The sequence below is a fragment of the Condylostylus longicornis genome, unplaced genomic scaffold (assembly GCF_029603195.1).
Source record: "Condylostylus longicornis isolate FDR11 unplaced genomic scaffold, ASM2960319v2 ptg000044l, whole genome shotgun sequence".
Taxonomy (NCBI): domain Eukaryota; kingdom Metazoa; phylum Arthropoda; class Insecta; order Diptera; family Dolichopodidae; genus Condylostylus; species Condylostylus longicornis.
The window spans coordinates 6,890,886-7,031,196 of NW_026578013.1; the positions used below are offsets into that span (position 1 = coordinate 6,890,886).

Consider the following 140,311-nt stretch of genomic DNA (forward strand, 5'->3'; position numbering starts at 1 on the left):
ATACATACGAGTATATAGATATTCTATGAGTATATTTGAAATATTTAAGCAATAAAAATCGTATTCGTATATAGCAAGCAACATTCTATCTATAATATACGAAAAAAAAAAACAAAATATGAGAGCTTTTTCTATGTGGTTCTATTTTATTTTTTTCTATTATTTGTCATTTTGCATTTTATTTCACTTTTTTTTCTGTTTTTCTAGTTTATTTTTTGTTGATTGTTGCATTGCATTGGATTTTTTTTTTGTGTTTTTAGATCTGTGTGTTGTTGATTATTGTGTTTGTTTGTTATTATTATTATTTTAAATTTTTTGTTGCAAATATTATACATTCGCTGCTTCTATACACAACTACAAATCTCGTGTATTTTTAAATAAAATTTTTTTATTTCTTTTTCTTATTATTATTTTATTTCAGTTTTTCATTTGTTTTTTTTTAATGTTTTTCTTTCTTATGAACTAAATAAAGTGCAGCGCAGTAGCAAACATTAGTTAGAGCGCAGCAGCTTCGGTTATTAACCCTTTTGGCGGGATTCTAATATACATCAATATATACATAAATATATTTATAATAAGTTATTGGAATTGCATATACGCATACATACATTAAACTAATGTAGCATATTTTGTATATTTGAAGAATAAAATATTTAAGGCAAATGAAGAAAAGAATGAAATAAATAAAAGAAAAAAAACAAAAATTGCACTATGATGGCAGCTACAGAGCACGTTTTCGGGCATAAAAACGTGAAAATGTTTAAGATTTTTAATTCTATTTTATTTTATTTTTTATTTTATTTCGAATTTGGTACCTTTTTATTTTCGAATTCATTTGGTTTCGTTTTTTGTTTTCTTGATTATTTTTCAATTATTTGCATAATTTTTTTGTAATTTTTGGTAATTTAATAATAAAAGAATTCAATTTTCATATGTGTAGGAATTGATTACATAATTAATTTAGAATTTAATTAGAAATTTATCTGTCTATGTATTAAAATTAATTTGTAAATATTTGTATTTATATTGAAAGGTATGTAAATAATATGAAAATGCAAGTGCACTATAATTAAAAGGCCGTATTTTCGAAACATTTACATATATATTGAATTTTTTTAATTACTCTCTTAAATATTGTTATAATAATTCTATAATTTTATTTATGATGAACTATATTAAGTTTTATATCTAGTTATAATATTATACATACTATATATAATAACCGAACAGAATAGTACTGTGGAACAGGCAAGCAGCATAATTTTTTCTTAAAACCACCAAACATTTATTAGACTCAACAAATAGAAATATTTTTAATTCATAACGAAATTATCAGCTTTTTCAATGAAAATATACATTTACGTACATATAGATAATATGTGTGAGTATATTTCTGGTACTGTTCTAAAACAAATAATTTTTATTTCAAACTAATAAAATTTCAATTCAATAAAAATTCAGAGTTGAAAAATGTTTATTAATGCAAAAAATTAAAATCCAGTGAAACTGTTTTAGAGTATAACAGAAAATAAGACATTCATATAAAATTAAAATTTAAAAAAAAAAAATTCTTATCAGTTTTAAAAAAAAATTAAAATTTGCAATTTAAAATTAGTCTTAACATTTTGTATTCAATTTAACATTTTATTTTATGTATTTATGTATATTGAGTACAAGTAATCATACATAATTGATAACAGTTACATAACAATTTCATTTGAAAGAGAAATTATTCATTTTAGCAATAATAGAAATTTCGTATTCATTATAACCCACTATCATGTAAATTATTTTAAATTCAATGGAATCAACTTATTAGGTATTCTCTTTATTTTTTCCTCTATGCTTTTGCTATACTTTTTGTTTTTAAATCGTTAAAATTAATTTATTCGAATTGTAACAAAAAAATAAAAAAACAAAAATCTATAAAAATAATAAAGTTAAAAATTTTCTCAACCGCGAAATATAAAATCTAATTATTAACAAAAAAAAAATTTTTTTTTAATTAACTATTTGTCATAATTTATAGCAACAAAATGTGTAACATCTATGGGATATAACAGCATGGCGATAGGCCTATTGTTACATATCAACATGTAAGAGTAGAAAATGAAAAAAAGCAACATTTTAATTTCATTCATTTAAGAAACAATTTTTAAATTTCGTATCACATTTCCAAATTTTATTAATGGTTCTCTTAAATTATTCAAACAATATTGTCATTATGCATGTAGTTTTCTAAAGTTGCTATAAAGAGTAGTGCTCTGCATTTTATTAATCATATTAATTCAGTTCAGGTAAAAACAGAAAAAAAAGCATAAAAATTTTCTCTCAAATTATGTCTTCATCTCACATTGTTTTTTTTTTTTCATTTTTATATCTCTGTTTCAATTAACTCTCCCTCTCAGCAAAATATTATTGTCTATTTTCTATATTTGAAAAAAAAATTTTATCTCACCTTACGCAAAATTTCCAAAACTAAAAAATTCATTTAACACTCTACAAAAAAAAAATAAAAAAAGAAAAATAATTTTTTCCCTTCATACATTTTAATAGTGAGTTGTTATGCAAAAACAAAAAAAATAAAAATAACAATAAAAAAATTTACGTACTATGAAATTTTTTGCATCGTCACATGGGTATGAAATATTTCTTAGAAACTTACATATGACACTCACTCACTCGCTCACATATGAAAAAGCGCCAATTGAAAGCAAAAAAAAAAAAATTTGAAATTTTCATTCCTTTTTCTTCTGTTTGTTTCATTTTTGTTTTTGTCCCTGTGCACATACCCACACATACGAATGTTATCATAAATTTTTAAATCGACAATCGTTTTCGATATTTAAACAACTACATGCGTAAGCAATATTCTCTCTCTCTCTCTCTCTCTATTCAATTTTTCACTCTCAATATGTGAAAAATTTTTTGTTACGTCATATAACATAATTTTCGAAAAAATCTTGAAAATGACAAAAGCAAAATAATATAAAATTGCCAATACAAAAAGAATACAATAGAAAAAGAAAAAAAAAAAACCAAAAATGAAATTAAAGTTACTGACGTGTTCACTGTTCACCTTATTTTTGAAGAAAAAAATAAAAACAAGAAAAAATTTTTTTTTGAATGTAGTTGTGTGCAATTATGATGAAAAACAATTACGTTTAAAATTACGTTTACTCATTATAATGCATACACACATACACACAAACACATTCACTTAAACCATATTTTATTTTATATTTTTTCATACATCCTTTTTTTTCTCTCTCACTATACCTTTCCCTCCATATTTTTTTTTTCCATTTTTATTTTCATTCTATAAAAAAATGTTGTTTTATTTTGCATTTGTATAATATTTTTTATACAAAAATAATAATATGAAATTTGAAATCAAAAATCATATCGTTCGCATTTGAATGCATGTGTTCGGATGAATGTTCTTGTATTAAAGAAAATATTGAATTGTAAATGTATGTGTAAAATATAGAGATTGAAAGCTTATTTATACATATAAACAGGTTAACATAATATACATAATATAAATATAGAGTTAGATCGTACACAATATCATATCATATATATTGTTATTATTTAGCTTTTACACAGCCAGTTCAATGAACTTACCATTGTCGTGACCTAAATTTCGGTCGCCAACCTTACTTTTTTTTTCACTCATTTTATATTGAACGAATGAATTTTTGTTTTTCTGTTGTTCAATTTTGTTTTTTTTTTTCATTTTTGTACTGAATAAAATAAATATATATATATATATATACAAAATAATATATGTGTATGTAGTACGTATATGATAATATGAGAGTTTGTATATGGGTATGAAAATATTGCTAACAATATTTTTACGAATATGTTAAGAACATGTATGTAAGTATGTTTATGTATAAATCATTGAATAAATTTTTATTTTTATATAATTTTGTAATATATACTTTATGTATACATGTAGGTACAGAGATATTATTATAATGTTATATGCTTATATCAAGAGCATAATATTGAGGTCTTTTTGGTGGTTTATTTTTCTTATATTTTCTCTTATCATTATTTTTTCCCTTTTTTTCTGTTTTTTTTTTTTTTATAAAAATTTTATTGGTTTGTGTGCGAGGGTATGTTGTATATGATGAAGTGAATTTTTATTGCATAAACTTTTTTATTTATATTTCGATTTTATTTATTTATTTTTACTATATAGAGACCAAAAAAAAAAATATTAGTTGAAATTGAACATAATATTGTATATATATATATATATACAAAGGGTAGTGTCAAATTTTGGTTTGGCATACGGCTAAGTTTCGATAATTTAGTTTTACATACATAGATACACATGAGTACATTTATATATTATTTTGGTACTTAAAATATGTGTTATATTAATTTAAATAATAAATTTTATAAAATGAATAAGAGAATATATATATATGTATGTATATATGTATATAGGTATAATATTTGTATATACTTGCATACATAATTTTATGGTATACATAAATGGTACCTCACAAAATAGAATATTGGTGTTTTTTTTAGCAATATTTAGCAAAAATAAAATTGTATTTATTTTCTGGTATTTTGGTAAAATTTACGATATATAAAATACAATATAGTAATTATTATATAGTAATAACATTTATATAACATTATGAACATTTATTAAGTAATAATTTATTTCTGATAAGAACATAAAATAAATACCAATAATTTATGTAACAATATGTACATTCAATACTTATATTATTATATTATTAAAAAAATAGAAAAATATTCACATTTTTATAATGTGTAACAAGGAATTTAATGTTTCCATGTTGTGTGAAAAATAAACCAAAATTTATTAGCCCATATTATGGTGGTTTAAAATCTACAATAATTGAATAGAGACATGCATATTATTCTCTATTTCAAAATTCTATATGGGAGTTAATGAACACTAACCTATATACCAATAAAATATATTATATAAAAATATTTGTAAAAATTTAATATATATATTTATATTTTTTTGTTTTTGGGTTGGGTACAAAAAATAAAAATTGCATTTTATTGCGTTTGAAATGCAAATATAATAAAAAATTAAAATAGAACTATAAAACAAAACTGAAATACATATATAACAGAACACAAGAACAAAAAAAAAACTTATTTGATTGATTTATGCAGTTGAACTCTGAATGCAATCGCCTACTGTTTAAATTATTTCATATTATTTATAGATTTGTTAAAAAAAACGAAACGAAAAAAAAAAAAAAACAAACTACAAAAAAAAAAAGCACATTTCGGCGCAAGATAGATTTGAACTTTGTTGAACTCTTTAAGATTATTAGCTAAAATGAGTTTTAGATAATCAACAAGCGCATAAATAAAAAACAAAAAAAAAAAAATTTTCTATGGTCGCTAATAATAAAAATATCCAGCATGCGTTTTTCTTGTATTTTTTTTTGTTTTTCGAAAAAAATAAAGTAAATATACTCTTTTATATTGAGTTTATATGCGTATGTATGTACTTATATAATATGCAATATATTGGAACATAAAATTATTTGTTTTAGAACTTAAAATACCTATACACACACACAAACACACTTACATATTGTATCTATTTGTATAATATGCACATAGAGATATGAAAAAGCATCGAAAAATTTTCTTGTTTTATTTTTTCTTATTTTTCCTTTTTTTTTTGTTTTTATTTGAAATCAAGTTTTGCAGGAAAGTGAGAGGGAATTGCACACCATTGAATTTTGTAGTTGGGTAGGTAATAACACAACTATTTTAATGTGATGCTGGTTTTTATCTTTTTTAGTTTTTGTATAAAATAAATAATTTTTTTTTTTTCTCATTTATTTTGTTTGTTGTTGTTGTTATTATTACTGTTTTATTTATTACACGCATTTATTGAATCAAATTTTTTTTTCTGATTTAATTTTTTTTTCGCATTTTACTTTATGTTTTTTCATTTTTTTTTTTTTTTGTATATTTGGTTGTTGAAATTTAATTTATCATTTTTATTTTTCATTTTTAATTTTATTTAAATTAAATTCAGGGATAATTGATAAGTTGACATTAATAAACTATAAATAAATTTTAATGATTGCGTAAATAAATTTTTAATATAAGGAAACTGAATTAAATATATGTATATACTCGTATATATATATATATATAAATTAAAAGTAATTTGGGCATAGGAGAATACAAAAAAAAAATATAATTTAATCTACTTATTTTTGATATTGAATAATTTAATTTGATTTGAAAAGATTTTTTTATCTTAAATAAATTTTGCAATTTTCAATAGGAACATATGGGCCTAGTGAGTTTTTGTGTAAATTTCATAATATATTGATTTATATACAAAAATTTCAATTTTTAAATAATTTTTTTTTAAAATTAATTTCAAAATAAAATTTTTATCTATTAAATTAAATAAATTGCGTTTCATATTACAATTACAGTACGTTTCAAGCAAAGGACTCCAAGCAAAGTTAATTTTCTAGTGTGAATGATTTTTTAATTGGTTATAAATGCAAAAATAAATTTTCATTACAAGAAATTAAACTACTCGTACATTAAAATTTTTATTGTAGAATTCTTTAACTGAATTTTCAATTAAAAATGAAAATTTTAATGCATTTACATTTCTATATTGTCTTTAAAAAATAAAGGTAATTGCAAATTTAATATACGCATGTTAATTGAATTAATACACCATATATTAAATTTAATTGTATAGATGAAATCAATGAGTAATCATAGTGGGTTTTCATTTTATTAACTCTACGATATTATTTTATTTTAAATAAGAACAACTTTTCGATTCCCATATTATGGAGTTTGCTTTCTTTCTATATGTTGTAATCTTGGCAAAATTTCAAAATTTTTATAATACGAAATTGTAATTTTAAAATAACGATAGCGAATTGTATTAGAAATTTGTGTTGTATGTACAATTTTTATTATTATTAAATATTATTTTTAAATCAATAGTGAATGGTAAAGAATTGTGAATGGATATTAGTATATATAAATAATCTAAGCCCACTAAAATATTAAAGTGCATTATGTTAAATTTTGTAAGTGTAACTATGATTTTAATCTTGCATTCAATTTATTTTTAATATACAGTAAAAGCCAATTTTAATTATTAAAAAAAAGAAATTTTTTTTTTTAATTTCGTAATGATCTTGAAAGTAAATTTTTAATAAAAATTTAAAATAATTTCGTATGCAATGAGTTCTTATGAATTTATTAAAATATTATAATATTGATTATTTGTTGTATTTATGCAATTTTCAAGCAGTTGGTGAATGAGCATGAATATGATGAATTGATTATGAAGAATTACTCAACGATTTATTTTGTTCTAAAGTTCATCTTGGGATGAGATTTTCTTTTATAAATACACGAACAATTTCGATTTTTCAAATTGATTCTCTCTCGAAAAAAAAATTTTTCAATAATTAATGCATAATTCTCATTTCGCTCATTTTTATTCAATATATAAAAACTTTACTGTATTCAGAATATCGTAGCCAATTTACGATAATGCAATGAATTGAATAATTTTGTTTTTATTTCAATTTAGGAGATTTTTGAATCGCTCGCATTTTCTAAATTTATTTTTCTTATGCTTTAGTTTTGCAATATCATTTTGTTTTTTCAGTTTAAATTTTTGCGATTTTTTTTTTTTGTTTTTATTAAATAATGAGACGACAACGAATTTAAGTGTTGGCGGTATGTTTGTTTAAAAGATTTGATGGAAAAAAAAATATATTTTTTTTTTGGTTTTATTTTACAATATTATATATACAATTAAAAATAATAAAACTTATAAAACTGAAAAAAAAAAAATTAAAAATTAAAAATTAAGAAAAAAAAAACGAAAAAGACTTATGAGCTTTTATTAGCAAAGCAAACAGGCAGAATATGTATGTGACCCCATTTTACGGTGTAGTTTGAATTTGTTGTTGTTTTTATTCAGTTTTGTGTTTCGTACATTCTGTTGAGAACAAAATGAATTTTATTTGTTTTTTTTTTCATTTCTTGTTTTTATACTTTTTTACATTTTAACCTAGAAAAATGTTATTCAACTATTGGTAGTGTTCATTTTAGTACTTCGTAAATTATATGACGTTTTTAGATTTGTTGTTGTTTAATTTTTTTTTATTTTGTGAGCTTATTTATTATAATTTTTTATTTTCTTAATTTTTAATAAAAAAAAAAAATTGATTTTAATTTTTTTTAACTTATTATTTTTTTTTTTTTTGAAAGGCGGTCAGTCATATTATTTCGTTTTATTAGCACGTTTTTTTTCCTTCTTTTATTTATTTTTTCTATTAATCTTTATAAAATTATAATTTTTGTTGTTTTTTGTGAGGGAGTTTTCATTTTGTGATCATTTTAGAATGCATATAAAATAAAGTAATTAGAATGGATTGAAAATAAATATTTTACCTTTGCAAATTAATAAAAAAAAATGTAGTTGACCTTGTTAATTTTAAGCTAATTTTTTTTTGTGATATTTTGCATTTTCTTTTGTTAGCTTTTAATGCTAAAATTAATTTTAATAGTTTGAATTTTTTTAATGTTTGTTCAAGAACAATTTTAAACAATTAAGTATAATAAATTAATTTGTAAGTACATGCAATTAATAAAAATGTCTATATAATTTATAAAAGATTTCAATTAACTGAAATACTGATAAGAGTAACGAATAAAATATAATGAAATTGAATAAATTTTTGTACCAGAAATTTTAAAAGAGCCTAGACCTTCCAATGATTTTTAAATTCTTGTATACACAATTATTATAGACACAGTACAAAAAATATTTTAATCTGAAATTTAGTTCTAAGATAAGATATGAATTTTTTTTAAAATATGTACTGGCATGATGTCTGTTAACTAGCTAAAAACTCATAAATTTTATATATAAAATGAAATTGCATATATTATGGGGCTATACATTATTTGTAAATATTATACAAATTATTTGTGTAAAAATTCATTATTTGTTTTAAATTCAATTTAACAATTTTAAAACATAATTTGCTTTAGTGTGCTTGTGTTATTTAGAATAGTTAAGTAAATTTTTAATTTTATAAAAAAATTGCATATGTTAAGGGGCTCGGTTTTAAATATTCTGTGGGTTCAAATGTATAAAATAGGTTTCAAATGGGTAAAATAAACATGTTAAATCGAACTTTAAAGTAACGACTCCAAGTTTATCAAATAAGAAAATTTGGTCTTAATAGACCAAAGACTTAAGAATAATGAAGATGGGAACATGATTATGGACATTCAAATTAAAATGTGTGCAATGTGAACAATTAATAATAATATAGGCCCCATTATAATATTACGTTTAACATTTTAGTTAATTATAAATTTCAGATTTTGTATATGCATATACAGTGAATTATTTTAATAGCTTGCTTAAAGATAACATAATATAGAACCTAGTTTTGTCGATATTGAAACCAAAATACCATTCTATTGTAATAAAAAGTTACAATTAAAAAAAAATATCTCTAACATTAAAAATAAAATATTATAAATTTATGCAAATTTTCATTTATTCATTTATTTTTTTTTCTAAATTCAATTTTATCATTGGCATTTTCAAAATATTTGATCTCGAAAAATATTATAATTATTTCTATTGCATATGAATGTGTATGTGTATGCATAATTGTATTTCTGATGTAATAATTATAAACTCAATTTTTACAAGTGTAGTGTTGTATGTTGTCAGTAAAAAAAAATTCATCTATGCATGATCAATGTAATTAATTGCAAATATTTATTAACTTCATTAAATTAAAATTATTTATAATATTAGAATATGACATAACATATGTTTGTTTGTATATACATAATAAATGGGATATATATATATATATATATATATATATGAATAATATTTGTTTGTGAAGTGTATAAAAAATTATATTTGAAATTATGAGCTAAATTTTATTTTTTTTGCTAGCTATATCAAATGCTCTTTCAAATGTATAGTTTTAGTGCATGAATTTTTATATTTGTAGCTGGTATGATTTTTTTCTATATTTTTTTGTTGTTGTTGGTGTTCTTGTTTTATTGCAAGGCATTGAAAAGTGCATTAACACCATAACATTTTAAAAATTTTCATTTTTATTTTTTTCAATTTGACATTATTGAAATTATCAGTTAAGTTTGTTGAAATATATATGTGTATGTATATGTGCTCAAATGCAACAAAGACTACATTATTTCGTTTTTCGTTGTTTAATATGAAATATTTATTTTTTGTTTTATTAAATTTAAATATTATGTGGGACTTGCAAATTAATAAAATGTAATATGAAATCTTATATATATATAGATATTATATGACATAATAGTATACGTGCATAAAGTATTTAATTTGCTGCTTGTTATATGTCTATTTTCGCCCTGACACATTATTTTGAAAATATTTATGATTTTTGACAGCCATGAATTTTTAGGACATTCTTAATTTATAGACGGTTTTAATTCTTTTCGTACACACACACAATAAGTAGTTTTTATCTTCTAACACATATTATGTACTTCAAGTTTTTGTTCTGTTTTTAAGTTTTGAACAGATTAAAGAATGCTATGAAGCTTTAAATTAATTTTTTTTTTTGGTTTTGGTCTCAATTTTAAAAATTTTCAGCAAAAATACTGAAAATATTGCATTAAATTTACAATTGTTCACTATAATATTTGATCATTGTTGAGCTTCATGAAATAAATTTTTGATATTAGTTGTGATGTTGAAAATAAATATGAAATAAAGAAAAAAATATAGTCAACCAAATGCAAGAAAAGAAAAAAACCGAAGTAAATAAAATTTTTTTTTAAAGGTGTGTTCGATTTTTTCTCTTTTTGATCATTACTAAATTCATAACTCATAAGGTATGATTAATACGAAAAAATATTTTTTTTTTCCAAAAAAAAAAAAAAAACAAAAATGGAGGTAAATTGAGAATATGAAATTAAAAAAAAATTTTAAATCCTAAAGGTATACCGAAAACAATTATTTGCAAAATGATTACATAAAACTGCAAGACACAATAAGTTGATGCAATTTGTTCATGTTCATGTATTTTTACTTTCAGAAGACACAACCCCAAATACTCGATAATAGACAAAGTAAAAGTTGATGCAATTTCTATGTATAGTCAAAAGTAAAACTAAATGCACTTTATAACAGAATGAAATTAGTTTGACTTACGGATTACATTAATTTTTGTACAATCAATTTTAGGATAGGTTAATAAAGTAAATACTAATTCAATTTAACAAAAAAAAATTATAGTAATATTGATTAATATTGGAATTATTAGCAGTGAAGGATTATATAATTTTCATGTTGTTAATAATTTGTGATACGAAAATTTTTAATAATATCGTATTTAATTAGGCACTATGAGATATTTCAAAATTAATAAAACCTGTTGCAAAAAGAACTCATTGCTGTTGAGTTATATTAATTTGAGATTCTAGTAACTATTATGACAGTGAATTTATGCAGAGTACAGTAATTTGTTAAATCGTATAAGAATTGTTGATTTTTAATATAAATATTTGAAGGCTTCTTAATTAATCTGGATTTCCAATCAACAATTCCATAGAATTTATTATATTGGGCACTATCAACTTATTTTCAATTTAAATTGTGTTTTTTTTTTATTTTTGATTTAATAACATGCAAATAACATGCAATTTTGTTAAATAACGAAAAATATACCAAAAATTTAAAATTTTTAATTAGTATCACTATATTTTCCAAATTAATGAAATATTATTAGAGTTTTACGAAAATGTATTCCAACTCAAAAACATCAAAATATATAATTTTTGTTTTTTTTTTAATTTATATCCTATTTTAATTATTCATAAAATCACACAAAAATTTATATAATATCCTTTAATGGGTCCAATACTATATTATAATAATATAGAGATTACGATATATATAAAATATTTGTACACTATATGTATATATATATTTTATACCTAAATATTATATAATATACATGTTATAAAGGAAAATTGATAAGAAAAGAAAAAAAAAGCAAAAAACGAGGTCAAAGTTCAAAAATCCCGGATAAACTTTTACCATTTTTCCATTTCCAATTTTCTAGGTTCCCTTAAAATAAAAAAAAAAGTGCGAATTTTTTTTTTTGGATACATACTTGTAATAAGTATGTATGCTTGTACTTATATGCACATTGTATGTACCTACATATAAACTCCCAAATATGAAACAATTACAAAAACTATATATATATATATTCTAAAAATATTTTTATCAACATCATTCATTTTTTGTACATCATCATCGATCATCATCATCATTATCACTCTATATTATATATTATAATAGAAAAGATTACCATAAAGTAAATAGTAGCAACAGAAATTATATAGTTGCATAGCACCACCAACAGTAAAGCGCACAATGATAATAATAATAATAATATGCATGCACAAGTATATTGCATATTCGTATATACAATAGTAGTAAAATAGAAAGACATAAAAAGAAATACAAAAACAAAAAATAAGAATAATTTAAAAATAGTAAAAACTAGCTGAGTTCATTTGAGGTTTTTGACTCCAAAATAACAGGGCCACACAAAGTACCTTATGTACGAAATAAAAAAACATAAAAAAAAACTAATACATAATATAAAGGCATACTCACATATATATATATATATATATATATATATATATATATATATACTAAAATATGTATACACAAATATAGTTACAAATACATTCTATTATAAATTTTGTGCTCTCGAATGCACTGTTATTTTTTTGTTTTTTTTATAAAATTTTTTATTTTAGTTGCTGTTATATTATTGCTTCTCTACTGCTATTGCTGTTCCTTGTTGTTATTATTGTTTCTGTTGTTGTTGTTGTTGCTTTATAATATTATGTAGTACTTATAGTATAATAATTTTTCTTATATTTTTATTTTATTTTTTTAAATTTTCTGTTTCGTTTTTATTGTATAATTCAAAGCTTTATATCATTGACGTCATGTGCAAAAATACATTCATATACACTTTATATACATACATATATATAATATTTCATGCATGTATATACATATAAATACAATAATATCATAGATAAATAATGCAATGAATCTAGAATGCAAAGTGAAAGTTCAATAACCTCGCATAAGAATGCATTCTTATATCACAATTTATAAATGTATGTATATACATATACATATAACATATATATAGTATGTGTTCATGTAATGTATAATATGAATTTTATAAACGTGGTGCATAAGAACATACTCATAGAATATCATTATGTTACCTATAAACTATTTTATACTATATTTAATGTTATATTTTTAATAAAGGTATATAAAATTCGAATTCATGTATAATTTTAGGTGTATATATAAAATATAGGTGACTGATATGTTTAAGTATGTATATAAGTATACGAATAGAATATATATACTGAGTAGAACAGAAATTTATATTATGCTAGATATTAGATTTTTGCTATTTAGAATGGAAAATAAAATTCATTTTTTTTTATTTTATAATTTTTATTAGATAAATTTGTATTTGGAATAAAAATACTTTGATACGTAGTCATATAAGAATAACAATAAATATGTATATTAGTGCATCATTGTATTTATTTTTTGTATCATAATATGAATTGAGAATTGCAATAATTTTGTTATAGCAAGTGAATGAGTAAATTATGTTAGATTTTATATGTTTGTATGTAAATTGAATTTTTCGTTTTTCTAAATAGAAAAGAAATAGCTAGCTAGTATAACATTTTATTTTTGAAAAAAAAAAAATATGCATATGAGTAAATTTTTAAATGAATATATTTTTTCCATATAGAATTCTATTCTTGTATAGATAAAAATTTTTTGCAACAAAAAAAAAATTGTGCATATTCCCCTTTCGTGAATTTCGAAAAAAAAAAACAAAAAAAAAAAAAGAGAAAAAAATTTATAAAATTAGAACTTTTCTAATGAAAAATAAAAATAGCAAAAAAATAATTAGAATAAAATGTTGAATTTTTTTTTTTTAGAATTTTATTTTGTTCAATATGCAAAGTGCAATGAATCTTGTACAGTTATGAACAAAAAAAGAGTTATAATGTTAGGAAGAAATGATGAAAATGTAATTATCGTAAAAGAAATGAGAAATTTTGTAATATGAAAAACTGTTTTCTATTTTATTATAACTGGTTTTTTGAAATTGATTTCTGATAGTGTCCAATTCTAATATCCGTTAATTGGTAATTAGAGGAGATTTTTATTATTTCTATAAATATATGGAGTTTTATTCAATTATCGTTAAACAAGGAAATAATTAACTTAACTTAAAGGAAATAATTAGCTTTAAAAGAATGGATCTATCGTTTCTCTCTCTAACTGTAAGAGTCTTGAGAAAGGTATAAAAGAATAGTAACGAAATTTTCGACATTAAATTCATTGATTTGTCATATTACATATAAAATTAACGATATTGTGTAATGGCTAATAATTACGATATCGTATAACAGTTTATAATTACGATATCTTATAACAGTTAATAATTACGATATTGTATAACAGTTGGTATTTACGATATCGTATAACAGTTTTTTTTTTATATTATTAGTTATACTATTAACTATTAGTTATTAAACTTTTCTAATCTAATTTCGATACCCAATTTCTATTCATGTTTTTTTTGACAACGACTGTTTTTTTTTAAAAAATAGAATTTGTCGCATGGGATTTTTCTTGAAATTTCAAAGAAATGAGTATATGAATTTTAATTATTTGTCATTAAATTTCTGCAAAAGATTTTTGCACGTACATTTTTATATTATATATAAAACTATGTATGTTTATGTACAAAAAATAATATTATTTTGTACAAAAACATACATAATTATATATATATGGTATATAAGGGGCATAAATTAGTTTTAAAAAATAAATTATTATTAAAATATAATTTAAATGTAATTATTAAAAAAACAGGAAGGTAAACAAAAGTGAATTTTTGTTTTACAAAGTTATTTAACTGTGATCAAGGGATTCAATTATATGTATGTATGTAATTTATGAAAATTATTAAATTATTATCAATATTTATTTATACATACTAACTTATTAATATATTATATATATATATAATATATATATATATATATACTTACAAATGACGTCAGTCAGTAAAATTTTGTATTTATTTTATTTTATATATAACCAATAAATAGGTTAATGTTTTACTATATAATGTACCTAAGTAAATACATATACATATAACATAAAATCTATATAATAGGCGTGCATAAGATGAAAAAAAAGTAATAATAATTAATCATGTAAAGTTCTTGCACTGTTCGAAAACAATTTTTTTTTTATTTAATTTTATAACAGATGCTGTCAATATAATAATTGAACTTTCAATATTATAATATAAAAATATTTATAGAAATTATTATATATTTCGTTCATTATCATGAAAATTATGCGCAAGTTGATAAAATATATAAAAATGTATAAATATATAAGAGAAATAATATTTCTTTTATATAAGAATTTAATAAATATTTTTATAACAATAATATTATTACATTTATTAACCTACTTAAATATCCTTATCTATTAATTAATGAGTTAGTGAAAATTTATAGTGTTTAATTGTATATAGATATATGCGTGTTATCTATATATTTTTATTATGTATATATATATATATATACATATATATATGAGTATTATTGTATATATATGAAAATCAATATAAAAATACGCATCTTTTCATATTTATATTATATAATATAATTATTTGATCGGAAATTGCAAACACATTATCAATATTAATCGTATTCGTACACAATCATATATATGCGTAAATGATTATTTTATTATATAGATACCATATACTTGTTCACGAAAATAATTAATTCATTGCAAAATTTATTGCCCTTCTGATTAGTTTTTTTTTTAATAAATAAAACTTGTATAATAAATACGAGTATATATCCATTGAAACACATATTATTGTGTCAATTAATTAATAATAATTGTTGAATAAATATATAGCTTATATAATTATATTTTCTGCAATTTAAACTGTTATATATATATAATGTTAAATATTCTTATATAATATAAATGAAGTGTAATGACAATTAAAATTGAAAATAATAAACATTTTTGATAAGTATAACAGTTTATCTATTTATGTCTGTATAGATTAAGTAATTATTTTCAGTTTTATTACAATGAATTTATTTTTATGACCTTTTTATTGCAACTTGTATATAAACAAAACCTTATAGATAAATTATATTGTATATAATTTTTTTTGAAGTAAATAAATAACTATTTATATACATACTAAATTAAATTAGAATTAAAATATTTATGCACATTACACTTTAATATTTTGTGTACATGTATATATGAAATTAATTTGTATACTTGTATTACAGAAAAAAAAATTCTGTTTTAACCTGTGTTAAAATAAATTTTAATACTCGTGATCCATGATCAATGATAACATTTTGACTTTAATGAAATATTACAAAATTTTTTTTTTTGAAAACACACTTAATATACATGGATAATATACTATAATAATACATAATATAGTATTTTTATACTATGGGAATTAAATTTGTAAATGAAGTATATTAGCATTAATTTTATATACTATTAAAATCTGATGACTTTAAATCACTTTGTAATAGGATTTTTACGTACATATATTTAATAATAATACATGTGTTTAATACGAAGTCATAGAAGAGCAACAAAATCAGAAAAATTTTGATATATTACATAAACACCAAATTTTTGGCAGCTGTAGAATGCATTCATATAGCATAGTTGCATAATTTAACTTTGATAAGAGTTGAAGAATTATAAAATGATTTTTGTGTTTTAAATATCATGTATAAGGGTGTATCATCTTAAGAGTATATCATATACAAATGTATATAAAAAATGTGTTTTTAAATGTGATTGCAAATTTCTCTGAAGTTAAAAAATTCAGAACAATTTTGTTGAGTATACAAATGTTGAGACGAATTTGCTGCTGTCAAAATTTTGATGAATGATAATCCTCGGATTTCAAAATTTCTCTTCAATTTCTTAAAATTTTTACTTTTTCTTTGTTACAAAAATTTGGTTATATACGATTGTATGCAAATAAAATTGTGTGTACAAAATGCAAAAATGCAAAATATTTTTTATTTTCATTTTATATAATTAAAATTTCTTCTTCTTTTAGTTTCTTATATATTTTTAATATGAAAGAGTATTGAACATATATTGAATAAAATAAAATGTGGTTCTCTTTAACTTTAACCGATCGCCTTCCACTATTCTATTAATACTTTGTTTCATTATTGCAATTTTATGCATTTTTTCTTGTTTTCTTTATTTTTTTTTTAAATTTTGTTTTTGTATTCGCGTTACATTCTTTTTTTTTTTATGCAAAAGTGTTGAATTTGTTTTTTTTTTCTTTTTTATTTTTTCCTTTTTATATTTGTTTTAATTTTATATAGTATAGGGTTTTATGTATTTGGGTTTCAGAAAAATAGCAAAAAATAGAAAAAATAAGTGGAAAAAACGCTAAAAACGTGATTCAATGGAGTGGAGATGTGTATATAAAAAATTGTTGAAGTTAAGTAAGTGGAAAATAGCCAAGATTACAAATATAAAATATTTTGTTCTTATTTTTTTTTTTTTTGCCTTTTTAATTTTATAGAGTTTATGAACTTTTTCTAGGGCTCCTTATTTTATTTGTACTCGTATACATTATATTATTATTGTCAAAGGAAAGGAAAATATTATATTTTTGCATATACATATGTAAGTATAATGTATAAGTTGATTAATGCATTAGCTTATATAAAAATATGCAACTAAAAATGAAATATTAGACATGATAATATTAGGTACCATATACGAGTAAAATAAATAAGTTGTTATAAAAATTTTAAGAATTAAAATTGATTATAGTAGTAATATGGTAATATTTTAATAAAGAGAATTTAAGAAAAAGAAGAGTTAGCAGCTTTTTAATTCAAGATTTTCAAGCTTTGTGAAAGGGAAGATAGTTTGCGAATGGTTTTATAAACGATGCGTAATTTTGGAATAATGCAATTTTTGACCGAAAAATTGTAATGTAATTTTCCTACAGACTCTACATTTTTACATTTTAATTTTGCCTTGTCCAAACAGGCGTGTAATATTTTTGTAAACTAAGTAAGAAAAATGAATTAACTATGAGTTTTAAATAAGAAAAATCAAACATATATTTTTTATTAATAATTTATAATATTGTAAAAAAATTAAATTAATTTTTTTACAATATTATAATATATAATTTGTATTTAATTGTATAATACACCAAAAATATCTCTTTCCAAATTCAAATAATTTTATTATATGTAAATTAAAAAAAAACTAATTTTCTATAAAAAATTATGAATTGTATTTTAAAATTAAAATTACTCTATCAGACCATAATTAAAACCTTAATCACTAAATTTCATTCTAATTTTGCTTTGCAATACACACAAATAAAATATGCAAGTAGATACATATACACACAAAGGTATAGTCTCATATATGCGTTAAGAAGCGTATATAATCTTCATTCTCTTGATATTACACATATGAATATAATTTACACACATATTGTGCAGAAAGAGTAGTAAATGAATGCGTATATAATATTGTTATCCTTTCATTTACTCTTTTATTATTGTTATATACATATAATACAAATATAATTTTAAATATATTTTATATTTTATTTCTTCAGATTTAGATGATTAGTGGGTTGGAAATCATATTTAATATAATATCGATATAAACGTATGCATAAACGAATACGTGTAATTTGAAAAACTTTATAGATTAAGGATCAACTTCAAATATACTTTTTACTTATAAAAAGTATAATATGTACATAAAAATCTCTATACATATTATATATACATATTTTATATGAAAGGATAATTACATTTTACATTTTACATTTTTTAATATTTATATGTTAAAAAACTGTGTATGTTCTAAAAGAGAAAAGGCAAAATATAAAAATAGAAGAAAGAAAAAAAAGAGAAAAAAAAATTTGCAAATAAAAATAAAATGCAATACGTGACAATTAGCAGATATACAAACCCTTATTTTAAATAACAAAATTTACATAAACTGTAATACATACTTATATTTATATTTATATAAAAATTATATGTTAGTACATTGATTGTGTATGAATGTATATTTAAATTATATATTTATTTTTCTAATGAGAACACGTAAAATTTTTTTTTTGTATTGGAAAAATTCTGCTAAAAACAAAATTCCATTGTAATATACGACTTACATATAGTCGTACATATATATTTAAAAATAAATGTATGTACAAATTTATATACATATATATATACGTTACAGTATATATAGATGTTTCTAAAATATATAATAATAATAATAATAGGGAAAAAATAATATGAGCCCCATCTTTGTAAGTACTATGACTATCTGGATGATTTTTCATCATCCAGAGTGAATATTCTGTTATTGATTGTGATGATAATAATGATGATGATGTTGATAATCATAAGAAAATTCCTTTAGAACTTATTCCAATTTTTTGCTTGTCGTTTCGTTTTTTTCCTTTTTTTCTTGTTTCTATTTATAGAACTGAACTGAAAATTGGGTCATTGAACTGAAATAACCTTTCAACTGGCACCATTTTCCCTTTGGTAATTTCTAGTTATTTATGTTTTTTTTTTTCCTTCTTCTATTTTCTGTTCTATTCTCTTATGTTATTTTGGTTTTGTTATTCCTTGTTTTTTTTTTTGGTTTTACTATATGGGATATGGTAACGAGTTTTAATTTTCCCTCGTATTATAAAGAGAAAGAAAAGGGAAAATTTATTATGATTTTTATATTTTGTTGGAGTTCTAAATTTAAGTACTGAAGAAGATTTTTGTTGTTTTCCTTCATTTTTTTTATAATAATTGGTAACTTTCTTTCACCTTTTTTCTATTGTAAATAGTAATGAGGGGATTTTATATTCTTGAATGTAGGGTTTTTTTTTGTTTTCAATTGAATTTGTGGTCCCCATTTTCTATATGTTCGAATTGATTGTGTTTTTTTTTTTTGGTTTTGCATAGTTAATACAAGTGAATAAGCTGGGTCTTTTGTCCTTATTGATTTGCTATACATTTATAATGAAATATTTTGTTTTTTGAATGTATAACCCAATTCGAAAAAAAAACAAACAAAAATTTATGTACCAAATGGTATTTAGCTCATTTGAAAGTCTTTGTTTTGTCAAATGATAAATTTGGATTGTATCCTAAATTAATTGAGCAAAATTGAATTATAAATACAATTTCAAATTTTAAGGGACAGATAAATTAAAGTTGTTTATTGAATCAAATATATTGAGACAAAAGCCAATGTTTTATGAAAAACCCCATTTCTTCTAGATTTGCATTGAAATTTATAAACATGGAAATTAAAGCACCGAAGCACAAATTTAACATGAAATCATTATATTTTAAACAAAATTAACTTTTTCTGTGACAAACGACAAGTGAGAGCTCTTTCTGCTTTTACAAAAGCTAAAATTCAAAGTTCACTCCTAAAACTTTTTGAAATTTTTATACGAAAACCTGAGGCAAATCGAAATTTACAAAAAAATTAATATTAGGCACCCTGTTTCTCATACTTATATGATATTTGAAAAATATTTATGAAAAAAAAAACAGGTGATCCTTTGCAAATATTTTTCTAAGTAATTACTTAAGGTATAAGAGGATGTATAAAATTTTACTATTATATAAAAAGTATATTATATATAATCATATTATTTTTACATAAGTAGGTATTCGTATAGAGAAAATTATCATTCTGTTTAAGTAAAGTTTCCCTTTGTTGAAAAAAAATTTATAAAATGGAATACAAAATAATGGATTTTTTTCTTCCAACAATTTCATTCTAAATGTGAAAAAAAAAATATTAAAGTTTTAAAAAAATAACAAGGATAATGAAAAATTTAGCTAACAAAATTCATTGTACTTCCTTTTCTCCATTAATATTCTTAGAATATGTTACAGAAATTTTAATGTTGAGAAACTGATGTATACAGCAACATAAAATCTTTTGCAACATCTGTTTTATCTACAAAAATGTTAATGATTACAATGATGTTGGATATAATTTTCATAATATTAGGTATTTCATTTTGGTATTTATTATGTAAGAATAAGAAAAGGTGAATGTCCTTTATATAAGTCATCCCTGAAAATCTAGGACAATTCCAGGCAAGTGTCCTTATATTTATAATATATATTATATTATAATCTTGTATTTTGTAATATTGTATGTCGATATTATATGAATTTTTTAAGTATATAACAATAATGCATAGAGATAAACTGTATATATGTATAGATAAATGTATTTAAAGTATAATGTATGTATATTTATATAGACATTTTTGTGTAAAGAAGTACGCATTTATGAATAAATAGAATAGGTGTATAATATTATATAAAAGGATCTTGTTTAATATAAAATAATTTTTATTTTTAAATATATTATTATGTATGTATGTAAAGTATTTATGTATATGCACGTAAAAACATGTACGTAAGTATGAATGTATATATGCAAATTTTTTCTTTTAAATATATGTATTTATTATTTCTCCTTAAAAAATGTGGGTGTATTTAAATCGTAAAGAAATTGAGATTCAACATATTTTTACATAAACTATTGTATTTTTGTGGTATATATAAGTATATGCATTATATTATATATTTAAATATATACATAAATATCTTTACATTAAATATTTTGTACTATGTACAAAAGTAAGAGATAAAATATTATAAGTGAAAAATAAAGGAAAATTTTTTAAGGATACAAGAATTTTATAATATAAATTTTATAAGTGTTGTATGGGTGTTATATATGTGTGTATGTAATTATATATTTATATAATTAATTATATTTTTAGATATTTGGTTCTTTGATTTTTTGTTTTATAATTTTTTTTTGTTTTTGAAATATAGATGAAAAATAAAACCAAGGAAAATGAAAAGTATTCCCATTTGTAAGATTTGTAAAATGTAATTCAAACTTTTGCTATTTATATATATATATATATATAAACTGGGAAATTCGTTCAGGATAAGGATTAAAAGATTTTGCGGTACGTAAAATAAAACAAAACCAAACTTGATCAAAATGGATTTGTACAATATTTAAAATTTTGAGTTCCAAAACTCTTCTCTTGTGTTTTATTTAATCGAAATTTTTTAGTTTTAGAATTATTATATTTAAATTTAAAATAAATATTAATTTCTTTTTGGCAAAATTTCTTAAATAGAATCTCTTATTCCATTTCAGAGTTTAAATTTTATCGAGAAATTATTTATGAAATTCGAGTTTAGTTTATTTGTAATCACTTGTAATCAAGCTTCCATATATACTCAATCAGTCATTTATACTCATCCATTTACTAGTTTTTCCCAATTTGAAATGAATTTAGTCTTCAATATGAAGGCAGTTTTGATCATGATTTATTTCTTCAAATTTCTAGAATATAGCCTAAATTTACTTCTTCAGGAAAAAAAATGTTAAAATTAAAAAGAATGTGTAAAATTAGGCAAATTGTTGTTGGTAAATTTTTGTGAGTCCATTTATAATTATAAGGCACTAATATTAATTAATTTTTTTGTTACTATTTTACTTTCCTTGGGAAGGGAGCATAGATCTTCCACAAAGCTTCTCCAACGAACTTTATAAGGGGCCATTCGCTTTACTTCTGTCAATATCATATAGGCCGTAACAATTTCTTTCTTTATTGTTTTTTGCCATTCTTGTGTCGCCCATGTAGTCTTGGATCGAATTTATTAATTCATAACTTAAAAAACGATAACAAAATAAAAAATTTTTTTCCACAATTTTCTTACAACTCTTTTTTCTTTTCCATACAAAAAATTATTCTTGAATAGTTTTTCGGTGCACGTTTTCAATTCTTCATTCATTATTTTGTCTGTTTCTATTTATTCACGTGAACATTATCATTTCTGTTTATAAATTTATCGTATAGAAAAAAACAGAAGAAAAAAAAAAAATAATATACCTCCCCTTACTTACACTTACTACCCTTTATTTTTATATTTTTTTTTACTTTATAATTTTCTTTTATATATTTTTCATTTCAATGATTGATACTTTTAATTTTGTAGTATACATACATATAGATGAAGACGCTTTTTACAAATTTTACCATTACACGCTAATCACATTGTATGAATATAAAAATATTGAAAATTACAAACAAAATATTCAATTTACCTACACACACATACAAACATTGATATAGAATATACAATTTTGTATGTGTTTATGCTTATTATATTGAATTTCTTTCTATACTGCCTATAAAATGTATTTTACTACTATAAAAATATGAAGAGTTTAGTATAACAGAAGAACAGAAAAGAAAAAACAGAAAGCAAAAATGGTGAATAAAATGAAACAATAAAAAAAATAAGAGAAAAAGAAGAATATGAAAAAAAAAAAATAAGAATAAAAAATCTAGATCCGCTCTCATTTTCAATTTCAGCCAGGGGTTGTGACTTGCTTTGACCTAATATTCGGTTATTCAACCTTATGTTATTCAGTTTTGTTTCTATTTTTCTTCAACGCAATGTTACATTTTCATATACATTCATATATACATACATTTTACTCTATATATATACACATAAAATACATACACATTCAAGAATATAAGAAAATGTTAAAAATGGTTGCAATTTATAGAATTTTTTCTTTAGTATTTCCAATTTTGTTACTTAAACATTTTTCATATTGAAGCGTGTATGAGAATATAAGCTTTTTGAATTTTAACATTTTTATTGGTTTTGTGGTTATTACAAATTAAATATGCATAAAAGGCTACATACATATATTCTATGAATGTACTTATTTCAATTATTTTAAGGCTATATATGTATGTATGTATATTAGATTTAAATTGTTTGAAAATTAAATCAAATTGAATTGAATTAGAATTAGGACCAAATAAAAATTGTAAAAAATTATAGATTTTTTATTTTCTTCCAAAAAGATGTAGAAGAAGATGTAGAATATTAAAAATGGTAAGAAAATATTAGTTTTAAAATATTAGTTATACAAATGTATGTTATAATATGCCAATAAATTTATATGTGAGTATTTTAGAATTCTAGTAATTTATGAAAATTTTATATGGGTTTCTATGTCATTATTTTATAAATTTCTATTGTTTTAAATTGAGAATTTTATGAGATCGTTTTATGTATTTTAAATTTATATACATATGTATGTATTTACACACTAATTTTTTTGGTGAATTAATATTTAAATTTGACATATTTTAACCAACTGATTATATATGTATATTAAAATATATTTCCGGTGATATTTTTATTTGGGAATTAATATGCATACGTTTGACAATAAATTAAGGAAAATATTCATTCGATCGTAACTTAACATTACCCACTGACTTTTGTGATATAGTATTTGAATACTAATCATAACATGCGTTATTATTATACAAGCTATTTTATAAACCTATAAAGTTCACAAACATGCTGGTCAATACTAGTAATTAAGCAAATTATTCATAAAACTATTTAAAATTCTTAACTTTTGTATTTGTGTATAAAATCTCAAATCATCTATTGTGAAAAATTATTTTACTCATATCATTTTTAAAATATGAGCCCCATTGAAAAATAAAGAATATGTCGATTTACTTTGCTCAAACTTTTGAAATCCTTATAATAGAGGTAATTTATTCTATACTCTCCCTCTCTCTCTCTCTCTCTCTCTCTCTGTGTATTATAAATTAAAAATGAGAGTGAAAGGATTTGAGAAAAAATGGAAATGTAAAAGTTTCAAAAATTAGTATAAAATATTGCTTTAATGAATTTCCACCCCTAAAAATATGCAATATTTTTAAAATTTACTTAATCTTTATTTATTTATTTAGGATTAAAATTTTTTCAAATTTTTCTTCATTATTGTCTTAGAAATTAAATATAAGGAATATTGTTCAACTACGTTACGTTTTCAGATTAACGTAATTCTCAAAATAATTTAGCGTAATTCAAATTGTTTATTTTATTGAAAAATAAAAAATCGTTTTCGTTTTAAGTGTCTTTTACATTCCCATCTATTCATTTAAATATAGTTTGCTTAATATAATTAATCAGATTGAGTAAAAGAGTCGAATTCGGCAGAGGGTCGAATATGTAAAAAGTGAAAATAATTTTTTTGAGTTCACAAATTTTATTAAGGCCTTTAAAAATTAGACATATTTTGCTATATCTTTATATCACAAAAGATTTTTAACACCTAATGATTTAAATTAAAGCTTAAGCAGCTGGACAACATTCTGTAAAGAGAATTTAGGAGGTTTCGAAAAAATTCATGAGAAATTGTCGGGACAAAAAAAGTAAAAAAAATAAAAGATGAGGAAAATTGGAATTTTCCAAAGTTTGAATGCTTGTATTTTCAAAAAAAACATGTAAAGTCAAATAACACAATGTTTTTAATTTAAAACCCTCTTAAAAATTTAAAGCTCTTAAAAAACTATTCGTTTGAAACTTCTATTTTTTTTGGAACGGAAGTTATAGGCAAAAGCACTTAAGTATGTTAGAATTTCACCAAATTTTCTTAAAATCCCTGTAGCTTGGAAACAGTTCCGATTAAACACTATTTTCCGAACAAAAATTTTACTCATTTTCGACCCTAACCAGTTGCATTCAGCTCCTAACTTTTTGGTGAACAATCCTGTATATAGTTAATAAGATTCATCCTGACAGATGGCTTTAATGCTTTCATTGAGAAAATAAACAAAATTTCCTATACTTATAACATTTTTTATATCTCCTCTTAACCCTTATCATTAATAATAATAATAATAAATTTTACTATTCTTGCGATTTAAATATTGTATTTAAAAAATTTCCAACAAGTGAATCTGTATATAGTTATAATGAAATCAATTTGAAATACGACAGCACTTGCGACAAAAATGTGCAAAATTTCGGTAGTATATCTATATCCTTTTTGCATATTTCATTTAAATTACATTATTTTACATGAATCCAATATACATGAACTTACAAAACTATACTAAAAAATAAATATTATTATGTACATAATATACATATATATATATACATAGTCAACTGTCAATATGAATGAAATCAATATATAAGGGTATATGTGAAATCATTTCCTGATTTACTATAAAAAAAACTATGTATTATATTTGGAAATTGCAATAGAAACAAAAAATATGATTTACTTAAATAAAATATTACACCATACTAAAAGTATAACTGGATTTTGGATTTTATGTGCATTATTATTATGTAACACGTATATGATTTATTTTTGTCCACTTTTTAATAATATTATTGATGGCAACGAACTATTTCGTAAAAAATAGTAAGTATATATGTAGATATAGGTATACTGTATACATATCAATTAATAAGTGGTAAATTTTTTCTTGTTTTTCTTCTTTTTTTTATTATTACTTAAGTAATTCATTTAATTAATATTAAATCTATTAAATTGCTTTTTGATTACATCAAAACTATTAAACGTTTTTCAATTTTCCAAATAGTTGTTCAACTTTTCTAAAAAAAAAAAATTTTTGTTTTTCCTCTCGAAAGAACCAGTATTTTTATTACCAAATATATACTTCTTTTTTTTCTGATATTTTGCTTCTAATCTTATATAAGTATTACAAAATTTGTTATTTTCCTGTTTCTTGTTAAGTTTTTTCTTTTCTTGTTTTTTTTTTTGAAAAATTAACTAAAAAAGTTTATGGCTTTCGATATATTTTTGTTGCCTTGCATTTAATGTTCGTTTTTTTCTTCTTCTTCTTCTTCTTATGAAATTTCATTTCTTACTTTTTTCTTTTTTTTTTTAGTTACAACAAATCTAACACCAGGAAGCAAAATTAAATATTTATTTTTTTTTCTATTTTTTGTTTTTTTTTCTTTAATATTATTGCAAAAACAAAAATAAGAAGGCAATGAAAAAAAATATATGCAACAGAAAGCAAACGACGAAACAAGAAAATAATAAAAAGAAAAAAAAAATTGCGCCAATTAACCGTTACACATTTGCTTTTTTAATAGAAAATTTGCACATCAAGTTTTTTTTTTGTTTTCTGTGCAGTTTTTGACTTTTTGTTGCTTTTGATGCAACTTTTCGTTGCCATATTATACACATAACATGCAATGATTCATGTGTATACACACATATTGTACATAATACATAAAATTTATATGTATGTATGAATGAATGTAGATTCAAATACAATTATAAAATAAAATACATGATTGTGGTTATTTTCTCATTAAAGGTATATCGTCATCATCATATTATTATAATAATCTTATATACAAGTTAGTTAAAATATAACTAATATTTTTTATAATGATTGCGCGATGTTAAGGTGCATTCCTAGGTAGAAAAACAAAAACCACATAATGATACATACATGTACATACATAAAATATAAAATCAAAACAAATTGAAGAAAACTGCATAAGAAGAAGAAGTAGAAGAGAGAAGAAAAAACTCAACTATCTATCTGAAGGCAAAACAAAAATAATAAGAAAAATAACTCGCATTTAACTTCAGTTATTGCATAATAATTTCCAGTATTCTTCATAACGAACTTATTTTTTTTTCTTGTTTTTCTATTTCAAGTCAAAAATACTTCCGTATTTTTATATTTTCTTTTCTATTTTTCTTTTTTCCTTCTGTTATTTATTATTTTTTGAAAAAAATAAAAGAAAATCAAAATATTAAACTGTACCATAAAGTAACTTATAACTAACTTCTTATTATGTCTTAAGGCTACAGGCTACATTCTATTATACAATGTGTGAATATATGTACATCGTAATATGTACGTAATCGCATCTTATTTTATTCATATATTTTATTGTAAGAGGATTGCCATCCGTTTTGATCTCACGGGAATCGTCCTACATACATAGATGAATAAAGAAAATATTATAAGGATCTCATATCAATATACGAGATTGATTGTCGACTATATGATATTGGAGCAACAGGAAAATGCTATTTTTTTTTTTCAAAATAATAATTTAAAAGAATTATTTATGTACAAGATTTTATACAAAAAACTTGAGTATAAGAATATATTCCCTTAATAATAGAAGGAAAATTTATTGAAATAAAATTTTTATATATAAAATTTTTCGATTACATTTATTTTAATTTTATATAATTTTATTTCAATAAAAATTATTAATAATTTGTGATTGTAGAGGCATGTACATAAAATCTAGGAACGTGTATTTATTTTCATTTAATATAACATTATTATTCCTATTAATTCTCTTAGCTTATGATCGTTAGTTGACCATAAAAGCTTTAATAGCTTCAAAAGGAGTATTGCCTTACAGGCTGTTGCAAATTTTGCCCTGTGAAATTCGTTTTAGTTCTGCATTAATTTCTGTAAATTTGGTATTCTACCGCACGAATTGACTCACTCGGTAAAATTAGTATATATATATATATGCAATGCAATGAACTTGTCACCTACTATGGCTAATTATGTTATAGAAAATTTAATTTGTATTATATTCGAAATTATTAAAATTTTCTAATTTTTCTCTTATTATAATTGAAAATAATTTTAATATTATTTTTATTGTTAATAATACAAAATATTTTAAAGAAATTCCATATTCAAATAATTTTCGTCCACTAGCTCAAATTGGTGTAAATTTCACTTGAATTTGATTAATATCTGGTAATCTGGTAATCTTTTTCATATATAACCAGATATAACTTGATAGTTTACCTGTATTTATCATCATTAACTTTATTTTGTTTTTATCATAATTACAACTTTTCCTTTACTATAATACCTTATTTTTCTTTTTATAATTATATTATATCTACATTATATATCTATTATATTAACGATATACGAATGAATTTTACCAATTACAAAAAGTAAAATAAAAATATTCATAGAAAACATCAACAAGAAATAAATTCCTGTAGCTCTCATCTATGTCTAAAGTATATGTAATGCAATATAAATCTATAAGCATAGCTATTATATTTTCTATATATATTTGTATTACATATTGTAAAAGCTTCAAAAATGAAGTTTTATCTCTTATACACACATTATACTAGTATATTTTTCTTTCTATATATAAAATATAAACACATTTCATCATGATAATAATTCACAATTATTATTGTGGATGGTGATCATATGGTAGCGGTGATGATAATGATGATGATGAAGATGATGATATAAACCTCATCCTAGTATAGTGTTTATTTTCAAATAAAAAACAAAAAAATTATTATTACAATACTTTACATTTTGTATGCATTCATATTATGCCTACATATATAAAATATCTATAGTAGATTTACTTATTTACAATACAAAATTTATAAGCATATAACAAATTAAATGTAATCTTTGTATTACATACATCTATGCATACACATATAGATGATATTTGAATGAAGCTCTCTCTCTATATATACTTACTTGTATACATGTAGTTTACGTGAATGTGGAAAAACGTGAATTTTTTTTTTACCTACCATACTACATTTTTTTTTTCTATGATTTTTGTATTTATTTTGTTTTTTTTTTGAAATAGTAAAAAGACCTTTTAAAGTCATGAAATTTCTCTCTCTAAAGTCAATGGCCTCATCGGATATTACAAGAAAAAATAAAATTAAGAAAAAAAAATGGTATAATAAAAATGAAAAGAAATCTAAATACAAAATTTAAAATAAAAAATCATAAAAGCATAGAATTAATTATAAATATATATATATATATATATATATATATATAGAAAGCATAAGAAAAACAAAAATAATAATAAAAAATAAAGCAGAAAAAAATCACTGTAAAAACTTAGGTGGAAAATTTTTTTGAAAATTTTCCTCATTTTTTTGTTTTTTTTTTCTTTATACCAAAATATTTAATCTGCTCGTGATTAGCAATCATTTCCGTAACTTTTTAATATATAAATTTTTTCTCTTTTACACCCTTATGTGTGTGTTTATGTATGGAAAGAAAATTTACGTGAAAATCACATTTTATGCATAAGCATGACACAAACTACTGTTTGTGCATGTGTTTAGAGATTTTGAATGCACATTGTATGATTGGTCATTTTACATAATATAAAATCCTTGTAAGTATATTGGCTTTTTTTTTTCTTCATAATATTTTTCAAGATTTTATACTTAATTTTCTTTTTATAATAATTTTTTCATCAAATTATTTAGTGAATTAAAAGTTGTATGTAATATATGCATGCATATTTTATATTTTATTTCTATAAATAATAAAAGTTGATCATGTTCAGGAAATATTTTTTCTTACCTCAAATGTATAAGTATAATATATATGAGTAAATATACGCATATAGGACATCATATACACGGCGACTTGCCGTTATCTTCAGATATTATTATAGTTGTATGCACATAAAATATAATGTTTTCATACATGAGTGTAAATAAAACACACAAAAAAAAAAAAGTGAACAGTGTGAATAAAATTGCAAAATATATATGTAATAAAAAATATTCTAGAAATATTGTAAAATTGGTAAACAACAAAAAATTTTGTAATAATATTGGGATTTTAAAAGTATAATTGCATAAATTTCCATATATTATAAAAATTTTTTTTTTGATATTATAAAAGTAAATTAAATTAGTATTACAGAGTTTAAAATAATATAAAAATATAATAATTATTATGGTAACATTAAAATTTTTAAAATTATTTTCTTCTTTTGATCTCCAATTAAATATTATGTATTTTGTAAGTTTTGTTTTTATATACTAGGCATTCAATTTAATTAATTTTAAATTCATTATTAGGTTTACATACATATGAAATAAATTGCACATTTTTGTATATGTACTCTTTCTAGTTCTCAAACATTATGTGAGAAATTTTGTTTAGTAAATATTTTTTTTAATAAATAACATTTTATGTATTGATAGTATTGAATTTTAGTAATTGCATCTAGTTTTACAAATATGGAATTAATATGAAAGCAGATATAATGTATTTTAGTTTTTTTTTTTTTTTTTTTGTAAAATATTTTGCTATTAAATAATATTGTTAATAGTTATGAAATAAATGGGCTTTTATAATGAAATTAAAAATATTATAGGAAAATAAGAAATCAAATTGAATTTAATTAAGCCTTCAATATAATTAGAATTTACAAAATATTGAAGGCTGATGAAGGGAGTTCTCTATTAAATATTGTAAAAAATTTGGAAGTGTATTGAGAAAATTCTAGAACAGGAGGTTGTTTAATTGACAGTATGAATTTTTGAATAATGCGTTCTAATATCAATGTTACAGTAGGTCTTTAATTTAAAAAATACCTTTTCTTTTTTAAAACTACACTTGGAATATGAACAAAACTGTGAATTTAAGGAGGTTTCTTCTATAGTTAATTACAAAATGTTGATTTTTTTTTTGTTATGCCTACTTTGAATAAAGAATTTCTTTTAAAATATCTAAATATTTCGATCTCGACGATATTTCAAGATATCTCGACCAACTATTCTGGATTTTGAATGAAAAAAAAAATTGTTTAAATTGGTTAAATGAAATGTTTTTTATTATAATCCGAATCTCATTGGCAAATCGGTTTTATTTTCATCGAAATAAAGACCATAAAGACCATAAAGGGTATTATTCAAATTGTTCAAAATATTTACAAAACATTATTAGCATAATTTGAAGCATTTTCTCTTTTAAATTTGTGCAACACTAAATTGAAAGTAAAAACGTTTTAAGTTTTGAAAAACAAAGGACATGAATCTGCCAAACCCAAATAAAATATCCGTTCATTTCATAAATTTCTTCATTTTTCTTAAAATTTCTTAATAACTTTGAAAGCTATTATTCAGCATATTTAAATTACAACAAAAAAAAAGTAATACAAAACTTTCCTTTACCACAAGTACCAAAATATTATAAAAATGAATATAATTACTAATGAACATCAAAATTGCCATAATGACAGAGTATAAAAAATAAAATTATATACGATAAATATTGCAAATATTTTAATATTAAAAACTTCAATTATGATTAAGGAAAACAACGAAGAAAAATGTTGAGAAATCAAATTTATTTATTAGTCATTATTCGTTGTGGAATCGTGATCGATATATTCAACTGGTGTGCCACACTAAACTTTATTATGTATAATATATGTACATACATACATAAACCACACAATATACTTATAACATAGTTTACCACATTATTGTCACAATACAAAAATTTCCCTATTTCAAAATATAGGAAAACAAACATTTAAAATAACAAAAAAAAAAAAACAGAGAAAAATTGAAAAAATAGAGAAAGCAAAAATTTTTTTTGGCAAAAACAAAAAATAGAAAACACAAAATGTTTTTCTTTTTTATTTCTGTTTTATAAATTTATGCTTTCAACTTTTTAGTACAGCATAAAATATAGCATAACAAGTAGAAATGAATTTGATGTTCAGAGGGAAAACAGCAGCAACAACAACAACAACGTATATAAAACCTATAAAAGAAGAGAAAACTACTCTTTTTTTTCCTACTTTATGGCTTGCCAGCTTATCAGTGATGGTTTAGTTCGTTAACCTTTTTTATATTGCAAAAGCAGCAGAGAAAATTAGTCTTAGTTTTTTTTTGTTTTGTTTTGTTATTTTTTTTTCATTCTGCTTCTTTCATTTATGTTGTTGCTGTTGTTGTTGGTATTATTGTTGTCGGTTGCTGTGTTTTTCCGACTGTTTTTCTTCTTTTCTTTTATTATTGTTATTATTATTTCATTCTCTGTTTCATTATTTTGTTTTTTTTACTCTACAATACTTGTTTTATAATTTTCGATTTTGTTTTTTTCTATTTTTGTTTTTCTCTTCTTTTACTTTTAAAGTGCATTGCCCTCAAAATAATCATGATAATATTGATGATAATAATGATATTATATGTACATATATGTATAGTGATGATGATAATGATTTTAAATATTAATAATGAAGAATGATGACGATTTTGATGTGCTTGATTGTAATAACAGGGGTGTTGCGTGCATATGCAACGCAATCATTCATTATTATTATTTTTTTTTGTTTTTAACATATTCTTGTTTTTTAGGAGATTCTATGACGCCATCATTATTATCTAAATGATTGGTGGTTGCAAATGGTATAAGGTGATGGTGATATGGTATTGTGTTGTCTTGTTAATTCATAATATTATAATGGTTTAGGTCGATTTAATATAGCAGTATATTATAAAGAAGATAAGAATCAATCTTTTTTTTAATATACTTAGTGTGTATGTATATGTATGATAATATTTGTGTGCATAATAATTTGTAATAATATGGTGTTGAATAAAATTAACTGCTGTTGCTGTCAATAAATGTATAATATTATAAAGGTAAATTTATAACTGACTTATAATTGAATGCATGAATGAAGAAGAAAAATAAGAAAAATAGAAAAGAATATGCAATGAATAACAACCAAAAAGAAACAAGCAAAAATATTTGTTTTTTTGTTTAACAAAATGATGATAGTGTATTGCATGCATGAAATTCTTTTAATTTAATTCTACTATAGCATAGGTGTATAGAAATATAATATTTATGCATGCATGTAATTGGCATGTGTGTATATAATAAAATTATAAAAATGCATTTTGCATATTCTAAAAATTCATAGAATTTCCTTTTGTTTGAAAATTAAAAAAAAAAATATAAAAAACAGAAGGCATTGTTCTACCTACCATATAATAATGACGTGTGCTTGTTTTAGAAAGGTGCACATACAATATTATTTTATGGTATTTTATATTAGAATATTACAATTTTGATGAGAGTGCGTTTGTGTATTTTTCGCATAAAAATGAATTTTGGAATAATTTCAGGTTTTATGAGTAAGGCATGTATAACAGCTTTTAAAAATATTATATAATAAATTTTATAATAATAGTAAACCTTTACAGTTTCTTTTTTCTTTCTGGTCCAGTTAAATCTAATTTAAATTTGGTGATTTTGTGTAAAAAAGAACACACAATTTACATATTTTCAGAGATTTTCGTATACATAGTTTAACCTTAATTGTAGCAGCATTCAACAAAGTATAACACTTCTTTTTTTTTATAAAATTTGAAATTACAGGTTTTGTACGAAAATTTTTCAATATTTAATAGTAAATTTTGTTTGTTTATTCAATATTTTTTTTTTTAAATAACAATTTCTCGAATGAAATAATAGGTGTAATAAAAGATTTTTCAATATAATTTTTATTTTTCAAATTAAATTATTTGGTGTAGCTTCGGGATGTTTCTTTTTTGTATAATTTCGGCATATTTGTGTTATGGAATCAGTAATTTTGTATTATAAATATTTATTATTTGGTCCTGAAGAGGAAGAGTAAAAATTAAATTAGTAACTAAGTATATATATAGAAAAAAAGATATTATAAAATATTGAAGTTGCATAAAATTTAACAAGAAATCGCAAAACACAGAAAACATAAACATGAAATAGATAAAATGGAAGAGATGGAAGCCATGAAAAGAGATTGTACGGAATTATAAAAAATTAATTTATGCAATATTATGTAATATAAGAGAATAATATGCAATTTATTGCATTCGATAATAACGGAATCTATTTTTATTATTTATGTATGTCTACTTATTAGTAATTGGTACTTTAAAATTATGATTTATTATAGTCATTATTTTACACGACTGAAATTATTATGGAAATTAAATTTTTGTAATATTTTGTTTTTATACCCGTACGAACGTATGTTCGAAGGGTATACTAAATTTGCCTTACCGTTTGTAACGCTAAGAAATAACGGTGTTAGATATAGACTCAAGTGTATGTTTTTGATCAGCGTCAAATTCTGAGTTGATTTAGCTTTGTCTGTCCGTCCGTCCGTCCGTCCGTCCGTCCGTCCGTCCGTCCGTCCGTCCGTCCGTCCGTCCGTCCGTCCGTCCGTCCGTCCGTCCGTCCGAACGATAACTCAAAAACTAATTGAGCTAAGTTCACCAAATTTTCACAAATGATTTATTGTAGTAAGTGCCAGAACCCTATTTAAATTGGACGTGATCGGGGTACCGGTTCGGGTAGCTGCCATACAACTTCAAAATTTATTTGGCTATATCTCAGAAACTATAAAAGTTGTGGTATTGAAATTTCACACAAACAAATATATTAATAGGGCCAATGTGACTCATAAAAGTCGTTGAAATCACTTGGCTCCTTCTGGTACCTGCCATACAACTTCAAAAGTTATTTGACTATATTTCAGAAACTATTAAAGCTATGGTATTGAAATTTCACACGAACGAATATATTAGTAGGGCCAATGCGTCTCGTAAAAGTTGTTGAAATTACTTGGCTCCTTCTGGTACCTGCCATACAACTTCAAAAGTTATTTGACTATATCTCAGAAACTATAAAAGCTGTGATATTGAGATTTCACACAAGTGAATATATTAGTAGGGCCGATGTGCTTGATAAAATTCGCTAAAAATTTTTGGCTCTTTCTGGTAGCTGCCATACAACTTCAATAGTAGTTTGGCACAACCAGTATTTTGAAAAACACATAGTACTGAAATTTTGCATAAATTAATATGGTAATACGGCAATTTAAAGTCATAGTCTGCCCCATAGTTAGTTATGGCACATTAGTTATTCGCACATAGGACAACAAATTCGTACGGGTATCACAGAGTTGACAAAGTCAACTCTACTTTTTTTCTCGTTTGATTTAAATAGTTTTTTTTTCTAGCACAAGGAAAAATATAGTGGAAATTACACTATTTTGAATTAAGACTTAATGTAAATGATTCGAACCAAAAGTCTGTCTGATATGACCATTAATGAAAATTAATTTAGCAAAAATTTTCATTTATGAAATTTTGATTAATTAAGTATGGAATTACTAAAACTCTTATATTTTTCAATATCCTTCAATAGGTTTTTGAATTTAAAAGCATGGAACCAAAAGTATAGAGATTTCGAATTATTTTTCTAAACTAAAAATTGTTAAAAAAACATTACGATTTAATATATAAAGCTACCGAGTCTCGAAACACGTAAACTACTTAAATAATAATAACAAAAAATCAAGAAAAACCTCTTATGGCGTACGTGCCATCCATCTGTTTTCATTATTATTAAATTGTAAGTGTGTATATTTGGTGCTATCATTGAGTTACTTTTTTTCTCCAATATTTCAATAACAATTGTTATATTTTTTTTTTTACTTATATAGCTATATTAAATATTTTTCGCTAAAATGAAATTTTAGGAAGAAAAATAATAAAAAAATCAAAACACTCAAACGAAAAAAAAGTTTAACAATATCAACAAAATTTTTTTGTAAACAAAATCGTCATTAAATTCGTGCGAATTCTACGAAAAGTCAATGCACTGAGCGGTACTTTCGCGTTTCAATGTTACCTCATTCACTACCTTATTTTGTATACATATATTATGTTATGTACCTATATGTGTGTAAATATAATTGTATATAACTGTGTATTATTATTACTTATAGATATATGTATATGAATTAGATTTGAATTGTTATTCGATTTTATACAATAAGCAAAGAAAATATTTTGATACAAATAAGAAATTTTGACTTAAAAAGTATTTGTTAAGAGTTAAAGATTACCATTTTTTAATGGAAGCTAATTAATTAATATAAATAGTGTATAGTGTTTATATCAAGTGTTATGATAATAATACCTTGTGTTATGCATGTAAATAATTTTTCAAATGAATTAATCAAATTTAATATTAGAGGCGAATTATTAGAGTATTGTACATCACGCATAATTACTATTGCAATTACAAATGTCTAGTGCATTCCGTTTTTTACGTAAAGCAATTCCATCTTCTTTAAATATAATGTTATATGACTGTAATATAAGTTCCATTGGATCAAAGTTATGGTGAATTCGACAAGAAAATCGAATATGATAATAAATCAAATATTCATGAAATCTTATATCAAAGTAAACCGATTCGACTCAAAACTTCATCACAAACGAAATTTGCAATTTTTAAATTTAAAGGCCAAATGCTTGAAAATCACCCTATATGCACGTGTACAAATTTTATTATGTATGCATATTTAGTAACAGTAATTAATTTTGATTGAAAAATTCTATTTTCTTTTTATTATACTTAAGTATAGGCTGCCTTTTATGAAAATTATCATATTATATAAAAAAAACGTGCAATAAAGCATTCTAATTTACATTCTTTCCTTATCAGAATTAAATTATAAAAGTAACATTTATGTATATTATTTACTCACATGCAAATGAGTAATGGGTGTCACGTTGAAAGTACATATAAAGGTTGAATTTCATATTCACAATATTTTCTTAGTTTTTTTATAAAATCACAAAGTGTTTAAGTTTTAAGTTATTACATTTCATCATAATAAATTTGAATCCATCATAATATTTTTCAGTACTTTACAATTACTAGAGAAAAATTAGCTCTTTATTAACAGGTTTGACAATACAAGTCATATTTTGATTGTCAACGAGTATTTTAGAATAATGATAAATTTCTTTTAAGCAAACTTAATTGTACACTCTGTATTTAAGAATTCTTTGGTAGGAAGAAAAGAGGATCATTTGGAACGCACGCGAAAATTTCTTCATTTTCATTCTTGTGCTAATTATTTTTTATTTATTCTTTTCTTTTCTTATTCTTATTTTATGCTTTGGTTCAGATGTCTGGTAGATGGATGGAAGGCGGTCGATGCCTTCTTTGTTTTTGTTTACTTTGTTTTATTTTGTTCATTCGTTTTTTTCTTGTATCTCGTTTATTTTTTGCTTTGATTTTGTAAAGATTTTGTTTTTTTGCTTTTCACTTCAGTCAACTTTTGCCGAGATGAACTCTTTTTTTTTCTTTTTCTACTTCTTTTCTTTCTTCTTGTTCTTTTTTTTCTTGATATTTTGTTCTAATTTGTTTTACTGCTCGTTTCTTTTTACCTTCAAGGTATTTAAGAGCGGAAGTTGAAAAATAAAAGAAAAAAAATATTTTTTTAATTTTTTTTTTCTTTTTATGAAAAAAGAACGTTTGTTTGCATCTGAAATTTTTTTTTTTTTTATCAAAAATTCTGAATCATAACTTTTTGTATTTTATATTACAATTGTGTATTTGTGTGTGTATGTCTTTGCATGTTTATTATTATGGAATAACTTTGAACTCATTTGACTGATATTATACACTGAATAGTTTGTGAGTAAAACGAACAAATAAATATAAATATGAAAATTTCAAATTAATCAGAGAATGACTAATTTGTAAATTAAAACAAAAAAATGTTATCTTTTGTTCAATTGAGTGAATTCTGTAAAACATTATGTAGGTAGATACACGCAAATGTTCGAACAAAAGGGTTTGAAAAATTATATAAAAGTTTATTTGTGCTTAAATAAATAAAATAGAACTGTTAAAAATTATGTTATAATTTTAAAATTCAGATCAAATTTTACTTATGCTAATTGACTATAAATTTAAACAATATTGGGATTTGAAGTGAAAAGAATTTCAATATTATAATCGTTTGTCTTAAAAGAATTCGTCACCTTAGTACTTTAATGTCGTATACATTTTTTAGTAAGTTTTAATATAAGATCTTGGTATTGATTATAAAATTACTACTCAACAAAATTTAATTCCAATTTTCGCCGGAAACCTTCGAAAACGCATTGATTAAAAAAGTCCTCGTTAGAATTGAATTTAAATAGCACTATATATTTATTAGTATTAGAAATAAAATTTTCTGAAAATCTCAGTTCTGATACTAAAAGTAACAGAATGTTTGAATGATTAAGATTTGATGTGTATAATTTTCCATTAATATTAATATATATTGCAAATCATATTTGAAATTTGATCATTAAACTGTTTTGATGATTATTAATTGTGCCATGTTATTTATCCCTTTTCAAATATTGCATATCCCATGACATTTTCGCCAAATATTTTTTTGACACTCTAAATATTTCTACACATAATCTACATAATACAAGTTACAACAACTGCTGGAAGCCACATATTTTCTAAAAATCAATAAGTAAAAATTAAAAAAATTATAATCTAAATCGCCTCTTATATAGACAAGATATAAGTATAATTCACAAATCACATGTGTGTCTCCATTTTTATGCAATATACCACTACTATGCCAATATATTATTATATACGTAGGTATCCTTTTAAATCTTTTGGATTTATTTCTTATAATTACATTTTTTTTTTTTAATGAAATACCATAAACATGAATCATTTTTTTATTTCAGATATTTTGTTATAAGAGATTTTTATACGTATATGAAAATATTTCAATTTTCATTGTAACACACAATTAAGACACAGAACAACAACAAACAAAATTCAATGAAAAAAAAATCTTATTCCAGACATATGGATTTTTGCCCACATTCGCACAACATATGTACTTGTATAGTAACTTGAAAATTAAATTATAACCATATGGTCACTTCTACTACATTACTATAGATTGTAGAATTAAATGAAAAAATTTGAAAAATTGCCCATTAAAATGAATTAAATCAGTCGCAATGATAGTCATATATGAAACACGACATTTTGTTTTTCTTCAACTTAGCTTTCTATATAATGCAAGTTTTGTAAAACAAAAAATCAAGAAAGGAAAAAAAAGGAGTTGAAAAAAAAAAGGAAAAATGTTGCAAAAAAAAATTTTTTTTTATTTTCAAGTTATTGTTTATAGCCAACATTTGGCTAGACAAAACATATAATTTTTTTCTTAATTTTTGTTTTTGTTTTTCTCTCAGTTGTTTTGATTAAGTTTTGGTTTTGGTTTGTGGGTATATCAATAAAATATAATACCATTATTAAATTTGTTGGTGATATTTTTTTTTCTATAAACAAAAATTTTGTTAAAATATTATGAAAAATTTTAGAAAAACAAAAAAAATTAATGTTGTAAACACATTAAGAGTATTAAAGTGATTGCATCAAAAAAATTGCAATAATTGCAATTGAATTTTTATTGTTGTTTTTTTTTGGGTACAGCTGTTCATTTTGTTTATGATATACGCTTTTGAATTTTCAAAGTGATTTTCTTAATAATACCAAATGTTTTGTTTTGTTTTTTTTCCTTGTAAGCATGGAACATATGTTATGTAACTTGAGTAATGTATAATTATTGTTTATAAATGTTCGATAACATACTTTAAATATTTTTGGATATTTTATTGTTGTAATTGTATGTCTACATAGGTTGCATAATGCAATATGTGCAAAATGTATGACAAATCGTGAAAATTATGAAATATGTTTTAATTGAAAATATATAAAGAAATTTATCAAGAATCTTAAAAATCTTGTATAAAAAGCAATAATTTAAAGAATTTAAATTATTTTGCTTATTGAAATTGGAGTTAAAATTGGGAATTGTATGAAAACAGTTTATTAGAATTTATTTTAAATTTCATTACAACATGTTTGATTTGTACGTGAGCATCGAACCAATTTTAAAAAAAGATCTCTTCCATTGTCAATGTTTGAATACCTTGTTCTAACAAAACAATACCCAAATTACCTCTAAAATCTATTTATTATTTTTTTTAATTAATGAAAGAAAATTAATAATTTCAAAGATTTTATTAAATATTTAAAGTTGTTGAAATAACACAAACGTGCACATACATAATGTGAATATTTTCACCACCTAAATTTGGATACCATTGAAAGATTCAAAATTTTTGAGATTATATACTTAAAAAAAAAAATAAACAAAACAAAAGAACAGCTAAAATAACATCAATTATATTCTTAAAAATAATTGCAAACAAAACGGATTAAATAAAAAGAAAAACCAAAATATAACAACAAAAAAAAAGAGAGAAGTTCATTGACCGACTGGATCACAAATCATCCAGCAGGTGACATTAAACGTGATCAAGATCAGATAAAATTTGTTTTCTTTTTTTTTTTGGTTTTGTTTTCTTTTCTGTTTATTCAAGAACAAATAAAGACGGTTTTTTTTTAATTTGCAAAAGAAATGACGACGATGAACAAATAAATATGTATGTACAAAACAATTACATATATACGCACACACACATATATATATGTATAAATATGTAAATATATTTATGTATATTCAAGTATTTTGCAAAAAAACAAAAACAATTTCAATTTAGAATATAAAAATTTTGACATATTTCTTTAAAAATTAACAAAGACGCTCTAATTGAACTAAAAAAAAAAAAAACACTGAATAAAGGCTGCAAAATAAAGAAAAGAAAAACAAGAACGAAAACAAAAATAATAATTTCGAAAAATTGTGAACAAAGGAATTAATTGTGAACTTGTTTTTTGTTTTTTTTTTGAATCCATTATATTTTCGAATAAAAAAACATCGAACAAAATTCTTAGTTTTATAATAAGTTTTCAGGGTTGTGTGCAAAGCAAATCATTATAAGACTTTTTACAGATTTTCGACAATATTCCTTGATTTTATACCTGTGTATAAGAATTTCTAAAATGCTCAATTGAAAATGGTATTCAAGGAGTAAAAGAACAAGATTTGGCAACTTTAATTTAATTTCAGGTTTGGATCTTGGATAATTGCATGCTGGTAAGCAAATTTTCTCTTTTTCATTAAATTTAATTCAAAAACCCACCCGCAACATTAAACATTGCCTTGTATTTCTAATAATAATGTATTTAAATTTTCTAAAAATTAATTGTCAAAAATAGTACATCTCAAAAAATTCTTTAATATGAAATGACAGAAATTAACATTTTGTTTACTTACTTTATACATACTTTATAAGTTTTATACATACTTTATAGGTTATTGCTTCAAAATTATATTATTTTACATTTTGAATTGAGTATCATATACTTACATACATATAAATAATATATATATACATATTATTTGCATACCTTTGTCAATGAAATGTGAGTTCAAATATTCTAAAGATACCCATATCATTTTACAAAAATCATAAATTATCAATTTAAAAAGAAAAAACAAAAACATAATCAAATGTCAATTTTTCAAATAATCATATGCACATACATATGTACGCGTGTATTTGATAATAATATGTTAAATGTCAAATAAATGTTAAATAATACACATACATATTTTTCTCTATACTTTTTTTCATTTGTTTTTCGTGTAAAATTGAATTTAATAAATTTAATTTTCAATTTTAAATATAAAAAAAATTCAAAATACAAAACAATCATTAAAAAAACAATATTTTAAACACTCTATTAAATTAAAAATGTGTCAAAAATTCGATGTACTTTAAAAATTATTACAATAGATGGCGTGTATTGATATGTGCATGTATGTATGTAGGTATGTATATAAAATGTACCTACATAATGATTTATGTGAATTTATTTGTACATTATTACTTGTATTGTGACGAAATGTTCATGCAAACATTCCAAATATATATTTATATATATATTTATATGAATGTGTATGTATTTATGTGTGCCATGAGGTTTTGGATTTGTTTTTTCTTATTAATAATTTTTTTTTTCAATAATAACAACTAAAATAACAGAAAAAAATGAAAATTCCATAAAGACAAGGAGCCAAATATGGATACAAAAAAAAGAAGAACAAAAATAATAATACAAGTATAAAGACTTAAAAAAAAATTAACAATAAAAGACACTTTTAATAAGTCATAAAGAATTAGATTTTTCTGCATATTTACTTAATATTTTTTTTTTAATATTATACACATTGCAAGTGTTGTATACTGCTATTAATATACTATTCCTGTTATACTGCTGCTGGTATTGCCAAACCCGGACTTGTTAACCTCTCCCTCTCTCTCTCTCTCTCTCTCTCTCTCTCTCTTTATACTATATAGATTCATTCAACTTAATTTAATATTCAATAAAAGTATTTTACGAAAAACAAAAACCTAACCCATAAAATTTTTTATTATTTTTTATTTTAATTTTAACTATGCTACCATAAATTTATAGACAAAATGCAACTATTCTATTCAAAAACTATAATAGATTCAAATATAAATTAATATGAGTATGAATGTTGTAAATATATGTAGATGTAAATGCATTTTGACTGCACTGCAACTTCTGTTTAAAAAAAATTTTTTTTTTTATTATAAATTAATTTAAATTCTATACGAAAAATTTCGTGGAAAACATTTTGTCTATAAATTCCTATACAAGTTATATATGTAGCTATTGTAAGTGAACGCTATGTTATAGGTAAAATTTTTTGATTTTCTTATTTTGAAAACTTATAAACCCAAGCATAAATTTCATTATAATTGAAACAATAACAACAATATAAGAAAAAAAAAAAGAAAATCTTAAAAATTATAAAATCGATAAAGTGCAATCACATTAGTTGCATGCATACGATCTTGGATTATTTGTTTCACAGCCTGTAAAACATTTTCTTCTTGTATATATAGCTAATCAAGAACACACAATTAATAGATATATGAGAATATTAAATGTATATATTCTTACAAATATGGTATAGTTTGTGAAACATGTTGAACTCTGGTATGGTAACAAATAAACATTTAACTACCTACCCAAAAAAAAAAATCAATTCAATTCTTATTCTAGTAGTAAGGATATTTGTTTTTTCTTATACTCGTATATCTATTCTGGTGGACTACATTTATAATAACTAATAATAATATTGAAACATGATATCGCGCCTATACAAATAGCTATTAAAAAATAATCGATAAAATTTAGTTAAGCATTTTATTTCAGATACTGCAAATTGAATTTGTATATAATTATATAGATTTTATATTGAATTTGGGGAGCAATATTTGATATAAATATATAACATAATTATTATATTATCTAGCTATATAAAGTAGTTGTTATAATTTAATAATTGAATAAATTGATTTTATTGCAACATTTAATAATTACATACACTAAATTTTTAATAAATGAGAACTTTTATGAAAAATTGCATAGCTGCAGGCGAAATTTAAAAAAAAATAATGGAAATAAGATTAATAATTTCTTAATTTAAGTTAATTAAAATTCAAAAAATATTTTTTAATATTTTTTGAATATTTATTTAATTTTGTCGAATATTTGTTATAAAATTTTAAAATACAAGATTTTATTATTTTTGTTCAATAATTTCGAGAATAAATTTTGTTCTTTCTATAGTTCTAAAATATTTTGAACTTGAATTTTGTTCAACTTTAATAAAAATTTGGAGAGTTGAATTATAAGCTAATATTGATAATTTTAATATTTAAATTTTGATATTTAAATTTTCATTCTTCAAATTTTCATAGCTTTTACAATAGAATGTATTAAACTATAAAGGACGATACCGAATTAAATTGTACTACATAAATTTAAAACCTGTTAAATTCAAATTAATTCTATTAATTTGAATACTTAATTCTATTCAGGAGGACGAGGACTATAAATTGATTATTCAAGTACAAAATTGTTTTAACAATAGCCTCAATAGCACAGAAAGTACATTCAAATGTGTCCAGAAATATAATAAAATAAGGAATACATAATTAACCCCTGTAGGATTTTGGTATTTTATTCAAATCTGTTTTAGAGCAAGCCAGTATATATGTATGTAAATCTAAGTTTTATATGTATATGAAATCAATTCTTATAAAGATATAGTCTAAATTAGAGAAATATTTGTTGCCATAAATTTTTCTACTGAATTCGAACTAAAAGAAAAAGAAAAACACAAAATAAAAAAAAAATTAATAAAAAATTGAATCAAAACGGTTAATTTTTTCTATTATATACCTTTATGAACCTGCTTAAGTTAAAACAAACTTTGCATACGAAATTATGCAACAATCAATAATGTTTGATTATAAAATATCTAAGAACTTATTCCTATATATGTATATGTAAATATTTGATGTATAATTATGTATGTAAGCAATGTGTAAAATAACACTATATACCTATACACAATCATGTATATACACAATGATGAATAATGAATTTTCATGATGGCAATGATATCATATATAATGATAAAAAAAATGAACTGAAGCGTTTAAATGAATGTTTGAGTTCAAATAATCAAAATGCGTATGGAATTTTCTATAATAAATTCTATAAAATATATATATAGGTATATATATGTATATATATATACATATATAATTCACTCTGGATATATATATAAATATATATATATACATATATATGTGCATATATTTTATATTTTTTGTAAAAATAGAACAATAAACTTTATTTATTCTCAATTCACATATAACATATTATAATCGTTTTCTTCCTGGTTATATTTAAAAATGGTAGTTAAAAAAAAAAACTAAGTGAATAAAATTTTAATGAATTATTAAATTATTTGTACACATGCATATGATGATAGAGTAAAAAAAAAATTTGTATGTACATATACTATATACTCGTATTTGTATATACAAGTAGAAATAAGAATATAGTGTGGTATAAATAATGATTTTAAATATTTTATGGCACGTAACACTTAATTTTAGTATAATTAGTTTTATTAAATTAACATTAAAAATTATAATTTTGTATTTAAGGTGTAATAAAAATAATTTTGAGTGATAAAGAGTATATGAGCAGAAACATGCTGTTTAATTTTAAAATATTTATAAACAATTAATGAGTTTAAAAAAATCTTGATTAGCGATTCGCTATCCTCACTCTTTTTACCAAAATAATAAATTTATATGTTTATTTATTCCAATATTTTAATTAATATGCTAATCTAAAAATACTGAATCTTATTTTTGCGAATCCCCACGCTTAAATCTTGAAATTTCCGATTTCTCCTACAATTACTTCAAAAACTATCATAAAACTAACTGAAACTAGCGGTGTTAGTTATTAACGCTTAGTATACCACTGAAGATAAAGTCTTACAAAATTCTTGTATAATATATAACTGTGCTATTGTTTTAGGAAAACTACAAGCATAACTGAATGCCATACCTCACTGAATGACTCAGTAAAACCATTTTAAATTTTTTCATTCTAAATTTTGATAATAAACAAAGTATTATTTTATTTGATAACGATTCGATTACACCTATTGCATATATACCTGAAATGATAAAAAAATTGCTATTTTTTCGATATATAGAACAAAAGTCTTTAAACTCTACTGTAATAGATAAAATTCATTCTAAATTTACATACTTACATACATATGAGCACATATACCTACATTAGGATATAAAAAAATTCAATAATAGAAACTATTCGCATATATGTAGAAACGAAAAATTGTCACCTCCCTAACTATTGACATACTTAACCGTTACTTTTGCAAAAAAAAAAAAAAAATTATTTAAATTTTTTTTTTGTTATTCCTTCAAACGCATTTTGCACTATTTAATTGAACATTTTACACTACTACTTAACTATATGTAATATGATGAGCACTTTTAAGTTCGTTGTGTCACTAAAGAAATAAGGAAAAAGCGAAAGATAAGAAAAAAAAAGAAACTATTTTATGCACGCAAGTCAGTCAACTCAAACACAGTAACCTGCCGAGCATAAACAATGTAGGTAAGTACATACATACACTCATACATAAAATGCAATTTTTTATACATAATATGCAACACACATTCACTCTAATGTAGAAAATATAGATAGAAAATGCATTCATATGCACCTTTTATGCAATAAAATGCAATTTTTTTTAACATTTTTTTAAATTTTTTTTTGTCAAGAAAGTTCAATATTCTTAGACACTTCCGCCAAAATCATCACTATCATCATAATCATTTAACATGTATGTTAAAGTGCATCGTTTGAATATATGTATGTATGTAATTTTGGTATTCCTCTATATATAACATCGAAATATGGCACAGTCCACACTTAACAGTAGGTAAAATATTTTTGTAAAATGTGCGGTTTCTCAAATAAAGTTTAATGCAATTCTCTTTCTCTTCTCTCTTCATAATATATGGTAAGGAATAAAGAGAATTGAGAAAAACAAAACATATTTTTTTTTTTTAATATTTTGTGGATTTGGTGATCTTGTTGTTGTTATTTTTGTGTGTTGTTTGCTTTAATAGAAAAATATTTTCAACGCGATCATAATTGACAATATTTTTTGTTGTTGGCAAGCATTTCACAATAATAATGCATGTCAAACATTATAAACAGAAACGAAACGTCAACATTAATTTGCATATGAAATTTGTTGTTTGTTATAAATGCATTTAAGAGAGATGATGGATGCCTTTCTCTTTTTTTTCGATTTTTTTTTGTTTTACATACTTCTTATATCTTATGTATGCAATACTTAACTCATTCTTCTTTATTTTCAAGTGTTTAATACATTAAAGGGAAAAGAAGATAATGTGTATGTGCACAAGCATAATATACAAGAAAAAAAATAAAAATTAGTATAACGTTGAAAAAGGGATTTTCAAATGATGTTGATGATTTTAATATATAGTGATATAAAGAGCTCGTCACTCGTGTAGAAAGAAGGCAAAATCAAATATTCAACATACAATAAAGAAAATAAAAATAAAACACCAAACATATTTTCCTTTTCTTCTGCTTTTTTTTTCGTTTTTTTTGTCAATTGAGTAGTGCTACTTCTATCAAACTATTATATCACATTCGTTATATATATACATACGTTTATAAACATATTAAAATGATTCCCGGTGATTGACCGTTTCTACTATATATATATATACATGTTAGAATATACTTGACATATCTTTAAATAATTCATTTTCTACATGAATAAAGTGCATGCTAATACAAATATTTGAACAAAATGCAAATTAGAGAAAGAAAAACGATAATTATAATTTGAACACAACTATATAACAACTATAGGATTGTAATATATATGGGGATAAAAATTTAATGAAATTCATTTGAATTTAATATGCACTCTAATCGTGTTCATGTAAGTATTTTATCGCGTACATATCGATACGTACATATATATAATATTTAATCTGGGATAAAAGGAAGAAATGAAAAAAATTCTTAATTGAATTTAAGTAATAAATTTTTTGCATGTCACGTTAATTAAAACAATATTTTTTTTTTGGGTTTTTGCTTAAATTTCCCTTAATGAAAACCAATTCGATGCACTTGCTTTGTGCCGAATTTATTTTTAAGACGTTGTTGCGGAACTGCTATATATTTTCGTTTGTTTGCATCATTATACTTATATAACATACTGGTAGTACAAAGATAATTGACGTATTATTTTTCAATTGGGGGTTAATTCATAAATTTCGTAAATTTACATAGAGCCCAATTAATATTATAAGCTTTGAAATTTTCAGGTCACACATATTAATATTACATCCAAAAATATTATTTTTGAATTCAAATCACAATCTTAGTTAAATTTAATTGACTCCACTGAACAAAACATGAGAAATTCATTTGCCTTCAGTTATACAATATACCAAAATTATACAATACTTTCAGGAAAATTTGCTTAAAACCCTCAAAAATTATCTAAATTTCTATTAGAATATAAAAGTTCATAAAATATCCTATGCTAAATTTTACAAATTTTGTAATTAGAAAAAATTTAACAAGACAACATTTTCGTAATTTATTCTTTTGTACCGAAAATCGTTTTATATGATAAATTTTCCCAAAAAAACAAGAAGATCAAATAAATTTTCTATTTTGAAAAATAAATTTTACTTTTAAATTTTCTAATTTTTTTTTTTTTCAAATTAAAATTTTACTTTTGTTTTTTCTTTTCAGAATGTACAATTAGCATATTTGTTCTATTTTCCATTTTTAATGAACACTTAAACTATTTAAAATTTTCATTTTTCTGACATGCTAATATTAAAAATGTTTTAAATTGACCTATGGTAAGAGAAAAAAAAATTTCACTGTAATTATTCCTCGATTTTTATTTTCCAAGTCGTCAGCGTCGCACATTTAATACTAAATACTCTATAATAATTGTATGTGTGCATTAGACATTTGCATAAATTTTTAATACAATTGGCATGCATGTAAAAATAAAGAAATTAAAATGTCATTTTTAATTCGAGACGAAGCATTAAATCGACTCTCATGTGCAATGAGATATAAGATTTTTTTCTTGTACATTATTACACATTTGTTTCAGTTTAGAAAAAAAAAATAAAAAAAATTTTTTAAAAATAAAATGCATCACTGAAACTAAAAACAAAAGTGACGTGATTCAATGAATGAGCGCCAAAAAATGTCATGTCATTATACAAAAGAAATTATTTTATGTATGTATGTATAGGTATATTTAATGTGCACTAAAATATATGCATTTAATGTATAAAATAATATTAATTTTTTTTTTGTATTTTTCAATAATTTTTGCACTATTTAAATTAAGAATTATTGCGGAAATATTAATTATATTGAAATAAATTTCGTCCATCACGGTACTTTTTTGTTCCAAATATACATTAATTATTTTAAGTAACATAAATTTTCTTTAAAATATGGAAATTTTTGCATATTATGCGTTTGTACTAAAAAAAAAAATTATATGAAAATTGTGACATTTCAAAAGATTTTCGTCTTCTGTAACTTAATTACAATTTTTTGTCTTATTTAACATTCGTTTAACTTATTTATACTATATTATATAACAAATATGCAAAATTTAAATTGAAAAAATTTAAAGAATAAATTATGTCCACACACATGTATATCTATGTATATAAACACACACAATACTAACACATGTATGTATTATGTATTTTTTTTAATTGGCAATTGAAATGAATTAAAAATAATATAGAAAATAAAAATGTTTTTAAAATAGATTTTGCATAATATATTTTTTCTTATGAAATATAGGACGAGAAAATGCAGGTCTTCTAAAATTTCACAGTAAAATAATATAAAGAAAAAATTTTGTCTTTTTTTTTAAATATTTATGTAAATGAATGTCTACGAATCTATTGTGAATATTTGTGAAAAATAAATTAATTTAGATTCTAAACTATTTATTTTATAGTAAAATTTTGATCGCAAATTATTTTTGATTATTAGTCATATCGGGCATTATCATATTATTGGAAAAAATAAATAATGCTTTTTAAAATTTTGTATCTCTTTATTATTTTGCTAATGAATACTTCACTATTAAGGATATTATTTATGAAAATTTGTGCTAACTTTATTCTTAATTTATTGGGTTTACTTTAAACTCATTCCATTAATATTTTGTAATAATTTATTTGAATTATTTCATTTAATACTGTTGTACTGTAACTATGCTATAAAAATATTTAAGAGAGAATATTTGAGAGAATATAATAGAAAATTGAGTTACGAAATTAAGGCATCTGTTCCTTAAACAAGCTTTATTATTTTACAATTGAATTTTTCCGTTCTTGTTAGAATTTGGTCCAAAGGTTAAAAAATACTATAGTGTGAAACAAAAGATTTGCTTCTAACAACAAGTTAGACTTTCAATAAATTCTATAAGCATTAAAAATTAAGTTATACTTGCAAAGGCTTTCAATATTGTTATACACCTTTTTTAAAACAAAAATTTGGTTTGGAAAGCATGAAATATTGCTATAAAAATATTGTGTTTAAAATATTGTAAAATATTCTTAAAATTATAGCTATTAATATTTTACCAAAAATAGAAAACTACATTAATTTTTATTCGATAAATAAATTTAAAATGATTAATTTTTATTCAAACTCATAAATAATAGTAAATTTGACAAAAATTGCATTAAAATTTCTTAAAAATAAAATTTATTAGCGCCGACCTATATGCAATTTCTCTAATTTAAATTATTCATATACTCTTGTAATAATTTTTGAAGCACATAGTACGTATGCTTCCTTATATACTAAAAGTTTTGAACACATTCTATTATATACTTAGTTTAATTAACAAATTTCATTAAAAAATAAGACGATTTCATAATTTATTGTATGGTTTAAATAAAACTTTTTCAATTCATAAAAAATTTAAATAAAAAAAAAATTTTACATAATTCAAAAAATTCTAAATTCTATTTTTATTCATAAGTCATATAAATTAGATGTGTGTACAAATTTTACTACAAAAAAAAACAAAAAATATGTATTCAACACGTTACTCAAAATAAAATTACATAAAATAATAAAAACAAAAAAAAAATTGTCAACTATACATCAAATTAAATGAATGCATCAGAGTATATTTTTATTCGCATTTGTACACATGTGTACCATATTTCATGCACACATACATTAATATATACGAATATGCAGAAAATCTATATTTGTAGTACAGTAATAAAATTCCAAGTTGTTATTTTTATTAAACAAAATAGAAGAAAAACAAAAACATAATTTTATACGCCATTAAATTTAATTTATTTTGATATAAAAATAATTACATAAAGGCGAATTCATAGTCCCTTTTGTATTTCCATACAACACACACGCACACATATGTTTGTTTATGGTAAAAATATGCACGAATTTTTATAAGGAAAAATATAAATGCATATATGCACATACATACATATGTAAGTAATGCAGTAGTATATTAACACAATAAATGAAAAATAAAAAGAAAAACAAAAAAAAACAAAATATTATTCACGAATAAAATAATTGAAGTTAGACGCGACATCAACCTAATTAGATGGTCAACGGCTCTAATACCACGAATAATGTGTGGTTTTTCTTTTTGTTTCTACATACTTGTATAATTTTTAGCACTTTTCCAAAAAAATTTTGAAAAAAAGTGCTTATTAGTTTCACTCTGTCCGTCCGTCCGTCCGTCCGTCCGTCCGTCCGCCCGTCCGTCCGTCCGTCCGTCCGTCCGTCCGTCCGTCCGTGTGTCTGTTTACAAAACTTCTACATTCTTAAAGATAGAAAGCTGAAATTTAATACGTACATAGATCTTTACTAGAAACTTATTTTCGTAGAACAAAATTTTTACCTATCTCCCCCCCTCTAGAAGTTATACCCCCCCAAAGCACTAAAAATGGCCTATTTTAACTATTTGTTGCAATGAAACCATAAGCATTTTTGAAATTTTTCAAACGCAGAAAGGCAGTGGCTTGCTTCCCCTACCGCGGTATACTATAGTTAAATTTTAGAAAAACAAAATGGCCGTTCAAATTTACCGTTATCTAAAGTCCTTTTTTTCCAAATTTTTGATGTCGCTTTTCTTCTAGACCCCAGCATGTAGAAGCTTGAAATTTTAGGCGCTTTTAGACATTAACAAGTAGTTCATTTCGTTAGAATAAAATTTTTTTCCATCTCCACCCCCTCTCAAGTTATGGCCTCTTGAAATTTGTAAAATTTGAGTTTTTGACACCTTATATTTCCGAAACCGCAAGCATTTTCAAATTTCTATAAACACAAGAAGCTAAAGGTAAATTCCATGACATTAAAAAATATAATTATTTTTCTTAACTCACACAATTAACCCTTAAAATCGAGCATTATGTTAACCACACTTTATATTAATTTTTGCTTTATTTCAAAGACTGCTAGTATGCATCATCCTAAATATATGCAATCCTAGAAATAGTTTTGTATATGAATGAAAATAATTTTAATAGTGTGGTGGATATACATAGACTGTTTTTAAAAGCAGAATTTTCACTTGTTGAAGGGAAAAGTGCTGCAATACAAACCATTGGTTTGACCCAACTTTATTTTTTTTGTTGGTGTGTTTCTTTATTAAATTATTGTTGCCTTTTTGTTGCCTAACTCAATATTTTATTTTTCATTTTAAACAAACACATGTACATATGGAGAGACATACATCATTTCAAAATATATTTTTTTTATTTATTGATATTGTATTTTATTCATGTATATATAATATTAAATTAATAATGTGTAATAAATTATAATGTTAATATATCTTTATTATAAAACGCAGGGATGTTAAAAAGTTTTGCAAATATTTTTATATATTATAGCTATTTACTAACTTTACGCAGCTCCTAGCTATAGCTTACAGATCCTTAATTTAGAGCAAAAATTTAATAGTCCAAATTCGGTCTGTAAAAATGATCATAGTTCTACACTCAACGACTATTTGTGGCTAAAATAATGACTGAAAAATAACCGAATTAGAATTTTAGAAACTATAAGCATTTAGTATGTTTCTAATACGCGATTTTTTTCACCCTTTCGACCCAGGTTTCGAATAGTGTAATCAATACATGTTTCGCATGTAGGATCTATTACCTTTATATAAAACAAACTGTCAATGATGGACAAAGTCGCGCCGAAATGAGTGAAAACAGTGCATGCGAAATATTTTAAATAACTTAAAAATATATTCTGCATGAAAAGTTGTTTCACAACTACTTTCAAATTTGAAAATACTAAAATAAATGAAATCCTACCGAATAATGTCGGAGTTTGCTCGTAATTAAATTAAATATCGTAATAAAAATTCGAAATATTTTTTCGATATCCCAACTTAATTATGTTTTTATACTTTTAACCTATAATACAGTTAAGTTCTAAAAAAATTTGTATTTAAAGGAAAATTACGACATAATCAAAATTAACAAACAAACAAACATACTCATAAAAAATATTCATTAAACTATACATGAATTGGTATAAAGCGACTATTTTGGTCAAAAGTAAAACCTCCGCCTTAAAAAAATAATATTAATCCTATATATTCATTAATTTCATATACATACTTGTGTACAAATAAAATATACATAATTACATAATCATCATTATAATAATAATTTATATTTTAATGTGTGTTTCATTTTAAATTATTCATAAAAGAAAATCTTTAACTTGGTGAAGCATATGGTTTGATTTGACACATTAAAAAAAAATTTTTTTTTTATACCTTTTTCCTTATTTATTTCTATCTAAGGTGTTGTTACTATTCAAAATTAAGTGCAATTGCACACATAATTTTATTATATATGTATATGTGCATGTTTGTAAGAGCAAAATGCATATGAAGTTAACTGACATATTTATATAGTTAAAATTAAGTAGCTTGTGCTTGCATATAAGCTTATATAATATAGAAAATTTATTTTCTAACAAAATTATAAGAATAAAAAAAATTTAAATTAATTTATATGCAAGTAAGGGTTTCTAACACTATATCAATTTTTTTGAATTCAATCATACATACATACATACATATGTGTATGCAGAATATTCATGTTAGAAGAAAAATAAGAGACAAAAAAATATGAAAACGTGATAGTTGAATGTGCAATATGAGTTCAATAAACTTGATTAAATTGTGCAATACGATATTAATACTCTTATATAATATATAGGTTCACCTAATATTATATTATTCATATTATAAGAATTAAATTTGAAAATTAAAAGAACAAAATCGGTCTTCATTTCTATATTATTATTTACAAACCTTTTAAAGTTAATTTTATTCAATTCTTTTTACTTGTTTTCAGAAATTTTAAAAATATTTTACTATTCAAGTCATATAATTCCATTTTATATCGAATGATTTGTTGCCATTATTCTAACCATATTGTTATTATTAATTTACTATAATAGATTCTTTTATAAATTACTTTAAAAAGTTTATTGTCCTCTATTCGATATATTTTTATAATAAGACAAAATGAACGCAATTTTCACGTACACATTTTATTAAATTTAAAATTTAAATAATTAAATATAATTTAAATTATGTGAACATTTCAATTAATATAATATGGTTTTACATTTATAATTATTAAGTATGAAATTTTATTAGTCATAATAATTATATAAGTATACCCTTTTCATAATTTATAAGTTTAACATTTCTATATATAAGAAAAATAATTTTATATTTTATAAATGTGACAAGAAACTCCTTTAACCTCTTTTTATTTATTTAAATTATTATTACATACACAATTACATACGAATATATACTTATTATCCTTATAATATATAAAAGAATATATCCTTATAATGAATATTTTAAATAAATAAATTTTATTAGGAAAAATAATGAAGAAAAAAAGACTAAGAATAAGCTATAAAAAAAAAAAAAACAAAATTTGTAATCGCGTTTTCATATATATATACTTATAAGGGGCTAGTTAAAAACACTATCTTTTCGATGTAAATATTGCATGCAATATATTTACCGTTACATTTCATGTACACATACGTATAAGAAAAGAAAAAACATAAAGGGTAAAAAAATATTAAATTACATTAATATTACATTCTTATCAGTGAAATTTTTATTATAAAATTGATTTTAATATTTATAAGGAAAATGAAAATTGTGTTGGTACACTGTTAAAGCCTGATAACTTCTACTTCTAAAGAGTGAAAATAATTTTACATTTATTAGATCTTGTATAAGAATTTTAGAATTTTAGAGATGTTATTATAACAGATAAATAGATAATAAGTGTTAACAATTTTTATACAAAATTCAGAATAAAATTTAATAGGGAAAAATTTTAAATATGTAAAAGTATGGTCGCTTTTTACAATATTAAACAATAGAGTAAAAAATAAAGTAAGAGAAAATTTTTCACATATCAAGTATGGGACAACTTTTTACTCAGGAGTAATTTTTACGTATAAGTACAAAATAAAAAAAAAATTTTAAAAATATTTTAATTTTAATGAGAGAAATAGTTAATAATTTTCTACATAAACATTATTGGAGATTAAGTTTGTTCTCTTATACATTTTATATAATGTGTGATGTAAAAGAGTATTTATTCATCATAATTAATATTTGTAAACTGGGATAATCAATGAAACAAAAATTTTAAAATTTTGATAGTAGACGAAAATAAATTAATTTTATATTCAATTTTGGATTTAATTTTGATTTTTTTTTATTGGATTTTAATTAAACTATTGCCTTTTCAATTCATTCGCATTCGATCATAAGGATTATGTTAAAATTTTTAACTATAAAAAAAACATTTTCTAATAATTTTTGATTTTCAATAAAAAATATTCAAATGAACCCTTTGGAAATTAATTGAATGTATTCTAAATGGGTCTATTAATAAAACTTTGTTAATTTTTCATTCATATTTCAGCTTTAATCCTGTAATGATAGCATGAATCCATCGCATATACATAAAAATCATGAATGATAGTGAAAAATTTTTTGTCAAAAATGAAGTTTGTTTTTTTCCATATACGACAAATATTGTAATATTAAAAGAGGAAAATATAAAAACTTCAAACGATCATGCCATACCTTAAATTTTTACATATGAGTAAATTTAAACAGATATCCTAGAAGAAAATTCCTTTTTCCTTCAAAAAACAAAGAAAAAGAAAAATTGGAAAAAATTTTCATTTTATTCGTTCAATGCACTTTTTATGCTTTTCAATTACAATCAGTTATTCCTTCTTTTTCCTGTTATCTATATAAACATACATACGCATAGATATATTTGTATTCCCTTATATTCTTATTTTTCCACTCTTTTTTTTTCGCTCTAGTAACACTTATCGTATTTATATTTTATTAGAATAAATTTTTTTTTTTGTTTTTTGAAAATATTTTTCTATTTAATCTTTCTTGTACACATGTATGTACACATGAATATATTATTATGAAGAGCATATTGTGAATTGCATTCCATATTGTAGTGTGCATATTTTTATAATATTATAGAAATACGAATATATTCTCATTCATATTTATTCATTCATATACATTCAACTCATTTATTTTGTACTCTTCTTATATTTTAAATATATATATATACTACATATTCATGTATACATAATGTAAATACTATTATTTAATATAAATATTATAATGTTCTAAAAACGATTGAACCACATTTTCATATTTTGTTTCTGATAAGATTTTTATACATGTGCTCAAAAAATTATATTATACGTAATTATATACTAACATACATAAAATATTTTGTACTATGAGTACCTCATCTATGTACCTATTAAATTTTTACAACATATTTTTTTTTTTTTAAAGTACAAAAAATAAAATTCCTTTTTTTCCGTATTCTATCTATTCTATATAAAAATTTTAATATTAAAACTAGAGAAAGGATATATAAGAAAATATAGGTGGAAAAAAATTAAATAAAATTATTTTCACCCACCATACTCTAATGCATATATATACTTATATACATACGTCATACAATATATGTACTCTTAGTATGAATATATGGTATAGAAGAGATTTTATGCACTACCTCAGTAATCAGCAGTTTGCTAAATAAATTTTTTTTTAACATCAATTTTCTTCTTTTTGCTTTTTTGTAATTCTTGTATTCTTCCAGATTCAACTGAAAGGAATCATAAGCTTATATGCATGGATATATTCTTTATTCTGTTTAATATTATTTTATAAATAAAGTATAACTCATCCCGAAGTTTTCATGTTCCAGAAACAGTACAAGAGGTAGAAAATAAAAAAATAAAAGAAAAGTAGAAAAAATTTTAACAGGCGATAATGTACAATATGAAAAAGAAGTTGAAATAATTTTTTAACTCTACTTATCACTTTTCTTTTGTACCCATAATATTATATGAAAATTAAGGTTGCCAATTGATTTGAAATAAATGAAGAATAGAAGTTATAATATAAATTTATTATAATTCCTATATTTTTTTGGAAATATATTAATTTGAAATTAAGAAACTGGTTCTCGAAAGTTGTTGGAGAAGATTGAAAAAAATAGGAATTGAAGGAATTGTAATCATTAATAATTTGGCCTTTCCACACAAATCGTTTAAAGAATGAAAATTGTAACATTTTGAAAAAATTTTCGACTAAATTTGTTTTTTTAACAGCTTGATAGTGTATCTTGCTTTCTTATTCAGTTTTTATTCACTTTTCAGTTAGAAGTCTCCGTTATTTTAATTGATATTTAATTTTTCCAATAACACTACTCATTTGTTCATTTGGATTTTTGCATTTTTTCTCTAATTATCGACTGAACGTCTCATTTTCAAAAACAAAGTGAATAAATTTTGCATACATTTTAGAAAAAAAACGAGATAAGCAATACGGAATATTTCTTCTCACTCAAACATTGCATTATACAAATACATGATAGTTACTCACTTTCTTCTCACATGTCGAGTAAAATTTTGAGATAGACGATCAGGCTCTAAAACTATATTTTATAAAATATTTTATTAAAATTATTATTTTCGAAAAAAAAATGAATATTTTTAATGTATGGGTCCATGAAAATTTACTGATGATCAGATAATTTACACATCTCAATTAATTTACCGATTATAAAATAATTTAGTAGTGATCAATTAACTGTATTTAGATTTATCATTTCAAAACATCCAAAAAATTAGTTTCATATTAAGAGAGAAGCAAAAATAGATAATTTTCAAATTTTGAGCTTTTCAATTTAATTTTCTAATGGATGGCAACTCTTATAGGAAGACGCATTTTGCATATTATACTCTTACTTGTAACACACACATACACTTATGTATTTTTTTTTTAAACTCAACTACTTGTCATAGATTTTTGTCTTTATTTCTTGCAAAAAAAACACAAAAAACAAAACGAGGGAAAAATTTTCGAAATGGTAAAAAAAAAAATTTATTTTTTTATAGTTTCAAAGTGTTCCTGGGAAATGATGAATATAATAAAGAAAAAAAAACAAAAAATAAATTTTTTTCATGTACTCTAACTATGACATGAAAAAGGTCAACGTACGTTTAAGAACTGAAAATTGATCCAGAAAGAAACGCAAGTGGAAAAGAACTTTACAGAAGAAATAACATAAAAATATACATATACATATTCACAAACAAATACATATGTATGTATGTATATATTTAATAAATATTATAGTATACATGAGTATTGTATATATTTTTCTGGAATTCTCATAAAATTTCATGTATAGATTAGTGAAAGTTCAAATGTATGTATATTTGGTATACTAGAATGTAGGTACATAATATTTATGCGTTTTTAAATTCTAATTATGATTCAGAAATTTAGAATCCAAAAAGGAGAAAAAAAAGCAGGAAAAGAAGAAGAAATAGAAAAAGGAATTATTTATTTTGTAGGACATATTCTAATTGTGATGATAATTCATATATTAAGTTAAGAGATTAAAAGGATCTAGAAAATAAAATGAAAATCTAGAATTTTTCCTTTTTGTTTTTTATTTAGATAAATTTTATTATTTCTTTTGTTTTTTGTTTTGTTTTTTTTTTTTAATTTATAATTGAAAATGATGGAGTAAAGGAACTATTAATAAATATTTAAGAATATTTAATTAAAATTATATACGTACTTGTATGTGTATGTAGAAATGTAGGCATGGTATATAAGGGATCAAAAAACTAATAAGTGAGAAAGGATAATTAGAAAAACTTTTTGAAATCCGTTCTAAATTTCAAAATAGGTTTATATATTATTATAAAGGAAAAACAAAATATTTGCATACATGCATATAAATATATATATATAAATATATATATATACATAATGTACATTAGTTATAATATGAAATCTAGTTTACGTTCAATTTACCTCTGTTAATATAAATTTATTTGAGAGGTTTCTTTTTTATAAATTTAAAAAAAAAATTCTTCAAGTACTTTGCGCGTTTTCTTTTAATTTAAATTAAAAAAATTTTTTTCTTAAATTAAAAGTTTTGAAATTGAAAGTATAAAAAATTTATTTTTTTCTTTTCTAGTTTGTTTTTTTAAGTATTAATATAAAAATGATTAATGTTAATCATTTTTGCAAGAATATTTTGTTAAAAATAAGTACAAATAAAATTCGGATGCATATGAGTGAATTAAAACTAAAATTGTCATTGATTATAACCGGTGGCTAACCGGTGGCTCATTTTAGCGCGGAGAAGACGGAAGTTCCTTCGGTCGCATTCTTTCTTCGAGTTACGGACCTGGCGAATGTAAATGTCAGAGACCCAAACCGGTTTATAAAGGATTCGAGCTAGTTCACGTGAAGATGCGGGTATGGAGATCCTGCGGCATTACAACAGGCCCAAGTGGCTTAGCTGTATCTTTGGATGGCCGCGTCAACCTAACCTAACGCTAATAAGGAAAGAATTGCAAATTATTCACTTTTTGTCAAAAAAAGATATTTTTATTTTAGGATATTTATGCTCGTAAACCTATAATAGACTTGAAAAAATATGAATATGACACTCAATTCCCTATAGTTATAATTAAATATTTTTATAAATATTTTTTGAACAAGTCTTATTCATAATTTCATAAAAAATATACGCGTAATTTTTGATTTGAATTTGAATTTTAATTAAAAATTAAATGCTCTATTTATTTTTGTTTAAAAATCAAATTTTAAAGAAAACGCAATTAATTTTCCTTTATATTAAACAATTTCTCGATAACATGTAAAATAACTCTGTAACATGTGTTACGTTTTTCTATATAATTTTTAAATGCATTTTTCATACATTTTCAATTTTACATAACAACAATTTAAAAATATTCAATCAACAATAATGATTATTAAATAATAATCAAATTGTTATATCATAATCATTTATTATGTTATACATTTTCTTTATATGTATAAATAAAATTAAATTCCAAAAATTTTGATTGATAAGTGTCACAATAATCATTGTCATTGTACATTATTATTGTCGTCGTTGAAAGTGATTCTTCAGCATAATTCTCGAATTTCAATTAAGTAAACAAAGTTAAAAAAATTTTTAAAGAAATTTTTTTTGAGTCTTATTTCCTGTAATACAATTTCAGCTATATTTATGTACAAAATGTATATTTATGACATGCAATATTTATGTGCTATTTTTAGTTTTATTTGTATATACAAAAACGCTATTAAACTATTCTAGAAGAACACGTTTAAATAAAACACGTGACTAAGACTATGTCTGGAGTAATACAGCTACAGCTATGACGAATAAAAATAACATTCAACATCATAATAACTATGTAATTTTAAACAGTAAAAAAAATGTATGAGAAATATTATTATAGCAGTAAAAGAGCGAATAGAGCATGCTAAGATTGCATGCATTTTCATTTTTTTTTTTTGGATTGTTTGTAGAGAAAAGAATTTTTCTCTTGCTTAATCTTTTCACTACTTAATCACATGCAATTATTTTTCATTATTATGTGTAATTTTTATATTGTAGATTTTTTTGATTTTTTATTTTATTACAAAAAAAAATTTGATTTGTAATGTCAAATTACATAATAAAATGTATAATAATAACATTTTGCTTTCATTCGTCTCCATATACTTCATTTTCAATTCATATTGTCCAAAATTTTCAATTCATATTGAGAGATTCAAATAAGTTTAGGAATTTGAATGAGAAATTTTTGAAGAGTGAAATTGTAAGGCTAACAATATATTCCGATCTATTCAAATCTTTATTATTCTAGTCTAAAATTTTGAATTCGAAAATTAATTTCGAAAAAATTAATTTAAAATTTTAAAAATTTCAACACATTTTTTATGCATACACGTACCTTCATTTTTTTACCTTAACGTACATGTTTTTATTTTTTATTTCCCTATAGCATCAAATTTTTTTTTGAAGTTTATTAAAATTCAACTTGTTTTTAATCATAATAAATCTTAATAAATTTAATTATTGACTAATCATTGTGATTACTTAAAATCTTATTACAAGTATTAAATTAAGCACCTACGTTTACTTGTAAGCATCAGAAATGAAAATGTATACTTGGCAAAGAACAAGTTTACATTGCTAATTGAATACCTATTGAGTAATTATTCGGAAATTTTTTTTTTTTGAGAAGTGTCATTTAAATAAAATTTATTTACCTTTTTTATTCATGTATATTAAGTACGTATATAGAAGCGTTTAGATATTTCTAATTATGCTAGTTGTACACATATTCTAGTTTATACAAAAAAAAAACAACAAATTAATAAGTGAAAAAAAAAAAAAAAACAAAATAATTTTTATATTTTGTTTTTAATAAAATTAAATTACCAAGTATTGCCACGCAAGTATATACTTGCATATATGCAACAATGTTTATTATTGACGCAATTAAAATAGAAAATTGATTTGCTTATACTTGTCTGTACGATGTTAAATGAAATTGCCACATAGTTTTAATTTAAGAAGACAGCATATATAGATTGGATTTCGAAAAATTGAATTTTGATATTAATGTAAACACTTTGTTTACGTGTTTTTTTATGTTGTACATATAACGTGGAGTATACAATGTATATAATGTATATTTACAAATTTTGAATAAGATTTACATGCTACGCGTTACATATTAGGATTGTAAAAAATTGTCTCATAAGCTGACTACCGTTGGAACAAAACAACATTCCAGCAAAGAGGGAAGTAGAAGATTGCATTATACAAAATCCATTTAATGTAAATAATTTTACGAACTATGTAAACACTTTTCATATGTATATCATAATATACGCCATAAAATTTTCATACATAATAGAATTTTTATGTAATATTTTCGCATTTCTATTGAAAATAATATTTAGGGAAGTTCTAAAACTTCCGTTATAACATTTTCATTTCTTTCTTTTTTTTCTCTCTCTCTTTACGATTGTCTATTGTTATCGCATTAAAATAAATTTATGACACTATTACAATGCAATTATAAACACACATACGTATATGTGTTTATATATCAACGTATGTATATAATATTTGCATGTTTTTGTATAGTAAATTTGTAATTAAATGTTATAAAATATTTCCAACTTACTCACCATATAAATATTTTGAATAATGGTTAAATATTTCTCGTACAGAATTTTGTTAAAGGGAAATAAAATTTTCAGAATGAATTACTCATATCATAACATATTTTATGAGTCATAATTGGAAAATTTATGTTAAAAAATATTTAGATATGCTTAATATATGGCACATAGATGGTATTCGTATAATACTAAAATTACAATGCTTTGTAATATTAACAAGAAACTTTGAAAAAATTGTAATTAATAGAAAAATGTTAAATAAAATCATAAAATTTTAAATTCGATAATTTTTTTAAAGAAGTTTGTTTTACACGATTTTAATTGCGGGAAAGTTTCCACAATTCAATTCTAAGCTCCTTGATTGATGATCTATTTACAGGTCTAAGTTTTAGTTCATTTACAGACATTTTATATTTTTTGTCATAATCAGAATTTTCTAATAAATTAAAAGTAAAACTGTTAAATTTAGTTTTTTATTGTTCTTTTAAATTATTGATTAACTTTAATTATTGTTGTATATTCAAAAAATTATAAATAAATGTTGAAATTTATTTGAAATTGTTCTCGGAGGAAATTATTATTTTTCGGTTTTCTGATATGGCCATTTTTATGTGATTCAGCTATTTTTTCTTAACCAATATTGACTCAAATTATTTTTAATTTTAGAATTTCAAAAAATTACAGTAACAAACCGACAATAAAACATTAAAAATTTAAATACAATAACATTTTTTTTTTTCAACTTTAATTGATCTTATTGTTTATATAATATTTTTTGACTCATAAGCAATTCCAAAACCTTATTATTATGCTTATGATAACAAAATAATAAAATCATCATAATATTGCATGTAAATCACAATATTAAATTATGACATATAAATGATTAACTACGTATGATTGAGCCCATAATTGAGACTACCTGATTAATTCTAGGCTGACTGATTTTATAATTAGTCATCCAAATGTTATAAAATTTAAATTTTTATAAAGTTTCGTTAAATTTTTTTTCTTTTATATTGCGGTTATAAAAATTTTTGTGGCAAGCATTTAATTTCGTAAATTTTTTATTGTTATATTTATTTGGTTTTGCACACCACTATGTGGTGGCATGTTAGGCGCATAATATAATGTTACTTATATATGCATATGTGTTATACATAATTACGTTTGTGTACATCATTTTATGCATAAGTGTGTTATTAATGTGATGTTATACATTATTTTCTTTTTTTTTTGTCATAAAGTACACCGGCCTATAATTGGCACATGAGCTATTTTTAAATTTCTATATTTTCTTTTAAGTGTCATTTATAATATTTTTCATATACGTATATTAAAAATTATGATGACAAATTGAAATTCATCATCGTAGACTAGTAGACAAAAAATATAATAAGCTCATTGCAAAAGAAAATTTCTAACAAATCACTGACAAATAAAATGAAGGACTAGAAAATAAAAACAGAAGTAAAATTTATAATTATGATAAAAAAATTAATTTACGGGGAAGTTATCAGGTAAAAAAAAAATGTTGAGAAAGAGAATTGAAAATTTGTTTGCTAAAAACACCTGGGCTTTTTTATGTAAATATCTGAACTCTTTTTCGTTGTCCAGGATCAGACCAGAACTTCATTAATTCATTATCTTCTCAAAATTTTGTAATCTGTTAGAGTGGATAACTGAAATAGCTACTGGTTAACTTTAAAACCTCTTATATTGTGGTTTTTAATGTAACTCAAAATTCAAAATTAATTTCATGCCGTATTTACGGACAACAGTTTTGAAAACAGTTCCCCATTTATTCTGAATATTTATAATTAATATATTTCTAAACATTGTCATAATGTATTTCTGCCACATGCCTGTCTAAATGAGTTTTGTATGAAACCAATGTAAACTTTCTATTTTTTTTTCTCTCAAAATTAAAGTTTTAATAAATTCATACAAGACAATCTCATTATTAATAATACATAATAATAATATATGAAACGATGAGATAAAAACATTAAAAAAAATAATAATAAAAATATAAACAGAAAATTCATTGACTCATAAGTATATAGCTTTTATAATGCACAGAGGGGAGAAAGAAGAGAGAATGACAAGAATAAAAAAAAAGTATGGTTTGGAATTAAAATATTTTGTTGGCTGGCTGGTAGTTAATTATGTCTACTGTTGTAAAAATGTTAAAGAAACATGAAAAATAATAACAGAAACGACAGATGATTTTATACATGAGAAGAGAAATAAAATATAAAAGGTACTAAAGCATAAAGAGTTGATTGACTCTTTGATGTTGCATTGTTTTTGTAAAAAAATTGTTAAGTTATTTTCATTTTTCTCGTTCGTTTTTTTTCTTAATTTTTAAAATGTAGTAGTGTAGTAATTGGAGGTCAAATTTTTTTGTTTAACAAAATGCGTGCTTTTCTTTTCTCATTTTAAATTTTAATTAATTTTTCTTTTATTTTTTTTTTCTTTAGTTATTATAAGACTAACAAAATATCTTTTTATGATCATTAAAAAAAAAGAGAAAAATGCGTCATTTTTTACTTATTGTTTTCTAAATAATTTAAGTGGAGAATGTCATCAAACTCATTTGAACTGTGACCATGTAATAATTATCAACATAATTATATAGAAATATACAATCAAAAAAAAAACCTATAAAACCGAATTAAATACAAAATTTTTATTGCTAAAGGTAAATTATCAATAAAAGATAATTTGGCACTACTAAATGTTGTTGAAAAATTAAATTAAACACAATATATTTGTACGTAAGCAACAATTTTCATGAATTTATGAGTACATAAGACATTTTCATTAAATTTCAGAATAAACGCCTGAATATATGCAATTTTTTCATATTTGTATTTACTTTTGTCAATAATAAACCGGCGAATTTAGAACAGACTAGCCGTCAGCTGATCAATAAAAATCTAATTTTTCCTTATTTATAAACTATTTTAAATATATAATAAATAAATAACATTATGCCGCTCGATTTTATAATCGAGACTAAAATAAAAATTATTTTTTAATATGAGGGCAATAAGGAGTAGGAACAGGTTTCGAGCCTAAATTTAAATCACTTACTTTCCCCTTATTTTAAAATTCTAAACTAAACCAATTTTCTCTGCTTTTCGCTTAATACGTTTCAATCGAATTAAATTTAAAAATTAAAATTTACATCACTGGAGTTAAAAAACTTTAAATTAAATATGTACTTAGTTAGCCGTCTCTAATTTATATTGAAATTTGCAGATGAGTAACAATAGCACACCTCAACATTGAGAGTACTGCTGACATTCAGTATTATTTTCACTGTAATCATTATTGAATAAAGCAAGTACACAAAATAAACACAAGAGAAGAAATAAAAATAAAAGAAATTTACAAAAACACAAGAGTGAAAATAAAAAAAAAAATCATCATAAATTATGCGATGATCATGCGATAATTACCGTGTATACATTGGTACAATCGATTTTAAAATTATTATTATAAAAAAATAATCTGCAAATACAAAAAGAAAAACAAAAACAATATGATTACAACTTTCATTTTCAAAAAAAAAAATTCCCAAAACTTTCACTTTATAATCTTCTCATTTGTATGTACACTTGCACAAATACATGCAAAGGATCTTTTATATTGAAAAAAATATAGTACAATATCCTTAATATAGATTTATAAAATCAGTAAAATTAGAAAAAAATTTATTTTTGTTTTTTTTTTCAAAATTATCATTGCACTTTAAAAATTTACGTAAGTCTATTTATGTTTTTTATTTAATTTATGATTGAAAAAAAAAAATCTAATTTGTTTACACGTTGAATACTTAAGATGTTGAATCAAAATATTAAAAATTAATATTAATTGAATAAAATATTGAAAATTAACTAAAAAAATATGAAATCAATGAACGTAGAACATGTTATCCTTGAGTGATATTGCAATATTCTAATTGATATTTTGAATATCTAGTTTTTTTTCTCTCTCTCAATCAAATGTTAAGCAATAAAATATTTACAAAAATATTAAATTTACTTCTGATTTATTTATTTTTTACTAATTTTTAGTTGTTAATTTCTATTTCATAAATTTATTTGCATCGTCATTGAAATCACAGAGAGAAAGAGAAAACCAGTTAAAATTGAAAATGAAAATTTTCAAGAAAATTTTTCGTATTTTTCTTATTCTTTTTTTTATACTTTAATTAATTAATTCCAGTTAATAAATTAATTTCGTATATGCATTATTTTTATTAAATAATCAATAAATTATTTTGCATACTAAATATGTGTGTACAGTGAAAAGCATAGGCATTTTAACCTGTTATATCTGTTATTATAACACTTAAATTATAGAATAAACGATATAATATAATAATGTTTAGTGTATATAATAATAAATAATGTTTGTATAACAGACATGCAATTATGTCAAGCATAATACTTATTTCTTAAGGATAGATTTGTATTTATAGGTATATGCTTAGGTACCTAATATGTTAAATGATATTTTCTATATATAAAAAAGAATTCAAGAAGTAAATAATTGTAAGCATATATGTATGGTATATAAGAATAACCTCAAAGGAGTTAATGCAAAAAAACAATAAATTATGAAAATGTTCATTGTTCTCATTTTAAATTTGTGTCAGATTCTAATGAATTTTATTTATTTTAATGAGGGAATAATGAATAAATATTAAAGTGTAGCGTATGCATACAGTTTACATATAATATTATAATAATAATAATAATAAATTCGTAACAGAAATGATATAAAATAAAATATATATACATATATATATATATATATATATATATATATATATATATATACTCTATATATATATTGTATTTAATAAATTAGAGCTCTATAACGTAGCATTTGAGGTTATTTTAAACATGATTCGCCATTATTTTTTATTAAAACTGTGTAAATTCGAACTACAATAATTGAAAAATTTTATTTTCCCATAAAAGGGTAAATGAACTATAATAATGTATAAAATGTCATTGTTGCATCACTATTTTATTTAAAATTTAATTATAATAATTACGAATTGGAATAAAAATGAAAAATTCAAATAAAAAATCGCAAGATTAATTATTAAATTTTATAATATCTCTTAAATAATTTTATAATAATATTGAAGAGGCTGAATAATAAAGGAATAAGATTTCTTTCGCCACAAATCACATATTTTTCTCAATTGGCTTGTGAAAATATTATGGATCTTATGGAACTTTCATGTTTCTAAAAATCTTATAAAAGTATAGCCAAAACGGTGCATATTTATGACAAAAATGTTGAAATTTGGGCAGAAAGTTATGGTTAGGAAATTAATGGCTCGTATATTTTTAAAAATAATTTATAATGTCAGCTTTTACTTATAATTTTCCATAAAAGTTAATAAAAATAAGAAATTTACTCTTATAAAATTTGTTTTTTTTATTTGTAATAATAATATTTTAATAAATACAAAATCGAAAAATCTAGAAACATTTAAAAGAAATCAAAAAATCAAAAAAATTGTTTTGTTTTTTTTTTGAATTTGAATAAAAAATTGTCGCGATTTTAAAACAAAAAAAAAATCCAAACAACCAACGAAATATTTATTCAATCATTTGAAAATCCAAATACACAAACCTATCTTCATATATATGTGTTATATGTATACTAATTTTTATTAAATGCATATTTACAAACACACACCTTAAAATATATATTCACGATATTGTAATACATTTAAAATATATACGTGTAAAAATATATTTCTCTCCCTTTCAGTACAATTTATTTTCTCCCTCTCCCAATTTTCGCTATTAATTTTTCTCAATATATCTCATACTATCCTCTATTTTAATATAACTCTATCTTCATATACCTATAATACATTTTTACATTCAATATTGAACCCATAATTTTATTTAATTTTTTTTTTTGCGAAAAATTCTACTATGCAATGTAGTGTGTAATATGCAATGCATTGCAATGCAAAATGCATAGTTTTCCTAATACTGTCGTTTACGTAGAATATCAAAACACAAAACAAATATGCATATATACCTACACATGTATACATATATTAAAGTTTCATTCAACTGAACTCAAGCGCCCCCGTTAAAATAGAAGAAAAAAAATAATAAAAATTTCATAGAAAAAAAAAAGAACAATGCAACAGCAGAGGAAAATAAAAAAAGCAACAACAACAACAAAATAGAAGAAAAACCTTTTAAAGTTCGTTGGCCTGATTTGACCTCATAATTCCCCCCATTTTATTATACATACTTATATACTTAACATATACGTATGAATTTATGTGCAGTATACAAAATAACATACATACAAATTCAATATATCAATATGTATACACGTATAGATGTGTATATTGCACTGAATGTATCGCAAAATAAAAAAAATTTCAAACATAAAAGCAAAGTAAAATCTAGTTCTATTGTGCACCATAAAACACACCAATATCTATACCACAACAAGAAAAAAAATGGTGTGTTTTTTTTTGCTTTCATTTGCATACATGCATATTATGTACGTACATATATAACGTATGCAAATAGCAATATATGCACATGCATCATAAGATGCATTGCAATGCAATTCGCATATACATTTAGTGCACATACAGTGCGGTCATACTAAATATACGAGTATATAACTACTTTAAGTTCAATACTTTCAACTGAATATGGATAATTTTTACTTTACTATTATAAAATAAATTTGCATACGTTACATATATTGCAATATGCAATCGAATACAGGACAAACATCTTACGTTACACGAATTATAAAACTCAATAAAATGTTTCTAAACATATTACTGTTTTTTTTTTTTGCTATTTTTTGTTTCTTAAACTAAAAATGCATAAGATAAAAAATTTTCTACTATAAAATGCTCAGGGATATCTACTTATTATACATGTATGTACGTATACGTACTTAATAAAAATTTAGAGAGCAGAGGTACGTGTACTTTCGTTACAATATGTATAACGTGTAATTATAATTTAGAAGTATAGGTGGTGTACTTTAAAATGCAATTCTGCATACGTGTACATTTTATATCGCTACACACATATGTATGTACGTATGTGGATACTAGTAAGTAAATTTCATACCATTTCTCAATTGATATCATAAAAAATAGAAAGAGAGGAAAAAAAGAATATTGCATAAGGACAAGAAAAAAAAAATCAAAGTGAGTTTTTGACAACGTGACTTATATAATATTGACTCATTTAAATACTTGTAGAAGTAGTTAATGTTGATAATCATCATTAAAATTGATGATGATGATTATATCGAAATTATTTTATAACGTTAGTGGTTACAATTTTAATAAATAGAAAAAAGAGAAAAAAGAAAAACAAGACCATAGTAACGTAAATGAATTTTTTTTTCCTCCTACATAAATAAAAAATTTTCCCTTTATAGATTTTATAAAAAAAAAAAAAATTAATATATTTTTATGAAAGGACATTAAAAGGACATCAGAATGCGCACGTACACAATAGAATCGTCAATTTATAAATGAATATTTTTTATGAATCTTTGCTATTATAGTAAGCCAATGAACAAAACAAAGTAAAGAGAAAAAAAGAAAAAGGATTATAATCCTGTCGTTTTTCACCTACTCACAAAATCTAAGAAAAAAAAAATGAGTTATTAATCATACCATAAATTTCAAAACCATACCATCATTCTTAAAAAATATTGTTTATTTTTTCGTTTTAATTCAATAAAATTAATATTGTTGTAAGAGATTAATTGAATTGAAACTAAGTGGATTACAATTTATAGCTACAGTTTATTTTAATGGTAATGGCAATTCATTAAAACAAAAAAAAAAATATAAAATGCATAAACGTAAAGGACAATATTGCATTGCATGCAATAAGGCATGATTTTTAATATAAAACTAAGAATTTTAAGAATAGAATTTACTCTAATAGACGAAATTGATTAAGCAATACAATTGCATTGTGAGCAGAGCAATAAAACATCATCAAATCATTCAAAAACTAAATTTAAATTAAAACAAAATTTCTTTGATATAGAATCCTTAAAAATTAATGAAATTGATGAATTGAATGTGAAAATTAAGAATTTCTTCCTAAAAGTTTGGAATGAATTAGATTCCTCTAGGTGGACGAAATTTCCAAATAATAAAAAAATCATCATTGAAGTTTTCATAAAAATGAAAATTTTCCGCATTATAATTGTATTTTTCAATTTTTTAATTTCTTTCTTAATTTGAAATTTCCATACGTGCGTATGGTGTAAAAAAATTGATTTTCTAATTGAATAATTCCCATTTCATATATTTATCTGCCCCTAGAATCTTATAAACTCAGTCTTTTATCTGCGAATAAAATCTAACAACTAATGCGTAACTAATTATAGGAAGAAAACAATATGCGTTAAAGAAAATTGGTATAGAAGAGGAAAAGAGAAAAAATTTGTGCGTTAATAATTTTTCTCTACTTTTTTTTACACTTAGCAAAAACAATTAAAAAAAATTATAAGCAAAATTTTTTATTTTTTTAACTACATTGCGTAGTTTTAGCGTTGTAACGTTGTATGTTTTCGGAACTACTTACTTTTGTATGCAAACATTATTTTAATAAATAGGCAATATGCTGAGTCTTTAAATTTATTTGTAATGTACGATACTGAAAATACATATTTAGTGAGTTTTACTGAAAAAATATTAAGGTAGAATAAATGAAATAAAATTTGATTTACACTAATTGAAATCGAAAATCTAAACATTTTCAAATTAAATTTCAAAATTTCAAATTAGGCTTGGAAACCTACACAAAGCCTTATGTCAGTGTGCACTTCATAATTATTTTACTTTTAACTTTATTTTTCTTTTTGGATATTGAATTTGATAGTAAAAAATTGCTATGTATGTAACATGGGACACTCATATTAATTCATAGATACGCTTTGCACTGGTCTAAATAAATTTAGGACAAAAACATTTAAAAAAAAACTTTTTTGTTTTTTATTTTTCCTATTCCTTTATGTTTTCGCGATCGTTATAATTTTCTTATCTTACAATTTAAAATATAAGATAACAACATAAAATAATTTAAATATAATTTAAGTTTATACTTGTATATGTGAGCCCCCTGCGATAAAAACTTAAAAAAAACGATTTCAGGAAAAATGCAAAAAATTTATTCCAATTTATTCTAGACCACTGACAGGCGATAAATTTTTACATTTAAAAATTTCTAGGCGGTCCGACCTAACCCAGTTTTTCATTAGATTCATACTCTAACATGATTACTATGTTTTGTTTAATATTTAAAATGGCGGACATGATTTTTAAAACAATTGGAGTTGTGAATCATTATACAATTCCATTTTTCTGTTTTTTTTTTGAAAAAGTCGAAAATATTAAATAGGCCTAGTTTGAAACAGCACCATCGGTTTATCAAAAATTTTGCAAATACTTGGTATATACGCACAATAATCACATTAGAAGTAAAGTACAGCGAAATGGTTTTTAGCGAAAAAAAAGTCAGAACGAAAAATTTAAGAATGGTTGGGTATAAGAGAAGGGTTGGTAGTGTAGTGAAATGGTAAAATAACCAAAGAAATGATGAAAAATTCTAAGAACCTTAATTGTTTTTAACGCATTTTTTTTTTGGTCTTCAACCTCAAAAATTTACGATTTTTCTTTTCTCATAATCTATTTATTTTTTTCTTGCTTATTTATTTTATTATTTCGAGGAAAAATTTATTATTTTTTTTTTTTGTTTAAATTTTATTTTTTTATTTGCTGTGCGAATTTTATAATAATAAAATTATATGGTGTCTACGTGTGTGTTAAAATTTTTTTAGTTTTTGTATAGTCAACTGAAAATTTTTATAAAATTTGTTATAAATAAAAAAATATTTGTTTGTACATTTGTGTATCAATGCGTGCTATTTCGAATTTAAAGTTTTGGTGTTTTTTTTTTCGTTTTGTGTTTAAGTGGGTATTTTTTTGGTAAATGTGTGTACCGATATTTTGTAACTTATTTAAATTGAATTTGTTATAAATATTAGAGTGTTTCTGAGCAGTTATTGTGTGGCAGTTGTGGTAGTGGTAAGTGACTTATAAAATGACTCATTTGTTTTTTTCGATTACTGGTTTTTCGTTTTTTTTTGTTCAGACGTAAACAAAACTAAAAACTGATGTTTGATAATTTATTAGATATTAAAAATTATAACAAAAAACTAAGAAGAAAAAATTAACGAGAACAAGAAACAAATAAAAAAAAGAAAAATTAAAATGAGCAAACAAAAATTTTTTTTTTTTATAATTTAGTGGAAAATTTTTAGTTTTTTCCTAAATATGTCACATGTGTACATTATCTAAAGATAAGAGTGTTTAAGTTGCAAAATTGTTGATTTTGCCAAAATTTTTTTTTTTTCAACAACAAAATTGAGTTTTTTTGCTATTTTTCATAATTTTTGATCAATTTTGGAAATTAGAAGTTTTAATAGTAATATTGAAAATTTCAGAAATTTGACTTGAACTTTGAAATTTTTGTTAAAGATTTGCCTCATTTTTAAACTTGTTAGAACGAATTATAAGAAGATTTTGGCGCTTGCATTTGAATACAGCAATTCTTAAATAATTTCTTAAATAATATTTTGTTGTAAGCAAAGTTTTATAAGTTATGGGTAAATATGTGCTATGAGTATGAGCTACTCGAGTTTCTTACATTACCTATACTAACAAGAAGAAATGACATTTTCCACTGACTTTATTAATTGTTTTATTTTGACATATACTAAATGAGTACGTAATTTTGTGTACTTACATCTATATATATTATCAATGATTGAGATCTTAAAATTTTAAAAAAAAAAAATGTTTTTAAATTTTAATAGTCGCAAAAGAATATTTTTTTTATTTGCTAGCAGAATAATGGGCCGTAAGCTGCCCATAAACCGCACTTTGCTGACGGCTGATATATAATTATTCACTTTACTATAAACTAATAATAAGTCGTTTTTAAAAATAAAAACGTATGTGAATAGTGAAAATAGCTTACGGCCCATTATTCTGCTTGCAAGAAAATTGAACGCTGATAATGATTTGAAAATATTTTGCAAAAGAATCCCATTACCCTTCTCACCACTATACCCATAGGATCCTTTCTGATCTTCGGTCCTATCTACATTTAGACAAACAATTAAAAAAACCCTCTATTTAATTCATTTTTCTGATTATTTTCTTAAAATTATTTTAAATAATAAAACATTTTTAGTTTTCAAGTTATTTATACTAAGCAATAAAGAAAAAATATTTTTTTTTTGATTGAAATTTTTAAAAATGAAATTTCTCCATAAATCCTTAAAGGTTTGCTACAGTTACATTATATTAAAAACCAAATATCTACCAATATGTTATGTTCAAGTGATGAGCAAAATAATTAGCTAGCGTTTGAATTAAACCAATATTAAAAAAAATTTCTGAAATTCTGAATGAAACTAAAAAATCTATGAAAGCAGTTGTAATTATGACTCATTCAGGATTAAAAACATAAAATATTACATAACATTAATTGCAATAATAGCATTTTATGTATAGCTTGTAGTGCTATAAAGAAACAAATTTTAGTAATTACACAAAAAAATAATTTTTTTTTATAGGCGATAGTTAGTATTAGGTTTTATTAATTTAAAACAGGGCCAGTTAAAAAAAAGTAGTTCTATTGTGCAAATATACAAAAGTTGTCTTCTGTATGGTACCATAAACTAAATACACAACTATATACACAACTATTACGATAATAGCTCTTAATAGTTAGACAACTTAAACACTATTAATTTTATTTCTTAAAATTCAAATAATTTTGAAATCACATGTAAATTACAACTGATATTAGAATTAATTTTAGTTAAACAACTTTGTGTTCATAATATTCGCATATAAAAAGTAAATCGAAACTTTTTACGTAAATTCATAATATACTACAATTATACATACATAATATGTAATATTATTAAATCTATTTTTAATAATAAAATCTACATCATCCTACATACATACTACATATCACAATATGCATTAACTTAACTATAACAAGTTATAAAAGTAACAAAATATTTAATATTTAATATAAGAACATATACATACATACATACATTTCTATTTGCATACATACATGTATAATATATTTAACATAATATCGTCATTGATTAAGTTTATTGCCCTTTGTCCTCGTCCGCGATTTTAAAAAAGAAAACTAAAAACAAAATAAAATATAACAACATAAAATTATACAAATAATATGTTTGTATGTATGTTCATATGTGCTTTATTATATAGAAACATAAAACACACACACACATCCATAATTATGTTGTATAATAAATTCTAGAAAAATTGAAAGCTTTTTTTCTAAAAAAAAAAACAAAAAAAAAAAAAATTTATTGAAAATGTGTTTTTTTACGCAAAAATCTCTTTTTTAACACCATAGCAGCCATCATTTTTATACGTACTTGGTGTTATTTTAAAAAAAGCATGCGCTAAATATGACCTAAATTTTAAAATAAAACTTTTCGAAACGATAAAAATGTAGGTACATTTACAGAAACAAAAAAGTGTACTTTCAAAACTTTTAAACATTTTATGTGTGACACGTTTAATTACGATTTAGTTATCTGTTATACAAAATTCAAATTTGTTGAGTCATACAAAATATTATGTAGATTAAGGAGTTTTATACCGAATCTATCTCAAATATTTTGTTATTAATTTAAAACAAGTTGAATTATTGATCATCTCATATAAAAATATCAAAGCAATTATTCCCAAAAACGGAAATATAAGTATCAAATCCTTTGTAGAAAATGTTTTCGTAACTGGCTACATGTTTTGTAACTAATGTTTTACAACTACCACCTAGATCATATTTTTTAAATTCTATGATTTTATTTGAAATAACATTTATTTTACTACTAAAAAATTTGCTATTGCATATTATCTTATTATCATGAACACGAACCTAAAAACTCATAACCACGAACCTAAAATTTTAACTGATGGTATATTATAATTATTGTGCATGAAAATAATTGAAGCATAAAAATTATAGCAACTCGCAATTAATTTTTTATTAAAATTTTAAAATTCAATTTTTTTAATTCAAAAAGTCAATTTAACTAGACAACACAAAAGCTTCATTTATAAACTTTCATAATTTAATTTTTTTCAATACTTGAAAATTTTGAAATTTTATAATTTTTCAAAAAAAATAATTCACAATGATAAACCGTTATAATGATAGTGTTATACGAAATTTCATAAAACTATTTTTTAGCAAATATCAAAACCTCAAATTCATTTTATTTTATTCAAGTTTCAAACTAATTGATTTGAAAATTTCCTATATAGCTTTTATTATTGAACTTTTAGGATTTCTACAATTCTGAAAAGCTTTAAAATAAGTTAAAAAGTTTGGGAAATTTCATTTCAAATATTAATAAAAAAGTATTGCATATATTCAGGCTAAAGTAAATTTTTAATATTTCAATCTAAAAAAAAATTGCATATATTTTGGATGAATATTTTGTTTTTTGTTTCTACTTACCGTTTTTAAATATAATATTTTCAAGAGGCGTTCATGTATACCATTTTTAAAGCTCAAATATAGTGAATTTTAATTTATAAATTTCAACTCACCTGAAAAGAAAAAGAAAAAAATATTCAGTAAGAAAAAATTTAAAATGTTTAATTAATTTTTAAATTGATTAAGAAAGAAATTTTTATATTGCTATAAATGGCAATCAATAATAAATTGTAAAAATTTTTACAAACAAAATTTTTTTAATTTAAAATATTGTAATGAAATGAAGGCTTGTAAGTAGAACTCGTTCAAGTCAAAACTAACAATTATTTCTTAACGAAATAACAAAATTATGACTGCGCATTTATGAATTTTTTATTTAAAATTTAGGAAGGAACTGGGGTTTTCTCTCTCTCTATTACAGATTCTGTACAGAGAATTTTTTTGGGAAACTTTTTATTTTAATTAATCCAATGACAAATATTTTTCTTCAACACAATTATGTGTGCGAGTTATGTATTTGTTCAGGCTAAATCATAAAATGAAAATTAATATTAATTTTTACTATTTTAGAACAATTAATTTTATTGTAGATCCAACAATTTTCAAAAATACTTTTGTAAGAAAATTTCCTAACTAAAATAAGCAGAAGTTCTTGCACACATGCCTTATATGTATACTCAATTAGAGTAAAAATATATCATAAATTGTTTTATAACTCAAAAAAACTGCTAAAAACCATTTGGAACTAAGATATTCTAAAAGTAAATGGTAAAAAAATTGTAAAATATAATAATTATAAAGGATTTAGTAAAATGTACTTCAGTTACCAAAATATGTATGTGTGTGTACTAGAAAATGTATGTATAATAGTAATGGCATATAAGAAAACCCTTATATTCACTTTATTCGAATACGTTCAGCTCAACTAATTCTGAATTCGTTTTTCTATAATATTCTTTATGTATAATTTTCTTATACTTAATTCTTCTTACACACACCAGCCCAAAATAATTTCAAGAACATTTTTTACTCTTCTTTTAATCAGTTTTTTTTTTACTGTATTCAATCTTTTCATTTTTTATTTCCTTTTAAACAGCGCAATATATAAAAGTAACAGAAGAAAAGAGAAAAACTGGAACGCACAATACAAACACATGCCATATTTTCAATTGTTAATGAAAAAAAAAAAATAATAATGATTGATAAATAAGGATGATAATGATGATCGAACACATCGTATATGTTTGTACAAAAAATCCGCATATGCATATGATATACTAATATAAAAATGTATCTTAGTATGTATAACAAATATTCTTCGCAAAATTTTGCCACCATGACGGCACAATGCACGAACACAAGAAAAATAAAATTTTTCCAATACTAGCATAAATTTTATTTTTTTTTTTATGTATGGTAAAATGCAACCTTACAAAAATATAAAATGTATTTTAATAATAAAATAGTGCATTGAACATTAGCTATTATATATAGAGTTGAGGATATTTTTTATAATAACCTAAATAAACGAAGGTTGATGTCCTAAATTGCATGGTGCGATGACCCGTATTTAAATAATTCTCTTTTAATTTTACGTACGTTTACGAGTTGGACAATGCAAAACTCAATGTAATTGAAATGAAGTTAATAGTAAAGAAAAAATTTTTATTTATAATGTTTGTTTGTATATATCATATGTTTAGATATCATAGAATATAGAACTGGAACGGATTGCTCTTAGAATAGGAATATGCACATACATACAAAAATGTTATTAACCACGTCTAAAAGGCACGAATTCTGATATATGAGGCAAAAAAAAATTCAAATAAAGGAGAAACAATAAAATAATTGAAATATAAGAAAAATCAAGAAATTTTTCTAGAACATAGAACCGAATAAATTAAGAAAATTATTTTATTTTTGTTTTGTACCTTCTCTGGTGGAAAAATATTATTTTAGATTGAAAGATGGAGCAAGAACAAAAAATCTTTTTTCTTCGAAACTACTTGAGTACGCTGATAAAAATTAATATAAAACTTAATCTAGAAAATTAACTTGAAATATATGAGACGGAAATTTGAAGTTTTTAAAAGGATTATGAGAAAATTAAAATTAAAATTTGTTTCTTTCAATCGTAGATCTTAGAATACTGTTATACAAATGCAACACTACTTGGTTGAGTTGCTTCTCATAGATAGTTCTGTTTGATTTTATCATGAATCACATAGTTGTGTTCTAAACTTAAATATTCTTCTAGAAATCTCTCTCCACTTCTCTTGTTAAAGTTTTTGAATCGCGTAAAATTCTACTTCTAGAATACAATTAATCAAATATTCCATTGAATACAAATAAATATGTTCTATTTTTTAAGGATTATTTTGGGAATTTAACATGCAATAAATTATATTACAATTAAACTCACAAACTACTCATAATTATAATCATTATTATTTTAATATTTTTATTTCATTTCTAAAATTTTCACTACAGTTTTCTTCTTGCATGAACTTCTTTTATCTTTTTTTTTTGCATACACAAGAACAACCGTACCTATACTTTAAAAGTGGGCAATGACTTCTACACTTCTTCTTCTTCTTCTTTTATACTTCATTTCGGGCAATAAACTGGAATTCTCTATACACATATATGTATGTACATAGTACCTATATAACTCTGTATGCAACACATGCCTACCTACACACATACCCATGTATATGAGCAATATTTTTTTTATTATAATGGTATTTTATGTTATGTATATATTTTAAAAGTGCAGTGTGCCATTCATTATTTTAATAAAAAAAACATTTTACGGCACTATCATTTTCTCTGTCGTCATTATAATTTTCAATTTAAGGTATGATATATAGTATAGAGTATATATATATACTTATATCTGATCATATCTATATCTGATAGTTTAATATTTTATTAGATTACCGCTGTGTTATAAAGCGTATATCTATTTCAAAATGGATATTGCAATTTTTTTTTTCTTGTTTTGGTTTTCTAATGTGATTTTTAAAAATAGCATTGAATATGAATATTTTTACTTTTATATAAAATAAAAATTTATGAAAGTAATATAAGTAAGTAAGAGTATAAAGTAATATATGAGTGCATTCAACTTTTATTAATATAATAATATTAATTTGTATACTCATGTATGAAATATTGTGACTGGAAAATATTAAATATTAATGATCTTTTTAAATTTATATGGCAAAATGACATGAAATGTTACTTTGGGGGAAAAATTTGAATTAATTATCCCAGCTAAAAATTTCTTATACATATTACTATGATTATAAGGATTAAGAGTGATAAAATTTAGAGCATGCTTTTTTCAAATGATTATTAAAAATATATAAAATTTTTGCAACCAAAATTTTTCGACAAACTAAATAATATGTACTTAATGACAGTACTGCTAACAGTAACTCTTAATTATAATTTGAACGACGATCAATTCACTCTTGCTGCAAATAAAATTTGTAATAAAATTTAATTTAATCTTAATAACACCATTAATTTCTTTTACTACAATTATATAAAATAAAATTGAATTCAAACATAATTAGTGCACAGAAATTTTTGCACTTTTCTATAAAATATTAATTAAGAATCTCTTTGGTGCAAGACGCTTTAACATTTCAAATGTTCGCCAAAATTCCTCTCAAATTCACAACTACTCTTGTATTACAAAATAAAACAATAACCCTTTTTATAACAAAAAAATAAAAACCCTTAAAATCGTTATTTTTAATATAGTTCTTTAAAACAATAAAAAAATATTAACAAAAGGGCATTGAACATTTTTTATAAAACAAAAACAAATAAACTCAAATTAGAAGGAGTTGACCATAAATATCGATTAAAATCCTAAAGGCGAACATTAAAAATACACGATCAAAAAATATAAAAGGTGTATGAACGTTTTAATACAAAAAACCTTTAAGAATAAAAGACTCTTATATATACATATATATATGTATATACAAATTATATAGGTATATAGGAAAATATAAAATTTGTTCACCAATTTCACATTCTCAATATTCTCACAAGAATTTATTTATTCCTTACACGTTTTCTTTCTAGAATATTATAAAATTGCATTCCTTCTATCTCTCTAAATTGTTATTATTATATTATGCCACATATAAAATGCTATTAACCTTATATTTGAATCAGCAGCACCAACAACAAAATAACCGAAATAACTAGAAGAAGTGAAACAAAAACAAATTCTAAACGATGACGTTTTCCTTTTTTCTTTCGTTTGTTATTTTTTCTTTTTTTTTTTGGAATTATAACAATGCTCACTAACACTGAAAATAATATATTTAATAGTTATTCTAAGATCGCCCAGAAGAACGACAATAATTGAAAAGAATAACAAGAATGTTTTTTTTTTAAAACAGGCGCGCGTAAAATTTTTTCCTCTTTCCCCAATAATGCATACTCGAATTCGGTATATCTTCCTCTAAACGAATACATATACCAAATATTTATATACATAGTTGGTAATGGGAAAAGGTCATCAACATAATTTAAGTATGATTGTATGTGAATATTTTTATTTATTTTTAAATTTAAATCTTGTATGCTATAATCTTGATTGTGAATCAAAAGTAATAGAAATGTATATGTAACAATATACATTGCAAAAAATCTAATTTGTGCAGAACATACATTTTATATAATAAAAGTAAATAACATTTAAATACGTTTTATTGCAATAATCATGCTCTATCAATCTTAGAGCAATAAAAATATTTTGAGTGCAATCAACTTTTCTGGGATACATAGATATTATTTTTTTTTTTATTGTTAGATGTATACTATTAAAATTATAACTTATTTATTATATAAGACAAACTATTTCTGCAATGCGAATATGCATGAATATGGACAGTATTACAGAACAGACAATAACCTTTATAATTTATTTATTTGTAAAATTGTTAAAGAAATGTGCGCAAGGAATGCAATGCGATCAATACAAAGATAAAGAATTAATTTTTTTGTATATGTAAGTATAATGAAAAAAAAAATAGTATACAATAAAAACAAAAAAAAACATTTGCTATTGAAATTGAAACATAAGGCAAATAATTGATTCCAAGATCTTCTTTTATTCTTTAATATTTTTTAATTATACATACATATTTTCTTCTTTTACTCCATACAACATCCCTATACATACACGTTACTAGAAAGATATAGTATTCTGTTTGCACATATGTATGCAAAATACATACACATAAATAAATGGATAAGATATTCGCATTACAAAAATAATAAAGGAAAAAAAAAATGTATTAAAAAAAATATGCATTCTCTGTCAGTCGTTCAAGTGCATTTGAAGACATTCACCTCTTCAAGAGTTCAATGGTATTACATACAAAATATAAAATAGTATAATTTTTTTTTTTACTCTTCTTATAGTTTAAATACTGCTACTGCTATAATGCTGCTGTTGCTGCTATTATATACTTTGTTGCTGTTATTATTGTAAATTATACTGTTGCTTGTTATATTGTCTGTTGTTAATTTTTCGTATTATATTCTCGTTGTTAAATAATTGTTATATATATATTTATTGCTATTTATAATATAATAAATATGTAGCTATACTTAAATTGTGCTATAATTATTTATTTTTTTTATTTTGCATCATGCATCATATAAGAAAAACTTGTATTTTTCATAAAATCACTATTATATGAGTACAATGATTTCCGTTTAATAAATGCAACAAAAATTTTATTATAACAATTTTAGAGTGAAATTAAAATTGAAATCGATAGTAAAATATTAGAGAAAATGATGCTTTTTCATTTTAATTGATTTCTTTCGCAATTGATTTATCCTTTTTATTAAAAGAGAAGTGATTTTTTTATTGCTTAATTTTTTTTTTTATACACACTCTATAGTAAGTAGAGATTATATGACTAAGCAGTTATAACATGTTTGTATATGCAATTGAAATGAGAGAAATGTCCAAATAATAATAAAATAAATTTCAGCTATCATAATTAATAACAGGCAAGTAGAAAGAGAGACTACTAGCATGTTATATTGAAAATTTTCAAGTACAATTTATAGTGTTATGTTAATTAAATAAATTAGAATTTAACACTACTATGCGTTTATGATATTATACAAATTAAAATTGTGTTACACATCCACCTCTGGTTATATTAGGGTACCTGTATAAGAGTAGAAATAAAATACTATAAGTACATATGTATTAAATTCCCTACTTTTTTAAACGGATTTCTTTTAGATTGAGATGAACACAGTTTAAATGTTTTTCAACTCATAAAAATTGTCATAAGGAAATGAAATAACACAACATGATTATTTTTTTTTATATTAACAAAAAGAAGGGTAATAAACATTCTTGTAAGGGTTATTGAAAACGTACATATGTACATATCTATGTGTGTATATACAAGCGTATTTTGTATAAACAGATATTTTTTGTTTAATTGCAAATTGGTAATGAAATTTTAATTTAACAAAATAAAAATATTTCAAGTTTTTTTAATTTTTCTCTTATTCTTTTTTTTTTTTTGGTAATTGGACAATATTTTAAATCAAATTAAAGAAACCAGATATTTAGTAACATTAATAGTTAATAAGATTATTGTAAGTGTTTTTTTTATGTATATGTAAATTAAATTAAATCTTATACATTTATTACATAATTAAATATTGGACCTATCTTCATAAAATTTTTTCAAGATCTCATAGCCGAACGTAAAAGATAATATTTAGCTCAAATTCTATATTCATTTTCTATGCGACGATTACAAGAAAAACAAGCTTAAAATTTCATAGAAGCTTTAGATCAGCCGAATGCCAATTTGTAACGTACTTGTTTACGTTTAATAAACATTGTACAGTTTACTGTACATGCATTTCAAAATTACTACAAATTTAATTCGGTTATAAAAGTTGTTTATTTAATATGAAAGTCAAGGTTGTGTGCGATTGCAAGCAAGGTTAATGATAACAGCACCATAATCCTACAACTAATCGAGGAAATTTCAATTTAAAATCAATAAAGAGTGTTATGTATTTTAATACCATTATGAAACTAGTTTAATGTAAGATTCTTACCATCAAAATATTGTTGTATCTAAAACGATGATTTCAAATATGGTACTTGCACAGATATGTGGGTTGTATAATTAATATTTTAATATTTCCGGTATAAAATAATTTAAGTAAAATTTTGTTCTAAATGTGAACCAATACAAAATTAGTAAATTAAATATTAATATATGTGTATTAACAGTATATTAAGTAACAATATTTATTACAACTGCACTCTAACTACCTCTGTTTGTATATGTATGTATTAATGCACATCCTGAAGTAACTAATGTTGTTATGTGCTCCTTTTTAATATTAAACTCAAGCAATATTTTCAAATATTTGAAGGAACACACGTTATGCAACAAACAATAGTAATTTGTACAGTTATATACTTTTCATCTACTAAGTACTTATTATGTATATATGAAAATACACAAGAGTACAATATGTTATACAATATATTTTTTTTTTTTAAATATTACTCATTAACTCATTAATAACCTATTTTTAAATAACAAAAGAAAAAACAAAAATGCATTAAATATTTACTGTTATGTCATTTCTGTTATACATTATATTGTTATTATTATAATTCAGTTATCTAATAAAAAGTAAATCTAATTAAGAACAAACACACTTACAAAAATTTATCATCTTTTTTCAAGATAAAAAAAAAAAAAAACGAAAAAAAAATCAAAATTTTTTTTCATATTCATGCCACTGAAATGGCATGCCACCTTCAAAAACGCACTCAAAAAATTACAATGTCATTATAAAAAGAATAAGAAAACAAAATGAAAAAAAAAAAAATTAACAAAAATTTTTTGCAGTGCACTGAACTGAACCTACTATAAAAAATCTTACCGCGCGCTACTTCTATTCTGACATTTTTCAATTTTTCTTTTTTCGTTTCCGATTTTTTTCTCTCTCACTCTCCCATTAAACATTATTTCTTCTTCTTTTACATAATTCTATTTATAACACAGTGCCACTGCTATAACAGATACTATATTATAGCACAATATTATGTACAATATTAATAAAAATATTCAATTTTAATTCATCAGTTCCATTATTTTATTATTATTTTTGGATAATGAAATAATGAATGTAAAATAGAGATAGAAGAGTTATTTATTACAGGTACTTATGTACATTAAATAATATACAAAGAGTATATTATGTTAAAAGGAAAAGGAAAACAAAAAAAAAAATGAAAAAAAAATAACGATCAGAAAAATCAAGGTAAACAATTAAGTAATTTTTTTAATATTACTTCCCTATTTATTTTAAATATTATTAAAATAAAATATAAAGAAAATCAAAATTAATTCTTTTATGTACTTAATATAAACTTCAAAAAAGAAAAAAGACAACAGAACGAAATTAAGTAAACGTTCTTTTATAGATTAAAACGTAAATAGAGACCAAAAACCCACATAATAACAATAAGAATATAATTGTGAAGAATAATAAAAATAAAAAACACCAATATAGCAACAACAAAATGAAAAAAAAAAATAAGCGATTAAAAAGTCAGTCAAAATGACATTGAACGAGTTCATTACCTTTTTTCTTTAGTTCTCTTTTGTTTTTCCTGTTTTCTCTTCCATTCTCTATCTCTCTCTCCTCTTGTTTTTCCTTTTATTTTAAAATGTATATAAATGTGGTAAATATATTGGATTCTTAAAACTTAATATTATACATAGGGACATAGATATTTGTATGTGTTAATGTGCATACATAATAGCAAATTTATAGAGAGCTATAATTTTCTTGAAATATCAAAGAGTGCTATCGAATATAATAGTGTAGGAGCAATTTACTACTTAAATTTATTCTAGAACTTTTCTTTGAGACACAAGTGTGTGTTCTCAAAATTCTGTACAGATTGCTGCTTTGAAAAACCATGTGGATTATTTTAATTAATGATATTCTGGTTGAATTAAGCGAAAAATAGTCGATGAAATGAACAAAATAAAACGTGGTCGCGCATCAGATTTAACGTCAAACTTTATTCGAATAAATACTGGATACTTTAAATAAAATTAATAGAAATTTTACTCCATCTTACGGAACATTCAACACAAACACTTATATACTAAGAAATATATACATATATTATTTTATAAACATAATAATATTTTATTACAATATTGTACACATGGTTATTGATAATCCTTATCTCATTTTTTTTCGAAATTATTAATAATTATTTTATTTATAGTAATGTATGAATGTGAATAGCAAAATGAAAATATTTACTTGCACTATCACCTTTGAATTTCAATTTTCGATTAATAATTATTTCAAACCTAAATTTTGTAAATTGTTGTAACTAGCTAGCATAATTGTAGTACACGTATGTCAGTTGTAAGATGATGGTATATTAACAGAATTTTGGTTTTACTCTGATTATTTGGTTATTCTACGAGTATACAACTACATTATATCCAATACATGGTGTGGATCTATACTAATGTTATAATCTATCCACAAATTTACATGGTATATTACAAATTTACATTACATGGACCTGTATACTAAATAATAAATGGTATGGACCTATATATTAAATAATAAAAACATTTTGCGAAAAGCTTTCTATCAACATTATGTAAATTAGAGTTAAATTAAAAAAAAAAGAAAATTTGATAATTTTACACTGGAAATTTTTCAATTGTTTAAAATGAGAATGGAAATTTTTGTAAGAAAAAAGCAAGTGAATTTGGTGAGGAGATTTACATGTATAAATTTTTATTCTATAATAAATTTGAGGTAAATTATATTGTGTATATATGTATGTATGTATGTATATACTAATGGAAACATCCCACTATTTTTATCATAAAAATTGAATTTATAAGTTATTTAAAGTTTAAGGTTGCTGGATCTCTTTTTGTAATTTATAAAATTTATGATTTAAATATGTAAGTATATAGATATTATTTTACATATCTTATAGGTTTATATGTAAGTACAGTAATTAACCTCGAATTTGATTTTAATTCTGATATATATCAAACTTTTTGTATCTACATTATATGAGTGTATACATGTATATATAAAATAAATTTCATATAGTAAAGGGTGATTTTATTTTTCCTATTTGATTTTTTCTCTTGTAATTTTTAGGAGTTCACGCTGTATAGGTGTCAGTGTAAAATCCAATCATTTTAAATTTTGTCGTTTGAGTTATTGGTTTCGATTTTAATAGTTTACCAAAAATGTGGGAAAAGATGACTAAAAATTTTTGAACCTTTGAAATTGATCAATTAATTTGCAGTCATGGACAATTTTTATAATACATGTGTGTGTGTAAATAGTTAATTGTAAAGAAAAATTAAATATGAAATCAAAATTTTTCTGTATTTTTCCGTAAATATGAAATTTAAATTATAGTTTAAATTACATGTAAGCATGTAACATTTTAGATGGTAGTCTGTCTAAATGCATATTATATTTGCCATAAGTCATTTCATAGAACTATAGAGAAAATTTCAATTTTTATTACAGAAGATGCTATTCAATTAAAATGTATGCATGTTCATTATGTAGCTACAGTATGTGTGTACTTATTATACATACACGTATACACATATGTCACATACAGTCATATTTGTTTAGATTGATAATAATTCTTACTTTATTTTTTTTTGTATATTTGAGATTCAGCAGCAAGAACACAGAAAAAAAAGCTTTCTAAATACACTGAACGAATTTTAAAAATAAAATAATAAAAAAAAATAAAAAAAAAAAAAAACAGAGAAAAATGTTCTTACCAAAATATTCTTAAATTTTTTAGTGGTTGACCTTAAAACAGTTTTATTGGTTTATTTATTTTTTTTCACTTATTTATTTATTTATTGTTGATTTAAAAAAAAAATTTTCAGATTAATTCGATTTGTTTAAATTGTTGTTGTTTTTGGGTTTTGTTTTTTTTTGTGGATGAAAACCTGTTAGATAAAAATAGGTTCAGAAAAAAAAATATTTTTGATTTTATTTTTTTTTAATTTTGATTTTTGAATGTTCTTGAGAATTTTTAGTTCTTTTTTTTTTTGATGAAGGTTTTCAATTATGTCATGCACGGCACAGATTAATTACAAACAAAAAATAATAAGATACTTTGTATATACTTAGGTACTCAATTAAAAAAAAAATCATATTCGTGGTTTCTTGTTTTTCATTCTTTTGAGAATTCTTCTTTTAATTCAAGTTTCTGTTTTTTTGTTTAATTATTTTGGGGCAGTAGAACTTTTTTAAAACAGTATTTAATTTACTTCTGGTATTTGAACATACTTATGTACATATTTGCATAAAGTATGTTCGTACACATGTACGTATGTATAATATATATGTACATAATATATTATGTACATACATGTTTATTTGCAAATTCTTATAAATCACGTTTAGTTAAAATGTTTGAATTATGAAAAAATAGTTTTTTTTTAATAACAAAATTTTGTAATTGGAATGTTAATATCAAGTTGTATTAATAAGCCTTGACGAATTATGTTTATGATTTGTCTAATTTATGGGATTTTTGTACAACTTGTACGAAAATAAACTTTTTATATTAGATTAAAGCGTTAAACAGCTTCAATTTGGAATTAATAAAATAATTGTACATTTAAACAGAAATCCAACGCTAAACATTTTTTTTGCCCTTCTTCACTCCTAGGAGGAGCATAGGGCTAGTGCATGATATCATGCCCTAGTTTCATAGCGTCATAGAGTTAACTAGGTAGGTGGCTAGCCTGCCGTAAATGAAACGCAAATATAATTTATCAAAATAAGATATTTTTTTCAACAAGAATGATGGTAAGTAATCATTCCATTACAAAGACACTTGCTTTTCGAGCACCTTTAAAAAAAAAATTTGAAAAAAGTGCTTATTAATTTCATCCTTTCCGTTCGTCCGTTCCTCCGTCTGTGGACCTGTTTACAATATTTCTACACCCTTGAAGATAGAGAGCTTTACATAAATGTTTACTAGAAACTTATTTCTGCAGAAGAAAATTTTTACCTATCTCCTTCCTTCTAAGAGACCTAAAAATGTCATTCTTTAATTACTTGTTTTGAAGAATTAATAAATATTTTTCAAATTTTGTTAATGCAAGAAAGTAGTTCTACCGCGTCACAGCATAATTAAAATATTAAAACAGCAAAATTACTGCTACAATTAACTGTTATTTGAAACTTCGCTTTTTTCGAATTTTTGATAAGTTGTAGGAATCTGAAATTTTAGCAACTTTTTTAGATATTATAAAAAATTGTTTATTTCGTTAAAAGAAATTTGATATATTTCCGAAACTGTAAGCTTTTCCAAATTTCTATAAATGCGGAAAGCTAACGTTAAATGCCAATAAATATTTTTCTTAACTCACGCAATTAACCCCCTAAATTCGAGTATTATGTTAACGACTCTTTCAATTTTATTTTTTACCTCATCCTAAATGTATGCTATTTTTTAAATATTTCTGTATATAAATGAAATAACGTTAAAGCTAGATTATTTTTAAAGAACTAGAATATTAATAGCTAAATTGTATTTTTATTTGTTGAAAGGAAAAGTTCTAAATCACAAACCATTAATTTGACCCAATTTTATTATAACGTACATTAGTTTTCATACTATTAATTTCCCTTAACGGAAAAAATGTTTATTCAAATTGTATAATTATGCGGGATGTTGCAGTATTTGAATAGGTTGAATGAGATTTTAATAAACTCACCACAAAAAATATTTTAATTCAGCCGAAACTTTATAATTCGAGCAAATCAGCAATCAATTTATACTATGTAAATCATTTACGATTAATATGTTCCTACACTAAGTACTTGCACTTGTGAATGCACCGTGATGTAATTTGTTTTTTCTACACAATACACCTATACAAGTGTACGCCATATGAAATTCGATAATATCATGAATATAAAATGGATAATATTTACAATTTATCACTAATTAATTAATATAAATGTAAAATTTTTCTTTTTTTTCCTTCACTCCTACGAGGAGCATAGGGCTAGTGCATGATATCATGTTCTAGTTTCTATAGTCATAGAGAGTTAGCTAAAAAAATGCCATTCTTTTAATACAAGTATTCGTGCCGAAAACTTACAAAATAAAAAATTATCTTATTTTCAATAATTATAAAATAAATACAAGTAAATAATCTTAAATTTTTATAAATATAAAATTAATTATTATTAATTGGTTTATTAATCGATTAATTAAATTAATTCATTAATTTAATTAATAATATAAACACTATTACTTATATGCACACATGTAGATGTGGCTATATAATAAAAAATTTAAAAATTTTAGAATCTCTGCTTTTGTTAAACTCTCTTGAACTTTTTATATTATGAAAACAAAAACAAAAAATTATTAATATACAGGAATTACCTTGAAAAAAAATTGTACCGAATGAAAATTACAGGCACAAGTAATTTAAGTTTTATATATTAAAAAAAAAGTATGATTCAAAAATAAAATAGTAAAAAAAAGAAGCAAAACATTAAATTAAATTAAATTAAACTAAATTAATATATCAATGACATTTTTTTAGTATATTACACGTTATACCTCAGTTCATTGTACTATCATATCATTATACATACATAAAAGTACTTATAGTACTTGATATTTTATTCGCGTAAACATTAATTCTAAATGTCCTTAAAATTTATAATTATGAGTATTCTGAACTTAAAAACCAAATGCGGAAAATTCCTGTTATATGGACATGATATATACATACAGTTATGTATGTGTATAAATAACAAAGCTAAATTAATTAGAATATTATTGCATATATACTTATACTTGTATAGTTTCGATAGTTTTGAATCTTAATAAAATTCTACCTTGAATAATGTTATTAACATTTTAGTTAATTATTATACAAAACAAGTAAAATTGAATTAAATTTTTTAATAATTTGTATTTAGTAGATTAAAATTAAGAGTGTGTGAAATTAACGCTTTTAATTATTTGTTTTAGGAATTTTTTTTTTTTGTTGGAAAAAACAAAGCTTTATGTATTTTCTTCCTGAAAGCAAGTGAAAGCAAGTGTAAGTGTAATTGTGTATACTTAGGGTTGTATAAATTTTCAACGTGCAATTATTTTTCCCGCCTCATAAACAGAATTTTTGTTAATGGAATTATTATTCTAAAAGAAAATTTTGTGAATGCCCAAGATTCATTCATACAAGAAGAGTATTTTTAAAAAAGAAAATTTGATTCTGACTGTTAAAGCTACATTCATGAACAAAAAAAATCAGTCCCTGATTTAAATTCCCTTATAGAGGTTTTGTACTGCCTGAAAACTGACATTATAACCGCATATAGTGATTTTGTCATTCATTGATTTTATTTTCTTGGGAGAAGCATAATATGAGTTTAGATTATTTATACTGTTAATTTTTATTATATAATATGTGTACGTCAAATTGTCAAATACAAAATATTACGAACATTAAATAATATACATGATTATGCATAGTAGCAAGCAACTAAGAATATTATTAATTCTAAATTAAATTTAGCATTTTATGAACTTAGCTGTTAATACATGAAAGTATGTTAATTAAGAAAATTTTTAAAAATTAAACTTGCACACGTACACACATTATTTATCATAATTTAATTTAAATTTTTATATCCGCATATCCTTGAATTTTTTAACATTTAATTTTTTCTTACTTCAATTTTTTAATACATAATAATTGAAGTTCAACTTGAGTAAGTTCATTTACGTTATCGTTTAACAACATATACACATTATATATTGTATATGTATACCTTCAATTATAAAAAGTAAGTAAAAATGTTATGACGTATTTATAGATATATGTATGTATTTTTTAGGTGATATTTTTTCGTAAATTACGGCAATTATACGTTGCTATGTATGCCGCGCCGTGGTGATTCAACTTATAAAATTTTTATTTAATATACCCATACTTACACATTGGTGCATAATATAGTTATTATGAAATTATTGATATTGAATTTTACTGATTAGGAAATACCTATGTATGTAGGTATATATATTAATGACAATGTGTTATTATTAATTTAAAAATTTTTAAATTTTTGACTATATTTTAACAAAAGAAAAAATATTGAAGGTTAATTAATATTCATAGATTTGACGAATATTATGTCAAATTATATTGCATTTATCGTAATAATAAAATAAGGTATAACATTACGATCAATCGCATTATAGAGAAATATACATGAGGATGATTATGTTTTATTGTTTATTGCAAAATTCTTGAAAAGAATGTTCCATTTTACTTTATATATGTATGTATCAGATTCTGAATTATAAAGTGAAACTTATTTCAATTAAGAATTTTTATTATATTTCAACACTCAACAATGGGGGTTTTTTGATTTTATAGCAAAATGAACAAACTACTCCAAATTATTCATAGTTTTAGTACTTAATAAGAAATTTAATGGAATTATGTATTAAATTATAAAATTATAAAATAAAATTTGGAAATTAATTGTAAAGTTTTTGTAACCGACAGACTCATTGTAATTGAAGAGATGAAAATAATTTTAGAATTACGAAATTTATTAATATGTAAAGTTGATTATGCAATTCAGTCAGCTTTACTGGCTCGTATTGTACTTTACTCCTAATAAATATATGCATATGTATTTGATTATTACTTGCAGTATTGTAATTAAAATTCAAAAAATTATGGACAAATTTTCAAAACAGTAGATTCCTATTTTTACTTTTGTTTGTACATATGTATATACATATGTATGCATATACTGTTGTATTGCGTATATTATACCAAAATAAAGCTAAAAATCTCTTAAAATTTCTCAAATTAGAGATATTTACAAGCAAAATAAAGAACAAACAGCTAGTACGTAATAAATTCGAAATATATTATATATATACGACTTAAATTAATGTTTTTTAATTATTTAACTATTATTTCATATATTTACATACATATGTACATATTTTCTAAGTATAATTATAAATAATAATGATTAATATAATAGTAATATCTCATATAGTTAATAGGCTCATTCATATTCATATATGTAAGTATGTAGCTAGAGGCTTGGTTATATATGTACATATGTTGAATATAATTTCATTACTAATATTTTGTATGTGAGCTGAACAGTAGTATATGTATGTATGTATATAAACACATTTAAATACATTTTAACTCCGGATTAATTTTTTCAATAAATTTCCATATTTTTTTTTTTCTTTTTTTTTTATTATCATATTATTTATATAAATATAGACATGTGCACATGTCTACATATTCTTGTTGTTAACGTTTTTTTGAATTCTGTTCATAAAAAAAATTATTTTGCTTTTTTTTTTTATTTTTTGCAAACACTCTTCTAATATCAAATTCCATTATTATAATTTTTTATATAAAATTAGTTCTATGCATAAACATATGTATGTATATATGTATATACATAAAAAAAACAAAATAATTTTATTTTTTTATTTCAGGAAAGAATAGAGGTCAATAGACAATTTGAAGGCCGGCCAAATTATATTCTATATGTAGAAAATATAAAATACTGACTAATTGATATTTTTATAATAAAAAAAAAGTAAAAAAAAAAAAATATTTATATTAAAATTCGCTGAAAATGAAAAAAATAGCGACGAAATTCGAATTAAATTAATAAAATAAAAATTTGATAGTGTTCACATTTTATATTAGAAATTTTATTTTTTAATACAGTTACGGGCTCTAAATAAATATTTGAATTTTTTAATAAAAGTATAAAAAATAAATATACCTATACAATGTATAAATATGTATACCTAAAACATAATATAAAAATATAATTATAGTACATTAAATTAACGATAGAAGGAATAAATGTTTATATAACGGTATTAAAACTGATTTCTTTTCGATAATCCATTATATTTAGTGTCATATTCAACTGAGAGGGTTGAAATGGAATACAATCAAAACATCAAATACATGTTCACACGTAAGTATGAATGTATGTAAATATTTTTTAATGTAATATGCAAGTAATCATAAATAAATTCGGATGAAATACTTCAAATTTGTGGCTCGTAAACCAGCACATTTTCCTCGTGTAATCAAATACACTATTTTATTCCTAAACGATAATCACCTTACATTTTTTTCATTTAAACTTTATTTTATCCGAATCATCTAACATTATTTTCTATTTTCTTAATATCACAAAGAAATTTTATTGCATACTTTTTGGAGCGATAGAGTGAAGTTAATAAATTTAAAATAAATAATTATATTTTTTGATTAGGAGAGATTTGCTCTAAGAGTTTGGTTTTTATAGAATTTCGGAAATGGTTGACGTTTTGGAAAATGAAGAGCTGAAAATTTTGCAAATTTTGATCGACAATACTCTGAAAAAAAAAACTTTTTTAAAAAACTTACAATTCATTAAGCACTGCTGCTAAAATTTCAGGTACTTATAACTTATATAGATGGTCTAAAGAAAAAACGATATAAAATCTCGAAAAATTCTATTTTAAGTTAACGGTTAATTTTATCGGTCATTTTTCTTTATTTTAGTTTTCTCTCTTAAATGATACAGATATACAAATTTTGAAAACAGGAACATGGAGACACAGACGAATGGACTGAAATTCAAACCAGTAATCATTTGCTTTTCAAAATTTTATTTGAAAAGTGTTAGAATTTAGTTTCACTTGAAATATTTTGAATATTTCAAGATTTGCTACTAAAACATGACTTTTTTTTTTGTCATTTACTGTACAATCTAAGTAGAAAATATTTATTTTGTAAACACCACCGTATCACAAATTAGATAACAAAATAATAATATTTGAAATGATATTAGACACATACAAACAAGGAAGCAAAATTATTTTTTTTTTATTATTTTGTGATTTTCGCTTATTCTTTTTATCTTTTGCGTTTTTATATAATTTTAATAGAACCTTTTATATAAAACCCCACATTTTATAAAGAATGACAGTTTATTTAACACATACATATGCATGCATAATTAATTCTTTTTGATATTTTTGTTTTTTAGTTCTACTTCTCAACTCAATACCCAAAAAATTTATGAGCACAATAGAATCAAAGTATGTAAGTATGGAAAAAAAAAAATAGTTTGTTTTTTTAAAGAACACCAAAATTTGGTCTACCTTGAACTTTAAAAAATTTTTTTTTTGTTTTCAATTTTTGTTGTTTTTTTAACAACACTATTAACATACATAATTTTTGTGTATTTTTTTTTTTTAATATATTCGAATTAAAAGAGTAGACTTTTGTTGGGTATATGAGTAAGTATGGAATATATGTAGGTAGGAATATAATATTGTATATACTTATAGGTGAATATTTTCTTTTCATGCCTCTTCTTATATTTAATGAAATGAGTGAAAAGTTTATCTGACTGGAAAGGCATTCAAAGATGGCGTGCGCTTTTAAACTTAGATTAAATTTCTATTTGCTGATGATGAAAATAAAAAAGAAAAACTAAAGAACACACATAGAAAATTTCCTTCATAAAAGTGTGAAAAATATAAATCAAAAATGAAAGGAAGAATAAGATTTATACATGTACTAATGTATGTATATCTAAATGTACATATACATTAATGTATATAAATATAATATGAAAGTGTTTCCATCAAAAAAGTGAGAACCGTAACGAAAAATTTTTATTTTAGTTATGGTGTTCGAAATATTCTTAAACATTTTAGCACATGTAGAAAATTATGCAACTTTTTCTACTAGAATTTCCCTTCCTTGTTTTTGCGTCTATATATCTACAATCTACATTCATACATATATATGTGCATATAGTATTTCATTAAATGTATGTATACAGCTGAGAATTTAGCATATAATTTTAAATTTTGCAAATAATTATTTTTAATTTAGGTTTTAGAACACAATTTCTATTTAAGAACATTATTAACTTAGAACATATTCAGATATATTAAAAGATGTCTTATGTACTAAGAATTTTCTATTATAATTAATAAATGATTATTTTTGTTATAATACCTATTTATTAAAATTTACAACAATAATATGAAGATATATAAAAAGGCCAGTTTGAAATGTTCTAAAAAATTAATTTAAGAAAAAACGCACGTACTTAATTATTATATACTAAAACTATGTGGGTAATAAACAAGTTTTTAGTACACATAATAATTTTTTGAAAGTAATAGTCAAAAATTTATGTAACTATTTTGTTTTTGTTTTTAACACTATAGCTATAAATAATAAAGACAACATTACATACTTGTATATACATGTATAAAAGAATGTCAAAAATCAAGATGATTTTTATTAGTCTCTCTATATAAAATTATTATTCATCATCATCCCATATACAATATTATTGATGAAACATCAAAATGACCTTGTTCTGACTATTGACATCGATATTATTATGTTATGTGTGTATGAATATAGATAGTATAACACAAGTATAATTTATATAATAATTTAATAGTGAATGTGTGTATGTATTTATAATTTAAAATCACTTATATTATATTGTAGTGTATAAAAGAACATAGGAACAATTTTGGAAAAAAACAAAAATTCATTGTTTTTTTTTTTAATTTTTGAAGAAGAAGAAGAATACCTAAAAACCTGAATTAATAAAATGTAATTATTACATTGACATCATAATATACACTTCCATATTACAATTAAAACATGTAATGAATGTATTACAATTTCATACCTACATACTATAATTATTATTGTTATATAAATTGTGCGTGAACATACACGCACTTACAAATTGTATTTTAACAAAAATTTAATTCAAATTTATAATTTTTTTTTTTAATTTGTATGCATGTGTTCGTATCCGCAACTAAATACAAGTTAGTATGTGTGTGAAATAACTATACAAAATAGAGTGAGTGCGTATAAGTATCTTCTTCTTTGCGTTTATTTCAGAATTGATGGTGTTGCTAATTTTTTTTTGTTTGTAATTTTTTATTCTACATACATTAATTTTATGCCTACATATGTACATATGTATATACTTACATTTTCATATCAATATGTGTACAAATATAAACATATGTATGCTTATATAACTATTATTTTTTTGGTCAAAAACAAATTTATAATTTATATAGGTGGGTATATTATTATGTATAACAGTATGTGTATTGATATCGCGTGCAAAACCTTGAACTTTTAAAAAAGTTTTTGGAGGACATTCAAGTATAACAATTTTTTTATTATTATTATTTTTTTTTATTAATAAACAAAGAGAGCAAACAAAAAGCAAAATTAAATATTTATAGGTATTTACGCACAAAATATGTACGAAAATTATGCGTACATGCGTACATACATACTTATGTACATATAAACAAACTGATATATGAAATTTGCTAAAAATATTTGTATTTTAAATTAAAGTCTTTTGTGTGAAATGTTAATATGTATATATATACGGAAAAATGTATTCATAATGGGTGTACATGCATATATATACATATATATGTAGGTACTTATAATATAAAATTAAAAGAAATTCGGTACAAGTTTAAAAAAACAAGAAAAATATAAAAAAAAATTGTTTTTTTTTTTTTTTTGCAGATATTCGCGGGGTTCATTTTCGCAGACGTTATTTTAAAATAAAATAGAGAAAAAAAAACACAACACTTTTTTTTTTTTTTTTCAAATGCTTTCATGATTTCATGGTTCGATAGTGATAGAAAATTCATATTTCTCTATATACAAAATAAATAAGTAGACATAATTAGAAAAATTACTTAATTTATGAGATTTTTGGCCTCTTTTAAATTTTTATATGAAAAAAAAATCTTTTTTTTTTCCTTAGAATTTGGAGAAGAATAAAAAATAGAATTATTAAAAATTTTTAGCACGTCTACATTTATAATTATGATTAATTCTTAGAATTAATTATTATTAAACAGAGACTGTAGGCCATTTTGTTTAAGTTGTCTTTTTAGATCATTTTATTTAATTTGTTTTCACATACATCAGTAAGTATAATCAAAAATTCTAATACATATATGTAAGTATATATGTAACGTATGTACATATACAAAAATAGAACCTTAATGCAATAGTACTCTGCAGACAGTTGATTGGGCATCGAAATCAGTTGTTACCCTAACCAAATTTCAATTAAATTGAAAATGGAGTTTGACAATGTATTTAAAGATTTATAATTGCAAAAACAGGTTCAAAATCATCGAAGTTAAGCCAAATTTTACCAGATTTTACTATAAGTGATCAAGGCCACAATGTGTTTTAAGCAATTGTTGAATTTCTGCGAAAATTAATGTGCATATTTTCTTTCAAAAACTTCTGGAGGAAAATGGAAAATTTTTCATAAAATCTCTTTAGAAATCTTATCAATTTCGACGGCTAAGACTTACTTATTAAGAAATTTTAGCTTTCTAATGTTTGGTCAATTTTTAAATATATAAATAATTGCCGATAGGCTGCCGAATTGCCGACAGACTGATGAAAAATTTGATTATATTTATTTAGTTTCTAACTCATTTTGATTTTAAAAGTGCCGTACTTACTAAAAGGGTTCTTTTTTAAAACATTATTGTCAAATTTTAATAAGAACACGAGACAATTAGTAAATGTTCCATCTGAAAAAGCAAACAAAAAATCTTAAATGTTCTCTGTATTGTGATAAATAAAAGCCCATACTGTTTGTTTCCATGCTTCGAATTTTATTGATACTCGCATATCAAATTTGAAAAGTACCATAACTCTCAAAATCCATTTTTACTAAATGTTGAACTCTAAATCAATTAAGTGTATTTGATGACGGACGCAAAACAGAAGAACATTTAAAATTTCTACATATTGAATTTTGTTTGATTAGAATTCAATCAGATATTCACATACATATATACAAATACAAGTAAGATTTCCTGTAAAAAACAAAAACTAAATCCGACCTGCGTCATTTTAAGTATACTTATATCACACATTTACATATACCGTTTACATATATTGGTGTGTGTTCTTATATAAATCTCCTTATTTATATAAGGCGCGCGATCACAGTTGATTTTATTTTTTTTTTACTTTTTTTTTTCTATTTTTAATTTTTCGAAAAGGTTTTTAACATAATCAAGGACAATGCCAGCATGCTCTAATTTCAAGGTAAAGGTGAAGGTAAAGGTACATAATAAGTAATTCACAAAAAAAAAAAACAAAAACAAAAAGTTCATATATATACTTAAAAAAATATTTGAAAAAAAAAAAGGAAAATAAATTGGTATGTCTACAATAATGAAAAAAAGAGGTTCTTGATAAAGCTGTATAGACAGACTAAACGACACAATAGCACGATTTTCAAGTCTGGGTTCATAAACTAAACAATAGAAGAATTATACAAAAAAAAAAATTAGGAGAAAAATAAAATGTACAAAAAAAATTTTTGGATTAAGACGCAATTTAAATCGTATATGTGTACGCTTCCTCATTTATTACAATTGTTATGTTTAGACTACTTTTTTATTGTTTTTGTTGTTGTTTTTATTGTTAATTTTCCCTCATTATTACACAATGAAATACTAGTTTATTTTCTATATATTTTGACTTCCTATTCATACAAAATTATTTATCCTTTTTACTGAAAAAAAAAAACAAAATACAACAAAATGCGTAATTGGAACTCTATGATCAACTATCATGACAACTATTACGACAATGATTAATATCATCATAGTGAAATCATTGCATAAAGGTGAAAAAAAAAAGTATAAAGCAAAAACAGCAGCGACCTCTTTATATCAGTTAATTTTGTGTATTAACCGAAAATAAAAAAACAAAAAAAAAAGAAAACAGGAAAAAATATTAAATGTAGACCTTTTAAGAGGCGTATTTCCTGTCTACATCCTGATATGTGTAGGATACTGAAATTTTTTGTCTACATTCACACATAGTTTTTGTTTTGTTTAGCGCTCCAAATTTAAACTAAATTTCACTTTTAAAATAATTTTTTTTTTTCGCTTTACAATTTTTTATACCCTGCACTTCGTGAAGGGTATATTAACTTTGGTATGGAGTTTGTAACTACTTGAAGGAGTCATCTGCGGTATGGACATATATATATATTCTTGCTCAGCGTAAAATTCTGCGTCGATTTAGACATGTCCGTCCGTCCGTCCGTCCGTCCGTCCGTCCGTCCGTCCGTCCGTCCGTCCGTCCGTCCGTCCGATCGCACGATAACTCAAAAACGAATAATGCAATCGACACCAAACTTTCACAAGTTTTTTCTTTTGTGCCAAGGACGAACCCTATTGTTATTGGACTAAGTCGGACAACGGGTTCGGGTAGCTGCCATACAACTCCAAGAGTTTATTTTAAATATTTCAAAAACTAATAAAGCTATAAATATAAAATTTTGTATACGTGTGTCCAATTATATTCTACACATGCTTTGAAAATTATAATGGGATAGCTTCACCGGTTCGGGTGGCTGCCATACAACTCCAACGGCAAATTTTTTATATTCGGCAAAATAACAAAGTCAGATTCATGAAACTTGGCAGCCATGTGTCCAATTATAGGTCAAATATATTGCAGAAGTTTTAGAGGAATTGCTTGACAGGTTCGGGTACCTGCCATACAACTCCAGAAGCTAATTTTAAATATTTTCAAAAATAATAAAGTCAGATTCATGAAACTTGGCAGTCATGTGTCCAAATATGGGTCAAATATATTTCTGAAGTTTTGGTGGAATTGCTTGACAGGTTCGAGTAGCTCCCATACAAGTCTAAAAGCTTATTTTAAATATTTGGAAAAATAATAAAGTCAAATTCATGAGACTTGGCAGTCGTGTGTCCAATTATAGGCCAGACATATTTCTAAAGTTTTGGTGGGATTGCTTGACAGGTTCGAGTAGCTCCCATACAAGTCTAAAAGATTATTCTTAATATTTTAAAAAATAATAAAGTCAGATTCATGCAACTTGGCAGTTGTGTGTCCGATTATAGATCAGATATATTTGTGAAGTTTTGATGGAATTGCTTGACAGGTTCGGGTACTTGCCATACAACTCCAAAAGCTTATTTTACATATTTGGCAAAATAATAAAGTCAGATTCATGAAACTTGGCAGTCGGATGTCCAATTATGGATGGTCAGACATGTCCGTGAAGTTTCTATAGAATGATTTCACAGGTTCGAGTAATTGCTGCACAATAACGAAAGGTGCAGGGTATAATTCAATCGGTTTATACCGACTGAAACGTTTTTACTTGTTTTACATTTACTTTCAATTGAAAATATTCTTTAATTTTTTCTTCACAAAATCGAGGAAAAAAAATTTTTTTCGGTATCCTTGTACACGTATGTATATACATGATTTTTATCCCGGAAAAAAAAAATCCGCTCAGGTGTTCAAAATTTAAAATTATAATTTTTTTTTTTTTAACACGTGCCATCATTCAATGCGTACTTATTTATGTAATTAATAATTATATAACATAAAATTTGATACATAAAATGTGCCATTTTCAAAATTATTTCAAATATACTTGTAAAAAAATTATCGCGATTTTTATCATCATCTGATCATAATAATATAAATAAAATTTATAATAATACATGTTTCAAATATATACGTATATATGTATGTTAAAATAAAAGTGAAAAATTAGCTTACCTTGCACCCTTCACATGAATGAACACCATAATGGAAACCGGAAGCTTTATCACCACATACTCGACATAGAACTGTTGTACCGTCAAATTCTAAAAAAAAAGAAGAAAAAAATACAATGTTAATTAATATATAAGTAATTATGTGAAATACATGTAATTTGTGATATTTGGAAAATGAAATGAAATTGGAATTTGGGTTACACAACTTTTAGTCAAATTTTTAAATTAAATGGTTTTTCGTACCACAAAACGTGGTATAAATTATATATGAAATATTTAAGTACATAATAAAAATTTTATGACCTTCTCTAAATTTACAAAGATCTTATTCAATTAAAATTAATTTTAAAACTAGAATAAATTTTCAAATTACCGAAAGCTGGAATATCGATTTTACTTTTACTTGAAGCTAGTCCGTATTTTTAGATTAAAATCTTTATTCTTTAAATTCAAATTATTTAATTAAGTCTATTAATAAAAAGAAAAGTAAATTATTCTTAATAAATTACAATTAATTAAGAAGGAAACTATGCTTTGGAAACGGGTTAATAATAGAGCTATGAAATTTCATTTATCATTTTTGTTTGATTTTCCCTTACTCAAATATTTGATAAACATTTAATTTCTTATTTATATGAAATAGTAAATTCAGATTAGTAAAATCAAAAAAAGATTTGTAATCATCACTGATCAGTTTTTTTCTTAAAATTCTCAAAATACATAAATTTTTAAGATTGGCTTGTACCTGTTAGTTATTCTTTGATCATTTGCATAAAAATTAAAGAAAATAATAAATCAAAAATTAAAATCGGTAGCAAAAAAAATTAGACAAAATTTACAAATAATTTCAGCTTATTCATAAATGAATAATTTGAAATACATACACACGTACATATGTACAAAGTAATTCTTAAATTCCAATAATAACAAAAAAACTCAAAAAGAAAAGAAATTTTTCCAATATTTTCAATTCCATATGCTTGAAAAAAAAAATCTGCAACACAAAAAAGAAAAAAAAATTAAAATACAAAAGTGTATTCAATTTATTACATAATATACCCGTTGTACACTCATCATAACAACAAATTATATAACTTTCTACTCTTTCACTTGAACTTGAAAAGAAAGTTAAAACATCATAAACAGAATAAAAAAAAAAAACTATAATAAAAAAAAAATTTTCAATAAAATTTAATTTCATTAAAAGAAAGGTGAAATGGCATGCATACACTTTATATACATACATACATATATACTTATTTGTACGTACCAGTGTATGCACATTAATTTTAATAAAAAAATTTACTCGCAATTTCACTACTTTCACAGCAAAATCAAAAGAAACAGAAAATATTGTATGGTAGCAAAATGAGAAAGAAGAAATTCTTTCTAAAAACCAGTTTTACAATGTAAAAGAAAAAATGAAAAACAACTAATCAAAAATTTATCCCACATAATAAGAAGTTAAACCAGACTATGTAGTCATACTTTCACCAAAAAATTCTATGAATAGCAGCAACAGTACAGCAGCAGCAGCAGCAGTAACAAAATAACAAAAGCAAAAGAGAAAAAAAATTCATTAAAAAGACTTGAAATTTCTCTTTACCCTTTTTCTTTTCCCCTCTTTAGTTTTCTTTATACAACATTAGTGTAGTAGAATTTGAAAGAGGTAAAAAAATAATTTTTTCTGGCTGTCGGCTGTTGTTATCTTCTTTCCGTTCTTCTCTTTACTTTTTATTTTCTATTTTTTTTTTATCAGAAAGAATTTCTTTTTTCAAGTTTATTTTTAATTTTTTTTATAGAAATGTAATTTTTATATGTTGAGTATGTTAATGTTACTGTAGATATTTTAACATAGTGTAATATTATGTTATGTATAGAATATTTTATAATAACATTTTTCTTGTATTCGCTCTAAGTTCTTAAAATGTAGAGAAAGGTGATTTAAAAAAAAAAAAATCAAACAAGAAAAAATTATTCTATTTTTATATATGTATGTATACGTATGTATGTACATAAGAAAATTAAAAAGGAAAATAAAAGAAAATTAAAAGTTAAAGAAAAAATAAAAAGTGAATATAAAATGAAAAATTACTGTAGCATTGCATTCAGTAGGAAAAGAAAAATGCAATATACAATTGAAATAAAAATCTCTTTTCCTCTTCTTATCGCTTTCTTAAATAAATATAAACATACATACATACATATATAAAATGTGATGCTTTGTGAATTCGTTCGATGAAAATGCAATATAGACTGTTATACGATGAAAATTCGTTGGTATTAAAAACTGGCATGGCATTGTAACAATTTTTTTCCTTTTTTTTTAAATAATTATTAATTTTCCTTTCCTTCTTCTGTTTCTTTTATAATTTAATTTCAAGTGCACTAATACCAAGATATATTAATAAATTTTATAATTTTATAACAATGATGATGATGTTGCTTTTGTTCGTGAAAAGTTGGTTGACCCAGGACAAGTTGAATTCAATATATATGACCGAGGAAAATTTAATATATATTTATTGGACTTGATGAAACATTTAATATCATAAAAAAATTGTAATAACCTGATCCAATAAATTTATTTACCTAATTAAAAATTATTTATTTAATAATTTTTGAAAATCCATGGCGCATTATGATGGTTTATATGAGATTTTTGAGCGGGTGGGTGGGTGTGGTAGCCGTATGATTTCAGATCAGCAATATGTTATAATAATTTTTCTTTTTTAATTTTCCCACTTTATTTTTATTTTTCACACTGTTTTTCGCCTTTACAGATATAATTTACTTTTACTCGTCTAAATGACAGATAAAGTGAATAAATAAATAGCCAAAATAAATAAAATAATAAGTAAGTATATATGAGTATATAAGAAAAAATATACTTGAATTTAATTCAAGTAAAAATTATAATAGGGAAAATAATAACAAAAAAATATACAGAGAAAAAAAAAATTATTTCTCTTTTTTTTTTGCGTTAAAAACACAAAGTAATTGGTGCGGGGGCAAAATTATTTATTATAATGTTCTTATCATTTTCATGTATGTATATTTATTATATTATTTTGTGGCTGAAAATGTTATAATATATGAAAAGAACCTTCAATTTATTTTATACTAAAATAATATAGATTTAAATATAAATATTATAATAATATATGAAATTCTTGTGAATTTTTAAGAAGGTGGAAAATAATAATAAGATTTGTATTTGAAGAAAGCAAGGTAAACCGATTCTTTTTGTATATATAATAAAAATTAAATGGAAATATGCAAGTAAATTACAAAATAAATATTTTTGTGTTATACATAACAGGAGTAGCTTTATAATTTCTGCCTCATAATAAAATTCTGAGTATAAATTCATTTTGAAAAATGATGACCGGCATTCTTTCGATATATTCTAATAATTTTAATTAAAATATGTGTAAAATCTCATTTTAATTAATTATTGATTAAATTAAATTCCTCTAATTTTTCTATATTGAATTCTTGAATTAAAATTTTTTAATTATTTTGTTATATACTCACATTTTTTTTTAGTATAAGTAAGTATATCTAAAAATAAAATCTGATATCATAACTAGCTAGGTTATTATTAAAATAATTTAATTTTAATTTTTTTTTAAATTTCCTATTAAAATTTTTAAGACATAAGTAATGGTATATATCAAAAATGACAAATTTTGTAATTATTATATAGTATTTTTTTTCTATATTATAACATAGCTAAGTTTTAATAATAAAATATACATGTTGGTATGTGAATAAGTGTATGTATGCTCACTTAAATTATTGTTAATAGTGTTATATAATTAAAATTTAAAGATTTTATGAATATTATTTTTTTGGTTAAACATTTTTATCTTCTTTATTATATTTTTATTAAAAATAACACACAAAATACAAATTATATACAATAAAAATTAAATTAATTAAATTAAAAAGCAAAAAAAAAAACAAAATGAGAATATGATTGTCAAGGTTACGAGCCGTTTTATTACGTAATAACAAAAAATCATGTTCTAAAGAATAATTGCTAAATTTTTTTTTTTATTGTTTTTTATTATTTTTATTTTTAGAACATAATATGTACATATACTAGTTCTGTGTTTTCTTCTGTGTATTTTTTTTTAATGATTAATAGACAGAAATTTATTTTGTTTTATTTTGTATTTATTTTAATAGTTAATTCATCTTAATTCAATATATTATAAAATTTCCTAAAATTTTTTAAATTAAATTATAAGTATAAGCCTAGAATTTTTCAATAAGAAAAAAAATTTTAAATTTTTAGCTATATAGGTTTTTAGATGATGTCAGTAAATTATTTTAATTTATATTTTACATGAGTATAAAGACTTTGTGAGGAATTCATAGTAATTTTAAAATTTAATCTATAATTTAATTATCTACTTATTACATAACATGAAATTAAACATTAAAATATAAACATTGTTAATATTTTAACAGATGACATTTGGTTAAATTTGAAAATGCAATTGAACGTATTCCAAATTTAATTTTATTTTATAATTATATTAAAATTATCACTGAATAATGTACAAAACAATAAAATTTAAATTTAATAATAATAATATTAATGCCAAAGCGAATTTTATTCTTCTTCCGCAATACATTAAGTTTTATTTTTGTAAGTATGTATATATATTCAAAATATTGCAATAGCATTTCTCATATACTCTTTCTAGAGAAGAATAAAATATTTATGCAAGTAAGTGTTATGCATATATTATTTAATGATCTTTTTTCTATGTTTCATTATTATTTTAAATCAAAATATTTAAGTTGAATAGAATGAGTTGCGTTTCTGATGAATCAAAAAGAGAATATAAGAAGCAGAAAACAAAAAACAAAAAAAAAAAAGAAAAATAAGAAAGAGAACCTTTAAAACTGGTATACCTCGCGCAAAAGGAATCACTTTTAGAAAGCACATTAACCTTTGTGGTTGAGGACAGTGGCCTTTACACCATTTTTTTTTTTGCTTTTTTATATTATAACAAAATCTATTTGTCTTTTTCTCTTATACTCATAAAATTCTATTTTTCCATTCTAATTTGCTCTTTCTCTATCTCTCTTTCTTTTTTTTTGAATCCCATTTCATGCTAAATATTAATATGTGTTATGCCAGTATATCGGCAGTATATTTCTTTTAACATTTCTTATATAAAAATGTTATTTGACAGAATAGTATAACAGAACCCGAAAAGAATAAGAAGTAAAATGTTGAAAACAAATAAAATACAAAAATAAGAAATAAGAAGAAAAAAAAAAGTTAACATGATTTTTTGTTTGTTTGATTGTTCTTCTGATTACCAGTTTTTTTTTTTCTTAAAAATTTTTTTTTTTTATTTTCAAGCTCGTTCTTTATTTGTACTTCTTTACGGATATTACAAAAAAAAAAAACGAAAAACAACAAGAATTTTCAACAAGACCATGAGTTTATGTCAGTAGATAAAATTTAACTTATATTCCTTTTCTTTTTTTTATTTTCTTCTTTTATAATATTTTTAATTCTATATTCTTTTTTTTTTCTTTTGTTGTTTTCTTTTACTTATTTACCTCTTTCTTTTTTTTTTTGCTTCATTATCCATACCTTTAGTGGGCATTTTTTTTATGTTTATTTTATTCTTAAAATTTAGTTTTCTCTCTCTTTCTCTCTCTTCTTATTTAGTATGTAAAGTCACGGTCGAGATCAATGACTTTAAATTATAATATACGTTAAGAAAGTGCGTTGTTTTTCACTTGAATTTTTGAAAAAGAAAAACAAGAAATAAAAGTAAGAAACGTAACTTAAATAACGCGATTAAGTCAGAGAATAAACCTGTTTGTATAAAGTATAGGTTATATCATATTAAATGTACATAATTATATAAATATATCTATACATACATAATGCTTTAAAGACATTGAAAATCGTATAATACAAGGCAATTTTTTGATTTTAGTAACATTCATTTTTTAATACAGAGTATTGTCATACGTGCATTTTGAATGTATCTATAGCTCTCACTTTATTTGCTATAATTATTATTAACGATGATTGAAAATAAATAATTTTCCAGAAAAATCTTATAAACAAAACGCGCCTCGAAGATAATACCGTAACATCTCAAAATTGTTAATTTCATAATAAGTCATGTATAGTTCAAAGCACAAAATATTTTTATATATTTTGCCCCCAAAATCACGTAACCATATATCAAAAATTACCAGTTTTATTCAAAATTTTCTGATTTCAGTTTTCTGATTTGCCGCTATATTTTACGATATTACCCAAACTCAAAAAATATTTTAATTTAATACCGTAACATATTAAAATAGTACACGGTATTCTCAAATCTGCTGCCACAACATTTCGATTTATACCAATTTTCTGAAAAGAAATTGAGATTTAAACCGCAATAATTCATAATATTGCAGTCTCACATTTATTGAAATTAAATGTATTATTATTTTATTGAGTATAAACACCGCAATATATCGTTTTATTTTTTTTATTTTACACAACTTTCAAAATGGTACTACTTAGTATAAAACAAAATTTTTCTGATTTTAATTTCCCATTTTAAAGATAGCGTAACTTTAAACTCAATTTTCTCGAAACTATAAATTTAGAGATTATTCTCAAAGTGCGATATATATAGGGATTAGGTTATTGTAGAGAAAAACTATATCTTAATATAATATCTGCATGATATCAGTAATACGAGTACTTGTATAACATTTAATTATATCACATTAAAGTGCATTTAATATTTAAGTTTTATGACATAATTGTTACACTTAAAAGTCGCTACAGCTTTGCATGTAATGAACTTTCTAGAAGCAATTGAAGAACTGCAACAAATTATACATAGTCTAATTTGATTTTTAATTTTTGTGTATCCTTTGCTTTAAGAGCCCTATATATATATATTATTTTTAAGTACATTTGCGTATTAGACTATTAAAATGGTTCTCTAACAAATGGTGTAAAAATTTCATTTATATTTTGATAATTCACATAAGCAACGAAATAATAGTAAATCGGAAAATGCAAATTTAATTTGTTATGCTAATTAATTTTTATTTGTTATATTTTATAATAATTATATTTTAATTATTAATGAATTGCTCATTAATATAACACCTAATATTGAATCTTGAAATACTTATATGTTAGCATTCCCCTAAACTCGTAGCATTTAAAAATAAATCGCCATATTCTCAATAATTCTGTAACTAAACTGTTTTGAGATCCAAAAAATGTGCATATTATGATGTCTCTTTCGTCAATTTTACTATTACTACTGGTTATTGACCAGATAATTTTCTTTTTATAAAATAGAAATTGGCAACAAAAAAATAAAACAATAAATCTGTTTTTCATTTCTATTTTGGTTTTTGTTTTGGCACTAAACAATTACAATTTTACTGTCAGTGTCGCCAGATGATAACCAAAATAGTAATGCTTTCACTTTAAATAATATTTGTATATGTGTATAATATCGTTATTACACAGAAATAATAATAAGAAAAATAAACAAAATATGCACTGTGTAATAGCCCACTTTCATTTTCATCTAACTTTAAGGAGAAATTGCACAAAAAAATATAATAAAAAAAAATAATAAAGAAAATTGGAAAATACCATTTCTATTTCCAGTATAAAAAAAAAAATTATATTGGAAAAATCATAATATTTTCAACAATTTTATTATTACAACACTATACTATAGTGGCGTCAGTATAATATTATGAGAGAGTGCATTACACTCAATTATCTTGAGTGTACAAGAGACTGTAAGTTTGTATATGAGCAAATCTTTAAAATTAATTTATTTATTTTTTATTTTTTTGTTTTTGTTTTTAATTCCATCAATGGCAATGACATTAGAAAATTTCTTTTTTATTTTTATTGTGTTTTTTTCGTCTAATATTAAAACATTTGCCGCTCATTTTATTTCTCTTCTTCTTTAACTTATTTGTATATTTTTATTGTTTGTATTCATAAAATGCAATTTACGATATTTAATTGTCAATTATTATTGCCGTACAGTGACTTATACTTAATGATTATTTTTACATGTATGATGTATGTATACATATGTTTTATGCATGAAAAATAATTTCAATATTGTGTAATTTTAATTATTATTTCTAATTTCTACATTTATACAATTACACAATAATAAATTTTTCTTCGAAAATGAAATCGATTAATGATGCTATAATAATAATAACTATACAAACTTATATGTATATAAGTAAGTTATGCAAATAGACAATTGATTTGTTTATGCTTAAGTAAATCGTATGAATTCTGAAAATGAAATTTAAGATCATCGAACTTTAATTTGAATGTGTGAAATTTCAATTTTTAATTTAGATTCCAAAAATTAGAATTATTGAGGAAAAAGGATGATCTAATTTTCCTTCAAAGTCAAAAACGATCAAAAATGGTTAAAAGAATTATAGTTTTTGATTTTTTTAATTTGCAAATTTCGAAAATTTAAATTCTAGTCTTTGAAAAAATTTTTAGTAAATTAGTTAGAGAAATCAATATCCTAATGAGAAAATTTCTCATTGAAAGTAACAATTTTTTGAGATTAGGTCTTTAATTTTACTATTGAATTGAATACAATGCAATACCGCGTATATGTCAATAATTTTTCATTTTTCTTTTCCCACAAGATCTAAAAACGCATTATAGGCGCATGAGTTTACGCTCATACACACATTACCTGATATGTAAAAATACTAAACCTTATCGAATGCACATCAGTAAAAAAATAAAGCGTATTTTCCAAGTTCATTCAATAAAATATTTTGGTTTTTTTCAAACTTATAAAAACTTTTCCTTGAATTCAAATAAAAGCCAACAGAGGGTCTACCTTTCAATTTAATTAATAAATTTTTATATTATATAAAATCAGTTTTTTTTTCATATAACTGTGCGTTATTTTTTACTAATTTTCTTTTTTATTATTTTGATTATTTTTAAGCATTTTGTTTTTTTTTTGGGACCGTTACAGATCGATATGTACATATATTCACATATGCAATCCAAGTACACACATTCAAAAACAGTATCTTTTACTGTCATTTACAAAAGAATATTGTTATACGAAAAAATATTGAATAAAAATTTCAATGTTAAAGTAGCGGTTAAATTTTTATACTTGTTTAAGTATATGGAGTTTTTATTTATGGTATATTTTTTTTTTTTTTCTAAAAATTTAAATTAAAACCTCGAGTAATTTGCGATTTTATTCAAAGAATTCTTTTTCAGTTTTTTTTTTTTTTTCTCTTCAACTTTATATTTCAATGAACATTAAATTCGCACCCATATATTATTACAACAGAAAGATTAAACAAGAATTCATAAACTTCTTTGCTCTACATATACATATACATGTATACACATTAATTATATTTGAAAAATTAATAATGATCCACACACAAATTACAAGTAAATAGTTAATAATTTGGACCATATTTTGAAGGACAAGTTTAAAATGTTACTAGAAGAATTTAATGAGAACCATAAATAAAATAATAATATGGAAATATTAAGGAAATACTGTTTGAGAAATATTTGAATTTGACCTATAATTGAAACGTATACATTAAAATATTTCAACACATTTTTCAGATTTTTTTGGAAATTATATTTTAAGTAACAAAAAATTCGCAATAACTTAAATAGAAAATTTTATTCGTAATTCAAATATCAAAGTCTTTGAATGTAAATTATTTCAAATTTTTGATATATGATAACTTGTTATGAATGGAAATTAAAAAATTATATACAGCCTATTTTTGTATATTTTACCTTATAAGCGAATATTTTTTGTATAAGTGTATTAATTAAAATCATTATTCACTTTTAAATTTCAATACCGAATCAACACGAATTAATAAAGAATTTTATTTAGATAAATGTATGGCAATGAGAATTTTGTTCTTGAAAATTTTGACTATTTTTAGTACAATAATAACAATAGTTTCTTTAAAATTACAGAATAAAAAGTAAAAGTATATGTGTTGGTTGGCCATTACTTTGAAAATAGTATACATTTTTGGCCAGAATGTTAACATTACTGACTTTTATTATTAAAAGTTTAAAAAATGTAAGAAAATCTTACAAAATTAATTTTTTATTTCATTTCCAGCATCTTATTACACATCCAATAGGCTATTTTAAAAATATTTCAAAAATCGAATTTCGAATCGAAAATTGCAAAATTTACGGGGCTAATAATAATTCTCATAATAAATATTTTTGATAATTTTGTTTAAATTTTCTAACATTGAATTGTAAAAATTATCATCTATCTTTAAATATCAAACACGTGTATAATTAAAAATTAAATTTTCAAATATAAGTACACTTGTCATATAATCACAATTAAAATAAAATATCCCTGAAATTTTCATGATTCAAAACCATGCGTAAAACTTGTAAATTTCGAAAGTATTCATTTTATTTTCAATACTAAGTTCAATATCTTATATGCGTATTAATCTACCTTTAAATATCTACATATAATCAAAACATACGCATAATGCATGTATATCAAGTTTATATATTTATACCCAAAAATATTTTTAACTACAAACAAGTATGTGTATATACAACTATAACGTAGAATGTATATATATTTCTTCCGGTAAACCTCTAAATTCATTAAAATTCTATTATAAGCGAAAATCTAAAATTATTTAATATACTCGTACGTACACCTTGATTTCTCTTAACCAAAAATAATTCAATATAAGAAGCGTATCATTTAAATTGCATTGAATTCTGACACATTAAAGACAATATAAATGAATAATTCATATAAAAAATAAAATATATAAAATTATTGATATGGAGGCTCGTCATAATCTATTTTTCTCTTTAACACTTTACCGTACGAATATAAAATTTGAAAAACTTGAAATTAAATATTTTATTCTTGCAATCATAACCCATTATCTACATATTAACCTTCTTCGAAAACTAAAATTTTTTTTTTCTATGTAATCTTTAAAATTTCATAAATTTCAATACAGTTGTTCTCAAACCTTTTCCAATAAATTCTCGATTTCAAGATTTAGTAAATTGAATTATACTGTACAAAAATAAGAAATTTGCTTAATAAACTTGAGACAAGAAAGTAGTTTGCTTTGATTTATGGGCTAGTTAGGGGCAAGAATGTAGAGTATAAAGAGCGAAAATATTTGGCGAACAAAATATGTTATGTGATGAATTGGTATTTTATTTATATCTGCCTTCACCTTTTATATCATGAGATGAATTTCGAAATTATTTTTATTATTTATAATAAATTTAACAATAATTATGTATTTAGTAAACATTCAAACATTTTATGTAATGGCGAAAATTTTTGATAGAAATATTTTCGGTCTACGTCTATTGTTAAAATACGATAGGCTCGTCACCTACCTAGTAAACTCAATGGCGCAAGAAACTAATTCACGGTCATCTTCAATACATGCGCTAGCTAGAAAATTATCAAATATGGTTTGTGTCTTTGATAATTAAAATTCATATTCTCAGAAAAAGGTTATTTCTTCTCGAATTCAATAATAATCTACTGCACAAATTGCGATAATCTACTGTATAAAATAATATACTGCATAAAGTACGATACCAGCTTTAGAACCACTGTTTCAATTATTTAAAATTCATGCCTATAAATATTTGAAATCTAACACATGCTAATTAATTTATTGACAATTAAGTAGCACTGTAGTGCTGCTACAGTTGATGCACTATTATGGCAAATATCCAAAAATATTCGGAATTTATCTATAAAAACTAAAAAAAAAAAATAAAAATTCGTAAAAATCAAAAATTCAAATATTTTTGTAGTTTTGATTTTATTTTTCCTCTCATTTTATTTGTTTATAAAGAAAAAAAAATATCACGGTATAGCAATGTAAAACTTTGTCTGATGGTCAAGGCTAATTCCGAATATTGCCATATTATACCAATTTATGCGGTCATTTTGTATTTTCATCATTAGTTTTTTGGTTTTCATTCAAATTCAATTTTATAAATAGGTATAGAAAAATAGAAAAACTTTGAGAATAACAAAAACAAGAAAAAAAAACCGAAAAGAAAAGGTTAATCAGAAAAGGTCAGAACAACTGAGGTTTTTTTTTTGCTTTGTTAATTATTTTTCCTTTTTTTTTCTCTTTCTGTTTTTGCGAATATTTTCGCTTTTTTTTTTTTTTCTCCTCAAGTAATCTGTAAATGTACTTAATTACAAATTAAGTGACCATGATTAAAAATTTCGACGTGGTATTACAAAATTCATATTAGGTACTTATGATGCAATGTTATGCTTACTCATAAAAAAAAATTTGAAATTGCGAATTTCGTTCGAGCTTTCTTTTAGAAATTAGTGGCGGTTGAGACAAACCTCAAGCATATTGTTAATTGAATTGGTACAAAGAGGATCGCCAGGAATTTCAACTTTCCCTAAAAACAATGCGAATAGCATTGCTATAAAATTATTTTAAATTTTAAAATTTGCTTTTCAAACATTCATAAAATTTATTAATTAATTCAAGAAAAAAATATGAACAATGTTTGATGCCTAATCGCTGGAAACAAATTATCTAATTTTGCAGTTTAATTCTAAAAAATTCAAATGTTTTTTTTTTAATTCAATTTTATAAACAAATTTAAACCTAGTAGTTTTCATAAAGACTGTAGTATTAATTATTGCTGTACTCGTCGCTACTTAAAGCGGGACTTGGAACCGCAGACATGATCGATTTTTAACAAACTTTGCAATATTCTATTAGCGGATAGTTACTTTAATGACTCATAAATTTCAATGACTATTTTTAATCAAAAGTGTTATGATTGACATTTACAACTTATTATTTTTACTTTAATATACACATACTTATGTATATATATATACAAATTAATTTTGAATGGTTTTCTGAATTTCCTTGTAAATATAAGACACATTAAGTGTTACTGTAAAATAAAAATTCTTTTTCCTGGTTAAAAGTATTTATAAATACACACGAATATAATTAGTTTTGTATAACATTACATTGAATATCATTATTGTATTATAAATATGTTGTATAGGTAAGTAGGTATACATATGTATATTATACATAATAGGTAACGTGCTCTTGACAGATGATTGAATTTGACATTCAACTAAATTTTTCTCAATTTATACATTAAACCAAAAATTTATTATAATCGCATTGTATAAAATTTTTAGTTCTCTTTTTGTTTTTTTTTTTTTAATAAAACTTTGAAAACTAAAACTGTTATTTCATTTTTATATATGTACTACTACTCTGTTGTTAAAAAATAATATTATAATTTTATTTGATTATTTTTGGTTGACAGCACAAATTCATGAAGAGAAACCGCACACTACAATATTTTGTGTAGCTACTTACATATTTATAGGTATAAATTTATATTTTGTAAAAATTTTAACTAATATATAATAAAAATGTGCATTGCACATTTGCAATATACACACACATACACATACACACTTGTAGAAAATTTATAAATTTTGTGATGTTGGCGATTTAATTCAGTCAAGTTCAAGTTTAAAAAATATATTTGTTGTTGTTGTTATTTGTTAAATAAACTAAGTATAGAGAATGATAATTAAAATACTAGTAGGTATGTATGTATGTATTTTGAAAGAGATGTAAAGATTTAAATTAAGTTGATCTTCAATATCGTCATTAAAAAATTATTTTTAAATTTTGTATTTTGTTTTTATTTTTAGGTAAAAATTTTGCTTTGCATGCTTTTTAGAAATGTGATTATATGTCAAGGTGAGAAGTTTTTTTTTCAATTTTTGTTTTTGGCATATCAAACAAAATTTATGCACGTTATTATGATTGAAAATTTAATATTATATAGGAAAGCAAAAGATACAGAAGATCACGGTAATTTTATAAATGTTGTTTACATAAAAAAATAATGCAAAAAAAATAATCACTCACATTTACACTTTACATTACAAGTTTTGTTGAAATTTTAAAATATTTTAAGAATATAAGAAAATTATAGGAACAATTGAAAAAATTTTTTATATATTACAGATTATAATTTAATTTAATAATTTATTGTTAGTCACTTGTGACCCCTTAATAAATTTATTCTTTAAGTTGAAAATTATGCTTGAAACTAAGGTGAGTTTAACAAGATTTTGTTTAATAATTTGATCCGAGGGTGTTATCTAATTTACACGTTGTCTAATTTAAAAAATTAAGGTTGTTCCATTCAAATTCCCACGAAAACCGATTTTTCTAAAAAATTTTATGGGGAAAATGGGTCTAAGAAATATGATTAGAAAATTGTAATCAATTTTTTCTATTCGAACACTTGTTATAAAAACACTATGAAAGTTTACACATTCTTGCATTCATATATTTAGTTGCTTCCATTGTATATTTATTTTATAAGCCGAAATTGCAAATATTTAACATCAACTTTTAATTTCCCACAAATGCAAAATAAATTTATTAACATTTTCAACTTTAACCACATTTCGACCAGTTTATTACATGTAAACATAGCGCTATAAATATTAATAAAAACATTATTATTAATAATCTTCAAAGAGGTTAAAACAAAGCAAAAACCCAAAAAAAGTATAAGAAATAAAACAAAAAATTTTCAATACAAAATAAATTGAATGCCTTTGTTGGCTTACACTAAAAATTTTCAATATGAATTTTTGAGTTTTTAATTTTTTTTTTATTCTCTGAATTTCTTTCGATCTTGTTTTATTGATACCATAATTATGAAAAAAAAAAGAGAACCAAAAAAAAATTTTTTTGACATGAGAAAATGTCATAATGCGACAAGTTTTTATTTTTTTTTGTTTATTTCCGGTATTGGTATTTAATTCAAATCCGGAAGAACATCATTTCATTACAATTATTTTATGCCTAAAAAACAAAATTAAATAATGTATAATAGCCTCCAAATTTTTTTTAAGTTTCTGAAGATGCTGTTAATGTTGTTATAAAACTAGAGTGGTTTTCTTTTGAATATCAAATTAATTTTTGCTTTTTCAAATTACTAAAAATATTCTAAAGCTTAAGTTGTAAAATATTAAAAATTTATTATTCGTTTTATTGTTATTTTATTACAGTTAATTAAGAGTCAGCTGTGTAAGTGTTAGTAATTACTTTACAAACTTTTCTAGCAAAAAATTTACTAGGTATATATTTGTTTCAAATAGAGAACAAAAGAAGCAAACCAATAGTAAAGCACATGCATACTTTATTTGTCATTTTTCTGAAGCGTAAAAAGCAATTGGAATATAATGGCCGCCTGATAATATGCAATAAACGCCTGATATTATGCAATATAGTAATGAAATTAATTTTGAATTTTTGTTTAACTTTCAGTCAAATTTAATTTTCAAACTTGGTATTTTGTATGAAATTTGTTATTTAATGTTCACAGTGCTCTCAAAATTTCCCAAAATTAAAATTTTATTTTATTCTGTCAAAAAAATTTTATTGACAAAAATATTGAAACAAACATATACATAATATATGTATGTAGCAAGATTCTAAATTTTTATTTAAGAACTAATAAAATTAATATTTTCTCAATTTTAAAAGTTCTCTTTTAATGTCACTTTTCGAGAATTTTTAATTTCCCTTATAAACATTTTACAATTTGTCTTTTTTTTTGTTTTTAATTTTGTATTATACATATTATATGCCGTTCAATCATAAGGTCTTTGAAATGTCACATTGTAATATTGAGGAGAATATAGGAGATAATTTTAATTAACATACATATACTCATTAAAATTAATATTGCCTCTGTTTATTGTAAAATGTAATAAGTAACATGTATCACATTATGAGAATCGAATAATTAAATAATGGTTACTATTTGCTTAAATTTAATTTTGTTATACATATTTTATTACAAAAGATTCAACCAAATTCATATACAATTCAAAATTTGTGTGATTATATACGATCATATAAACTTGCTCCATATTTCTCTCTTATACTTTATTGTTCATTATTATTACACATTTTTATATTGTATTGTATTGGATACTCTAATCAACACACACATAATATATTATTAATATTATACATGCATGTATTTATTCTACTCGCATGAAAAAATCAGTCAGGAAATAATTTTCATTATTTTCTCGCATACACACATTATTTTACTCTCATGCTGTGCTGCTTACTAGCCAATCTTTTATTTAGTCAACTCTTTATTCTCTTCTTTTATTTTTTGTTGTTATTTTCATTAAATTAGTTTATGTAGTGCGATGATAGTGATATTGAAACAGTAGTATAAAAGCACAATATCACTCAGCAAAAATTTTTACGTACAATATAAAATTCTTTCGTGAGAAGATAGGGAAGATAGAAAAGAACAAAACGAAAAAGAAAAAAGTAAAATATATCTTCATTATAAAAATGTGATTGTGTTGGTGTGCGATTTTTAAAAAAATTTATAAAATGAGAACTTAATCAACAAAAAAGAAAACTTTTTTTCTTTTTTTGTTTTTGCATAGTAAAAAAATACTATATAGAAGTAAACAAAAAAAAAAAATACTCAAAATTATGGCAGTATTTTTGTTAAAAATAAAAATAAAATAAAAAAAAAATTTTTGCGATGGCATAATGTTTGAATACACAGAGATTTTTGCGTTCAATTTGGAGGTCAAGGTTGGACAAACTTTAAAAAAAAGTTTTTTTTTTTTCGTATGTTTTTCATTATTTTTTTTTTGTGTTTTCGTAGGTTTTTAGTGTGATCTTTTGTTATAGTATTGTTGGTGTTCTTTTTAGTATTTTGAAATTTTTTATTTTATTTTATTCGTAATTTGCCTATAATATTTTATAAAATAGCAAGAAAAAAGAAATTTTTTATGTACATACATACATACATACATAAATATTTTTTAAATTAACATTAATTTACATTTTTGGAACTAGAACTAGATTTGCTTATTTGTTTTTTATTGTTTTAATTAAATGTAGACCTATTGTACATACATACATATTTCATATTATTCATTTTTATGATTTATGGGTTCGTCATCGTTTAAAGACTACCTAATATTGAAGTTTATTGTAACTTTATACATTTTTAGTGTTTAATTTATTTTAAGACAACAAATGTACATGTATATGTATGAATGTATGTGGAGGTATGTACATAATGTATACATATTAATAACCAGATTTAGTAAATAAATTATTCTAATTTTAAAATTAAGATAAATAAATTAATGTTGCGGGCCTCTGTAATAAAAAACAGAAATAGTTCAAGAACAAATTTTTGTTTAATGACTTTTCTAAGAACACTAAATACATATGTAAGGTTTCATTCTAGGGTTCAATATGAGTTAGTAATATAATGAAAAGTTTAGATTAGATTTAGATTCTATCTCCACTTACATTTTTCTTCAAGAAATTTAAAAATAAATTTGTCAAAGCTTTATTAATACTTTTTGAACAGTACTATAGTCATTGGTAGTATTGTAATTACCGGTTACTAACATTACGAATTAATAATGTATTTATTGTCAAGGTGCTTTCTTGATTCAAAGTTCTGGTTGTTTTTGCTCGAATACGTTATGTGTGTTTAAAAACAATAATTTGTTTAATGCTATTTTATATGAGGCAAGAAAGCGAGCATCCCACTAACAAGTACTTAATAAAATTTTACAATTAAATTTGGGAATTGCAAATTAATTAAAAGTACTATTTTTATTATTATACTTTTTCAATGAATTTCCTTATTTTTATGAGTCTTTAAAGTGCCTATATAAAATGTAAACTTGTTCACCTTTTAAAATTTCAAAAAATATTAAATTAATTAAAATTTCTTCTAGTACTTAAACATGAAAGTAAATTTAACCTTAATTTCAGAAAAATTAAGTTTGACTGCTTCTTCTTATATCTAAATTTAAATAGTCTTAGTTGAAACATAAAATATAATTATAACGTGTAAGATTATCCAAAGATATTTTATTCATCATTTTCGTAAAAACTTACCAATATTTAAATCAGGCTCTCCTTTAACAGAGCTAGCAACAGTAGTATCCATTACTGGGTAGCTTTTTATATAATCAGGAGTTTGAGGTCTTAAATCTTGATTATTAACGATCATATTTCCAGAGTTATTAACATTATAATTATTGTTATTATGATTAATATTAATATTATTATTATTGTTATGATGATGACCGTTTTCATTACCAATTAATGATGTAACAGAATTGGATAATGATCTACTTGTTATATTGTTGCAATTGTTATAATATTTATCAGAGTTAGTATCACCGCTCGTACTAACAACAATACAACCAAGCGAATTAGATCTTTCTCGCATAGGGCAACTTGGTCCATTATTATGATCTTTTTGTTCACATTTTGAAACATTTCCATTTATATTATTAAATTTATTATTATTAATTGAAATTTTATTATTTTGGTAATTATTACCACCACTAATATAATTATTTGAGTGTAAGTTATTTAAACTATTACAGCGATTATTATTTAAAGAGTTGTTACTATGGTGAGTATCAGAATAATGCTGATGGTGTTGATGATGAAGATTCGATATAGCTGGAGGACCCATTAAAGGATTTTGTGAATTTAATTGTGATCCAGAATTCATATTATTAGATATAGGCGGTGGCGGTGGTGGTGGTGGTAAAAGCAATTGTTCTTGATGAATTTGATGTTGATGAGATGTTGAATGCATTTGAGGTTGTTGTAATTGCTGTTGCTGTTGTTGAGACCGTGTTGGTGTTGGAGATCTACTTCGGCTACTATTCACATATATAACATTACTGTGAGGGATTTTACGTGAAATAACCGTTAATCCATTTGAATGATTTTCACCATTAATATTACAATTAATATTATTGGATTTGTAGTGATGTTGACCTGATGATGACGGTGTCAAAAGTGAAGTGGGTGATGATGATGTTGAAGTTAAATTTTCCTCTGATGGTTCAGTTTTTATTTTAATTATTGTTGTATCATTTGGATAATATTGTTGTTGAATTGTTTGATATTTTCTTGATGCAACAGTATTTATTGTATTATTCTGTTGCTGATGATGATTATATTGATTACATTGCATTGGTCTTGAAATATTAGACTGTTGTTGATTTGAAGCTGATGATGAAGATGAGCTTGTTGGCATTGTATTTGACATTATTGTTGATGAGGGTCTTGAACATTCATTATTTTTAGTAACCGAACTTGGTGTTGGTAGTATATTATTAGTTGGCATAATTGATGTACTTGATGGAACTTGGACGCGTATTACCGATGTTATTGGCATTTTTGTAATAGTACTACAATCTGAACTATCCGCAGACATAAGCATTTTGAGAGAAAATTTCAATTTTTATTTTTCTCACTTATTATAATTCAAAAATTATTTTATTCAATAGTATAATTATATCAAAAACACTTAAATTTTTCTTAATTTTTACATATCTTTTTAAATACATAAATTTATTACGAAAATTAATTTACTTAACTTATTTAATTAATTTAAACTTAGTGAATACTTAAAAGGCAGTTTGCAGTTATTATTTTTAAACTTTGTTAAAATATTTTTGACATGTAGTTTTGACATTTAAAATTTTAAATGATTGTGTCAGTCTCTTAAAATTTCCTGTTTGGATATGAAAATTTTGTTTTATTTGCGGCAGTACAATACAAAAAAAATATTTTTTTTTGCTAAATTTTTCACTTAAAATATCCAAGAATTTTGACATTAAAATTTAAGAGAAAATGATTAAAGAATTTAATTTTTTCCCTTTATTTTTTAAATTTTTTTTTCTCTTAAACAATTTGAATTTTTCATTTTTTTTTTTTAATATTACAAGTAAATATTTAATTTTCAAATTTATTTTTAATGAAAATTAAAAAATATGATTAAAAAATAATGAAAATCATAAGTTTGCCATAGAGTTTTCCAAAATTTTAATTGACAGCTGATTTATGAATTTTTCAAAAGCTTTGAGGCTTTTCACAAAAAAATTAATAATTTTTCTATTCTATATTTTTTTCTTGTTTTCTTTTTTCTATATGGTTTTTATAAAGAAAAACTATTATTAATTCACAAAATACATAATTAATTTTTATCAATAATAATTTGTATGTACACACATAAAAATAAAACAGAAAAAAAGTAATAAAAATTAAAAATAAAAAAAATGAAAAAACAATCTAAAATCGCGCGATTCTCCGCGACATTAAAACTTCACAACGATCGCGATCGACTTGACAGACTAAAGTGAACTTTTATTAATGAAAGGAAAATTTCCTAGCAAAAATTTTACTTAAAAAAAATAATAACAATAAAAAAAAATAATTTGTTAGTTCACAACACAATATTCAATGTTTGTGTTGTATCAAGTTAACTAGTGTAAATATATATATATATATATATTACTCATATATATATATGTATTTACTCAAATAACATTGTGTATATTATACAATATAGTTAGTGAGAATAAAAGTAAAAAATAAATTCGAAAATAAATTTAATTAAAAATGACAAAAAAAAAAGTAAAAAATTCATTTCATTTTTTATATCATAAAATATAAAACACTAACACCAATGTCACCGATAAAAAAAAAACACTCTTACTCTCTGCACAACTACAAACAAAATTCAATATTCTGTATCTATACAAAAATTTTATTATACAATGTGGCTTTACTTAACATTATTGTATTTATTATTATGAATGTGCTGTAAATCGTGATCTACATATAGGTAGTGTATATCACTATTGAACTACATTATTCACATGTGTTAATGCGATCGTAAGATTATTTTTCTACGAGAATATTATTATTATTGTAAAAATTATATGAATGTGAAATTGAGAGTAAATGGGAAATTTTTTACTCTTTTAAATTTTCAATATAAGGCATATTCAATTAAACACACATTTATAAAATATTTTTATTTTCAGGCATCAGTATAGTTTATGCTATGCTACTTTGAAAATGTTATTTTACAAAGAATAAATTATAAAGAGTTAAAATTTTCATAATAATTAGAGATATTTTAATAATACATAGAGCATTAGAGACATCACATTTTATTTATGAGAGCATATTCGAGTAAAAATAATTTAATATATTTTTCTCATTATACATTCACAACACAAAATGTATTTTCTCATTTGATTTCTTAAAGGTGAGTGAGTAACAGTAACAATATTGAATATTTTGTGGATGTAAAATAAATATTAAATGGTAAAAATAATGTGATGATCATGACATGACGTAAAAAAAAGTATGTATTTCATTTTACATAGTTTATGTTATGTCTGACTTTGCTAGCCAATGTTATTATTGTGCAATTTTTTTTCTTTTACTTTTTAATATTGAAAAAGAATTTTTGGTATAGCAAAAAAATGAAGGAAGAAAGTGAATAAAAGAGAATGAGAGATTATTTATTTTTTTTTTATTTTTCTCTTTTTAGTGATTAGATAACGATATGCATATTATGTATGATTGTGTGTTGTATGATTTATAGTAAGAGTAAAGTAGAAAATGAAATGGAAAATTATTTCTTTGGCTTTTTTTGTAATGTAGGCAGTAGAGAATAATAAAATTGTTAAATTATTTTATTTTCCTTGTAAATACGAAAAAAAAATGTTTTTCCTTGTTCTTTTTTTTTTTTTTTTTGTTTCCTAATACATTTACAAAATTCGGCCATAAATTCTTTCAATTTGAATTTAATTAAATTTATTAAATTTTTACAAAATTTTAAAATTTCTGATATCATACGTTCAATACCATTCAATATCATATTATAACGTATGTGTACAGTCAAGGTAAATTTCGAAGTTTAAACTAAAATATTTAATCATTTTATTTTACTATACGGTACAATAAACTATTTGAAGGATTAAAATGATTGTACAGTTTGTTTGCTTATTTATTTTAAAATTTATTGTTCATACATAATTTTTGTCATTTAGCTTTGCCGTTTAGATCATGTAAACTCGAAAATTGACTCTACCATTTTGTAAAGAGTTAAAAATTTTTTACAATAGAAAGTTTTTGTTTTTTTCTTCAAAATTGATTTTTCTTTTTTGTAATTTAATAATTTCTTGCATGAAGAAAAAGTTTATTAAACTTCAACAAAATAATTGTGAAAAATTTTACAAATAAAAAAAATTCAAATGTACATTGCAAGTTAGTAGAACTTATATAAAGTAAGCATATCTTTCGAATTTAAAATACAGCAAACATAATGAAAGCATGAATGTAGTTCAATTTGTAATGACATTAAAGATTGTATAACAAGTTTTAAAATTGTGAATTGGTTTCAAATTGTTTCACAACATAAGACTTTTAAAATAAATTTAACCACTTGTGGTGGGTAACGTGGTTGGTCCGGTTTTATTGGGTCAAATTTCCTACAGAAAGAAGCCTAGTAATTGAAGGTCAGAAGAGCTTTTTGATGTTCGACGTTATAGTAAGGACTATGACATGCATGATTCGGTGACGCGTATGCTGAGCGAATTTGACTTGTATACGTCTATTTTTTGTACGAACATATGTAAGTAAGAGAGTGCTTAAGGCCAGTAATTGTGTACGTTTGGTTTTAGCTCTTTATTCTTTAACGCTGGTGTACATTTGATATTATATAGATTCAAAAGAAAAATAATTTTTTACAAAAATGTTGATTATTTTTATTATTTTCATATTTTTCTTAAAATCTCGTATTCTTGATGATCCTTTTATTGTTTTGTTTTGTTTTTTTGTGATTGAAACGGAAATTATTTTGAATGTTTTTATTTTAAAATGATTTTAAGAGTGCGCGTATATGTGTGCGTGAATTCGATAATTGAATTCGTAATTTTGTTATGTTATGAAGGCTGAAATACAACGTAATAAATTAATTTATGACCTCATTTTAATTTTTGGTAAATAAAAGACAAACAAAAATATTTTATATTAAATTTTGACACACGTGTAAATTTAAACTTTGGCATTCCTTTTTCAGATTTAATTTTTTTATTTTAATTTTGATTATAAAATATTGAAATTTTTTCGTTGTAAATTTTGTAAATTTTCTAGATATTGTTTTTAAAATATTAGAGCTCGAAGTTTCCATGTAAAAAAGTAAAAATATTTTGGAATCCTTCATTTTTCCTCAGGTTTTGTTTGGGAATACCGGAATATCCTATCATATTGTGGGTTCAAGTAGAAAATTATAGTTTATTTATGGGTCGATAAATTTCTGGCAGTTATTCGCTTTCGATATTTCACATTAAATAATTAGTATTGGTACGAAATTGCATTTAAATTTTTTGAACATTTTTAACCTTGTTTTCTTGTCTTCAGCATCCCATCCTTTTATAGCACAGAAACCCTCCTCACATTAATTTCCTTATAAACTAAAAATGTTATGATGAAACGATGATGTAAAAATGATATGATGGGTAATTTTGTCCTTCTTTTTGTTTTTTTTTTACAAATAAAACATAAAAACACGAGATGATAAAATAAATAAATAAAAATAAAAAATTATCAAACAATATCCAAAAAGATATATGTATATAATTGTATGTGAATACTTAAAATTGAATTGCTGTTCTTGTTTTCACGAAAATTCACAGAAATAAGAACACGCGCTTCATTTTTACGGGAGTGTAAATGACCTTAACTTTTATTCAATAAAATATCAGAATGATGTGTCATGTAAGATTTTGAGTAATTTTTATAAATATTCGAAGTGGAAATAATTTTATAAATATTCTGTGACTTAAAAATTATCTTAGTATTTGATGAAATTAAAGCACTAATAATATGAATTTATTCATTTACATACTATTATAGCAAAAATTAATTAAAAATATTAATATCTATATCAAAAAAAGAGAAGGCAGTGTAATCTCACTATATTTCTTTGAATTAGTATCGGAAACATACCATTAATACCGGAATTTGTATCGGAAATGGACATAAAATATCCACCTTTCTCTCAAATACATAAAGATACTCAAAAACACTGTTTCCTAATGTACTAAATTTATAACACTCCTTCCTACTACATAACCTTAGGAAGAGAACAAAATTTAAGAAATGTAAATATTGTTTTCATGTCAACAATGCTTGGTAATCATGTAAAATACAGTATAAAGCAACGCGATGTGCAATTTGTCGACAATTACTTCATACTTCGTTAGCAGAGTTAGTTGAGGTTGCCTAGAAAGCGGTTTGTCCCTGACTCGAGTCCTATTCGAGAAGGAACATTTTTTAATAAATTTTTCTGCCTTAACTCGTTCCTTTGATTACGGTATCCATCTATTATGCAGTTGTATAAAAAATTTTCTGTTAGTCATTCTTATAAGAATCTATAAAAAAATTTAAAAACACCAAATGGTTCTATTGAGAATTTGTAATTGGAATTTGTAAATATTTTGTGCTTTTGACACAATACGTCATCAGAAAGAGCCATACTTTTAAAAATTTCAAGGGCTTTAACTTTTTGATAGAAATCTTTTTAAAATATGTTGAAAATTGCACATTTCTGTGTTATACTATATTGTGTACTTATTAATTTTAAAATCAGGAATATGGACGGGCTTACGACCGAAGTTAATTTTTATCACTGTTTTGTAGGAAGACACAAAAACAAAATTATGTTGCATCATATTAATCGTAGCATAAGATTATATAAAACAATGTTATTGTTGTACAAAATTGTCATTTAATTCCCAGATAAGGCGCAAATATTATAATAGCAGTTCTCTTATAAAGAAAACAATTGGCATAATGTTCACCATGTTCGCCTAAATTCTGAATTCAAAACACTTTCATTTCATATAAAAAAAAGTATATATATATATAAATTTAATGAATATTGTACGATAATTTCTTTATTATGGAAATTTTCTTCTCCTTCACTCTATAATTTACTTGCGTGAATTTCTTAGAATTTTAAAACAATCATATTTGTATGTAGGTACATTCATACAGAACCAAACCCAAATTATTTTCGGCAAATTTAATTCTTAAAACAAAACATATAATTATTTTTAATGACAATTTAAAAAAAGAAACAAAAAATATAAAAAAAAGAACACAATTCTGTCAAGGAATATTTAAAAAATTAAAAATATAACACAAAAAAAACATGTGACATAAAAAATCATTTTTTAAGACTAAAAAAAGAAAAAATCGGGAACAGAAATTGTACTAAAATTTTCTTAAGATTTTCTTGTAAGAGAAAAGCATGAATAATTTTGAACCTGAAAAAATTAAAAAATTATGTAAAAACTCAAAGAGCGTAGGGGCATCTTAAAAGAAAATGGTTTGGATTAAGAACAAAATAATTCAAGAATTACATGTGTATAAAAATAATGTCTTTTACAATTGGTAAATGGTGTGATGCTCAGAGGAGATGCGCACATGTACTGAAATGAAAAACTCAATTTAAGAAACCTCTAGCCGAAGATCAATTTTGAAGGGCTGTTTTGCTCTAAAAAACTAACTTTTTTATCTATATCAAATAAGAAACATTTTTTTATGCTCGAAAAATTGGTTGCTCAAATTTAATACTACCTGAGCTATTCCAATGGTACAGTGGTTATGACACCGGTACTTTAATCGGACGTCCTCTTGTTCAAACCCGATTCAAACCCTATGGTCAGATCATTAACATATAATAATGGTACTCAATATTAAATATTGTAAAATAAAATGTTAATATAAAAGTAATTGATCATATATTCGCGATAGCATGCCAATGAAAACATACAATAAATGTCAACAACCTCTAATATTTAATGTAAAAGCAAGCTGATCACCAACTAATTAACTCAATAGCCTCCAAAACTGATGCTTGACTCTAAAATCAAGTTGAATGTCCTAGATGTTTCCAAGTGGAAGTATGGAAAACAAAATTGCCTAAGATATTGCTGAAAGGATGCCTAATTCTTGGTTGGAGTCAGGAATTTAGGTAATTTCAGGTACATAATATAAATTATATTATAAGAATTCTAAAATTATACCTGTTGTGATATTAATACCTGAAAATATTTTCAGTAAGTATCACGAATATTAAATGTCATCACATAAATACAAATATTGTAAGGTAAAAAAAGTTATTTGAATTAAATTTATCATATGGTTTTCATTTGTGTAAGTAAGGCAATAAATATGAGTCCGTTATTAAAGAGGCCTATTAAAACTCAAATCTATTAAACTGAAATATTTTTAAGATTTTCATTTATAAATACTTAAAATTGAAGATTAAATCTCATAGTCTACAACTTTCACTGGCGTAAATTAAAAAATCAAATGTCAAAATTGTATAACACTTACAAAACCTGTAAGATTTTTCATTCATTCATCGTATTCATTTTTTACTTATATATAAAAATATATTCAAAAATTAAATTTTCAACCCACATAATTATGATTCACACCTTTTTCTTTTCATACATCTATATAAGTACCGACGAGTTAAAAATGCAACAATGCACTAACGAAAGCAATTATACACATAAATGTACTTTTATATTTAAATTAGAAATGAAAAATCATTCAACTGTACTTATACCTCGTATACCTACTAAAAGAAAAAGTTCCTTAACCTAGTGAAATTTTTCTTCTTATTTTATTATTAATTTTCCAAAAACAAAATTTTCTTTTATAATATTTTGTAAAAGAAAATTCAATTATCCTCAAGTTCATAGAGCGCGAAACCTACGTTTAAAACTTGTGTATACAAAAAGTAAAATACGAAACAATAGACCAGATTTTCAATTTTCAAATTTAAGAGGAGAAAGAAAAATTAGGTTTTTTTCTTTTTTAGAAAGCTAACTGAAATTCATTTTCTTTTTCAAGACCATAAATTTCAACTTAATTCCTCGTCGTTGCATTGCAGTTTACAATATTTGTATATTTCGATACACTCATAGTTGAAAATAATAAAAAAATAAATAAAAATCCTAAAGTTTTTTGCACTCGCCTAAGAGAAATTTCGTTGATTTCTTCATTTATCTTCCACCCCTCTTCTATCATGGCGAAAAAATTCCATTTAATATAATCTTTTTTTTCTTCTTTTTCCAATAAATCCAGGCTTTTCTATAAGTTTCTCTAGGTAAATTGGAAATCAAGTTACTATTAAATGTTATAATAAAATAAAAAATAATAAAATAATAGAAAACGACATACCGCCCTATCTACTAGTATATTAGAAAAACCTCTTCTACATATACAAATTTTAAAGCATTGAGCAAAATTCTCCCCAAAATTAAACAAAAAACTAATTTAACTATAACATCTGACTCTAATCATATTTATACAAACTGTTATACACATATGTATAAGCAATATACATACTCATGTATACGTACACATGTTTGCTTATGCACAAGAAAATGCAAAACAAAAGAAGTCAATGATTGCAATATTCAGAAAAGGCATCATCATCACCATCAACATCAAGATCATCGTGGAAAAATTGAAGCAACAACAACGGTTGTTTGAACAACTTTTTGATGGCAATGAACCAGAGAACCATTGACCAAAGAAAAACATTCCCAAAGTTAAAAAGAAAAATAAAGAAAAAAGAAAACCAAAAATACAAGAAAAAAAAACAATCAAATCAAAACATTTGAAATCCTTAACAAAAAAATACAAGAAAAAAAAACAGGCATAAGCCGGCAATACTTTTTATTTTTGTTTTTTTTTTCTTTTCCCAATTTTCCTCATGATACAATCAATGTGAATGTGCTTTTTTTTTACATCATAAATGCATAAATACAATTAAGAGAAGAGAAGGCAGGAGAAAAACGCAATTCAAAAATAAAAAAAAATATTTTTTTGTAGAGCATAAAAAATAAAAAATACGAGTACAAATGAATTTTATATCTAATCATTTGAGTTGTGTGTGTTGTAAAAATCGAAATAGAAAGAACACCAGTATAACATTTCAGTTGATAGCAACAATATTTTAACAAAACAGCAAAATTTTAACATTGCATACCAAAATATCGGCAACAACAACAATAATAGTAGCAATAAACCTTATGTTATGCTGGAAGAATACAAAAAATATTGTATAATATTAAAGTAGTGTTAAGTTGAAGTGAAAACTCTATAATGTATACCTTCTCTCTTCTTATATATACAATCATAATAAATAGTATTTTCAAATTATATACTAACTTTATAGTACACATGAATGTATGTATAATAATAAAAATATAAAAAAAGCATTGTAGAGTGCATTGATCTACAAATTTGAGTGCAACGAACGAAAGAAGCCATCAACAAACATTATAAAAAAACAATCATAATTTTTTCCCCTTTTTCACATAATTTTTTATTTAATTTTGTTGTTTTATTTTTCGTTCATAAAACGATTAAAATATATATATATACATATATAATCAAGCATAAGTATGGAGAAGATAACGAGATAAAAATCATAAAATGATAACGAAATAAGGAATGCATCGTAAAATGAATTGCCCAATTGACTCAATTGAATTACTCATTGTATTCCAAATTATTCATTGAAAAATGCAATTTCGACTTTTTTAAAATACAAAAAAAACAAAAACAAAATTTTTGTTGAATGAATTTTTTGAAATATTTTGTGTTGAGGTATTTGGCGCCTCGGGGCCCGTATGAAGTAAAAAATTAATATTCAAACTGACGAACTGACGAATTGAAAATTGCTATTAAAACATTTTTGCATTTTGTTACTGGTTCGAAAACAATAACAGTGTGGAAAATTGTTCTATGAACCTGAAATTTTAAATTGATTTCTATAATTTAGTTTATAGTCCATATAGTCTATCTATGTAATTGGGGAGAGTTATTGAATTGTATATTGTATGAATTTGTGGAAGTTGAAATTTTATGCCTCTTCTTTTAAAATTAAAGGCTGAATATGGGAAAGTAACGAAAAGTAATTAGTTTTATGTAGCTAAGTTTGAAGTAAAATACTAATCCAATAGGCATATTTGCGCCTTATCTGTAAAAGAGATCGCAGTAGTCGGACAAACATAATAATAATTTACAAAGTGTATTCAAATATGAAAAAATTATTATAAAGTCAATAAAATATCATACTGATAATGGGGAAAATCGTATATAAAAGTAGAAAACAACTACATACATCAAAAATTTAATTTAATTTCATAGTATGTACTTCCATATACAAACAAAATCTACAAATATACTACTAAGATTTTGTATATAAATTTAATAATAACACTGCACACATTGCAATATTTTGTGTGCAATAGGCAAATGGAATGATGATTTTATATTTATACAATGCTTGTTCATCACATTATGCCTCTCTATATAGGGTATATATTTAAAAGTGCAATGTTATGTATGTAAAGATAGAGCATAATTTTACACCCATAGAAGAATACTGCTATAATATTGCAAAAATGATTGTTATTAGAACTTAAAAAATAAGAAATAATTTCACTGACACTTTCATGATATTAAAAATAAAAAGGAGCAACATTATGGGATTTACAATTTTTAAAAATAGAAATTTACTCAACTAACGTATGCCGAAAACATGCAATAATTCAAAAATAAGGCAATACTCGTATAAAAAATGTGTACAAAGTAAATTTTTTCAAAAATCCTTGAGCATTATCGTCAAATTATCCAAACTAACTTCATATCATTCATATTCCGTTATTGTCGCCATTCTCACATACTACATATATACAAAATTTTAATGTGTGGTAATCTTACTCCATGGGTGCGATTATATAAAATCATATTTACTTTATAATCTACAGAAATGTTGTGTTGTGAAGCAAACTGAAAGCATGCAACGAGTAGCATAATTCTCTATATATTACAAAATTTTTCTCTTATTTTTTTTCTCAATTTATTTTTTTATAGTTTTATTTTTGCTCTTATAGTTTTTCTTTGAAATTTTATGGGATTATGTGTAGCATTGAACATGAAAAATGAATAATATAAAAAAAAACGATAAAAAAAATCATTGTATGTATGTATGTATGTATGTGGGTAAATATAGTTGTGAAGGAACTCGAATGAACTTTTAGCTTGTCGTCATTTTTTAATTTTTTTTATATTTTTATATTATGACGTTTCAGGATTGAGTTTTTTTTGTCATTATTTTGTTGCATTTATTTCAATCTCTTCTTTTTTATGCATACATACATTATGCCATATAGCTAGTTATTATCTAAACATGTGTATGTTTATATTTCATGTGTGTATTAAAATTTTGAAATAATTTTTTTCATATTTTCATAATATGTTTATTCAGATCTCAAGAATATAATGTAAACTTATACTTGATATTTAATTTATTTTTAGTAAGATCTTTTTATTTAATTTCGGCAATATTAGTTAACTAAGAGCTATGGCACAAATTGCCTTATTTAAAATATTTTTAATATTTATGTATGAATGCAACGTTGCAGAAATGTGGAACGACTTTGCCTTATTAATAGAATTTCTAATCTAAGTATGGAATGAATTTATTGCACAATTAAGCATAATTAAGCATAACAGATCTATTTAACAATCAATTAGTTCGTCTAGATAAATAAATTAATTAATGAATATTAAAATAATTTTTCCTTATCAATATCAACTAAGAATAATATTGTACCTTTATATTAAATTGAATCTAACACATAAATACATACATATACCAGTTCTTCAGGTAAAGGAACGTATGTATAGAAAACATAATATATCCAATAATTTCGATGAGATTGAAGACTCGTACACTAATAAGACTCGAACTCGGGCTCGTAACTCAAGTTGTTATGAGCATAACATATACAAGTTACTTGACTAGTTAGTGCAGCTTTAGTCCAAAAAACATTAAATTCTGGACAGCTTTAGTCCAGAAAACATTAAGTTAAGGCATTTTCTTTTTATGAATTTTTATGACTTAAAACTTGTTTGTATGGCTATAGCCATACTCACATTTCAATTCTGAAATTTCTTTACACAAGTAGGTAAATCAAGTTTAACTTTAATATTTTGATTTAGCCAATGTTACGCTTGGCAAAATCGCAATTATATTTTGATCAAACACAAAAGTATAATAATATTATAAAAGCAGAATTCTAGTAAGTATATCATATTAGAATGTATGACTAAATCATATAACAAATATCTTATGAATAAAACAGGTAAGTTTTTTTCAAAATTTGAAATCTCTGATTTGTTATATAAGAACACTAATGAATCTGTGTACATACATAGGTATACATTTTTCTTTTTCATCTTAACTCACTTGTTATAATATTTTCATATATATATTTACTTAAATTGTGCATATATGTACGAGTATATACTTCTAAATCTCCAAAGATGAATCAATTTTTTGTTTTCTATTATTTTGTATAAAGTTCAAGTTGAAAATGAAAATATAGAGAAAATATACAAGAGAAAATTGAAAGGAAAAGAAAAAAAAACAAATAAATAAACAAATTTATATATATGTACATTTGTATATGTGTGTATATTTTGTTTTCGCTATTCATTTTACTATTTGAAATAAACATACACATATAGTATAATAGTTTGAATTTACTCCCCATATATACCAGATAAAATTATAAGATATATACGAATGAATTCCCTGCCAGGAGTAGCTGTTTAGAGAAAATCCAAAATTTAAAATTCACTCACTTTAAACACAGTTGTTTAACAGTTGAAAACATATTCCGATATAAAAATTATGTGCAATATAAAATTGCATATACTCTTGAATGGCTTATGGCTGTATTGGTTTATATGTATAAATATCTGATATACCATTTATGCTAATCAAATAACAACAATATACTCTAGATTTTTTATAGGCGATTATATGCGTTTATATTTGATATTATGTAGGTATATACTTGGAATATGCATTTGCGTGTATGTAACTATATGTATATGTATGAGCTTAGATATATGAATTATGTTTATACATAAAAACTATTGTAGTGATATTTAAAGTGAATAAGTTACAAAAAAACACAAAAAAACAAAAACAAGAACAGAAAAAAAAATAAAAAATTACTTGGGGTTAAATCAGTGCATTTGAAATGAAAAAACAAAATTCGAAGTTCATTTCAACATTTTTTCAACAATATTGGAAAAGTTGAATGACACAAAAAGAAAATTTTTCTGTTTTTAGTCTTTTTGTTTTTTTCCTACTCGAACATTTTTACATTGTTAGATTTATCTAGTTTTTGTTTTTTTTTTGTCTTTTTTAGAAAATTATAAAAACAATCAACGTATTGCACAAAAATAACTTTCAAATGAATTTAATGCACCTAATTTGAATCAAAGAGTGCAGCTGTTTTTTTTTGTTGTTCAGTTTTTCTATTTGTTGCAACAATCTTATGAAAAATTGCAATTTTTCATTTTGTAATAATAAGATTTAAAGTTCATAACGTACAAATTACTAGTAATTTTTTTTTATTATCATATACTTATTTGTACATATTTATATATTTATTACATATACCTGTATATATTGTATATACCTGTATAATATGCATATATTTTGTATACGTTCAATTAAAAATCGTGATTTGTTTGACAAAACAAAAAAAAATTTAATTAAATATTGCAGAATTAAAAGAAGAAAACTGTTGAAAATTTCTATGCGTGCCTTAATAAAATGATAGTTAAACGTAGGTATGCTTATGTTATTTAATATGATTTCGTTTTAAACTTGCTCATATATTATAAACAACATATTGGTACTTATGTACATTTAATTTGAATTTATGTAAATATTTTTTTGGTCTTACGGCAAATGGTTGGGAACTTTTAATTAAAAAATTGATAATTGAAAAATTGATGCAATTTTAAATTTTTATAAGTATGTACACTAAAATTATGAAATAACGCAGGACAAGCTAAACGTTCTCATTAAGGAAGAATTAAAAAACTAGAAACCCCTAGCGCGAACCACACTAAATTCAAAGATGTTTGGTAATGTTAAAACAAAATATTAAGACTTGAATATATACATATAACACCTTGTATAAAATAATTAATTTTACGTAAGAAGGAAAATTTAAAATTAAATCAGGTTGCTGTTAACTCGCTATAGTTATTACTGTAGTTGATTTGGAATATTCTTGAATTTTACATCACAAAATATAAAAATCTTAGCACCTATGTAATATTAATGAATAGTATGTTATACTAGAAGCAAAAGCAGCTATACATGTCATATAGAAATCATATGAGAGGGTTTCAATTGATAGACATACATAACAATATACCGATAGTAGGTGTCAGATTTACCATTTTCAAGTAATAGCTGCTCAAACACAAAATTTTGAATTGAAAAACTGTAATTTTTTCAAAAAACACAAATTTATTGCCTCATAAAAGTTCGCTAATTATTTTTCCTCGACGCGATTCATCTATTTCTGCAACTTTGCAGTACATACCTTTTAATTATACTGAATTTTTTCTCCTGTATTACTAGAAATGTACTGAAATGCTTCTATAGAAAACCATAAATTCATATTTGTTATAAGATTTTAGAACTACAATTTACAAAATTTTTATAACTGTGATTTAAGTTAATTATTTAAGAGCATTGTTACGAGTATTAATTAAACAATGTTTACGATTCTATAAGTGTACAATGCAAAATCATTTATAAAATTAATTAATAGTAACATTAATATAATTACGTAAATATTAACAGGCAACAGATTAAAAATGTAAGCTGCAGAAATCCCGATTCGAAAAATAGAACATTTTCCTTTCAATTGTAGAATTTTTATTTATGTGTAGGTTAATATTTAACTATTAGATTCTATTAAAATTTGTATAATATTGCATACTTTTAGGAGTAAGTTTGAAGTAAAAATTTAAAAACTGTTCTACCAGCATGAATATTGAATCACCTTTTATTCATCAATGAAATATTTTTGACCGAAAATTCATAATTTGCAAATTTACCCAAATAGCCCCGATAATTTAAAAAAGCAAAAGGGTTTTAACCAATTAACAAGACATTTTCTTCTTTTTAAAAATCAAAATTTTCTCATAGCAAATTCTAAGCACGTTAAATAATAATTTGCTTAAGTGACACTTTCATTACTTAATCAGTAAATTTTCACACTTATATTTGAAATACGCATAATATTTTTTTTTATAATTAACCGCGCTTTAATATTTCGATAAAATTGAAAGTGTTTTAATTATAGCATAGTCTATGAAATTTGCGATTATTTTAATAATTAGTATAATACTTTTAAATCTATAAAAATTGAAAAATTTTGTTGTGTTGATTGAATTTCATGAATAATACTTTAATATTATTAATTTATTTGCATATTTTTTGGACAGAGTGTTCCGAAATTATAATATTTTTAATCAATCTGAACCGCTTGCTTAAATATTTAATAATTTCTGTGATTAAGAAGAAAATTATTATAGATCAGCTGAAAATGTTATATATTCAATAGAATGTTGATATAGAACTAGTTATTTTCGTTTAAAAATGTAGATAAATAATTAAAATTCTCAGTCAACGAATTTAAAGAACCATTTAATTCTAGTGTAGAATTTTTGGACATAATTAAATGTTTTTATTAAAAATTGTTAAATTTTTTTCAAAAATAAAACTTCACTTTAAAAGAAAAGAGTTTACATTGGAACACTGTGTTTTTATATATTGTACGTATGTATATTAAAGGTATGCACCGAAAAAAAATTATTTGTAATAAAAACTCATAGCACCGAGAGTTAATTGCAATCAAAAACATTGCCAAAATATTTGACTTTTTTATTTTTTTATTTTCTTGAACTCATGTATGAATGATCATACAAATGATCTTCACTGCAATATACATACATACACATACACTACACTGGATGCCATTAACGTGCCAAAATAATAATAGCAATAGTAAAAATAACAAAAAAAAAAATCAAATCATTGCATATAACTTTCTCCTTCATGGTAAAATTTAATGCTGCATTTATTATTACTGTTATTACAATTGTTGTTGCTAATAGTTTTTTTGTTGTCGTTTTTTTTTCGAAGTAAGTGAGTGTACTTTACTAACTACAATTTTTCTTCTTTTTTGCTTTTTTTTTTTTCTTCATTGAAAAACCAATCAAGAAGTCATTGTCATCTATAATACGATACGAATTCAAAAGTAACAAAAAAAAAGAACAAAAAAAAAATCATAAATTGCGCTTAACGTAACTGCAATGCATGTAATGAAAAACCAGAAAAAATATCAAAAAAAAAAAAACAAAAGTAAAATTTTGTAAAAGTTATTTTTTTGGCTAATCACTTGACATCTAAACTTTCTGTGTATAAAAATACAATAGAAAAATTAAATTGAAAAGAGTGAAAACTAAAAAATTTATATATAGAAGAGCAAGCCATAGAGGTATGACATCACAATCGTTGCATATAAACCAAATGCACTTACTATATAAAATGAAATTGCGCGGCGTACAAATTTAATTCACGTTTTCATGAAAAATTCAAAAAAAAAAAAAAATGGTAATAATTATTGTGGCTTGAGGTGAACCAACTTGAATTATAGTTAGTGTTAAAATGAGAAAAATTTTTAAACATATTTGCAAATATAGGGATAGTGTATAAATATATTTCACAACAAGAGAAATTGCCATAATCCTTGAAAATTATTGCAGTTTCTTTAAATTTACTACTCATAATTACTTTGGTATAAATCAAACCTTAAACTTATATGAGTTCAATTGCAATATAATTGCATCATCCATATAAATCACCTTTATTATATTCACCTATTGGATATTTATACTCACCTATTGGATAGAGACAATGTTCTACTTTAATAAATTTCGTTCATTAAATAAAAAATTATACAGTTAGGAGCAGGTTTCCTCATTAAGCGGACTGTGAATACAATATTCGTTTAGTTGAAAAATGAATGGACTGCTATTGTTTAGAAGAAAATGTGTTCATGTTATAGTTGATTTTCTCAATTAGTTTTTACATGCACGAGTGATCAATTAGTGCAGATTAATGGCATAAGAAAGATGAAGTGACAAATAAAGCAAATTTTGCATCTACAGAGTTAAGATCGACAGACCGACAGACCGACAGACCGACAGACCGACGGACCGACAGGTTGCTAAAAGTAGTTTATTTACACTTCCCTACTATGGAGAAGTGCATTCCCACCGAAAACTCGATATGCAAAATTTGTTGCCATCACATAACCTACCTATTGTATACACAATACGGTCGGTAAAAATGTCTTAAAATTTTAGATAAATGAATACAATAGATCTGTTAGACTGCAGTGATTCAATCTTTTCATTAACTCTCGTCCCTAAAAAATCTAATTTAATCTACTGTCATAACTTTAAAAATTTTATCAGAAAATATTGAAAGCCTTATTGTTTTCTATTTTAAAGAATATTTTGAAAATTATTTTAAATTTGTCATTTTACATTCTCGTATTCCATATAAGGACTGTATACAGTCATGTGAAGGTCCCAAGGTATTGTGATGTAATGACACACAATTTATGTAAAATAACAACAATTTTCCGTCCTTACGAGTATTATAATTGTTGATCTCCTTTTCTTCTTAAATTTTATTAAGTTCATAATCGTATGATTTATTATTGGAAAGATAGATGGTTAAATGAATTTTGGTTACTGCCCTGCAAAGTTAATTTGACAAAATAAAATTAAAACAGAAAACAAAAAGAGTTAGAAAATGAAAAAGAGAAAAGAGAGAAGGTCAACAGCCTTTAGCATAAAAATGCAAAAATTTTTTTTTCTTTTTCTGCTCTTTTTTCTGACATTTTACCATAGTATGATCATAATACTTTTATAAATGTTAGACAATGACAGTTCAAATGTATTATACGAGTATGCAATGCTGCTTAAGAAAACGTTTTTCGTATACTCAATGTACGTGTGTATGTATAACATTTTGAAAGTAGGTATTCCTAATTATTTCAACTCAATTAGGATTTCAACTTGCATCGTGGTTTTGTATTTTTTTGCAAATTGTTTTTTTTTTTTTCCTTTGCATGATCGCAAAAAATATGCAAAAAAGAAAATAAAAGTTAAAAATGATGACTGTCATTTAAAGGTAAATTCCAATAATAGCAACAACAAAATTGTGTATGAAATAAACTGCAAATAAGAAGAAGAAAAAAATAAAACACGATAACCGGGGAATGAACTAACAATGTTTGTGTTTATGGAAACGTACAATCATACAATGAGCCCAGCAGATAAGCAGATGGTTTAAAAAATAAAATAAAAACAAAAATTTTTTTATCGTTTTCTTACCAACTCGTTACCAACATTTTACTTGCAGTTGTTATGGTTGCTGTTTTATGTTGTTGTTATTTTAAATTGTTTTTTTTTTTCTCTCATTATTATTGTTGTGCATTTGTATTGCGCACATGCAACTTTTAATTTTCTTTCTTTCTTATTTCATTTTATTAGCAATTATGATTATGTGCCAAGTCGATGGATATGCAAGAAAGCGATACAAAAATACCAAAAAAAAAAATACAAAAAACAAAAATAAAATTTTCTTTTTTGCAAGGAAAAATGAGAAGAGAGTGAATGAGAATGAGATAAGAGTTATATAAAATAATGCATATAATAAGAATGCATGTACATACGTATGTATATGTATATATAATAATTGAAGATACCTGAAGGGTTCTTGAACTTGAATCTGAAACTTGAATGATGAAAAGGATATTGAACTTGAAAATTATGAATATAGTGAATGCATGTTATCGTAAATGTAAAAAGAAAAGCATAAAAGAAAGAAATTGTTTTTGGAATTTGAAAGTTAAGAAGTTTTTTGCCTACATATTAACAAATATGGTTAGTATATTTTAATATTTTTTTACTGCATATTGAAATTAGGTTTTGGAAAAAGAAATATTGCAAGAAAGTTTTAATAAAATTGAAAAAAATTAAATTTTATTTTTGAATTATGAAAATTTGGACATTTGATATTAAATTAACTTTCTTGGAATTAATTAAAAAATAGTTACGAGTATCAAATTGTTTTTAGTGGTTTAAGTAATAAGTAAAGGAATTTATACTTTTGAAAATGCATAATTAATTAAAATTTCAAGATCAGCTTTTCAGCATACACAGGATGGGTAATAGCCCTGAAAATCCGATTATAGTTTCTAACAAAATTCCTTATGTAATTCTAATATAACATGTACTAAAGTAATAATGTTGAGTTTTAAATTTTTTTTTTTGAAAATTAAAGTCTTTTAAAAGAAACTTGTATACTTGATGAATTTATTCTTAATCGTTTAATTTTTCAATTTTATATTAAATCAGTGAATTTGAAATTTTCCAATTCAAAATTTGTGGTAAAAAATTAAAATTTTCAATAGATTCTTACTGTTATATATATTGGCACATATATTGTGTAAGAGCAGTGAAATCTTTCATCTTATTACTTTTATATCAAATTGGTAGAATTTAAAGTATTAAAAATAGCAAATTTTATGTTGCTAAGGGTAACGCATTAAAAAGTTTCGCCTACATATATGCAATTTTTTTTTAGAATATATTCTAAAATTTTATTCATAGAAAATTATTGAACAACAGTAAAAAAAATTAAATGGAAAATAAATACATAATTCTAATTGTTCTTGTTCTGGTTCTATAACCTACCACTTTTTTTAATAATTTCCAATTTTTATGTTATAAATTACCAATAAGATTTAAATTTCAATATTTTCTCTTTTAATAAATTTTACAATTCGTCTGTTGAGAAATGAAACAGTGTATAAAAAGAAAAACGCAAACCGGTTACCGATCATACAATCTTTTA

General features: G+C 23.0%; 1 protein-coding gene across 1 annotated transcript; it reads right to left on the minus strand.

Annotated features, from left to right (window-relative positions):
- Nucleotides 1–76,440: 76,440 nt before the first annotated feature.
- Nucleotides 76,441–120,820, minus strand: LOC129610405 (serum factor response D-like). Its single transcript, XM_055522970.1, has 3 exons — nt 119,473–120,820; nt 101,402–101,490; nt 76,441–76,702 (listed from the first exon to the last, which is right to left on the minus strand). Exons 1-3 carry the CDS (start codon nt 120,818–120,820, stop codon nt 76,694–76,696), a joined length of 1,446 nt encoding a protein of 481 aa, XP_055378945.1. The 3' UTR covers nt 76,441–76,693.
- Between the last annotated feature and the right edge of the window lie 19,491 nt (nt 120,821–140,311).

Coding starts and splice junctions, on each gene's coding strand:
- LOC129610405 (XM_055522970.1), bottom strand. CDS start 120,820: ATGCTTATGTCTGCGGATAGTTCAGATTGTAGTACTATTACAAAAATG. Junction 101,491..119,472: donor AGAGCCTGATTTAAATATTG/GTAAGTTTTTAC, acceptor CTTTTTTTTTAG/AATTTGACGGTACAACAGTT.